Here is a 141,627-nt window from a genome sequence, read left to right as displayed (position 1 = left end):
TCTCCTTGCCTCTCCTCTCCTCTCATTTCCTTTCTTATCCTTTCCCCTCGCCTCCTCTCCTTTCCTTTACTCTACTCTCTCCTCTCTTATCCTCTTCCCTCACCTCCTCTCCTTTACTCTCCTCTCTCCCCTCTCTTCTTTTCTCTTCTTCCCGGCCGATGCACCAGTCATCAGACGTTGAAAGAAACAAAGGCTCCTTCTCTCAGCTGGGGCTGGGAGGAGCTGTCAGTCCCTTCAGCTCCGTTTGATGATAGCATTTCAAATGACACTTTGATCCTCACTCCACACTGTTTGTTTTTCCTCTATGATGAAATTCAGCTCGAGAAGCGTGTAACAGGGCACATCATTAAAATGTGGCTCAAACACGAAGAGCCACGCTCGTCCCACTCATGGCAATGTTTTGACACATCAGCATAAAGAACACGACAGGGTAGGTGGCGAAGGAATTGTAGAGAAGAACAGAAATCTTGTGTTCTCCCGGCAGAAAACGCTCCGCTGAGGTGACACCAAAGCTGAATCAAAACTCGGGTCTCTCCATAAAGGCTGATGGAGAATAAGTGAATCTAATGAGGCAGATATGTGAGAGCAAAGTGTTTTCTTTGGCCTAAGAAGAGTAAAGCACAGATTTCTGCCTTAAAGCTTGAGAAAATCTGGGGGTTAGCCTAGTTTGGAGCTGCAACTATTTGGGTAAAAACGTCAATTAAAATCCATGAAAGGTTTTCTTTATGGACTAAGACATTGTTGTTCATAAGAAAACATTCAAAGCAAAGACAAAGAACAAGCACTGACAAAAAGCATTGGCATTCACACATTTTTACAGTTTTTTTCCATCTTTTATCTTTCCCCCCTCCATTTCTAAAACAAGCTCAAAAGCAAAGCTAACCAATCCTCCACTCCACAGGTCTTTTCAGAATGAATATAAAAGTAATACACCGACTCTTAATCTCAGTGGAGAAATCAGCCTTTGTTTAAGAATAATGGTGGAAATGCAAAAGATGAATAGCCCAAAGTGGAAGTCTGAAAGAGTTGGCTTTTTTCTTTCTGGGATAATAATTCGGCTATTGAAGATATCCAGAGCCACAGCTGAAATCATATGCAAATATCCACCCCATGGGGTGATGACTGGCTGCCATTTTATCAGCAGAGAGACAGACCACAATTTTGAGGTTTGAGTGTGGTCAAATCAAAAGACGGAGGCGCAGTTAAAAAAAGTGTAGCGTGAAACACGCGAGACACAGGAGCACTTTAAGCAGTGTGCCAGCCCTGTTGGGGATAGGATGCTGAGGCAGCCTCCCGTGGAGACAGGGAGCGCCTGGCAACAGACATAAAGCCCGCAGAGATAAGACAGACAGTTTGAAAAGCCAAACAATGAAGAATTATAGCACATAAAAATGAAAACAAAGGTTTATCTGGCTGTAGAAAAAGTGAAATGATTTCCAGGCTACGTGGGCTAAAGAAAGACAACCACAGCGGTTATTACTTACCTCCTTTACTTTGGTTTCCCCAGATGAGTTAGCCCCGCATCCAAGTACCTGTGATATTTCAGGTGAGAGTGTCAAAACCTTGGCTTAGGGACCACATACAGTATGGCATCTCTTCAAATTGGGTCTAGGAAGATCCCTCAGACTGACTCATCACAGTAGGAAAAGCAGGTGTAAATAATGAAATGAATGATGGTTGGATTCCATTAAGCTGCTTTGATTTCAGGTTCCTGGTATTGTGCATGCTGGCTCCCTGTCACTCTCACTGGAACACTTGAATAGAACGGAGCCATCGTTAATGGTATTAGTAACACCTGTGCTGTTCCTGCTATGACAAAAGTGTCTGCTGTGAGAAAGGCCTGTTGCTGCCCTGTTGCTTTTTCAGTAAATTAGGAGATTGTTTTAGCCGAGTTGCTAGTGCAAAATGGAGAAAACTAGCTTGAGTCATACTGAATGCATAATCGTGGCACCAAAATGATCTGAGAAGCGATGTGTGGAAGCACTTTGGATTCAACACTATAGACACAATCATGGATAAAGGCAAAACTGTTTGCTGTCTTTGTAAAATACATCTGCCTTATAGTAACGTTAGCTTGTAACGTTAGCTTGTCACTTAAGTGAGGCATACAGTAGAGAGTTGAAAGGAAAACCACACCACAGTGCTTGAGCTGAAAAGTGAATTGTTATGAAGAAGTTGTATGTAGTAACTGTTTAGCTTACTTTTTCAACTTTGGCAAATTCTTGTAAACTAAGCTCCATGCTGAGACGCAGCCAGCGGTACCTGCAGGCGCTGAATCACAGCAGCAGCAGAGGGAGGAGGACCGAGGACATGAAGACACTGATTCTGACTGCTGTCTGTCTTCTTTATTCTTTCTAAACTTCACTCAGTATTTTGATGTCAGGAATATTATTTATTTTCCTGACATTTTAGATTAGTTTCCAGAGAGACATTATCATGTATATGGTGTTTTTGCTGTTGTAAACTTTACTGTTGCTGCTCAAGAAACAGTATTTAAATATGATTAAAATATAAATCAATTCAAATCCTGTTCTAAATGTATTCTTTTTTGGTTACACTTTACTTGAAGGTATCTACATAAGAGTGACATGACACTGTCATGAACGTGTCATAAACATTATAAACAAGTCATAAATGTTTATGACATAACGCTTCTTTTAGTAAGTGTCATTCGGTTTTTGTCATGACAAGTTATGGTTAGGGTTAGAGTTAGGGTTAGGGTTCATGTGTCATGACTGTGTCATGACAGTGTCATGTGTTAATGACAGTGTCATGACAGTGTCATGTCACTCTTATGTAGATACCTTCAAGTAAAGTGTTACCTCTTTTTTTAAATGATAACTTATAACAAAAACCGTTAGTAATGAAAGAACCAGGCCATAAGACTGATAAGATAAATATACCCACCCCTACAGCTGGTTAGTGGCTTCACCCTGACTTTGAGCAAACCCCAGTTGAAATCCCTTCACTATAAACCTTGTTTAACCAATGTTATTTTGTGATTATTAAGGATTATTTTACCACTTACATCATCAGTGAGCATATTTGTTTCACTTTTTTCTTTCTAATGTCTGAGGTATGTGAAATACTGCACACTGCACACTGCACTGTGTTTGAAAAAGAACATTGTAATAATAAAAGTCTAAAATTAGGTGAAAATGTGTAGGTTTTAGTCATATAAAATCAAATGTTTTTGGAGGAGTTCCCCCAAACCCTACGACTACACAACCCCCCACCATAGCACCTAAGTCCTCCAGAAACCTACTGTGGCTGCCTAGCACTTCATGAGAATACTAAGAATTGGGTGAAAATACTAAACCACCATTGCAAAAAAAGGGAAATCCACCATGTGAGAATGGAAACACCCAGAGGCCCTTTTCACTGCAGCCATTTTGACATTGATTAAATGAATCAAGATCCTGTTGTAATACGTGTGTCACAGCCATTCCAGTGTGCCAGCATGCACATTACCAGCTAAATGCAACAGGGCCATAATCAATGTTATTTATTACAGCTGTGTTTCCCCTGCAATGACATGTCAAAATGGCCGCTGTGAAAGGGGCCTATTCAGACAAGATAGTAAATAACTGCTGCCATACAATACACCTTACCAACACTGCATTTATTAGCTCACTGCATTTGTAGTATATTTTCTTGCAGAATAGTGGCTTTTATGAGGCTGCAATATATACATAATTACTTAGTTAACATATATTTGTTCTGGAAGTATATGTTTTATAATAAAACACTTTTAAAACACAATTTAATTCCATTATCTGCTTCCCCTTTTTCTAGTTTAATGTAAAAAAAAAAAAAAAGGTGAAGTAGCAGGAGTCATGAGTTTCTGTCTGGAACTAGGCTCCTGCCTGACAGACATGGAAGATTCCCATGCAGACCATGTCATCTTAATTCAGTGGCAAACTGCACCCAAACATCTCATTTGTATACGCTTTGTAAACTTTTCACTGTTTCATATTAGAAATCCAAGCACCAGACTGGATAATTAGAAGAAATACTAAGAAGAGAGGGGGCGACATCACTGGTGTAGTTGCTGTACCTGGATGTTTCGGTGCTTGCAGTATGTGTCTATAGCTGCTACAGCTAATGTTTCTTCCTCAGGCTGACTAACACTAAAATATTCTCTCAGGTTGTTTACTGCAAAGATACACTCTTACTTTCCCCTTTGTGGCTCCAGAGCACCAAGAGAAACTCAGAACTCAAACAGACAGCGCGCTTCTCAGTATTACACCGCTTTTATTAAGTATAAATCTGTACAACAGTTTGCCAGCCCAGCAGAGTGCAAGTAAAGTCCCGAAAACCTCATTAGAAGCCAACCAAGAAGTGACGCATAATGATAAAACACAGCAATTATGTTCAAATCAAATTACAAGTTGATAGAAGAAGATGTGGTAATGGCTGGTAAACCCCATCATGTCTGGTAAACGATGCTCGAAGGAACCCATTGGACATAGCAAAAGTGCCTCTCCCCATCATTAAGTTATTAGATTAGCCCCGGGGCAGCGAGTAAACAACCTCAGACATCTCGCAGCAGGCATACATGGTACCAGTCCTCACTCTTATTGGATTACTCCGGGAAAACTTCTCCAGAAGACAAAATGACTCCATGGAGAGCGTGAGGCAGGGGATGATTATTGGAAAGCCGATGATGGGAAGAGAACAGAGGAAAGGTCTGCTAAGGCCAGACGCCAGCAGCACTTTGAATCGAGCGGACGGCTAACGAGCAGGAGACAGCGATTGCATGCAGAGGGCAGCGAGATCTGATTTTGATTATTGGCTGCTGAATGGAAAGGCAGCTCGGGCCTGCCAGGTTCTGCATCATCCACCTCCTGCCACATCTCGTTTGGGTTATTGCCACGGCGAGTGTCCATTCAGCACTATCGGAGACAAATGAGGGCAAACTCTTCTCAAGGTCAACAACCCCCTCTCCCAGGGGCCACTGGGGGTCTGACATTCAAATTCCTTATACACTTAGAGTAATTAAAACCCGTCCAGAAGAAGCAGAGGAAGTCGATAGAATTTTTTTTGAGACTGCTAATGAGATGCTAATTTGTTGGCCCGCTAGGAATGAGGTGTGAGGAACTCAAGGACACAAAAGAAGATTTATTCACACTTTTGTTGAGTGAACTTTTTCAATTTTGCAGTCTGTGTGTGTGTGTGTGTGTGTGTGTGTGTGTGTGTGTGTGTGTGTGTGTGTGTGTGTGTGTGTGTGTACGTCCTCACGGATATTCTGCAACTTTGTCAAGCAGTGCACATTGCAAGTTGCCTGTTGTCTTTATATCTGATAAAAAATATATATGAGCATCCTTTCAACCTCCTTCCAAACTCCCACTAATTTACAGAGCTGGCCCCTGTGAGATCAGAGTAAAGTGGAGAAAGCTCCCCTGCCTCACAGCGACGAGTGAAGCCACATACAGATTGCCCTCATGCTGCCTGAAAGTAGTCCAAGTCAGACCTGTTTTCGAACACCCCACTGAGCCAGCCTTCTATGGACTCATTGAGTCATTCCAGGAGCACCAGGCTGGATGTCCCACTTTTTTCAGCAGATATCACACAGACTCTTTGATATCTGCACACACACACACACACACACACACACATTCACCCTGCTTAACTTGCCTCCCCACATATTTGACTATATAAGCAATCGGGCCAACCCTGTCCTCTCATGTTTATTAATTGGGTTTGCTCTTTGGACTTGAGTGTGACTCCCCTCTGGGTAAAGACAGAGCAGAGGAGCAGGGATCTGTGATGAAACCGAGCGCTCTTGTTCTCTCCACCAGTCAGGAGAAGCTTATTTTATGATGTGTCATTTTGCACAAGCACCGCACAACAAAACGTTCCCCAGATCTTGCTTGCCCTTGCCACACAGCCACGGGTGGCTTTTCAGCTCTTACACAATAATAACCTCAACAGATCATTTTTAAAATGTTAAATAAAAGCGTGTCTCATTAACAGAGGAGGATAATCTAATTTCTAATCTGCAGGCTCAGGCTGAGCAGCAGCACCACTCTGAAGGAAACATTGCCAGGGAAATAACACCAATTAGAGCTGCCAATCACCCAGAATGCCAGAAGATGGTTTTCAATGAGTTTCTGCTTCACCGGGCAGTTATACAGAGGATACAGACAGGGGAGATGGGTGAGGTAGAGAGGCTGATGTGAGATGTGCAGTAGGCTATAATCCCAGCACAAACATAAATATGTGCTTAAGTCAGCTGAGCCACAGCGTAATGACATTGTTTAGGACTTGTTCCAGCCTCGTGGAGTATAGGGTGAGTTTCCCTCCACACATACACACACCGACTTCCCACCTCACTTCTTTGCATCGTTCGTCTGTTTACATACTCGAGTGCTCAAACAATTAATTAAGTAATTAATCAAACTGCAGTAAATTCAATAATTTTCTTTTAGGTAAGCAAAACTAAAATGTCCCTTTCATATAATTGTAAATTGGATACCTTCTGCATTTTAAACTGATAGTTGGATAAAACAGTAAAACTAATTTTAAAGATTATTTTTTGGGGGGCTTTTCCCTTTATTTCAGAGTGACAGTGAATAGACGGAAAGGTGGGAGAGAGATGGGGGATGACACGCAGCAAAGTGCCGCAGTCCCGCGCTGCTGCAAAGGACTCAGCCTACGTGGGGCGCACGCTCTTACTGGGTGAGCTAGAGGTCGCCCCCCTGAAGGCAATTTATTTAATTCCAATTTGCTACAGCAAATACATTTTCTACAATATTTTTTATCAACATAATGAGGAAATGTTTAAAAGAAAGTATCAGCTAAGTTGCAAAATGTTGATACTGCCAGCCTGTTTCTCACAGAATTCCGTGAAATGATCACAAACTGTTAACAGCGCATTACGCGGTGGTGGGACGGAATGTGTGAAAATTCTGTGTGGCCACCACGGAAAACAATGCCAAAGTAAAGTCAATGAGAAGATGACGTAGCATTAAGAGCCCAGGAGTCACCCAGGAGACCGGGGATCGTGTTGGTTAAGGTTAGGGAAAGATGGTGGTCTTGGTCTCTGTACGCCCACCCACACTTCAACCACCATAAATTGCAGGCAGTAATAAATGTAGTACTTCCTTCTCTGGGCAAAATGTTGCCAGTAAACATAAGCCAGGCAGCAATAACATTTCTTTCAAAAACGTCATAGTGCCCAAACAAATAGGAAGTATGTAAATATGATTTCTAGGAGACTGGTATGCAATTTGAGGTTGCAAGCTTACAGTAAATTCTGACCTTTGTGATGGGTATTGTTCACTATTTTTGAACATTGTCCAAAGTGTAGGCTGGCTGCTTGTTAAACCACAATGTTTCAGTTTCTATTTCTACATGTTTTATTACTTATGTAATTATTAAACTACTGTAGTAAGTTTTGCATTATGTAGTAGGTAATGAGTGATTGATAACCTTTCTCAAGTAGCTTCCTGACACTGGTAGTACTCCCTGTGACTGATGCTGATGTGTAAAATCAGTGTAGTGCCCCTTTACGTGCTCTAATGTTACCTCCCCACTGTCCACTTTGCTCAGCGCTGACTAAAACTCTGCAATACATTCCACGTATCAAGTCATCTCTAGGCTGCTCAATGACATGCAGCATCACTTACTAATACATTGATGAGAGATATTGGACCATCATTTATTTTCTAAATTAAATTCTCAGCATGCACAAGATCATCCTCTCATTTAAAAGATTCGATTTCAAGATGCATCCTGCACAGGTTTACAGATTCTCATTTTGAACTAAATTGACATCAGGCCATTGAGTGTGGCAATCACAGCACACAGGGGAAGATGATGTTATGATCTCGCTTATGTGAATCAAAATGTAATCCAAGAGTCTGTCACATATCAGAGTGGATGCTGCAGTTTATCCATTATATTATTTCGCTGGTTTACTGTAAAGAGATCAGCTCAGGCTCATTAGATTGGCAAATGGTATATGAGACATTCTGCGCCAGGCATCATTAGAAAATTCCTAATGCCTTACCTATTTCCTGGTATTGATCTTGAAGAAGCCTTATGTTAAAGCAGCCTGTCATCTTGCTGCTTAAAAGTCAAAGATAGACAGAGCCATTACTTTTTCTATTGTTTGGAGAAGTTGACTTCAAAAGGGCAAAAACCTCTTGTGTAGTCTGAGGCTTGGGGAAGCAGAGCAGGGCAGGTGGAGCTGGAAGGAGAGGGGGGGTGCATGGATAGAGAGAGCACTCAGAGACAAAGATAGAGGAGTGGAGAGGGGAAGCCCTTTGATCTCTGGCAGAAGTGAGCACAGAAGAAAAGGAAGAGAGAGAGAGCAGCAAAGAAGATGGCAAACAAGACATGCACTCAATTCCCAACAGTGTAGCACGAATGTGAGAGGAAGAGACAGACGGAGGGAGAAAGAAGGAGAAAGAAAAGTCAAGTAGATTGAGCGAGACAGAGATGGAGAGAGAAGATTACAGGGTCAGAGAGAGAGAGAGAAGAAAAGAGTAGAAGAGAAGGAGGATGAAAATGAAGAAGAGAAAAACAGATAAGACCAGGATGTTATAAAGGATTTCAGTCCGGGGGCTGTTTGGGGAATTCTCTCAAGCCCTATGCTAAAGCAATTAGCATTGAACCCCTTCTAGGAAAGTGCAGCCAAACCACAGCAGCAGTCTCTAACATAGTTAGTGTGTAACAACCAAGTCAAGCAGACCCCACAGTCCCCATTAAACCTCAAGTTTTAATTGGCATGTCAGGATGGTGCTGCGTTCCAAAACCCATGAGTGTGGGCTCTCAAAAACTGTTGGCCCAGTGAGTCTGCACATCCCACTTCAAGTGGAAACCCAGAGACGGTAAACAGAGCTACTGCACTGGATTGAAAAGCCCTGTGTAGCATGATAACAAAAGCTAAACATTAAACATGAAAGGATATTTCAAAACAGCTGTTGCTCATATGGCTGCACTGTGGAAGAAAAGTTGTGTACCCCTTTGTTGTCCAGGAGTTTACTTGAAACCAGTTCAAGTTGACAACCATCACTTAAAAATAAAGTTTTTGTTTAAAGTGAGTCAATGTAACGTTATCTTTGCTGTGTAGAAATTACAAAAGAATGGCAAATTGAGCAAAGGTGCGTTCTGTTACACAAAAGGGTTGGAAAGACTTTTTTTAAATCATGGCTACATGCTTTTAAAGCGCCCATATTATGCTCATTTTCAGGTTCATAATTATATTTAGAGGTTGTACCAGAATATGGTTTAATTTTTTAAAAACACCATATTTTTGTTGTACTGCACATTGCTGCAGCTCCTCTTTTCACCCTGTGTTCAGGTCTCTGTTTTAGCTACAGAGTGAGACCTCTCACTGCTGTAACGTCTTTGTTGGCAGTCACACATGCGCAGTAGCTAGGTAAGATCACATCATCTAGCTAGCTGTTTAAACAACTTCAGTAGTACAAGGAAGGATTAGCCGGGAGACTTCTTCTAAACGAGGGCACACTTCCAACTTTACGTGGAATACCTGCAGAACAGGGACATTGAAGTAGTTCTTTTGTAGATTATGGTGAACTAGTGTGTGTTGTAGCAGTGTTTTGCCATTGAGAACGAGCTAGCATGCTAGCGCTAGCATGCTACTGTTAGCCCCTTCGTTTCGGCTAGTGACATAGAAAGCCGTGCAGATTTTGACCAGCTCACCCTGAGACTGAAGGCAGGACACATTCAGAAACCGTATCTCACTCTAAACAGCATGGATGTTTTTTTCCAAGTTTGTATGTGTGTGGAAGCACCAGAGACACAAAATAACACCCCAAATCCCAGAAAAGTGATTTTTTTCATAATATGGGCACTTTAATCATGTAGCCATGATAACAATAATAGCTTTTTTTTTTTTTTACTTTTGTACTTTAACGAGGTTTATTTTTTGGGAATCCATTCTCTTTCTAGTGGACAATAGTCTACCAGTGCATAAGGAGCTCCTGCCAGGGCTAGCCAAACATCTATTTGTGTCCATAGCCCTTGTTACATTGTCACTTTGGGGTTGTAAACAGTCAAATATGTGTATTAAAGGAATAGTTTGACATGGGATATACATTTATCCACTTTCTTGCAGAGAGTTACATGAGACAATTGATACCAGTTCAATGGGTAGTGGTTGCCTAAAGGTTAAAGAAGAGAGCTTGTGACCGGGAGGTCGTTGGTTCAATCCCCAGACCGACAGGATAAAATCTGGGTGGGGAAAGTAAAGAGCAGCGCTTGCCCCTCCCTCATTACCACCACTGAGGTGCCCTTGAGCAAGGCCCTTAACCTCCAACTGCTCCAGTGGAGCTGCTCAGTGGCCAGCAGATCAGACTGTGGTGGTACTGGGCAGCTTCCAGGTATGAATGTGGAACTGTGTTAATGTGACAAGTCATCGTTGCAAATGAAAAGTTGTTCTCAATCGACTTACCTGGATAAATAAAGGTTAAATAAAAAAAATAAAAATAAATGTCTGTGCAGTAAATATGAAGCCACCAAAACACTAAGATGTATTATTTTTGTTTGTGAACATGAAGTCAACTGTCTGTCATGAAAAAGAAACACAATAACTGTGCTTTAATTTCCCTTCTTAAATGCATACTTTTCTTTTTCCAAGTCCAAGTCTGTGGACCACACTAAAGGTTTCTGTTTTACAATGATCAGTATTTAATATTTTATTAGCCTATAACTAACCAAATCTAATCTCGGGTTCAGTCTAATTTTTGGGACAAACAGGACAGGATTCGGGACAACTGCTCATAATTCGAGACTGTCTTAAATATTTCGGGACATCTGGTCATCCCAGTCCAAAGGTTAAAAATATTCCTTACCAGCACCTCTAAAGACTCTAAAGATGGCTTTAGAGGGGTTAACTGGCTGTTGGCTGTAGCTTCATATTTACCTTACAGACTTTAAAGTGGTATCAATCTCCTCATCTCACTCTAACAACAACGGTAATAAGTAGGCTATATAGTTCCTAGCGTCGAACTATTCCTTAAATAGAATTATTTGACCTTATTTAAGGTCTTTGTTGCTGCTTGATTGGAGGTTTTCTCAAACGACTTTGAGAAACTTTGGTTTAACCAAGAATAAGGAAAAGAGGGAAAAAAGAGAGGAAGTAGCTCAGAGCAGTCTCAGTTCTTGAAAGCAACAACTCAGCAAGGAAATGCTGATTTCATGCTGCTGTCACGCAGCTCCTGCTGATCTGCTTCCAGCATTGTTAGACCAGGTGTCATTTAAGTGTTCAGTCATTCACTTTCAGCAGTCACCTGCCTCCTGTACCTTCGTCCTCGTGTTTTCAGCTGACAGCAGTTGAACCTCGGTGTCTCCAAGTTTGACGGTGTGTACGTCGTTTTGCACTGAGCTGTTATTCTGCATACATCTGTTAGCTAAAACCACTCATACACACTCAGTTTCCTCTGACCTCTCTCATCTGTGAGTGCTACCCAGGACCACTGCTGACTGGCGTTTTCCACTCTGTGAATAACTGTCATCACTGACTGCAGTGCGCCAAAATCTCAGGAGGCTGTCACTTTCTGGAACAACATGTCTGGCCCCGACAACCACACTACATCGAAAGTCACTTTAACCACACGTCTCTGCCATTCTAACATTTAGTTGAACAGCAGCTGAGCGTCTCATCCCTGTCTGCGTGCATTATGCTTCTAATTTATTTTTCTGTGACTCACCGTCTGAAGGAGTGAGCTGCTGATGTGAACAGGGATGTGGTGCCAAGAAAGTGGATACTGACTGTAAAAAAACAATCATCTGTTTGAAACAAACTGCGCTCACTGCTTACCTTGGAATATGGCAGCGTTGTGGATGATAAGACGTTTGAGTTGAGCACTGACGACTTGCAGACCAGACTCCATGTTGCTGCGTGCGGCCACCTGATAGCGCTCCTCCATTTTCTTGGAACAGCAGGTCGGGCCTTTGGTTTGGCAAACCTGCAGATCCGCACCTGGCAGGAAATCAGCAGAGACAGGACAGGAGTCTGGATGAGCAGGGAGAAGGAGCTGCAAAGCCACTTTTGTTTAATTGTAAAAAACCAAAGCCGCTTCCTTCACACAAAAAGATTCAGCTGCATTCTCTGCATGCTAAACACAGGAAACTCTAAAAGCAGCAGATTCTGCAGCCTTAATGAGAGTGTGATCATTATGTAGAGGCTGTGTTATTTAGCGGGGCTGAAGTCAAAAATAAATTCCTGCTGAAAAAAGGAGTAATTTTTATGCACATTCAAGTAATACACCATAGCTGTGATGTTCTCCTCAAAGATCAATTCGGTCAACAGAAAGTTACCCACCACTCCAGGCTACACTTTGCACAAAGATGAGAGCAGTTCAGTGTGTTTCAGCATGCTTTTACTATGTATATGATATTAAAAAAAAAAAAGCCACAAGGAAGATTGAAGGCGATGAAACAACATGACTGACAATACAGGCTGTTTACACAGATGATAAATAATTGGTTTCCCAGAGCTCTTTTCAAAGGTGCAGATGTAAGCCAGTGAAGGCAAAACTAAGGTGACAAGGATGTTTAATTGCTCCGATGTAGCCGTACACAACCAAATCAAAGAACAAACACCCTGAAGAAATGATTTCAGTATGAAAGAATCCCAGTGAGGTGTGAGATAAGGACTACGCAGTTAGAATTGAGTCTGATCAAGGATAGCCAAGGCGCCTCAGCTGCTGCAAAAGTGATGGTGTATGTGCAGTTTAGCGTGACGATGAACTCGAGGACATCTTTTACAAACAACCATTCTTTCTTGTTTTATTACGAGAACATGCTTCTACAGTGCTATCAAAATGTCATAGCAAGGCTGTCAGAAGTACAAAATCTCTTCTAAAAGTTTTAAAAAAAGAGATTCAACAGTAGTTCAAACTGATGTGGCTTTTAAAAGGTCCCATATTATGCTCATTTATTAGGTTAATACCTCTCATTTGGGTTTTCTACTAGAACATGTTTACATGCTTTAATGTTCAAAAAAATTATTTTTTTCCTAATACCTGTATTCACCCTCTGTCAAAACACTTTCCATTTTAACGCCCATCTCTTTAAGGCCCCCTTCCGAAAAAGCCCAGCCTGCTCTGATTGGTCAGCGCCCACGGGTTCCGGGTGCATCTGCGCCCTCGGAATCTCTGCACTGTCATTGCAGCCGTGGAATGACTGTAACGGCACTGTAGTGGCACTTTTATATATATATATATATAGTACAGATGTGACATGACAGCTCGTTTAAAGGCAAAGTTTCTTAAAACGGGCTGTGAGCATTTCTCTGTGAATTGAGGGTTTTGATACTTTCACAGTATTTTTACACCATCTCAACCTGCTTTATAATAAAAAAAAGGCATAGAAAGCTCATTTTTTACAATATGGGACCTTTTTTAACATAGTTTTTATGTTATTATTCACAAATGATAGAAATATCAAAAGCCATTTTTTATAGTCCTCCATCCACACCTTATACATGTGTATAATAATTGGATTACATCTCATAGTCTTTGAAGTGGTGGTATGAAAGGAAATGATGACAGTGGAAGGTTATAAAGATGAAAACTTTCAATTTGTTTCCACACCGGTATGTGGAGAGGGTTAGTCTTCTGGCCTGTGCAGCCCAGTAGAAGTACACTTTGTGGTATTTAGACCTCCTTCCTCTATTGGTCTTTGTAAGACTCATAATTTGATTCTGGATGGCTTCCTGTTCCATAAAAACAGTCTTAAGCAAGTGTTAAGTTGTTTAAAAAAATGAATTTGGGACTAAAATGGGTAACATTTGGAATAACTATAAATACTTTGGCAGTATGTTTATTTGAATACAAATTATTCGTCAAAGCAGGTTCAGAGGCAAGACTTTACAATGTGGGACCTTTAATGACGCCTTTACAAAAAAGGGAACTACTCAAATTGATGTTGCAGTTTTCACAATTCTGTGTCAAAACACCTCTATTGAAGAAAAAAAAGGTCCAGTGGAATATGCACTTTTTATACACAAGCTATACATTTTCAGCTTATTCCCAAATCACTCCTCTAAATTGATGCACACATAGACATCACACCGACATAAATAGGACACAACCATCTGATGTTTAAATACAAAGGAGCTCCTTGGTGCTTCCTCTCTCTCTCTCTCTCTCTCTCTCTCTCTCTCTCTCTCTCTCTGTCCCATGTGGCAGTTGAAAGCTTCAGTGGAGGCTGCAGTCGTAACGTGCCAAGCGTCTTGTCTTGGAGTTGTCTGCAGGATCTGCTGCCTGAGAGGCGTCAGTGATAAGGGCCTGATTGATGGCGTGGTAAACAAATGTCAGGGGAGTATGCCAGCTTCAGCTGCCGCTGGTCGGGATGCGGAGGATAAAGAGACGGAAGCGGCGAGATTAATTTGGGGGGAGGGCTCGGATTGTGAATGTGTATGGATATCAGAAAAGTCTCGATAACAAGCGTGTCAAAAGACACGGGAAAGGCTTTTGTGCTGACGGGGGGTTTATCTTAATATGAAAAGTGAATCTCTCCATTGGTTTGAGGATTTGTCTCTTTGAGATCTTCAAACAATAGATCCTCAGAAACAAAGCTGCATGGAGGGAAGTTAAACGTGCAGGAGATGCAACAGAGTGACAGTCTGGATAATGAATAAGTACTAGGGGATTTGAACCAAGAACAGCTTAGGCTAACTCCACGCTCACTCGCTGACGCCCATCAGAGTTTGAGGTGTGGAGTCTAATGAGTGAAACAGGCAATAAACCTGTCACACAGCACCTTTTGTATGCATACTGACAGGCTTAATATCTTAAATCAATACGGACAAAGCACTCCTGGCAGATAAGATCAAGCTAATTTCAGGCTGCAGGGGCAAAATTATTAAGCTGTCAATAGCACCATGAGGTGAGGTGAGCGCGGCTGGTGCAGGAAAAAGACGGGGATTTTGCAATTATCTCCGGCAAAACAGACACTTTCATCTGCACGTTTGTCGTTTTGCAGATGATAAATGCCTTTCATTACAGAAGTTCCACTGCGGTGAGGAATAAGTGAAGGATTCGACAGGAAGTCTCACAAATAATAAAATCACAGCGTCTAAATAAAGCCTTCTTTTTGACTGACAGATCACTTGGGAGTAAGCTTCCTGCTTTTTCTCTTTGCTTTAAGACTCAGCTCTCTTCCTCCTCCCTGCCTCCTTTTTATATTCCTTGTCATCCCCGCACAGTTTTGTTCTGAGCTTGTTTCACTTCACCTACCTTGAGCTTAATAGCTACCGGGCACCGAAGAGCACTTTTCTATCAGTCTGTTAGTGGTTAATTAGTCAATTTTTGTGTCCTGATGGCCACTGCTTTCAAACTAAACCAAGAGAGACAAGGTGCAAGGCCAGGAGCAATTTAGATGTAAATTTCCCCAACATACAATCTCAGTCCAAGGTGACGCCTTTAAATTATGACCCACTTTCAATCAATACTCTAAAACGGTGAGCCAGACAATTCAACATGCAGAACAGCTGTGGCTTTCATAAGTGTCAAGGTCTTGAAATGGCTTTTTTAAAACGCATTGATCGCCCTTCGGTTTGTCACAGCCCGTAACTGACTATCCTTTGCTGATGGATCTCTCATGAAATGAAGTTTCTGTTGAAATGCCAAGGGTGAAAACTCCAGCAGGGGCTGAAACAGTCCTGTGCACACACAGAGAAGAGTCTTTAACAAGCTTGGGGACTCCAAGTCAAGGGAACGCAAGGGAATGGGGGCAGCCACAAATACACTGTGTTCCTCTTAGTTTCCCAGCACCAATTACTAAGCTATCACTATGCAAGTTTAATGATGGAGACCATGGGGGAAAAACAAGTTGTATTAAGATATAGAATATGTTAAAAGCTGTTCATTATGAGCATAAATTATACATCAACTACTAGTGTTGAGTCGAAGCACGTGGGACTCCTCGGCTTCCTCTCCAGGGCAAAATAAGCCATGCAGTGTCACTTTGTAAAGACAATAAATGAAATGAACATTTAAGCCTACAACCAACCTAAGGAATGAAAAATATCATTAGCTACTGGGGATTACAATTGTTTAAAGTATTTTCAGTTCTTTGCCGACACTGCTCTACTTTAAATCGTTTGATGATACAATAATGTGAAAGCTGGTAGCATGACTGTGAAAGAGCCCGATCTCTGTTTTTTTTTCCAGTGAAACACAAAACAATGAGGCAGCAAACACAAGTGCCCTTCATTGAAGAGGGATGTTTCGGAGAAGAAAAACGGATTAAACAAAACACAAATCTGTGCAAAAACCCATCTCGCTTCAGGTCAAACTGATTATTCACACTTATTAGTCGTGTCGGTGTCTTTTAAACAGCAAGAGTGTTCGTTTTTGTTGTTCACTTTTTGACCTGACCAAGCAGCTAATTACTGGAGTCCACATCTCCTGGACCTTGGCATCCTGCTCAGCAATATCAAACGACATCAAACTATAATTATATGAAAAAATATGAAAAATACCCACTCCCCACAAATAACCGTTCAGGGGGCTCAAATAATGAATATATCCTTCTTACCTGTAACTACATTTTTATACATACTAACGATCTCACACACCCCTACAGTGGACAGTACCATCTAAACCTTGTAGCGCTCATCTCTTTTCTTTCTCTCTCTCTCTCTCCGGGAAATAAAGCTGCCTTCAAGTGCGTTCGGAAATGTTGAGATCTACACACAGAAAACAGGAACTCTGTCTACTTGTGCTGCACAAATTGTTGCATTAAAATTCCCTTCAGAATGCAGGAAATTAAGTGTTTGACACTCAAAGTTGTGTGTGTGTGTGTGTGTGTTCTTTTTTAACTATATTTGTGGGGTCCAAAAACCAGGAATACAGTATACTTGTGGGGTCCGGACAGCTTTGTGGGGCCAAAATGCTGGACCCCACAAGTTTAAAGGGCTGTTTGAGGGTTAAGACTTGGTTTTAGGATTACGGTTAGAATTAGGTTATGGTTAGGGTGAGGGTAAGGGTTAAGGTTAGGCATTTAGTTGTGATGGTTAAGGTTAGGGTAAGGGGCTAGGGAATGCATTATGTCAATGACGGGTCCCCACAAAGATAGTGAAACGCACTGTGTGTGTGTGTGTGTGTGTGTGTGTGTGTGTGTGTGTGTGTGTGTGTGTGTGTGTGTGTGCGTGCGCGTGTGTGTGCGTGTGTGTGTGTGTGTGTGTGTGTGTGTGTGTGTGTGTGTGTGTGTGTGTGTGTGTGTGTGTGTGTGCGTGTGTGTGTGTGTGTCCCAAATTCTGAAACAAAACCTACGGAGAAAAACTCTTCCTTTGCAGGACCACTGTTCCAGGTTTTTATGTTGAAATAAGTGGCAGCTGTCAGCGCTGCCTCCAGCAAACTGGTACTAGTCATCCATTTAGTGAGAATCTGATCTGCTCCTCTCATCAATCCGGTCAGCAGGTTGCTGTCAGAGATCCACCACATCCTCCGCTCCAACCACCGCTGACACTGATAGAGCTGCTTTCACACTCATGTCCTGGGGTAAGTGCTCCTGCGCCTCTTGCACATATACGACTACGTGGTGGCGTGCACTGACACCCAGCCTCCATTTCACCTCCAGACACTACAGCCACCCACAGCAACAGTAACAACAAATACATGAGTGCTACTCTCACAGCACAGTTAGGTTGTTTTTTTTTCTTCATATCTTCACTGCTGTTTCTCTTGACCTGCTTCTTTTGAGTCATGTTGGCAAAAAGAAAAACATCAATTTTGGTATTTTGGTGTTATGCCCTTTGGCACCACATGCAGCATTATTAGAATTCTGTTTTTGCCTTCCTGCGGACATCTCTCTGAATCAGCCACCTCCTACACACCATACACCATATCAATACAGGTTACTTCACGGCTCCCCATCGCACACTCACACACACACACACACACACACACACACACACACACGCACACACACGCACATGCACACACGCACATGCACACACGCACGCACACACACACACACACACACACACAGGGCATCAAGTGATACTTCCCTGATCAAATCACAGCAAGCCGTCCTCAACATTTAAGTTCATAAATCTTTCATTAGCTGTATGCCTCAATAAAGAACTTGTGTTACATTAGGCCGCACAGAAATCCTAACACCCCCCCCCCCCTGTTTTGCATTCACTCACGAAATTTTTAGCAAGCACAAAGTTCAGAACAATTACAGCAGATGTAATTGTGGCTGAAAACCTTTAACTTATTCTGTATGAATAAATGACAAGGATGTATTATGGATGACCAAAAATAGGACCACAAATGTGCTAAATATATGAGAAGGGGCTGCATATTTCATGCTTTTATAAAATGTAAAACAAAAGCTCATTAAGACAAAAATGGAAGAGCTGGAATTTATGGAAATTCAACCGCAAGTACAAGCCTGGCGCCATAACTCTGTCTCGTTTCAGGATATTACTTTTTAAATTTTCATGCATTGCTTAAATATTGTCTAGAATGACGAAAGACATTTCAATGTCATCACTGGATATAAAGGATAGTATGAAATATTGGAAACATGCCTGGAAAGTTTAATATGTGTCACATAAAAAAAAAAGAAAAAGAAAAGGAAGAATGCATAGAATATAATTTATTTGAGAACAGAACGTGACTTTGGACATTTTTGAGAATAATGAAACATTTTGCTGAAGCTACATGTATGTGGAGATGTGGATCTACACAGAGACATCGTCCACAACAACTGAATATATCAGTGTGTGTAAGAACGAGTGGAAGCCGTGAATGTGATCATTGTTGATGATGTAATGTTTGGTAACGCAACTATTTCTGCACACACACTGAAAAACAATAAATCAATATTACATTAGTCCAGTAGTCAGTTGATATGTTTAAAAAAACAACGTCTAAACACTATAGAATTATTTTACAATTGAATCTGTTGCAGCCCATGTCTCACTCACTTGCAGTACTTTGATTTGAAATCACATCCCGTCATATTTTTTACTACAGTAGCTCCCGCAGTGGAGTCCTGAGATCGCTCTGGGACTGTGAGGGGTTTAGGAGGTCTGTACAGAATATCAGGAATTGCTGATTATCTGCATTATGTCATACCTAGTGCTAACAGTTAGCACATGTTGGGAATGTAAGAGAGAGGCCTTTTATCTCCCTGAGTGTCCCTGATGCGTTATTATGGAACCCACGCAACTTCTAGGAAAGGCCCGCCCTTCAATAGCATTCACACTCTACTATTGGCCAGGTGCAGTGGTGTAGTCTTATGTATTGTAGCAGGTATACTGCACCACATATATATATATATATATATATATATATATATATATATATATCTCTCAAAGTGTGGGGTCTGGGTGTCCTCCCCCAGGGTTATTTTGAGTGTCAAAGACTTCCTTTCCTGCATTCTGATACACTTTTATGCAGCAATTTATGGTGGGAATACCTTTTATTTATCCTATGAGAAGGAAAACACAGATGATATTCAAAATATATCAAAAATATAATGGCATATAAAGCAGTAAGAGGGCTTTCACATCAGGGACCTGAGCCTGGATCACAAAAGTTGACCCCAAAGCAACGAGGACAAAATAAAATAGGCTACTTATATTTGTCTTAAATGTGCATTGAAGGGAGGATACTGTTAGTGTAGGCAGAGCATTTGGGCCCGGTCGCTACGCACACACTACACACTGTCCTCAGTGAGGAGCGGGTCAGTGAAAGATGAGAAAGGTCTCTCTGCATGTTCTGCAGTGTTAGTTTAGTTTGCTGTCACATTACTCGACCCCGTATTTGTGATTCAAATATCTGAAGTGAAAGTTCTGTCACAAAACTGTGTTGTTGCGTATCATTGTATATTTTTAAGTAGGTATATGGAAACCCTGGAGATTTCTTAGTGGGTATACTGCGTATACCTGCGTATCACGTCGACTACACCACTGGCCAGGCGTCCATGCTTACGCAAGGTAACGTAACTGATTTGTTCAGGTCCTATCCCCTGACCAATCGGCTATCCTAACCTTAACCACTCGAGGTTAATGCCTAACCCCAACCAATCGCGCTGCTTCGTAGGGCGGGACTTTCCTAGAAGTTACGTGGGTTCCATAATAAAGCGTCCCTGATACTACGCTGGTGCCGTTATGTCATTCTACATCGATCATACTGTCTCTAGCTACAGAACTCTGTCACATGTGGCTCAATGAGGCAAATGTTGAAACCTAATGTAAGATTTTTTTGGTACATGTGTTTTGTTGACATTGGCTTTTACGTCCTCTTTGTTGCACGGCTGTATGGGTAATAACATTACCAATAGTTGCAAAATCAACTATTTTTACCTGGAAAATATTGTTTCCTTTTCTTCTGAGATTATCAAAATCCAGTAGGCCTATGTAGAAATGTACTGAAGCAGTAACTCCTCTTTCTCACAAACTCATTTAATGAGAAGATGTAGGCAAAATACAGACATTTTTATAAAACATTTCTATTACACCAAATAAGGGAATATTTCATGTTTTATTTTATATGGACTATGCATGAACAAATATATTACTTTTGTTGCCAAAAATGCATGTTGCCTCCCTGTTAGACTTATTATGAATACATACTGTTATAAAACTCCCAAAACAGAAACACAAATGGAGTTATATGGGAGGGTAGTGCTGAACACCAATCCCTGATATAGAGAAATATGAGAAGTTATTGTATTTAATTAGGCGGGGCAATAAAGCATAATTTTCTTTAACACACTGAACATGTCGTCATTTTACAATCATGTTCATAAGCCATTCATAAAAGTAGGAAACATCATACGATATTAAGATAAGGTAAGATTACATATGTTTTCTTTTTAGCTGTAACCAGGACCTGAAACAGAACATTAGAGGGCCAAAATGTTTTTGAATCTGTGTTCTATATTAATCTGGAAATCTACATGTATGAATTAGGTGCTTTATCATCAGTCACTTGATAAAGCACTGTACTACCAGCTCACTTAATAAAACTAGCAATTAATCTGCAACAGCGTAGCCATGGGCATCATGGGAACGTGTAAACCAAACTACCTCTTAACTGGCCAAGATGAATTGTTCTTTGGCAGACTGGTGGATTGATTTCCAGTGTAAGTAATGGTTTTGAGCTGCCTGGTGTGCAGGGTGTCCAGCTCAGACTGATGCCCCAGCGAAGGGAGGGGGGTAAATATTTCTCTTGGCCTGCTACGATGTTTCTGGCAGATAAAATGCTAGATGACCTAGGTGGAGGGTGTGTGATTAAAGATTTATGCACAGAGAGATAGGGCTCAGTGGTTGGAGCTGCTTGCACCCACAGATAAGAGATTAATACATGGGGAGGATGACAAAATATGCTTCAAAGTGCGTCACACATCTTTCCCTGCTGTTTGCTTTGAATCATTTTGTGATTCATTACACTCTTCCATGTTCACGGAACATTTAGCGTTATTTGGTAAACCCGTTTGAATGCAGTGGGAGTATAGTGTGTGAGGATTGCATGCTGAGAATTGAGAGAAAACGTTAACCTGGAGCACTTCCTCCGTGCTGACATGACACTATAACGCCCCATTAACATTTGCAGCTGGCTGTGATTCAGCCACATGAGAGGGATTGCCATTTACATACTGAATCAGAATGCATGCAACAGGCTCCAGCAGTGCACAAACATGCTGTGTTCTGCAAAATAGGATGGGGAGGGATTTCAGTTGTTCCTCTATCCAGCTAAACACCTGCATTATTTCACCACTTGGTCAGTGTTTTTTCTTCCCTCATGTTTCAAAAGTCAAGTCACTTTTCTCAAGACACGTTCCTTCCTCCTCCGAGGAAGAGCCACTTACATTTGAGCTCCAAGGAACAACAATTACCCCTCTGAGTAATTGCATTTTTTACAGATTTGTTTTCAGTATGGCCACAATTCCTATCACACCACTAATCTTTTCTGTGACAATGTGGCTGAGGAAAAGCTGCCAAGAGACCAGCCTGAACATGACTAATAGTCAACTTCATCATCTATTGAACAAAATACCCCTCAAACTCAGCAGAGGACTCAAACCCACATAACAAATATTTGCACAAAAAAGATGCTAATATCTGCTTCCAGTTTTCAAAACCACTGACCAGATCAAACTTGGGTTACTTGGCTCCATGTTTGGATCAATACTGGAGCCAATCGATTCTCTAAGCCTGTTATTTAACAGTTAACCGGTGGCTTATATAATTCAACCTGCATTTTTAACAAGATGCAAAGTGGCCAATAGATTTTTTTTCAGAGCAGGCTGGTTAATGTTGAGCCAGAGAGATGGAGAGTGTGTGTGGGTTGGCTCTCACTGCTGATACTAGACACGTCAGCAGCCTTGGAGTGGGGAGTAAAGAACTGAAACTGAACAGTGGAATTGAATTTTTAGTTTTAGCCTACAGACAATTTAAGGATGCAGTTACCACACATGCTGTGCGTAAAACCTATGGAGCTACATTAACAAGCTTGAAGTTGATGACAGTTACCTGACACCGGGGTTTCAGGGACCCACTTGGAGCCCGGATGCAGAGAGTGAAAGACTGTGCGCACCTCCTGGCAGGATGGCATCTGTCCGCCGGGCAGGTAGAACAGCTGGAGGAAGGCGCACAGAAAGAGCGCACTGTGGACGGATGGAGCAAGCATGACAGGCGAGCAGCTCTTAACCAAACCGGACTAGACCAGAGCAACAGACAGCGGAGATAAACTTCAACACATTCAAAGTTACAGAAGCATCCAGTGTTTGCGCAGATGAGGTGAAGCTGCAGCTCCCGGCTCGGCTCGGCTCAGCATCCTCCGGCTTGACTCCCCCTCAGCAACGATCCGTGCGCCTGGAAAGCTGCTCGCTGGAGCCACTTGGCGAAGCTCTTCCGATGCTGAGAACTTATGACTCCCTCTTCACTTGCGGCTCTGACTCTCAGCTCGCTGCACAGATCAACGAGCCTCGGATGCATGTGCGCGCCCCCACCCCGACAGAAAAAAAACGCGCGCACAAGCGTGAACCTGCGCGTAAAGAGATCTCCCCTCTCGTGTAATAGCAGTGATGTGCGCTGATACATTGGCTCTGTGTGGCTGCTGGAAGGGAAATAGAATGAGGGGAGTAATGCGGTGCACGAGCTGTTGTGCTGGATAAATGGGAGTGTGTGTAATAGGATGCAATTAGGGCACAGTACCTGAGGAGCGTAATGTTACCAGAACATGCACATGTATTACAATGAAATTGACACATAAGCGTCGGATATGATCTGAAAATGTTTTTATTATTCAACCACAAGGAGAACGTGTACAGAAAACAAGTGGCAGTCTCAGAAATGTGTACAAACCAAGCACAAGTGAACATTAACAGCCTCTTATCTTTGATAATTAGCCTATATAAATCTAACTCAATGACATTTCACTTTACATTGATTATTCCTTCATCTTCTCATCTTGAGTGGACAGTTATTTGGAAGCCAAATAACTCAGCTCCAAAGAGCCAATAAAGTTGAAATGGTGCCACCTAGTGTTCAGTCTGTATGTGATACACCAGAGAGGCCAACGTGCAACTCATCCTCTCTGCAGATTGAACAAAGTTCATTAAGCCGGAGAAAAAAAACACATCTATCCGACCAACTTCTATATGTTTCTACACAAATAAGTGCAATCTAATACATGCAGCTGTTCACAACATCTGGCGGATTGCAGATGGATACTGTGCAATTTCTTTTATTTTGTCTAGTATTGAAATTGTGAAGTCATCCACCTGAAAACAACGAGACAAGCAGCTATGTCAAAGAACCTTAACGTTAAAATGCCTGTAGAGTCTAACAGCTAACATGACTGCAACGAGAGGGGCGTGGGGGGGGAGGGAGGAGGGGGGGGGGGGGGCTGTATAACAGCTGCTCTCTTGTGCCTGTGGTGAATACAATATTTAGTCTTTCAAGTGTTCATCAAAGCTTGGAACAACGGAGAACAAAAAAAACGTATCTCTTCCTTTGGCTGTGCGTCTGAGGAACAGAGAGCTTTGCATGGATTTGCACAGCAGAGACTGGCAGAAGCTGAGAGCAAACCAACAAAACTCGCTGTAAACCCACATGAGTTCCGCCTTCAAGTGTTAACAGGCTGATGTATGAAGGAAGGTAACCCGCAATACCTGAAGTGCACAAACTGCAGTAGATCAGTGTGTACTATCTGCACTGTGGGCACTTTGGAACTGCAAAGTCAACATGTTGAGGGAATGACCTGTGCACAAACACACCGATAAATAGGATATTTCAGCTGTTCTTTAAGAAATCTTTTGCTTAATTTCAAGATTATTTTTGGGGCATTTTAGGCCTTTATTTGTACAGGACAGCTGAAGACATGAAAGGGGAGCGAGAGGGGGAATAACATGCAGCAAAGAAGTAAAGGAGAAGAGTAAACCTCTATATATGGGCACCTGCTCTACCAGGTGAGCAACCCAGGCGCCCTATTTTCAAATTTTTAAGATGAATCTGCACTGTGCTACTTCTGTCTGTCCATGATCAGTTTCCATGGCTTAAAACTGCACACAAAAAAGGAGTCAACATGTACAGCATAAGAGTTAGAAAGTCACTAAAGTTGTCTGAGGGAATGACCCGTGCACAAACACACTGAAAAATGGCATATTTCTGCTGTTCTTTAAGCAATTTATTGCTTTACTTTCTCATTTTTAAGATGAATCTGCACTGTGCTACTTCTGTCTGTCCATTATCAGTTTCTATGGGGTTAAAACACAAAAAAAGAGGCTACAACATATTGGTTCCTCGCTGATAGGAACAACATACAAACCTGAAACATATAGCTGTTCTAAAAGTAAAGACATGAGGCATTTCATCCCAGAGATAACGTAGTTTTCAGGACAAATGTAGTGGAAAATATTTCAGATCCTGAAAAAGAACAAGCCCTCCAGCCAGAAGGAGCAACCAGGGCAGTAGATACTGAACTACATCACTAACTACACTAGATGCACCTTAGCTGGAGGACCATAAGAGGCAGGGGGAGTCAGAGGGGGGACTGATGTACTGGATTACTTCCAACTGCTCCCGAAACACGCTTTCTAGTCTGGACCATCTGAAACAATACAAAATCAACTGACAGTGACAAGATACATTTAAACCGTTCCTATAACTTAAATAAATGCTTTGCGGGCTGCAGCCATATGAATGGGTTTGCCTATTATGCAGTGTGGTGTAACTCATTAAAACTTTTACAAGCAGTGACGTACTAAAAACCTATAACTAAACTTCTACTTGCACATCTTCAAGCATGACAAACCTTGAACAGTTCTTTTGAAAAGCAGAATTATTTTATAATTAAAAGTTGGTGATTGTTTGCCCTGCAGTGATCGGAGACAGGAGGTGGATATTTGACCCATCTCATTTCAAACAAAGACATAAAAAAAAATTATTTGAAATAAAATGACAAATAGTCTACCTTCTAATTTGACTTTTAAAGGGCACACATACTGTATAGGGTATAGTCTAATTTAGTTGTTTCATTTGTTTAATGATCTTAATCTGAAAAAATAACAACTACACTCTAAATGTTAAATATAGTGAAGAACACCTAATATATTCCCTCTAAAATGTAGAGAAGTAGAGTAACATAAACGGGAAATAGTCAGTTTAAGTACCTGAGACCTTAAGTACTTTGAGTAAATACTTAGTTTAGGCTTCCACTATTGAAAGCTTACATCAGTTTAATAAGATCTTGAAACATTGTTGGAAAATATACTGCTTTTCACTTCATATTTCATGTCTGTAGTCGGAAAGAAATCACATGTTCACTGGCTGTTTGGGATAAAAACACTGACTTCCAATGCAAAGCATGCACACACGTGGGGGGGGGGGGGGGTAAACTTTAGGGACTCCATCTTGAAAAACAGGAGCACAAAACGTCACATTATCCAAAACACATTTTTTATGAGCTATTATCTTAAACGGGAGACTGGAGGTTATAGAACTGATCTATAATGAGTTAATTCCGTGCTCAGTCACATGGTAGCCTAGTTTTATTGTGTGTATGAGATGGTGTGTGTGGATGTTGGCGGTGTGTGTGCGCGTCTGTGGGTGCCTGGGGATGCATTTATGTGATGGGGGGTGGGGGGGTCAATTGCTTTTAACTGTAAAGAACTTTGTGCTACATTTTACATGTATGAAAAGTGCTCTATAAATAAAGTTTGATTGATTGATTAAAAGTGGTCGGAGCGCTATATGTGTACAGCTTTAATAAAGTGGCGCCAACAGCACCTCGTGATGCGATGAGGGAGTCATCTCCCGTCAATTAATAAAAAAATGATCTGAACCAACATAAACAGCAGCTGGAAAGCAGTGGGTGGATGGATATGGAACTCTTTGCGGATTATTAAAATAGGGCCTGGATGAGCCCAATGTGCCGGTGCCCCAATCAAATCAACTTTTAGTAAACAAACCCAAGTTACTATGACGCCTGAAGAACAAAATACATTTGTTTCAGCATTCGATTGACTGTTGAATGAATTATTTAAAAACTGCATTATAGGCCTACCTTAAGATCAGTGCACAAAACGTAACACGCTCTATTTTTTCTTTAACTGATCAGCAGTCCGGTAAGGAGAAATAAGATCAACATTTCCCAGATTCAAACTTTTTGAAACACTTCTTAAACACATAACGACCACGTGCGTTAATCCGTGATGGAATAAAGAGGAAGAAGCTGCACACAGCCTACCTTTGCCTTGCGTTGAGGTATATTCTCGCACGAATCCACTATTGCTACACACACCCTGCAGAAAACTCCCAATATAGCCTATACGTACCTTAGCCCGCAGATGTTGTTCCCTCTGCAGCCCTCTTTGCACAAACAAAATGTTCTGTCATGCATGAAATTGGGAGAGCATCTTTTTTTGTTGTTTTTCTCTTTGTGGGGGTGGGGAGAGGGGCGCAGGCGACGCAATCTTTTGCGGATGTCATCCTTTAAATCCTCTCACAAACATTGTATTGTTCGGGTTTTCAAATGTGGACTTTTCTTCTGTTGCGACATCCCACGGAAAACTTTTCACATTTTGCAGAGTGCACTGCGGATAGTTTTTATTAACCTCATCTTGCTCATCCATGGAGCGCTATGCTGGTCAAAGGAACCCAGGAGGCTTGTGACCTGTAACCCCTGTAAACCCTGCCCCCACAATAGTCTTCTGCTCTATCTGCACGAGCACGTCCCTCCACCATCCCGGGCCGTCTCACGTGCACACTAATATCACTCAATAACATTGTTTTTTATGCAACAGTGAAGTTTACTGAGATCCTAACCAACCTCTATTGAAAGATGCAGCATGGTGGCACTTCCTCCACTGTGGGAACGGGCTGCAGCGTTGCCTTCTTTGCCTCCTTCTCCGATTGAACTTTAACCCACTTCCCCCATACTGCATTTGTTGTGCTTCTTTAGGCTGTGATCGGTTCAGTTTAAGGGAAAGAAAATAAATTGCAGCTGCCTCATTCTGACTTTATTCTTTCACACAGTATGTTTGATCTCGTGAAGCCTGCCAGTGATAGAGGAGGAAGGTTAATTATGGTCAGTAGCATTTTGAGCTTATTTGCAGAAAACTAGGGTTGGCTCATGGATGGAAGATCATTTTGCATTATGAATTGAAATGTTACCAAAAAAAAAGAAGCCTGGTCTGGTGGAGGAATAATGACGTCTTTTAGGTTTGAGTAAGTTTGCAGGAATTCTAATTGACCTCCACTCAGACAATAGACTGGCAGCCTATTGAGCAGGCCTCATGTTGGATACCTCCTGGTAGGATAGAATGTGTCCCAAGTGTTTTGAACTGGGCTTACAGCTGGGGGGGAGGGGTTATTTTCAGCAATATTCATTTGCATCACTGGATAAATAAGTTTGACAAGATGTAAGTGGCGAGTGACTTCGTCCACAATGATATTCTGGAGATGAAGCTACGTTTCAATATATACAAATTAAACAAATGTCCTTCCACTCATTGTTAATACCATAGTTTACATAACATTTGAGTCTTGGTTAGAAGTCTTTTACAATCGGAAGAAAAGTAGACTACTACAGACTACACTGACTGACTGTGGAGTTATCTAAATAGATTATTGAATTGTCAACATATTACTGAGAAACTACAGGCTGTAGCAGGGCCGCAGCTAACAATGATTTTCATAATCAATTTATCTTTCGACTAGTAGTGTGTTGACTTCGGGTCACATTGACCCGTTTTAAATTTTTGTTTTATATCAGAAAATATGGGACGTAAAAATAAGCGCTGAAAATGTGTAGGATGTAAAACATTGGAAAAAGCAAAAACAAAGGCGTCAAAAACATCGGGAAAAAAAGTGATTTTTTTCAAGGTTGAAGGGAAGACAACACGAGGGTTAAGTCTATAAAATTTCAGAAACATTGCAAAAAAAAGAAATGACCACCAGAATCCTCCAGAGGCCGGGTGATGTGAGGTCTGTTCAATAGTGTTCATTAGCCATTTAGACCGTTGAGCTATTTTGTTATTACATGTACTGTTCCCAAAGGTCAAGAATGACCTTCCATGCTCGACAATATTCAAATTTACATAAGCATACAAAACAGAAAAATCCTCCGAATAATTTCACTTTATAAATGACTTTTACGATAAATTAAAAAAACATTGTTATCCTGTTGATCCAATAATAGTTTCAGGGCCATAGTTATACCAAAGGAGTTTGCATAGCTTGCACAGTATCGTTATACTACTGTATCAAAAGCAGTAGGATATGCAGGAGACTTCAGTCGGTATCAGAGAGATTGCTTTCACTGTCTGGAGTGAAAGTTGACAGAGATCAGTGGAGGAACTTTGTACCTCACTTTCATATCTGATGAACCTGCAGCAGGTACAGAACACCGCCAACACAGGTGTTTTCACATGGCCGATTATAATTACGTGAGGTCATCCAACTACATGTACCAATTAGAATGATTGCCCTCACAGATGTGCACACCCACACAGTAACGAGAAGAGGTCTAATGCTGCGTTCCAGACACAATTTTTAGCCCGCAAGTTACGACTTCAAGTCACGACTTGGTAGCGTTCCAGGGTTCAGGTCAGGCTACCTAACGTTGACGTTAGCTAGCATTAGCTGATACTAGCGATTTCTAGTCGGCGACATATTTTGGGCTTCATTTAATAAACATAACCTGTAGTAGTACACAATTGTATGTGTATTGTTTTGATTACAATGTGCGGAATTACTTTACGGTGCCTATTTATTTCCATTTCTCACCGTTAATCACCGGCGTCTGTACAGCATCAACAGGGGTCGCCATTGTTGTTTGTGTGTGTGTGTGACGTCAAAAACTGTAAGTGGGAGTACAACCATCTGGTACCAGTTCACGAGTAGTAAGTTAGGGGTTTGACTGCCGTTCCAGGGCACTTTCACGGGTAGAAGGTTGTGAAAACACGGGTTACGGGTTGCCTGGAACGCAGCATTAGTAAGTGAAAACACCTGTGTGGGTGGACCTGGCCTTTAAGCTGCCGCGCACGGAAAGCAGTCGCTGTATCCACTAAACTGTTGAAGCCACACAAAAATGAATTGCCATAACGTTTTATTATCATGAATGCTTTCACACTTTTATCCTTTAGAAAGTTATGTACACATAATTCGCTCCCATGGTAAATAAAGAAAATATCCAGAGTGTGGAAAGAGAAGGGAAAAAAGAAGGCAACAGAGTAAAAAAAAAAAAAATGTAAAGCACAACAAATATTTAAACAGAAAACCCTAAATCACAAAATATATAGTATTGATCTGAAGGAATTTGTGTTGACATCTATATAATATTGCCAGTGATTTATATACTCATTATTAGAGGTAGGGTTATAGAATCATGACATGCTTTGTTTGCACAACTAAACAATTGGGCCAATTGTTGCCAACAGCTCCCCCTAACGGGATGACTTGTGTACAGCATGTCCTTTATTAAAATGGATTTTTCTTTTCAGATAATTTTTATTACAGCTTGTTGCGCAACAGTTTGTCGCAAGTTTGTTTGTGCTCATGGATATATTAGTAATGACTAATAAATGGGTTAAGTCCGATGCCTTAATATAGTTTTAAATAATTGTGTTTCACATTAAATAATCACAAAGGAGTTGAAAAATCAGGAGTCAGGATTTTTAAGAAACTCAAAACACACTTTCAGACAAACTTTCTCTCGTAAACTGGTGGCGTGAGTCTATTTGTGCATAATGTACCACATTCACAGCAGAGCTCCCAAATTATTTTATGGAATTTAAATGCTAATTAACCACAACTGAAAAACTACTCTTGAGTGTAGTCTATTAAAATATATATTTACACTCGCAGGATCACATTAGAGCACAATGCAGTTGGTAATAAAGCGACACTACACTAGATGCGGATCTGAGAAATGAACTAGTAATGCATTTGGGACTTGAAATGTACATTTTTTTCACCCCTTCTATATTGACTTCGGTTTTAAAAAGGTCTGGAATTTTACATAATCATTACAATCCATTAAATGTCTTTAAATAAGGCAACGTTCATTACAAGGTACCACACTGCAATTCATTATGAATTAACGTGTGTGTGGCACCACCCAATGAAAAATTTAAGTTTAAAAAAATCTAGTTTTCCATTGTGAAAACCAGCTCGCAGTCCCTGTTCAAGTTTGAACATATATATCCAGTTTAGGCATGCGTACAAACCACTGTTGTGTCTTTTAAACTGTCAAATAAAATATCTTGTCTAGGAAGGAAAGGAAAGAGAACCTTTGCAAACTCAAATCCCATGAGGTATATACTAGAAGACTGTGCACAGACAACATATTTCTTAAAATCCCCAATATGCCATTTTAGTGACAATGGCAGAAGTAAGGCAATTATTTGAACAGAAGTCTTTTGAAGAAATAAAACTTCTCAATCATGCATGTGAGGAACTCAATAAATTCAGTGCTCTTCATCCAAAACAAACTTGTTTTAAAAGTGCATGTGGTTATTTTGACAATGTTGACATCTGATAGGACATGAGTTCTGATGCATCACAAGCATGTTACAGTGTATTCTATGAAAATGTATTATAATCAGATCAGAAAAGACAAACACAATTTTGAAAGCCTGATGTTTTAGCATCTGCCACCCCATTTTCTATTTGCATTCTTTGGTGTAAAGTAACTAACTGCATGGATGAGATTAAGGTGATCTAGTTTGTTTTAACAAAGTATTAAATAAAATGTCCATTACCTACAGTCTGCCCAATTCTCAAATGCAGTGTAGCAGATGTTTAATGTGTCAAATGAAAACAAAATGAGGAAACTTCATCAGGAAAATGACATTCCTGATTTAAATTAGAATTAAGTCTTTCTGGCATATCCACTAATTTTAAATAACACATCATGCTCTCATATGAACATAATACATTTACAGTGTAACATACTTATAATGCATCATCGTGGGGCATGCAAGTTGCAATACTATTTCTTGTGTTATGCAGTGCTCATGCTGTAAAAGAGAAATGCTCAACATGGCATACATCAAGTAGTTTAAAAGCCCGTGAATTGTTTAAGCATTGTTTTAAAATGAATACTTTCTATCTGTGCTTAGTATGTAAGGGTGAGATGGAGTGCTCCCAGTGAGATCAATTGGTATATCCTGGCTAGCCATGTAAGCATTGAATGGATAGCTAGTACCCTGCAGCATTATCTGATGCCTTGTTTCTATTTCAGTTGTGCAAGCCTCGCTCAGCGCAGCCTAAAATCACAGCACAATTAATTGATTCCTCTATGGTTTTGATTTCCTCTTCCTGTGCCAGCTAATGCATTGGCAAGTACAACACTGCAGGATCATCTCTGACCTCTGTAACCTCACACATGCAACCAAAGGCCTAATAACGACACATTAATCACCAGAAATTACTATGTGCTGACCTGGCCAATATGATCCACGTCACTCTGCCAAAGCCGTATTTTTCTAAAGAACATTTAAGTCCCTGTACAACACAACAGCTTACAATAAGGGAAGAAACCAAACCTATGCAATTAGTTAGATTAAATGTTCAGAGAGAAGGGTTACTGTATGTTTTAAACTGTTTACCAATGAAGATACATTATAAAAAATAATATATTAACTTCTCCTCACCTTCTCAATCTCTAAAATATAGACATTTCTGAGAAAGGCTTTCGAGAACACACGTTGGCTGTGAATGGGGTGACATTTTTGTCATTCTAAGGTCTCTGCCAGCCACAATGTGTGTAGAAGGGTAACAGTTTAAGGTCCAACATTACAAGAACGGACTAAATGCATTTAATTATCACTAGAGAAGAAGCACTATGGTTTAAATAACAGTTCTTGGCCCACTCAGGTTGCTGGATGGAAATCACCTCCACACAAAAAAAAAAAAAACAGAAAGTGAAGGAAGTAATCTTTTTTTCCTATATTTTGTAGTTAATATTACATTTTAATGAAGCATGTCTTTTAGACTCTCGCTTAGCCCTCTGCAGCTCCAGCCACCACCCAATAACATCTACCACCTGATGAAGTGCTTGTCCCTGCCACCTTAAGCTTCCTCCGGTGCCGTGGGCCTCTTCAGGTCCCGGATCTGCTTAATCAGATAGTTCTTCTCGTCGCAGAACTGCTCATCCTCTGATCTGTCGGTCTGGAAGTGGCTCAGGAACTCCACGAGTTTGGCCTGGTTCTTCAGCAGGATGTCCAGCACGGGCTGAGTCTTGTTGGGGTTTGCAACAAATACCTTTTTTCAAAACAGGGGGGAGAGAGAGAGAGAGAGAGAGAGAGAGAGAGAGAGAGAGAGAGAGAGAGAGAGAGAGAGAGAGAGAGAGAGAGAGAGAGAGAGATGATGTAAATTGACTATTTGAAAAGTTTAATGCTTAAATTAGATTTCAAACTTCTTAAAAACACATTTGTCTTCTAAAAAAGGTATGTAGCATTTCACGGTACAACTAGATTATTATACAGTAATTGTTGTGCACTGATGATACATGTTTTAGGTGCACACCTTGAACACATGGAAAGCTTCAAATTGGATGTTTCGGCTGTTGTCTCTTAGCAAGTTCATCATCAGCTTCAAGTTCTCCGCCCGACTAATGTACTTTGTCATGACAGTGAAGTTGTGTCTATCCAGGAGAAGTTCCCCAAGGAGCTGAAAAAAAAGGATGTTATTACAATACTGTAATTATTGCAAGATCTAGTTAAAGTCACACAATCAACTGAAGTAAGTAGGCATGTCAGTTACACTGAGTGCTCAACGGTGATTTTGATTTGACAGAGCAGTGGAGCTTCTACCTTCAAAGACTGACGTTTGGTGACGTAGTTCTCAGAATGCAGCAGCTTCTCGTATTCCGTAAACACCTGATAGACATTTTACAAGTATATTAGGCACAGCACGGGCACTCTTTCCATTAAAGATCAAAGTCCACACTAAAAAAAAAAAGAAACAAGCTTACTCTGTCATAATTTTTTTCCAGGAAATCTGCACACATAATCTTGTGTCTTGTGAGGAGATCCTGAGAGGGGAACAGAAGAGAGACCAAGATATTAGATAGGGACTGTCGGTATGAAGGTGCTGAAAACGGAAAATATATGCCAGTGTACCTTGAATGAGGCGAAAGCGTCTGAGGCAATGTCAAAGGTTGAGAGATCAACATAATGGAAGAAGCAGTAGAAGTCTTCGGAGAAGAGCACTGTCCGTGCCAAAGGCTCGTGACGCAGGCACTCTCTCAGCATCATTCCACAGTTCAGAGCCACTTCTGGACTTTCATATCTGTACAGGTTAATACATGTCAGGCCCAGGTTAAGTCATTTGCCTCGTTAGAATTCAATATAGGCCAGTTATAAAACAAACAGATGTAGATGGAACACAAACAAAAACTGCAAACGGGTAAAGTCAATTAAAGATAGACCCATCCTAAACACTTTTAAGACCGTTAATGAGACATCACATGTCATTTAGCTGACGCTTTTATCCAAAGCAACTTACAATTGCTATATATCAGAGGTTGCACACCTGGAGCAACTAGGGGTTAAATGTCTTGTTCAGGGACACATTTGTTGATGTATCGCCGTGGATATCGGATCTCCCACACCAAAGGCATGTGTCATATCCACTGCGCCATCACCACCCACATTACATTAGTATTTGTAATGATGAACATTACACTTCTAGGCCTTATTTTTTTATGGTAAGGTATTTTTTATGAGCCTGAAGACAGCTGGCTAAATGTAGACAATTCACCATGTAGCTAAAAGGGAATCTATTAGCAGAAGAATCATCTTACACACCAACGTTAAATGTCAAGTTTTGATGTCCATCTCTGACAATCTAACTGGATGGTCCTCTTTAGAGACATGACATTTTAGGAACAAACACAGCAATGGGCAGAGATAGCATTTGATCCACTATCAGCCTCAGCTGCAATCGACCACAATGCAATGCAGCCGTAATACATGTTGCTCTTCCAGTAGGCAGGGCGACTCAATTTTTTTAGAGCTGTAAAACCTGCACTCTATCACCCTCTTCATCAACATGCGTTACCCACAGATGAATGCAACATGTTCACGCTCGTTCCTCTGGGAGTTGTTGAAACACATACTGGGTAATGTGGAAAATCACAAGGTATGTTGAGGTAAAGTGATTTTACCAAAAACGTTTTTAAAAAAAGTACCTTAAACTAAATAATGTGGTTACAGTTAAGGCGTACCTAAGGTTGGACTTGCCTTTAATATACTGTACATATAAAGCACTCACATCAAACATCTATCAAACATCCTGAAAAGATGAACTTACCCTTTCAGAAGCATAAACAGGATCTGTTGTTGTGTAGAGATGTATTCCACCGTGGGCGTACGGGTGCCAATTTGACGTCTCACAATATTGCTGAACAAATGAACCACATCCTTCTTCCCCTGTACAAACAAAAAAGCACGCAAAGAAATGAATGGCTGACTGGGTGATGATGATATGCAAAGACATTTATGCTTTGGGCATGTTCAAATCAGACATACAGTGGGAGCATCGTTTTACCATTTGGTGTTGACACAAAGGGATCAATACTGTTTTACAAATACAAAGTCATTGCAGAAATAAGAACATTTGCACCCCCCCCCCCACACCTCAAAATCAATCCTCTGCAGGTTTGCAATGAGAGCGATGAGGAGGTTGGTGTTGTACAGCTCTTGTGCAAGCTGAGCCACTGCTTCGGTTTGAGGCTCCTTGTCACCTGTTCCACTAAGTACCTCCTTCAGTGAAGCCAGGTTTTTGGACACCTCCTCCGCGACCTTAATTAAGCAGAAAAAAATATGTTAATGACTAAGACTTTCAGTTGGTGTTAAGAATAAGGGATTACTATTTTAAATAAGAGACAGTCCATTGCCGACCTTTTCGCACTTTTTGCTGTCAGCAGCATCCATCTTTTCCATGGATGCCACATTCTCCTTCAAACTCCTCACTATATCAGCTGGACTCTTCTGAGACTTCCCAAAAGGAAAAGGCATGACTGAAGACTGGTAATCCAAGCCCAAATCTCTGATGAAATAAAACACCGTTGTAAATAACTATGATATGCAGTTAAAGCAATTCAACTTCCTGTACCTCTTTGCATCAGGAAATGGCTGAAAAGCTCTCACCCGCTCTTACCTGAAGAAAGCAACGATAGTTATACTGTCTGACTGAAACTATTGAGTTGCAGTGTTAAAGCTCATGACCACACACACACACACACAGCTAGCTAGCTAACATCGCTAATCTTACATTAGTTTTCAAAGATAATGCGGGCAGATTAGCGCTCAAGTAACACTACTGCGATGCGTTTTCCCTTGGTTATTTGTTTAACCAAGTTAACATTAACGTTAGCCCAGCCGAATAAAACGTGGACTTCCTAACCGAAACGAGGACATAACGGGGAACAGCACGGTAACAAAGTTAACGTCACAGCGATGTTCAGCTGCAAAGTTGAGCTAGCTTGTGACCTAGTTAGCTGTAGCAAGAAACAAGAAAACTAGCTTCAGTACGTGGACAGCGAGTACCGTGGAAAAAACACACATAACACACTGCTGAAATATTCAGTTCAGGCTGTCAAGACTCACCGAGTGAACTTTAGTTTTGAAGCCGAAGGAGGCTCGGAGGCTAAAAGTTAGCTAGCCGGCTAGCAAGTTGTCCCCACTTTCTTTTACCACTGTAACGCTAACGTTACTTTGAAGTGTAACGTTATCCGAGATATGTGGCTGTAACGTTAGCTAGCTATCTAACGTGTACTACTTGTAGCTACAAGTTGCTCAAGCGGACGACCTTCATAGCTGTGATATTTCCTATAAATCTCTCTACTCGTGACCGTCTGTCACCTATCCTGCTAGCTAGTTGCCTAGTTGTAAAGAGAGTTACTGGGCTGGCCTGTCAGACAACTTCATTTCCCTGTTCTCTTCTGTTGAAACTCTCGTCCTCTCCTCATCCCGGGGACACTGGGCGGGTATGTTTTGCTTTACAGGATGACTGCCACTAATGTTAGCCAATCACTTTAACCAAGGCAAAGACGTGGAAACGCCCTCTCCGCTGTAGGTGCGCCTGTTTCATGACTCGCAAATTTCGTGTGGGTGGAGTCGGTGGACAGAATACACGGGAACCCCCTTCAGCCGGACTGCCCTGTAAGAATAATCAAGTGCACCAATGTTCTCGAGAAAAGATAAGGCAAAGACATTTTGAGACAGCCCTTTTATCTTATGGAATTTAACTTATATAGGCCATCGTAAAATAAATACACGCATTGCCATTTGTAAAACACAGGATAATATTAATACGTATTAGCATTAGTCATTTTCTTATCAATTCCTCAACATCAATCCACCATAAGCAATGAAAACACATCCATTGCTAATTCACAAAAGTCGCAAGAAAACAAAAAAAATACTTATCATTATTTAACGTACAATTAAATCCAAACACATTTCTGTCCTTAAATGATGAAACATATTTCTATGGTAACATCTATGATCCATGATTATATCATACACACCTCCCAAGCATTATTCATAAAGAGTCAGCTATGTTTAGATTTGGGGATTTATGACAAAAAAAGATGAGGGAATTATTTTTCTTATGCTAAAACTCTAATCCTAACTTTTAATACAACATAAATAAATAATTAGGATACATAATTGGGCTAGATAGATAGATCCAGACTCTAGAATCTGTACTTACATAACATGCTAAATAGTATGTTGAACATTTTTGGTCCTCGTGACTCCCATATGTCCATATCATTACAGCTCCAACATCATGCTCAACAGTAGATGACAGGCATTGTGGATTGAAATCACCTTTCAGCAATCTCAAACATACATCAAACCAATCCAGATGTTGAAAAAAATGTAAAAAAGCACCAGAAGGTTAGTGCTCAATACGTCACGTTATGCATATCTCTGTGTTGTTATTTACACAAAAGGTTTCTGAATGGCAACCCAGCTAATAAATGCTGTCCAGTTTGGTGCTTATTTTGTGTCACATGTGGTGGTTTATGGTGTTTAGCAATTACAGCTCAGGTTTCATTACACAAAGGCGATGGCTGTCCTGTCTGTCCTGTCTATCTAAAAAAAGACTCACTGGTCAACTCACGATGACAAGCCTTTCTAGTGGATAATAATGTCCTTCACTTCAAGCTTTTGGCCTGGTCATATAATGCAATAATTGCTGTCACTGACATGTTATTGCTGAATTGTCGACTCCCTTGATAAAAAGCAACATGGTGCTACATCCTTTGTACATCTGTCCAAGGCTTTTGATATCATCACAACACTGTCAAATAAGCTGTTTTTCATTGTTGTTTTGATGAATCGTCTTACAGCTTGTTCAAATCACAAACTATCTTTCTGCTAGAGTTCAAACTGTTGTTGCCAATGGCTTCAGGGTGTTTCATAAGGATCAATCCTCTGCTAATTACTCTATATAATAACTAGGTTACCATAATACAATTATATTTATTTCTCAACTTAGTACTGCAGTGGTAATTTATATGCTGTCAGTGTCACCTGTTAAATCCATGGCCGGATTGAACCTGTTAAGGGCCAAAATGTTAATGTTGGGCCCCTATTGGCCACAGCACCCACTGTGCATTGTGCATGCACCTTCAAGGTTAAGTACAGATCACACAGAAGACTGTATAGAAGCTTAATCGCACCCTATTAGCAAAACTTTTTTATGAGTATGCACCAAATTAGCAATAATAATTAATAACAATGAAAATAGGCTTACGGGCCTCAAGATTCGGTATTACCCTTAATCTTTTACAGTCTACTATGGCATTACCTAAGCAAGCACTTAACGCATGAAATACTTCTCAGATTGTGTGACAAATAGACCTAAAATTAGCTGCAACCACTATTAGTTTAATTCTGACATAACACTAGAATATGTCAAATCTATTTAAAGGTAGCCTTATATCTGCTTTGGGGTATTGATACTTAAAATTAAAGTACATTTTCATAAGGTAGCCTTTTCTTGTAAAGCACATTCGTCTTTTACCACTCCTACATCTGACCTCCTGCATTTTTCACGTTTGAAACATTGCAACATATCTTCGCAGACAAGACTTTTATTTTGAAAGGCATACCCGGAAGTCCTGCCGTCTTGAGCAGGGTAGCTAGCTTGATGCTAGTGTGAATAGCTCACGATTACTTCTGAAGGACGGAAAGAAACATAGTCACTGCTCGGAACACTTTTTCATCTTTTCCACCGTCTCAGCGCGATAAGACTATATTAGCAGGTAAGATGTGAGCTGTGTATCAGCGGCTGGATTAATAGCTGCTGTGTTTGATGGCCTTTTGTCGCCCCAGGCCTGGCGTACAAGCTGAGCTGCTCTCTCTTCACAGGGATACATCACGTATGGCGCTCTTTACTTCGAAACGGTTTGCGAAGACCCGCGCCTGTCATGATAATTTCCCACATTTAAAGGGAAATATTCGCAGTTTTTTGGGGTTCCAGCACAAACATAATGTCGAAGTGTCATATTTTCCTACCACCGACCTTTATTTGCCTGCATGAAAAGGCCTTAGGAAAAATGTCTGGGCGTTAAGATGTTCATAGTGAAAATTGTTTTCAGTTATAGCTGGTTTGTTGGAGAAAGGGACACACACCCCCTTTAATTCAAAACTTTGTAGGAGAAATTTAAGGCACTTTTTATGTTTCACTTGTTCTTTTCACAAATCGACCACTGCATCGCCATGTAGTACAGGATTGTGATATGAGAGCATTTCAGTGAAGAGCAGAGGTTGAAATAAAAGATATTTGCCGTTATTTACATGGACAGCATTGTGTGTTTTGCACGCTGGCTCCGCTGCTGTAGCCGCCGCAGTGAAATCCTGGCCCTGCTATCATGGCTGTAACCGTACGGCTCTATCAAGGCGTCGCAGCACACTGCTATTGTGATTTTTTTTTTTTGTGCGTTTAAAAAAATAACCCACCCAGTTTCGTTTGTGGACTATTAAGGATTTAGTAAAACATTTTTACTCCTCATATTTATTAAATCTGTGGCGCCTGAAGCGCATAATGGACACCATTAAACAGACTATCTTTGCAAAATGACAGCACACATTTAAAGGTTTCGAGCTTCTCATATACTTTAAAGAACACAGTGATGAATTTTCAACCAATCTTGCATGGTTTTAAAAAAAATGTTGATTAATAATACAATACAAAGGTTTAATAAAAATGCAGCTGAAAATGATACATTGTTAATATTCAAATCATCCCAGCTCCAGGTAATGTGTATGTCTTTACTGCTTATCTACAGGCACTACGGTCTAAAATAGCATATTTTCACTGATTAATATTTCTTAAGACAATGTTATGGCTGCGAGTTGGGTCAGACAAGATATGGTAGAATGTTGGAGCAGACTGTGTATGCAAAATGGAAAACATGTTGCATCATTTGCAGTAAAACTACTCATGGAGGGGTTGTCTGTAATTAGAAGTAGCCCATATGTGTAAGATAAACAGGGTTGCATTAGATCTGGTGTGATTTAGTTCCTATTCCCTGTTCAGTCTGATTTATACCCGTGATGGCTGTCGTTAATTGCCAGCCTGGGTTGTGATGATATTGTCTGCAACTGTCACCTTTTTAATGACCGAACATAAACAACATTGATTGCCCTCCTCAAATATAAGCAGGATCTCACACAATTCTGATATTGGTCAGCAGTTTTAGCAGACTGTGGATTTTAGTATCCATACAGGCCATCAGATAATCTTCATAGCACAGTCAACCCAAATGAACTAGGATCAGAAGTTGAGACTGTCAAGCTGTAGTCCTGCGACCAATGTGTAGGCCCCGTGTGCAGTCCACCATTTAACAGTGTTTGTAGGACACATGGCTCTTCTTTGGGGACTTTCGTTGCTCTATTTTGGAGTTATTTGGAGAGCCGAGTCAAAGTTTTGTTTCCAGCTGTTTCTGGGAAAGAGTTTGTAATGGCGACCTTCCAAAGGGTTCTTTCATTATCTCACAATCCTCACATTTAGTTGGTGAAAGAGAACTTGATATCCAGAGTACAGTTGACTCCCCTTCGCGAGGACGCTTATGCAGATTTACAAATGTTTATCCCTCGTTATGAACACATTATTAACTGAACAATTTAAAACTCTGTTATCATACTACCCTACCGTTAATATGTTGGGCCATCATTGTCATCATTTATTTTTTAGCTACATTGCCAACGATTCTGGGCATCACCAAAGATTCCTGGCTCTTAGTTTGAATCAGATATGAGCTGTGATTATGAGCAAGATGTATGACGGATGCATCAGTGTGTATGGAAGCTGTTATAACGGTATACATGGCAAGGCTGGATGATTGAGTGAAGTGGACAATTGTTTTAATAATATCTATTTAAAAAGAAATACTAACCAGCCTGTGTGATACAAAGTTATCTTGTCGTTCTCACTTTAATATATTTGTGGGGGTTTTTTAATGTTTTTTTTTTTTTTTGTCATTAGACAGTTGGTCAAACAAAAAAGCCTTTGGTCATGTCGGGACAGAGGAAAGGAGCAGCAGCACGGCTGCTTAAATGTGCCTTCTGCAGAACCAACCGGGACAAGGAGTGCGGGCAGCTGCTGGTGTCTGACAGCCAGAAGGTGGCAGCCCACCATAAGTGCATGGTGAGAAGAGCACACTGTTCTAACCTCTTTTAGCCTGGGATCCTTCAACACAAAGTCATGCTTACTTGGAACCGTTGTTACACATGCAGAATAGTGAACAAATCAGCTCCAAAAACTGTGGATTTTGTGTTTTTCCTGTTGTTTCATTTGTTTATAAGCTAACAAAAAGTCTGCATTTCATAAAGAAGAAAAAAAAGTTTAGCAGAAAGAAGTGATTTATCTCCCATATTCTTGAAAACTTCCAATTTGTCTTTTGTCCTCTTGGTGATCCTGACCTCCAGGTCTGAGAAAACACTGCTCTAAGGCTAACTGCTAAAGCCTCTGACATACCATTTAAAAAATGTGGCTTAATAGAAAATGTAATTTTGTGAGTATAAGTATTTTACTGTGAAATCGGCTCTGATGCCTGTAACACATGGAATCCACGCTAACCCTCACAGTAGTGTGGAAAATGGTGCATCAGCAGTAGTCATGAGGGAAATTAAAATGCAGATATTGTACATATCATCATCATCATCATGTCGAAAAACTGCACAGACCAATTTATGCTTCTTATAAATGTCTATGCAGCTTTTCTCCTCTGCCCTGGTCACATCCCACTCAGACAGCGAGAACATTGGAGGATTTTCCATTGAGGATGTGAAAAAGGAGATCAAGAGGGGAAATAAATTGGTAAGTACCCCACTGCCCCTCTCAGTGAACCATTAATAACAGAGGAGTGGAGAAGGAGAGCTACAAGGCCCCGGGGTTAAGCTTTGGTGCTGTACAGATTTTATCTGAAAACTATAAGTGTATTTAAATTTGAACGTATATTACTTGTTGATGTTAACAGTACCACACATCCAAACACTGTGCATAATGAGAATATGCAGTAGCTGCTTTATTGAACTAATAATAAGTAATGATGATGATGCATGCATGTTTTTATATAACTGCTGTTTACTTGAGCATACGGTACCTTAATTGTGGATGCTTGTCTTTCTTGTACACACATGTTATATGTGTGTGGATGTATACAGACTGTAGTAGCATGACAGTAAATCCCTAATGTTTAATATCACGTTTTAATTGGGAAATATCAGCTTTTGCATCTAATAACATATCTAGAATTACATTGTTTTGAATAAACAGGCTGTGGCTCATTCCTCAATCTGACAAACCATTTAATAAGAGCATGAATTCTCCATGAGACGTTCTAACTGTTCCAACACTACCAATATGACCACAATGTTATGAGATGCACTGCAGCTGTCTGTAAGACGCCTGTGAATTTCAGAGTCTGACACTGAAATGCAATTGCATAACATGTATATTGCTGTAAATTAATATCAGTTTCACACGTTATATTTTTATTCTGGCACTGCACTAGCTCATGCCATGATAAAAAACTATTCTGTAAAAGTGTATCCATATATCTACAGGTACAGTGTTTATAGCATTATGTTGTCTTTCATGAATACACCTATATGTATTTACTAGTCTATATTGAAGAGTGCTCTTTTTTCATAACCTTGTTGTGTGCTTCTGTGACATTATTTCATGATATTTACAGATGGCCTGTCAGACAGTTGTGTCCGTCAGGTCCCTGTGATCTTTGGAGAGAAAATTACTAGTTACAGTACTAGTTGTCAGCCTTTTAGAATGAATGCTGTTATTGGCTGGGCCGTGACCCGCCGCATGGCGAGGGCCAGCGTTATGGATGGGAAACTCTGTCACTGAGTCGCTGAATGTTGAAGTTCCACCATTGGTCGGAGTGAGTGTGATGGCGTGAGTTTTGGGGATTCCCCGTGGGCCAATGCCCTTTCAAAATGTATTGGCACCACACAGGCTTTTACCTCCGCTATCGCCCATTAATCAGCTGATTGACTTCCTGAGTACATGGTGGATGTTGTTGCTGCTGCCACCACCCCCGTTTCAACCGTTTTAATGAACGGTCGGGCAGAGTAGGCTACATGCCGATTAGAGGTCGAATCGGGCCGCATTTTTCTGTCCGCCCCGCGTCCAACAGAGCAGTAACCGAGCCCGGCCCGAGCCCGACAGGCATTAAGATATTTATGTCCGAGCCCGACAGTTAAAATCTTTTTTTTTTTTCATACTATTGACACATATGTTTGTAGGAAGCATTCGGAAATGTCAACAAATGAGCGCATCAGCGCACACGGGGGGCAACAAGCGCACGTTAACACAGGCGCGCACCTACATAATAAGCTTTTTTAAATTTAAAATGTTCAATGCCTTATCGCACTGATGAGCCCGACCCGAACATCATTTCTAAATATCTGTCCGAACCCGGCCCGGCCCGTCGGGTCCTGACGGGCTCGGTTCGGGTATTCTTCCTCTAATGCAGATGAATGGCACACCGCCTCGCATGTCTGTCTGTCACTCTCTCTCTCTGAATGTGTGGAACAAGTTGGCCTACACAATTAAGAAAAAAAAGTTCCCAAACATCAGTGACACATTTATCATTTATTAGTGTGTGCTGTATGAACGGGCGTCAGTAGGAAGTGGGCGGCGCTTTCCGGCCTTCAGCAGCCGGTGTAAACCCGGTAAAAGAGCTACTCCCAATTACAAAGAAGTAGTCATCTTTGTGGGCGGCGCTTTCTGGCCTTCAGCAGCCGGTGTAAACCCAGTAAAAGAGCTACTCCCAATTACAAAGAAGTAGTCATCTTTAAAATAGAAGCATGTGAAAGTAGCACAAGTAAGCAATGCCAATGGAACTTAAGTTTCAATTTCCGGTGCACTGTAGAGAGCAGAGAAGAAGTAAACAGTAAAGTTGTGAGGTGGTGGTTAATGTACAGTGTAGGTTTCAGTTTGGCTATGAATAGATGCTGCAGCTTCTGAAGACCAACGTTTGAGGCTGCGGTTCATAATTGTCATGGGGTAAAACCTAGGTGTGTAAGTGTCCAAAGTCCTTTCTGACGCTCCATTTATGCAAGCTGTAGAGAGCTCCATATATATGACATCAAAAAAGGAAAGGGTCCATGTACGAATAGACAAGTCATGAGGTGGTTTCCAAGGGGTTGCAATCATTCTCTTAGCAGCTGTAAGTCCAGCAAATACAGCACGTTTCAGAATTTTAGAGAGCTGAACAGCTGACAAATCAAAACACTGATAGTAACGGGTACAGTATCGTTAATCAAGGCAGATATTTTGGATGCAATATTGTTCCAGAACTGACAACCAGGAGAGCAATCCCAGATCACGTGAAGATATGTACCTTGAGCTTTTAGTGGGCAGAAAGTGCATAAAGGACTGTTAATTACTTTGGTGAACCTAGCCTTGTTCTTAAAGATACAGGTCTGTTTCCTTTCCCCTCAGATGTGTTCTTTATGTCACCGGCCGGGTGCTACTATCGGCTGTGATGTGAATACGTGCCGGAGGACGTATCACTATTACTGCGCTCTGAAGGACAAAGCCCAGATCAAAGAGAATCCCTCACAAGGGATTTACCTGTAAGTCACTTTGGACTCTGGACTCTTCTGTGCACAAATCTACAAAAAACAAAATATACATTTTCTTTTGCATTAAATTCAATTGAAATATATTTCTTTTGCTCCTGAACATAGTGTTTACTGTCGCAAACACCGGGATGCCTCTCAGGTTGGCATTCAAGGTAAAGTATGCTTTAACATCTGTTATGTCAGTAGGCTGTGTGGATGATTGGATTTACAGCTGCTTACTCTTTTCAGTTGCAACACACATACAAACACGTAGACTCCATGAATTTGAGTTGTTTGTAATGATGATTGTCTATTTAAATCTCATTGAATATCTAATTCTAATACTACCACAAAACATGCTCTTAGAGCCGCTCGCTCCATCTGTTCTGTGCTTGACATTTGTTCTGATGAAGTTCTTAATGTGATTTTTGAAAAAATACAAATAAAAAAAATACACTCAGATTGTTTTGCTTGAATATCTTTTATGAACGGAAAAGTTTGTACTAATCATGATTGTTGGTACGTCGTTAGATGAAGAGGGAGCTGTGGCCAATGATTCCGACTCATCGCCTCCACAAAGTAGGGGCAGAGGAAGGTTCGAGAAGGGAAGAGCCAAGGTCGGATCTCGCGGCCAATCAGAAGACACCCGCTCCACTTCCTCACAGGCTGCAGACGAGGAGAGTTCCTCCCACGTAAGGCAACACATCTGTTCACCAATGCAGTCTGTGAAATTCACTTGAATGGCCTGTCCGCTTAGCCTGGATGCCAGCCAAACTTAGCCCCGCTCACAACATTTGAGGTCGGGAAGTTCGGTCTGGACTAGATCCGTTGTGGAGCAACTATGCTCAAGCCAGGGCAGGCTTTATACAATGATGGACAGATGATCAACAGTAACATAATCAACCACGTCACCGAAGAGCGCATAGGTTGAATTTGTTTACAACAAAGATGGCTGCCATTGTGTCTGTTCTAGAAGATATCGACAGCGCATTCATTTTAAAAGAGGAACATAGAACCGCGATCACGTATGTATACACATTGCCACACCCAGCCACATGACACGGAAACTGCCACCTCTGCCTTTGCTCTGTCGAAGCCTGCCTTTGACTTGCTCTGATTGGTTGTAGGTCTATCCAATTAAGTACAGAGGCATTTTCTTTCCTGATTCGGTTGAAACACGCCCCATAATCACAGTCCAATGGAGCAGTATCGGACTCATATTCTGACTAGAATATAAGTATGACCACGTCAGGCTACTATCCGCTGTATGTGGCTACTGTCCGCTGTATGAGGCTTCTGTTTTTGAGTGTTGTTCCGTGTGTTCTAGCGGGACAGGTCACCTCTTCGGGCCAGCCCGGCAGATGGCGGCCAGCGCTGTGGCTTCTGTCATGCTGGTGATGAAGAGAATGAAACGAGGGGCATGCTTCATACCGATAACTCCAAAAAAGTGGCGGCACACTACAGGTGCATGGTAAGTTTGATGTGCGCGGGGATGTCCGTTTGGGCAACATGCAGAACACTTAATGCCGTGAATGTGCAGTTGCAGCACTACCGCTTTTATCTTTTTGTAATCTATTGTCCCTTCCAGCTTTTTTCATCAGGGACGGTGCAGCTGACCACTACGTCACGGGCTGAATTTGGAAACTTTGACGTAAAAACAGTCATCCAGGAAATCAAGAGAGGGAAAAGAATGGTGGGAAGATGTTTCTAACCACTAAACAGTCTAACCCGTTTTTGAAAGAATTAAAAAAACGACTTTTTTGTTAATGACATTTTTTGTTGTTTTTCCAGAAATGCACACTCTGCACTCAGTTGGGTGCTACCATTGGGTGTGAAATCAAGGCATGTGTGAAGACCTACCACTATCACTGCGGCCTGCAGGACAAAGCCAAGTACATTGAGAACATGGCGCGTGGCATCTACAAGTGAGTTCAACTACAGATAAACACATTTTCAGTTAAAAATAAAGTGCTTATGCTTCAAACCAGATTTGAACATATATCATTTGACTGTATTATTGTATTACTTTTTTTTTTTTACATGGAGATTATTCCTTGAATGCCATTATTGTAAAGGTTGTTCACTAATGCCTTCTTGATTCTGATGAGCTTTTAATTTACACTAATGTGAAAAGATGATATGTTTAACTTACACTTTAGAAAACCATAGTCATGGATGGTCATCCTAGACTGGATCACAGAGCTAATTAATGCCATTCAGAGACAGATTTTGCAGAATGGTTTGTATTTACGCATCACATGCTTTTATCTAATCCAAACTTGATTATTGCAATGCTCTGTATTCTGGCAATAGGAAGGGAAACATTCATAGACTGCAGCTTATTCAAAATGCTGCTGCCAGGAATGAACACATCACACCAATCCTTGCTGCCCTTCACTGGTTACCAGTGAGTTGTAAAATTGATTTTAAGATTTAACTACTTGTTTTTAAAGCCCTGAACGGCCTGGCTCCTGCCTATATCTGTGCTAGCTCCCTACGAGCCGGACCGATGCCTGAGATCCTCTGGCAGGGCTAAGGGTTCCAAAATCTCGTCTTGTCACTAACGGTGACCAGGCCTTTGCTGTTCGGGCCCTTCGGTTATGGAGTTCTGGCTTCTTTTAAATCTCCTCTTAAGACTCGCTTTTATCGTGTGGCCTTTTCATAACTTTTTTTTTTTTTGTATGTGTGTGTGTGTGTGTGTGTGTGTGTGTGTGTATATACACACACACACACACACACACACACACACACACACACACACACACACACACACACACACACACAACTGTTGTTATTTATTGCTAACATTGTTGTATTATTTATTGTTGAATCTTAAGTATTTTAGTGCATTTATATTTTAATTATGGATCTTGTTTTAATTCATTATTTTACTGTACAGCACTTTGTAACTTGGTTTTGAAAAGTGCTATACAAATAAAGTTATTATTATAATAATTATATTTTGTTATCTCATATTCTGGTATGTATAAGTTATAAAAGTTTGATTTACTTCACCACATCTGGCCTAACCCTAACCCTAATCCCAACTCCACCCCTTTCCTCTCAATGCTCCAGTCACTACGCATGAGTGTGAGATTTTAGGGTGTCCTAAGGAGTTTTCTTGGAAAACATTTGCAAAGCCAATTATTTTTTTAATATTGTAGATTGTGCATGGTTTCCATCCACGTTAGCTGACTTGCAGTCTTCCTCTTCCCCGTTTTTATTGTACGACCACCGTCGTCTGTTCATCTGTGAAATAGCACCTCAAACTTGAAGGCTCTGTTCAGACCTGGCATTAACATGCTTCTTGGGTGATCCAATCACAAGTGGACAGCTCTAAGTGAGTCAGTTCACACCTGGCATTAGAACGTGTCTTCACGCGAGTCTTGAGTGACCACTTGGGATTGGCTCTCATTTCCCCTTCTCTATATGCAATAAACATGCAGCAGACACATGGCTAATGCAGCAGATGTTCCGACGCAAGATTACAGGAATGTCTGTAGTAATATACTACAGATTTGTGAATTTGGGTACATTTTATGAACCTAAAAAAAAAAAGGGTTTTTGTCTACCTGCTGTCCCCGGTAGGGCTGGGTACCAAATTCACTACTTTTTAGACACAGACCGAATTGCCTCTAAAGTATTGAGTATCGAAAAATGCCTTGTCATTTAATACCAAATTTCAATACCTAAGGAGTAAATCTCATCAGCGTCAGTGAGCCAATAAGAATGCTGCATGCTTCTACCAAAATCTAATAATGCTGGTGATTTGTTGTCTGAAGTTATAGAGGCAGGCGAGAACGAACGTTACGCACAGAGGGGGCTCACGTATAGGAACCGGTGTCAAAGTCACGGTATCGGCACCGAAAATCTTTGAACGATACCCAGTCCTAGTCCCCGGGGACCTTTGCCAGGCAACGCCAGCGCACAGAGCTTCAGACCTGAGGATGAGAGCAGGCGGCGGGAAGGTCACATCTGTGCAGAGCAACCGGAACAAAAACATCACCAGTATGATGATAACATCCAAAACACAAGATAAAAAGTGATTTCTAAGTGAGAAACATTTTTGACGCCACTTGTACTCCATTTTTAGTCATCGTGGACAAAGCCAGCAAATGAGTACGTACTTCCGCTTACGCATAGGACCTCAGTTGAGTAGGCGGCCCAGGACACATTTGTGTACACACTTCTAAAAGAATGTGGCCATCCTGAATATGCCAGGTCTGAACATCAGTCGTATTTCAATCCCCTCTCGTCCTTTAGCCAGATGTTAATGTGAAGGCTCCTGAGCTCCTCATCTTTGAGTGAGTTCTGTCCCTCTCACTTTTGGGATATTCTCTTGCCTTTGATGGATGTTTCCTCTTTTCTACATAGAGTGTAACAGAATGTGTTGAATCCTTTAGCTGTTGCAAGTGTTGAAATTTGCAGAAGCACCCAAAGTTGCAGCACTTTATGGTCTTGGTTGATTGTGTGAGAAACTACAAAAGTCACTTCCTATGTAATTTTCTCTGGTTTGAAGACATTAGTGTCTATAAGGGTCATTTGACGACCCTGTGGTTGTCCCTTTGCTGATTTGTGTGTGTGTCTGTCTGTGTCTGTCTGTGTCTTTTAAAAGGCTATACTGTAAGAATCACAGTGGCAACGAGGAGAGGGATGAAGAAGATGAGGAACGTGAGAATCGCAGTAGACAGAGGGCAGCAAACAACCTTGAAGGAACAGCTGTAACGCAAGTGAATGGCAACTAGGTACGTTATTAGTGGTGGTTGCACACAACTATTGTTAAAACATACAAAATGTCCACATTCCATGTCAAACGCGAGGTTTCAGTGTTTTCCTATAGCAGTAGTTGAAGTTTTAGAATCTGCTGTCATTTCATTGATGCCATTCTTACAGGTTGGCCTGAGGGACGTGACGTGGGATGAAAACAGAAGAACTCTAAGACGAGGGAGAGATATTTTTTATAATAAATCTTAGCCTACTCACAAAGTGGTGGTCTACAAGCCCCCTTCACAAGTCCTTCACGTTTTTTTTTTTCTCTCCAGTAAATGGACATGATGTCCCAATGTGCACCAGATGTCTTCTTGACGTGAAACCCTGTTTTGAGTTGACTGGATAAGCTTTTCACAGACTGGTGGTACTCTGCAGAGCACTGGACTGCTGCAGGATCATAAAAAGCCATGGCTAATCTTACCCAAGACTCCGTGATGGGCTCCCATTTCAAATACATGTATTATTTCCGTGCATAAGAGCCTATGGACTGATCTTCTGATTGTCTCACTGCCCATGTCCCCACAGGTTACATGACACACACTTGCTGAAATGGATGCATTCTTGCTTTTCCTTGCTTCTAAAGGACTCACTTTTAAGAGGAGTCTGTTTGTTACTAGTCTCTCTATCAAGTTGTGCAGTTTGATTACCCTGTTTCTGTACTCATGTCTTAAGAATACTCTTTTCATGTTAGCCTTTCTTTCTTGATATGTAATATTTTGCTACTGTATTATCATCATGGGTAATTTTTTAATATCTGGACAGTCACAATTACAATTTTTTGCCAGCATGCACTTGGATTTTGCCACTGTTCAAGGTGGCATTTTTTTATTTAGCTACTAAAGGGCAAAGTAGAGCTCTTTAGAGGTGTTGGCTTGACTTTGTTTGATTTACTGTTACTTGTATCTCTACAAATGTATCCATGAATGATTGGAAATAGAAAATATTTTATTTTACACATTTACTGAGTGAACTGAGTCTTTCATTTAAACGTGTGTCCATCAGGTAGTATGGGCATGGCTGGTTACAGCGTGTTAAAGGTGAAGATGATCTTTGAAGAGTGAGGAATGTCACACTAGTTGCAGTGTCATAAAGTCAGACCTCTAGAAACAGGCCATACGTGTTCCCATCTGGAGTATTCTTTCTGCAGATAAAGTACTTTGTGTAGATGAATTTAGGGCATTTCATTTTTTTGATGTACACATTTTTTAGCACTTAAGCAAGTCATCATTAGGTCAACACTATAATATCTTATGTTTCGGTTTCAGAGTGAGAGGTGAGAATGATAATTGATTAAATGATCACACTACCGGTATCTTTAATCTGGAACATTGTAGACCAGGGGTCTTCAACGTTTTTCAAACCAAGGACCCCTTAGCTGAGAGGGAGACAGAGCAGGGACCCCTTACTACATATATTGTATAAAAGGAAGTTGCCTATTAAACTGGGCCTACAATAACGTGTAGGGCGGCCTATAGCCTTTATACATACCTTTGTTTGCATAGAATACTAAGCTATTAAAATAATTATTGGCATGATTTTTTAAATCATGTTTTAATGTTAAACATACAATAGGCACAGTGAGTCCTTAGGATGAACTGTATCTGTGGATGACTACCTTACCTATAGGCCAGTAAGCCTATCAGCAGTGGGGATTTATATTTGCTAATAAAATGTTGGATTCATGTTAAGACTTTTTCATTTTTGAAAAAACTTTGAAAATTAATAATTTGGAGGCCCCCCTACATTGACTCTGAGGACCCACTAGGGGTCCCAGACCCCCTGTTGAAGATTTCTGATGTAGAGATAGCTAGTATTGTATACTTAGGGTATACTTAGTCAACTGTCAATAAAGTTTGTTTAAAACAAGGCTAAAACCTACAGCCTCAAACAAACCGCCTCAGAGCCATGTGCTCAGAGCACGGCATGGAATGAAGCTGTAATGCTAATAATCAGGTCTCAGGATAAAGATGCATTTTCATCTGATGTCTGAGACCTGACTGATGGTGATATGTCCTAATATGAACACCGCACTACTGCACTCCAAGATCATGATCATGAAGTGAAGACTGCACTTTTGTCAGGCCTGTGGGTACTACTAAACAGTGTATTCATAGAAGTCTGTACCAAGACGGCTGATATGACAATAGTTTTATTGGTTAGAAGCAGTGATGTTGCCGAGGCTTCGGAGCGTCTGTTGAGTAATCCAGGAAGTTTTCCATAAAGCGCGTACTTTATATTGAGGTTTGTGTCGTTTTAGACAAAGGCGTAATTGATGACGCCGCCGAAGGCCGAACACAGTGGAGAAAATATTGTTCCTGAAAAAGATTCTCCACTCTACATCATTTTCCTAGTCATATAAGCGGCTCACTGTCTTGGACTTGATTACATTGGTATTGACTGCAGCCCTGCTTGCCCCTTCTGTTTATGAAACAATTAGGCCTAATTATTTACCGAGGGATTCATTACACACATTTACAAGACAGACAGTTATGTAACATTTTACTGGCACAAAATACAGTATCACAGATGGTTGAGATCATCTGTAACATATCTGCCTGTTTTACACTCTTTGACCAACAGGTGAGGTGGTTTTGTGTGCACGTGAAACCTCGGGAAAATTATCCAATTTGCTGAAAAGCTTCAATGCTTAAAAGGTGTACTGTGAGTTCCTGCATGGTTTCAGCGCGATTTCATTTTTGTCTCAGATTGTAGGCATCTGTCCTTGATCCGCTAGCTGCCTGCCCCCTGAACACACCGTGACAACACAGAGGTCGTAGACGTCACACAAACACTAGGGGCACAGGCTGGGCACCAAAATACAACAAACCACGTTCCAGCCAATCACTGACAAGATGGTTGGGTGTTGTCTCCCGAGACCGGGCTTTTTCCACAGTGTATTGAGGGGGCAGGCAGCTAGCGGATCAAGGAGAGATGCCTACAATTTGAGACAAAAATGAAGTTGTGCTGAAACCATGCAGGAACTCATAGTGCACCTTTAACTAGAACTGCAAGCAGTTATGATGGGGTCCAGGCCTCCTCCCAAAGCTGAACGGTGGGGGGGCAGCAGGATGTTTTTATATTGTAAAAACATCCTGCTTCCTGATCCATGACTTTGATTTTATACAGAAAAATAAATATACGTACATCTAGTAATATATGATTAATTACACACATTTACAAGAAAAATAAATATACGTAGGCTACATGTAATATGATTAATTACACACATTTACCAGACAGTTATGTTATACAATCATAGGCCTACTTATCAGAAAATAGACACTATTGATAGGATATAATGGATTACCTTGAAATAGATTTTTTTTTTTTTATTATTGTTGACAGTTATTACTGTCCTGCGGTCTTTACACTATGGAGGATATATTTATTCATAATTCAAATTGAAAGTTCAAAGAGAAAACGAAGCAAGATCGAATTAAAAATAGTATTATTTGACTACGCTACTAGGAAAAATCATGCCATAATTAAATGTGAAATGTAAAAGCTTAAATGGAAATACTTAAATTAAAATCTCAAATAGAAAAAAAGAAATCATTTTATTTTAGCCTTTCCCCTTTATAATTTTCAATTTGACATTTTATCTTTTGAATTTTACGTTTTACATTTGACATTGACATTTTAAGATTCACCTTTTACATTTCGATTTAACATTAAGCTTTTCATTTAGAAGTGACAGGTGTCAGTTTAAATGAGGAGGCGTGGCCCAACGGCTGGTGGGGGGGGGTCTGAAACCACTTCCAGCTGACAGCGGGGGCTGTGAGTATTACTGGCCGCCGGCAAGCGATCCCGGCCACCGCCAGCTGGCTGTCACCTAAGACTGGAGCTTACAAGTCCGACAACATAGCGGAGCAAATGTGCAATTGGCCATCCATTTTTGTAAAACTGCCCATATTCAAACTGTACACAGTTAATTTCTCGCATAAAACAGTCTCAGAAATGAATTTAGTGGTGAAATAGCAGACGAAAAAAGCAATCAATTCTACAATCTAGATCGGGAGTTTGCCGTAGTAGCAGCAGGCAACAACAGGAAACCTTTTACAATTTCCGCCTGCTATTTTACCACTCATTTCCCCACAACTTTATCTAACTATAAGCGCGGTTCAATCATGCGAGGCTCAGCTGCGGCTCATCTAGAGATTCAGCATCATTGTCACTACAGCGCGTAGCGATGTGCCCCGGTCCCGGGCAAGGTAAGGAGACAGGCGCTGTAGCGGCTTCTCCAGCAGGCTGAACCGGCTTCCTCCCTCCCTTCCTCCCTTCCCTTGCCCGGGGCTGGGGCACATCGCTACACACTGTAGTGGCTTCTCCAGCAGGCTGAACCGGCTTCCTTCCTCCCTTCCCCGCCCGGGGCTGGGGCACATCGCTACACACTGTAGTGGCTTCTCCAGCAGGCTGAACCGGCTTCCTTCCTCCCTTCCCCGCCCGGGCCACATCGCTACCTGGATGTGTGATGGCTAGACGAAAAAAAGGGGACACGCCGAATCTCTATGAGCCGCAGCCAAGCCGCGAGATTCTAGAATTGATTGTTTTTTTCGTCTGCTATTTCACCACTAAATTCATTGTTTTCATTCATGTTTTATGCGAGAAATTAACTGTGTACAGTTTGAATATGGGCAGTTTTACAAAAATGGATGGCCAATTGCACATTTGCTCCAATATGTTGTCGGACATGGAAGCTCCAGTCTTAGGTGACAGCCAGCTGGCGGTGGCCGGGATCGCTTGCTTACCGGTGGCCAGTAATACTCACAGCCCCCGCTGTCAGCTAGAAGTGGTTTCAGACCGCCCCCCCCCCTACCAGCCGTTGGGCCACGCCTCCTCATTTAAACTGACACCTGTCACTTCTAAATGAAAAGCTTAATGTTAAATCGAAATGTAAAAGGTGAATCTTAAAATGTCAATGTCAAATGTAAAACGTAAAATTCAAAAGATAAAATGTCAAATTGAAAAAATAAAATTAAATGATTTCTTTTTTTCTATTTGAGATTTTAATTTAAGTATTTCCATTTAAGCTTTTACATTTCACATTTAATTATGGCATGATTTTTCCTAGTAGCGTAGTCAAATAATACTATTTTTAATTTGATCTTGCTTCGTTTTCTCTTTGGACTTTCAATTTGAATTATGAATAAAAATATCCTCCATACTTACACAGCCCTGCTGTGTGAACCGCGCCTCGGGCATGGACCCCTAATATTAATCTCTACAAAAACAGGGTTCCACAGCCGGGCTTGGACCCATGGATGTATTAAGAGAACTGGGCGCCTAATGAAGCTTCACCTCACCATCACTAGTTAGAAGTTAGCAGCATGCTTTACCTTCTTTACATCCAAGCGCTTCACAGCTCGAGTACGACGGGGGCGGGGCTAACCCGTTCCTGCGCATTGGATTGGCCCGCCGCGCTCCTGCGTCATCATACACACAGAGCTACAGTGGATCCGCAGCCCGGAAAAAAAAGACAGAAGCCTCTTGTAGCAACGAGCTAGCTACTTCCATGTGTGTGCTGTCACAAGGGTGAAGAGTCCGCGAAACCATTTTCTGACTTCTCTATTTGAAGACCACAGTAGACTAGAACGGCGTGGACCGACACGGATATGGCGACATCCAGCCCCTGTGTTGTGGTAAGTTCCCCCCCAACAACTAGAATGAAATAAGAGATAGAAGATGACCACTGCATGCCCACTGGAAGAACACGCTGTACAGGGGCGCCGCTGCGTGGGATAAAGATTTGTACACATACTGAGGGTCGTACGGCCTGTGTGCTCTCCGGTGCTCCCCTTGGTAAAATGTTTCAGTGTAAGCTACATAACGGCAGTGTATTTTCATATAGCGTGGCCTGCGGCTATGGAGACGGTCACAGACACGCGCTCTGCACAGTGGGCGTGCGTGACGCAGGAGACGCTTTTGAACGGACACATTCAAACTTAACGTGCGGGGGTTTTGTGTCTGACAGGAGATTACAGGTACAGATGAGTAGCCTACATTACACGATTGGGCTTACGTGCAGTTTAGTGCCACGATTGTACACAACTGCGCCCAGGCAGCAAGAAACGCACGATCTCCAAGAAAAGGGGCGTGTTTGAGTTATGAGTATGCGTCATAAACAGTGAAAGGTATCAGCTATGATGGTATGTGTGTAATTGGCAAAAAGTATAGCTAGATTGGCTTCAGACATATGTTAAAATTAGCGTTACTTTAGTTTGAACATCAATTTCAAAGCTTTTGTCTACAGTTAATGTAAATTATTCTAAGAAGCTAATTGGATTACATTTCACTGGAATTGTACCTCGTACGATTTCATGTGACATACAATTGATTGATTGATTGATTGATTGATTGATTGATTGATTGATTGATGAATATACAGTTAAAGTTTAAATTTGCCTCAAAGAGCAAGATTTTAAATAGCGGACGTAAGTGTGTTCTAAATCAAACACAATTTGGTGTCTATACGTTTTATTAGGAGCAAAAATCTATAGTGCTTATCTGCAAAAGAGCTGTTTGGTTGTGTACAGTGGTTGTTTTGTGTCTGGAAAGATGTTTCTTTGTATGCATGTAATCTCAGTTTGAGTCACAGCACAAGGCCCGGCCTTGTGAGATCTGTGTGCATTTTGCAATACGTATTATAGATAAGTTGAGCCACGATGACCCTCTGACCTGGAATAAGTAAATAAGTAGCCAACAGTGCGCTCTATTTTTCAGGACATTTCCAGCATTTGGAGGCCAGTGTTTTAATATGCCAGCAGACAGGGAGGGACCCTTGCTGACATTATCATGAAGCATTTTGCTAAACGACATCATATGACAGTGGGAGATCCTGTCTCCTGTGTCACATTGTTTTTCATGTTTTACCTGACCGAGCTTCCATATGTAACGAGTTGGGTATGGGTTTGACTTTACTACTTAAATAAAAGACAGCAAGCCCATGTCTAACAGTGGAAAACACTCACACTTCAGATCATGTTACCACGAGGACATCTGCTCAGTATCACTCATTATTATTTTGGAGTTGAAGGGGTGTATCCCAAACAGATGGGCATGTTTTTCCATTTTGGGGAGCATAAGGGGAAATGCTTTGTTCTAGTTCAACCGCATATAATGTGAGGATAGGCACTTTGTAATCCAGCAATGACAATTTGTAGACTTGGGAGGATCCAAACTCTCAAAAAACGGTTTGAATACTGTGAGTGTGCTTATGGCCACATCATTCCCACAGCACCTCGAGCTCTGCACCAGCTCCCCAGCTGTCACATGATACCAGTTATGTTGTCTGGGTTCATATGGAATGCAGTTTGACAATCTATGGTTAGTATTTACCACCACTGATAGCTGTCTGTTGCTTGGTAAACTGTACATAATCGAGCATTGTTCTCAGAGTTTGTGTTTTGTGGCAGAAAAACTGTTGAGGCAGTAATATATGGAGGGAGTCCATGGGAAAGTAGACCACAGTTCACCGATGAGGTGAACTGTGGACCTTCACGGCGTACTACCCTGTATCTGCCCCGTGTTCTGTGTTAGGTAATCCCACTTTGTGTCGTGTTTGATTTCAGATCAGTGATGAGGAGCAGGGGTATGACCTGGACCTTTTCTGTATACCAAAGCACTACGCCGATGACCTGGAGAGGGTCTACATCCCACATGGACTCATCTTGGACAGGTGGGTAGCCACATTTTTAGCACATTCTAGTAGGATAATGCAAATGTGATGAATTGTCGGGGTCAACTAAAATGTGGGTTGTCTGAATCATTGGTTGACTAGTTTTAACAGAAGCCCTGTTGTATGTGGGATTCCAAGGTGTTCAGTAACTGGCGGGTCCATGTGTTTTGTGTAACCAATTAAAGTCAGACACCATTTACATTTTTTTTATATGATGTTAGATAAGTGATCTTTTTTTATTTTTTATTTAATGCAGATTTTTTTTTTTTTTTTGGGTGATTTCTGTTAAAGCTATAGTGCGTTTCTGTCGCCCCCATGAGGAATTCAAAGTAATGACAATAAAACTGTCGGCGCGTCCACATGATAAAAGCCTTCTGTGATCGCGCAGTTACTTGTAGCCAAGGAGGACACAAAGGATTAAAAAAACATGATGGACTAGTTTCTGCGCACGAAAGTCTCCGGACGCCACAATCTTCTGAACATAGTCATACTGAGAAATCCAGAGAGAGTAGTGTGGAGCTTATAGTCTTAATTAGCTTTGTAGCAACTCATTTGGCAACGGCTTGAATGTAACGGACGTTCGTTAATATCAAAAAATTACGCACTAAAGCTTTAAGCGGATCTCTGTGGTTATTCTACTTGGGGATGCTTTAGAAATGACAGCTGTGCCTGCTGACACAAAGAGAAAGGAAATGGGAACTACTGCTGACTGTAGCAGAAAACTGAGCTGACTCTCCTCTCTCTCTCTCTCTCTCTCTCTCTCTCTCTCTCTCTCTCTCCCACGTGACCACAGGACAGAGAGGCTTGCCAGAGAGATCATGAAGGAAATGGGGGGGCACCACATCGTGGCCCTCTGTGTGCTCAAAGGGGGTTACAAGTTCTTTGCAGACCTGCTGGACTACATCAAGGCCCTGAACAGGAACAGTGACCGCTCCATCCCAATGACGGTGGACTTCATTCGCCTCAAGAGCTACTGTGTAATATATATATATTTTTGTATCACTTAATATAAAAGCAGGCAATCACATTTTATCACATTTAGTTTAAAAGAGTTACAAGTTTGAATACTTAAAGGTACCCTGTGGAGTTTTTGACAACTAGTTGCACTGTGGAGCAATGTTTTTACAGGCATTAACCCTAATTTATTATCTTGTGCATGCACTTGAAGACGCACATCCATGAGCATGCAGGGCAGTTTTCACACTTTTCCACTGATCAAAAGTTGGTGGTGCTAAGAAGCGTAGCAATGTGCTAGCAAAGACAGAAAAAGACAAAGACATCAAGCTAGCAACCATGGATGTAAATGTAGCAAGATTTAAAATAGTCAAAGAATTGGTTTTGTAAAATGTTTAATAAGGAAGGAAATACATTCAGAATGTATGCTAGGTTTAAATAACCCAGTTTCCATCCAAATATATTGCAAATATGAACTGACTTTGCTGACTCCTCGGGTCATTGCACCGTTTTAGAGGAAGAGAGCACAATCAGATGTCGTAATAAAAGAGTGCCAGTCAAATCTCAAACAGTGGAAAACCACGAAGAAAACATGTTTAAATTTCCACTCAGTGAACAGAAACGCACCTAAAGATACATTCACATGTAGCAGTTTATGTAATGCAAACACTGCAGTAACATGCCTGGAGCAGATGACCATATAAAGAAATCCAGCAAGGATTGGCGTCAGCTTAAACCGAGAGTAGAAAAAAACGGTTGGAAATGGAGGGTTCAGAATCTGAACGATCTGAAATATGATACGACACGACACAACTTTATTGTCAGTTCACACTGAAATTCATTCTGCGTTCCTGAGCAGCTCCACCCCCCAAAAAAAGAAAAGAAACACACATACACAGAGTTAGACAACTACACATATAGTACGAAGATGAAAACGCATCAACAACCATGACCAAGGAATGTGTCATGATGTCCGGTCTTGTGCCTTGATACACTTTTTCCACCTTAAACATACTGTATAATGTGAAGTCTGTAACACGTCCACTTCATTCCCTTCCTCTCAGAACGACCAGTCGACAGGTGAAATCAAAGTCATCGGTGGAGATGACCTGTCTACATTGACGGGCAAGGTATGAAGTATGGAGGGCAGCATGATTATGACTAAAACAATCTTTGTTGACATTGTGATCAATATTATTAATATTTAAAATGAAATGAACTTGAAATTAGAAACAACTTGTACTGCTGTTGTCCATCATATCATTTCTTACTGTGTATTGCCACTGCACCGACATTTGAAGTGAAACTGATACGCGTTAACTTATTCATAATTTTGTAAACAGGTTTGTTGATGATGCTAATTAATAATGCTGATGATTGGGCTACACTTGAGCAAACCCAACGCTCTCACATAATGATCTAGGCTCGCGTCACATTCCTTTCGAGCTCGTTTGCATACTACAGTCAAATGTATCCAGTCCACTGTTTTTCATTAATGTCATTTGTTCTTTTGTTTTTACACAGAATGTCCTGATTGTGGAGGTATGTACTGATGTTTTCTTAAACTTAGTAACTTAGTAAAGTACACCGCTTTCTATTCCAAGACCGCTAATATGAGCTTCTCTCCTGCTGTGTTTCCAGGATATCATCGACACAGGGAAGACAATGCAGACATTATTGCAACTCCTCAAACAGTACAACCCCAAAATGGTCAAGGTAGCAAGGTAATTGGATCCTTTCAAAAACTGATTTTATTTTTCTTCTTGTGGAATCTAGTGATAATGTTTCTCTGTTTCATGACGACAGATTGTGGTGGTCTTCACTGACAGTCTGTCTCAGTCTTTTATGCAGCTTTTAAATATTACGATTGACGATCAACTTGGTTTCTGTCCTCAGTTTGTTGGTGAAGAGAACGCCAAGAAGTGTTGGCTACCGACCAGACTGTGAGTTCAAGACAGTAAATGTTTTTATTTTTAGACTATTTGTGAAATGTATAGTTAGTATAATGCAGGGTTTTTCCCTGCCATTATAAGGTTTAGGTGAAGCACCTGAGCCGTTTTGGGCGGCACATAAGCCGAATGAATGTAACTACAAGACTTTTCTCAGATCTAATGGTTGTAGTTGGACTTCTGTAACAAGTTTTGTCTTAAGGCTTTTTGAGTGTTATGTATTTATTACCTGTTCTAGCTTGTCCAACGTTTTAGACACACATATGGTGATAACAAAATGATGAGAAAAAAGAGACGCAAAACTACTACAAAGGGACACAAACCGACTACAAAAAGATGCCAAATTACCACAAAGAGACAAAACAACCCCAAAGAAAACAACAATGAGCAAAAAGAAACAAAACACGACTACAAAAAGACGCAAAAACCCACAAAGAGACACAAATGTATGGGGAAATTGCTTTTGTTTTATTGAAAAACTCAACATTATCTTAAAGGAGAATTCCCGTCGATTTCAACACGTAGCTCTGTTGTTTGTTGTCACATAGTGCTGTCAGTAGCGAGAGAAATGAAAATAATCGGTGTTGCCTGCACCGAGTTATGGTACTGCTAGCTTTTGCAAAGTTGTGCTAATTCATACCTCTATATAGTTCCGGTGTTGCAGTGTTGAGACGCCAAGACGAGTGCTTAGGGACCGTCTACAAACTACAACACCGAAAAGCGATACAAAAATATTTTCAAAGTATAAGTACTGTAGTACAACTAGCAGGAGACACGTTATAATTGAGGTAAGTTTGGAGACACTACTTTATTTAATCATTAAATGAATAAATATTTGTTGTATCTCTTTTTGGTGTTGTCGTTTGTAGACGGTCCCTAAGCACTCGTCTTACTGCCGTCTCACCACCGGAACTAGTCTGGCTATCAGCAGACCAAGCTCAATCTTTTTCAGTTAAACCCGCCAATAGCGCGCCAGGTGGATAAGCTAGTTTGTGATTGGTCCCCGCAAAATTGTAACGGAAACAGGATAGATAAATGTACAGGTCTCCAGCCTGAGCTGCAGGGAGAAATCAAATCGTCGGCAGATTGGGCTGGGTTTAGCCAGTCTACACCGGAACTAAACAGAGGTATAAATTAGCACAACTTTTATGCATTTCTTTCACATCTACTGCAGCCAGATTCACTGTGTTCACTCTGAAGGAATCACTTCACATGGGTAGGCACTTGTAATGACATCTCGAACATGTTTAAGAGGCTAAAAGCACGTTTAAACCTGCCCCGTTTCAGCTGCCTGGGTGCGAAAGCTAGAAGTAGCATAACTCGGTGTAGGGAACACCAATTATTTTTGTTTTTCTCGCTACTGACAGCACTACGTGACAACAAAACAACATAGCTACGTGTTGAAATCGACCGGAATTCTCCTTTAAAGAAGAACGTCTAAATCCCTCGCCAAATACTCGCACCTAAGTCTTCCACAATGCTAGGGAAAACACTGTCATGTACTGTATGCTTTGCATACCTTAATTTCAGTGTTAGTTTATCACGACAAAGACAAGCAACTTGATTTATTCACCTGTTTCTTTCAGTTGTAGGATTCGAGGTGCCTGACAAATTCGTGGTGGGATACGCACTAGACTACAACGAGTACTTTAGAGATCTAAATGTAAGTATTTGAGATGGATAAAGAAAGCTAATGATTCAAGTAGCTTATGTTTCATGCTTATTAGAGTTTGTACAAATGGTGTGTAGCTGTGTGTTAATGTAAGGTCTGACCAGGACATAACATGTGAATCACTAATATGCTGCAACACTCATTGTTCCTTTTCTGTTTCAGCATATCTGCGTCATTAGTGAAACGGGGAAGGAGAAGTACAAGGCATGAAGAGCACATCAAAACACTTTGATGAATGGTTACACCGTCTCCTTTTGCTGTCTATTTGAATTTTATATTTTATTACTTCATATTCGTGTCATAAAAATACTCAGCCTGCTCAGGGTCCCTGGCACTGTTGGAGTGATAATCTTGACCGTTGCATTGCCTGTTTTATCCACAACACACACAACTTATGAGAAAATTGATTGCCTTAGCTAGTAACACGTCTGGGTTAAACAGCATGGAGCCCGGCTTCACCTGGAATCTGTATTATCTATATCTATCTATATCTATGCCCCCCGACACTGACTAATTATTTGTTTTAAGCAATGGATTAATTGATTCAGAGCAATGCTGCTAGCTTTAAGTACAATATCACAATTGTTGTGCCACATTAAAATTTACAAACATTTGGCAACCTCCAATGAAATTAAATAATTATTCTATTGTAATTCTACTTTTACCTCAATGATGACATTGCATTTTCTTGAAATATACAGTATGTAAATTTTGGGACAAAACACATGTTTGTTGCTGAGGCGTGTGTGATAAGATGTTTTTCACATAGATTGTGTAGAAAAGTAACACAAATGCTGACTTCTGTCCCTAATTGAACACACAGATTTGCTGAAGATAAAATATCCTTATTTATGAGTGTTAATGAAATCTTTTGTCTTTTATGTTACACAAAGAAATTGGATGCATGGATGCTTTGTTCAGACAAATATTTTACTTATGCTGTAAAATGTGTAGTTTACAGATACTTCTACTGAAGGTAAAAGTTATTCAATCCTGATTGAACTAATTTGTCTGTATTTACCTGTCATTGAGTCAGACATGATTTCTTTTGGTTTTTCAATTTCAACCTTATAAAATGCTCTGATTCACTGTAAACCAGTGTCAACTAAAAGTTGCAATACCAGCAATTAAATGTTCACACCCCTCATGTGACTAGTGCATTTCACTACAAAGCTTCGCGTACTATATAACAACAAATAATGGGAACATTAAAATAATTTCTGGTCAGTCGATAGTGAAAATACTGGGAAATGCAGTGGTGATGCAGATAAGATAAAAAGTGTTTAGTGTGTTACTGTAGTATGTGTTACGTTAACAGAACTCCCAGCTTTCTAGGAAGAAAAGGTTACAATTGACTGAAATAAATACCTGCTGAAGGCCATTTTTCTTTTTGAACAAATGGTGATAGCAAAATCCATTTTTCTCACACTTTTTATGTGTCCAATTGTTACCTGTATTTATTGTTTTATTACTATTTTATACTGAGCCTGGATGATTTGCAAATCAAGAAATCTTGAGTATGGGAATGCAATTTTGAATTTAAATTAAAGGATGATCATCTTATTTATATTGTTAATGAAAACGTAAAACCTTTTTTTAATTTCTTCAGTAGGTTTTATCTGCAAAAAAACAAGGCAATAAAGTTGTGTAGCCAGTATGACAATATGAACAGTAGCGTGATTGGCTGCTGAAAATAACTCATGAAAACAGAAAATCTGCCAGAATAATCATACCTCCATCCTCCAGGAGTTATCTGCATAGGGCCTCCTGCGAGCAAATTGGTGTCAGGAGACCATTACTGACAGTAGGTAAAAACTAAAACTTACATTCTTGGTGCAGTAAATTTGTCATGCTACCCAGGTGTGATTAAACATTAGTAATTGCAGCCGACGTGAATGTAAGAATTACCATGAACCGAAGGATGCAGTTCGCCATATCCCGCGTGAGCATGCCGGTAAATGAAGCTGTTTGATTGGACAGGGCTGCTGTTAACGTTAAAAGGGGCGTGACGTTTGCTGCTAGCAGCTAACCTAGCTCCTGATCATCTGGGATCTGGTTTATTCTTGGCGGTGTCCTGCAGAAACGAAAAATTAAATTGTAGAGCGAGTAATATTTGCAATAGACACTGTTTTAGTTTTCTTCTGTGAGCCGTAGAAGCTACCAGGTTAACGGACAGGAACATTTGTTTGTGAAATGTTGACCCAGCCGCTCTGTGGACATAGCATTGTGGCTATCGGCGTAACTGCTAACTTAGCTAGTTAGCCTAGCAGGCTAGATAGCTAGGCTGTTAGCTGCATGGATGTATCAAGAGAACGGTTAGCTGTGGCTGAAACTAGCTAACATAACACTGGCTTGACTTAGCTAGAAGGTAGACTCGCGTTATGAGAATGACTTAACGCCAGCGTCGTTAGATTAACGTTAACGTCAGCTACATTATAATCGATTTGTTTTGCACTTAAAGTTAACGGTTGGTCATGGCTAGCGATAGCTAATTTAACGCGCTAACATATAGTTTAGCATAGTAGCGTTTCAGTCGTCATCTTACTGCTTCCCCTGCACCAACAAACTGGTCGGTAGCCTGCAGTTACAGGGCATTGTGCGGTATGTAGCCATGGCATGCTAACCACCCATCAGGACAGTTGGTTACTGGTCATAGCACATGCCAGTTCTGGCTGACCATATAGTCATGATATGAGGAATTATAGAGATAGCTAGCGTTGTTATGAATAACAGCCAGGTTTAAATTGCTTTGACACCAGAATTCTACAGACGACAGGGCCTTGCGGTTTTGCAGTGGGTCTAACGTTACATTTCGTTAGCTAGGTTGTCTAACGTCAACTCAGTCGCCTGATTGAGGATGTTTTTTCAAAACAAGTAAAGTTAGCAAAGTTTGGAGAGCAACAATGTAACACAACTGAGCTGGTTAGCCATTTTAAGTTCATGAATTAGTGGCGGGCAGCGTTAGCTAACAAAATGAACAATTCGGGAGTCTTGCCACAAGAAAAGATGGAGCTGGATCTGGAAATCCCATCTTCGTTAGCTCAGGGCGATGGACACTTGAGGAGATCCAACAGTGCACCCATGATACATGGCTTAAGGTTTATACAACATGACAGTTACTGCATAATATTTTAGTGAATGTGTTTGCCTTTTTATACAATTTGAAATAACTACATTACAATCACCTCATGGGTAGAAGGCACATGACATGGTTGGTCTGTTAATTTGTCATTCCAGTGATAACTCCCAGGTGTTCCAGAGAGAGGTCCTGCGTAGCCGGAGAAATAGCACCACAGTTGTCAACAGGCCCAACATGGTACAATACAATACTAAACACATGTTTCTTCAAGTAATCTGTGTCTGCATTATTGTGTATTGAATGTTCTCTTCTCCACACGCGTCCTTCTTCACAGGTCCCGTCATCACCTGTCCGCGTCCCCAGCACCAGACTTCATCAGATAAAACAAGTAAGAAGAGGAAGTGTTTTTGGCATGTTTGAAAGTGTTTCATGATGAAAAGGAGCATGTCAGACTACTGTCTCCCTCTCAAGCCATAGGGAGTGATGGTGTCTAAAAAAACATGCGAGAGGAACACTTTTTGGAGTCCACAGGGCCATCGATCTTAAAGAGTTGATCAATTGGTAGTATCGGACTCAAACAGAAGAGCGGTTACTCTGATGTAATCCGCTGGCTAAATGTAATCTCCATAAGTGAAATGAAAAACTGTTCAGTTTTAGCTTTTGAGATGACATTAAGGCTGTACCTTTCACTTGGAATATTAGGCCTAACTGCAATGGCATGAGACTTTTGAAATTTTGAAATCTGTTGGAAGAATATATGAAATTTTGGAAAACTAAGATGACCATTAACCGTCTTGTGTGCTCCTGCAGGAGGAGGGTGTGGATGTGATGAACAGAGAAACTGCTCATGAGCGGTAAGCTGTGCGTTTGTGAATGCCGTTGTGGATAAAGAGATCTGCTTGAACTATTACTTTGTGTAGGTAAAGTGCTGATATGCATCAACTTATTCCTGTTTCTGTTTTTATTCACAGGGAGGTTCAAACTGCCATGCAAATGAGCCAGTCCTGGGAAGAAAGCCTGAGTCTGGTAAACCTCATTACAGATTGTCCGATTCCCATCCGTGTTGATATGTGCTGCCGTTTTGAATCCTTGAAAGTTAGCTCAGTTTTGCCTCCCGCCGCATGTTTTGGCCCTGGGCCGTTGTTGTTGTCCTCTCCATCTCTGTAGAGTGGACAAAACACAAACATGCCAGATTAATAGTGAAAACATTTGGAGTTATCAGGGCCACCAGTCCTTCAAGGTCAGACTGAGTTGGTAGTATAATACTCCGACACGATATTTTATTGATTTCTTTTTTTTTTTTTTTTTTACTACTTTGCCACCTAGTACTGTAGAAAGATGATGACATGGCCACCAATGTGTTTGGCAATTGTGTGTGTTCTTAGAGTGACAATGATTTGGAGAAGTCGGCATCTTCGTCTCCAAAGCGCATCGACTTTGTGCCTGTGTCGCCTGCGCCATCTCCAACCAGAGGGATAGGAAAAAAGGTACATCTGATCTGTGTTATCACATGCACATAACCGGATTATACTATGAGCTGAAGGTAGTAGTTAAAGCACTTTCATGGTCTGCTGTAATCTGATTTCACTAACAACTTGCAGTCAGATTATTGAATGGAGGTCTGCGCGGCAGCCTACAGGAAGCAATTTATTAGAAGCCGAAAAACACAAACTTGTTTTTGTTTTGTGTAAATCTGTTACTGCAGATTAAACAAATAGACTGTGTTTTAGTGCAAGCCCCACCAGTGTTTGCATATAGAAACACTTCTTTACATCTGATTTATTGTTGCTGCATGTTATGCCAAAGTTGATCAAAAGGTTAATTGGCCACTGTCCCTAATTATACAAACTTCTTAAATATACAGGGGTGCTCATAAGTTTATGAACCCATGCTAAAGTTGACTAAAAAGATCATCTTCTGGAAACTGATCTTAATGCCTTCATTTAAAAAAAAAAAAAAAAAGACCCTAATGGACACTAATTTTCTTCACCATACCTAGAGATTAGCATGGTTTTATTTGCATTGAGAGATGATTTTATGGAAAGTACCCCATGCCAATCTCTAGGTATGGTGAAGGGTATGTGATGATGTGGGGCTATTTTAATTCCAAAGGCCAAGGGAACTTTATCAGGATGCATAGTATCCTGGATCCATGAAATAACTGGCCTTTAAAACTAAAAATCTGCCTGGCTCTATGGGAATTTAACATAGGGGTGTACTTACTTATGCCCCCTGTATTTTAAGGAAGAACATTTATTAATTTACGATACATTATTCATTCACAAAGAAAATTGGTGTCCTTTAAAGGGTGGATTTTTCCTCTTTTTTTTAATTAAGGCATTAAGATCAATTTCCAAAAGATGATTTTTTTTTTTTTTTTTTTTTTTTATTCCTCTTTTTAGTCAACTTTAGCATGGGTTCATAAACGTATAAGCACCACTATACTAAAAGGAGGGGCGACCTCTAGCTCACGCAGTAGAGTGTGCGCCCCATGTAGGCTGAGTCCTTGGTAGCGGCCCGGCCCTTGGCTGCATGTCGTTCCCCCTCTCTCTCCCCTTTCCTGTCTTCAAGCTATCCTGTCGATTTTTAAAGGCCATAAAAAGCCCCCAGGAATAATGTAAATATACTAAAAGGAAAAAGAATGAGGATTGCCTTAATCTGTCTTTAATCTAGTCTGTCTTGTGTTTCGCTTTCTTGCAAGCAGCAGTGTTTCTCTCCTTCACTACAAATCCTTGTGAGCAGCAATGGCCTAACACCCAGCCCAGTACCCAGCCCAACACGACGCTTCAGGTGAGCAACTCTTGGGAGTGATAACTTTATAATCTACTGATGTTACTTTACTCCTGTTCTAAATAAAAAAGCCTGTGAGGTTCCTGTGAGACTACAGCTGCTTCCAGTTTGACTGTAATGTCTTCTTGGTGACATAAAATGAGTTTCCTTTTGCCAGTCTTGGTAGAAAAAAAAAAAACAATTTTATTGCTTCTATATGTCTGAGTAAACTATAATCTTTTCTGGATGACCGATTGTGTACAGATGCATTTGTAACTGCTGATGTGGTTAAATTTAAGTGTGTGTGTGCGTGTGTGTGTCTTAGCCGACGGAGTCAAAGCCCAATCAACTGCATCAGAGCCAGCATACTTGGGCCAATGAAACGCAAAGGTAACATACCCAACATGCCTGAAATTCCAAAATGCTTTGATAATACTTTTTCTCATATCTCTTTAAATTCTACCAAAAGAGCCACTTAATGTATGGATAGGAGTGGTCTGTTGTAAATTGAAGGCCTTAATTGTTCAGACTAAAGGTTAAAGGCACTAAAGGACTCTACTAATAGTTCACTTGATTCTGTTTTTAGATTTGATCACATTCTATGTGTAACTCTTAAATGTAACTATTGGGCAGTGCACTGGCTCTCTGATAATTAACTGGTAAGATCTGTCGTTTATACTAACTCGGATTATGATTGCAATAAAACACTCCAGCAACCACAGGCTGTGTATTGAGATTCCTAAATGTCAGGGTCCCTTTACTCCTTAGGCGAGATGGAGACGGAGAGTCAGCCTAAGAGGCTCTTCCAGGGCACCACCACCATGCTGTCCTCTGATGTCTCCAACCTGTCAGAGCTCAGTTCCTGGTAAGACTTTGTGGATCGACACAAAATGTCAGAACAACCGTTCAAAAGCACACTGTTTAGGTAAGGATTCAGCAAACATATTCAGTTCAGGTGAATGAAGAATTTAAGGCAGGGGGTGGTTTATTGTGATCTGTTTAAAAAAGAAAAAAAAAGCAAACGGCGGGGAAAATAAGTATTGAACGCGTCAACATTTTTCCCAGTAAATATATTTCCGATAGGGCTATCGAAATGACATTTTCACCAGATGTCAGTAACAACCGAAGTAATTCACACATACAAAGAAATCAAAACATGTATGTCCATGACAAAAGTTGTGTAATAAAGTGGAATGATAATGGGAATAAACATTGAACACAGGAAGAAAAAGGGGTGTAAAAAGGCATGGGAAGCCAATAAACCAGCTGAAATCTGTCAGTATTTAGGAAGCCATCCTGCCCCGTGCAAATTAATATCAGCTGGATTAGCGGCTAGTTTTTTCATACAGGAGCGGTCTTGAAGCTGTCATTACCAACAAAGGCTTTTCTACTAAGTATTGAATACATTTCACTTTATTACATACAACTTAATTTATGGACTCACAGATGGACATCTGGTGAAAATGTCATGCCGATTGCCCCATCAGAAATATTTTTACTGAGAAAAAATGTTGACGTGTTCAATACTTATTTTCCCCGCTGTACTTGTAGGCAGGGTCCAAAATTAACTTTGTTTGTTTGCCAATGACTGGTAAGGGTTAGAAAAGGAAGAGGGGAAAAAAAAAAGCCGGTGCCGTGGCAAAATAGCCTCGGGAAGGACCTTGTTTCAGTCAAACGTGTACGATCAGAAGTAGTTTTAGTCGTGCAACAGAAAACTCAGAATGGACAGATAGTCTAGCTAGCTGTCTGGATTTACCCTGCAGAGATCTGAGGAGCAGTTAACCATAGTCCTCAGAAATCCACCAGAGTTTAGAACGCCAACACAAAGAAGGTAAACGGATATCCGGCCAAAATGAGTGAAATCCGGCGGAATTTCCGTCGGCAATGGAGCAATCCCAGAAGTGGAACCTCGAGGATATAGACCAGTGATTAGTCAACTGCGTACCGCTTTGATCTAACGTTACACTTGTGTCTCGCTTTCCTGGCGTCGCACTCGTCATCCGCACATGCTGTTGCACAGAGCTGTATTTACCGTGTTTCCATGAAAATCATGACGTTGCAGTCCATAATACATTTGTGAGTGGTGATCTGCCGCCAAAGGTCATCCATTTTGTTTGCTAAAGACCGTACATGCGACGAGGAAAATGCTACGTAGCAATAGCCGACAAGGAGTTAGCCGTAGCCTAACATTAGCCCTCTTCATCCCACTTTGTTCACGGTCTCAACCCGACTTGTGTGCACTTGCGGTCGGCAAAGCCGTGACATTAAACCTCGGCAGCGCTGTAGCATTCGGTCTCGTCACAAAATCGTCCACATTTTTACTCAGCGTTGTCTCAGACAAAAAGGACGGGCTTTTATTTGAACACCACAACTGCGGGATGTCACTTAATTGCCAGTGCATTCACTGATTTCATTTACATTCATCCATGCTGTTGTCAGCTCCGACATTTGCTACACACTGCGGTACCGCTCCCTCACTTGGCTGAGAGAGGTAGAAATGTGACAGCAGAGAGCGTTCTATGAAAGAAAAAAATACATATAGGCTGCTAAATGTATAACTATTTACTTCGTAAAACAAATAGTGCTTGTGCGAGTGTGGTAAGCTCATCACTCAGCACTGTATTTCCCACACTGGGTGTTAGATGGTAAGATACGCCCCTTTCCATGGAAATGTAATCCCCATTTCTGAATGTGCATTTGTTAAGCACCATTCAATTTAAATATGAACTAAAACAAGACAGTTTCTGTGTTTATTACCAAAGCATTTAGCAGTAATACAGTTAAAATGGGGGAAATGTGCAAAAATGTGCATATCAGGTCAATTTAAGTAGAGATGTTCCGATACCGGTATCTCCTCCGATACTGCCTAAAACGCTGGTATCTGTATCGGGACGTACTGGAGTTTATGCACCGATCGTATACCAATCTACATTAAAATAGTTTATTATATGTTTGTATTATTATATACGTTCATGTTTCACAAAGAGTTTAACCTGAGCCAGACCGACAACAAAGATAGAAATCACATCCATACAGGGATAGTAGAATACAGTTGTTAAAACATAATAAAATATGACACACTGGTATCTGATCAGAACTCGGGATCGGCCGATACGCAAGTTCAGGTATCAGAATCGGTATCTGGCCATCTCTAGATTTAAGGTGTGTGTGCCCCTAAATTCCGCCTGTGCCCCTAAGTTTTTATTTATTTTTTAAGTTGGGGGGGGGCTATAGTACTTCTAGTAAAAAAAACAAAGTTAGCCTGGAGCCCTGAATACAGCAGATGTTTGCCACAGTCACAATTCTGACGGCCTCTTTCTTTCAGTCACTCTCCAGATTTGCTGGACGGCAGCCTCAGCAGCGTCGGATCCTCCACAGACTCGCCAGGCAAAATGGAGGGAGTGTCGCCCTCCTCGTCCAGCAACTCGCCCTTTGCTTCCCTCCAGGATTTGTCCCCAAAGTGAGCACGGGATAGCAAGAGACACTATAAGGGACTATGGCCAAAAATTCTCTCTCCAGGAAACCAGTTTCCTTGCGAGACCTTCCATCTCAGCATCACCTAGATTTAAATGGAAGTTTCCATGTTTGTTTCTGAGCGGCCGTTTTCATGCCTACATTTTGGAGGGTGTAAGATATTTTTGAATTAAGGAAACGAAAGCCATGGATTAGTTTTAGTGTGGAAGAGGTAAGCCTAGTGAAACTAGCGATGACTGAAGACACTGGGCACCAGCTGCTAGTAGAGGATCTTGGATGGTGCTTGGCTCCATAGTGATGGTGTTCATAAGTGGCTATGCTTTTGTCCTACCAGTTCCCCTCGCTACAGAGAGACATTAAGCACTGGACATAAGAAAAGAAAAAAAAAAAAGACTATTTTGGATGTGTACATTTTTCCTGTTTTTGTGCTGGAGAACTTCTGTCCACGGGCCTTTGTATGTATACAGTCTACATATTTTGTAAGAAAATATTTAACTTATTGTTTTCCTGCTTTGTTTGTAATTATGTACATATTAACATTGTCGAATGTCGTACATAGTTTTAAGTTTGATCGGCTGTGAGGTGAACGTGGGCACAGGTCAACAGCAAATGCTGTCTTTGTAAAGGAACAAACTACTTCTGGTGTACACCTGTGGATATTTCCTTACGGTTATACTGTAAGAGAAGTTATGTTGTCAGCAGATTTTCTTATTTTTATATGGGCGCTGCACTGTGGTGATTTTTTTTTTTTTTTCCCCCTTTCAGTTTGACTTGTATGCCCCCTTACCCATGGCCTGCTGCAACTTTAAATGCCTAGTATGAGCAATGAATGCACCAAGCAGTTAATCGTGGATGTAATAAGATCACTGTTGTGCTCTCAACACTAAGGGTTGTTCTGTATCCTGTGTTTTTGTCAGGATGTTTTTGTAGATGAGCAGAGTATAGAAATGATTCAGTTTTCTTTCAACTTGGGAAATGTTCTTGTTTTTGGAAAAAAACGTTTATTCTAAGATTTGATTGGTGATAGGTTTCTATCCCCAGTTAAAATGAACCATTTGTGTTGTCATTTACACAAATCAAGTGACTGCTGGAACATGCAGTACAAACAAAATGGCACTGTCGCATTGAGGAAAGAGACTGCTGTGGTTACATTTATTAAAATAGCTTTTTGCACAGGATGTTTGATCCTGTTATGTTTCAGCCGGTGTGTAAGCAGAGCAGAAGTGAAACTTTCTCGTTAAACAAGATTCAAGAATGCAGTATGTAGTCTGAATTATTTTTTTTGCACCTAAATTTGCGTTCAACTGTCATCACCCTAGTGTCCATATTCCTTGTGTAACTTCTACATCTGAACCCCTTCATGTCCCTGTAACTTCTAATATGTATTTACAAAAGGAAGTGATTGTAAATCTGGAAGTGTGCCCTTTAATTTAAAAAAAGTTTTTTTTTTTTTTTAAACAAAATGTCTTTTTCCTTTTATAAAAATAAGAAAATGGAGAAAGCAGTCGGCGTTCCCTACTGTCAGGATTTTTTTCTTTTTCAGTCATCTCATGGAGTGTTCAGGACATGCATTTAGTAAACAATCTTATACTGTTGACTGGAATGGAAAGGCTGTAATACGCAAGATGGCTCACAATTTGCCTATGCTTATCTTTTGTGATTGCAAACATCAGGACCAAATCAATACTTTTGTGTGTAGGTGTTTTGAATATTCCGAGAGTAGTCTTGCCTGCAATACTAATTTAATGTCAACACAGCACCCAGGGCCACAGTAGGATAGTGTCATTCCTAAACATTATTTACTGCTCTGGCACCAAATGGTGCAAGCAGTGGCAAATCAAGTTTTGAGTTGTCAAACCTGATAACATAACATACACTTCCAAAGGAGCTTAGTAACAATCGTTACAAAGCTAACCGTGGCCTTATTGTCAAGTTATGTGCTCTACACCCTCCTAACCCAACTCGTAAAGTACAGAAAATAGCTTAATCTATTTTATACCAGACAGCTGTATTGAGACTTTATTAATCGTTTGATGGAGCATTGATATAGTACTGCGAACAAACCATTATCTTCAAAAGATCATCTTTCCTTTGAGGACATGTAAAATCATCTTACTGCTGGAAAAATAAAAACTCATCCACACATGCAAATAACTGCATTTAGTCCTCGGCGTCTACAATATAAATGCTTTAAAACATCAATATAATAATGGTTACAGGTGAATACCATAACAAAATTTTTAATGGCTTTAAATACATGTTTGCATGTAGATTCCTTCACACTCAAGTTAATCATATTCAGTTACATAATGGCAATAGAAATACAGACATGGGGAATATGAGGTCCGACAACACTTTGAGTGGCCTCCCGTTTCTTCACAGGCCCTGCTCAGGGACAGCTCCTCTCACACTACCATTCCTTTGACCTACACACTGGGAGGTCTCTGCTGTTTGTGTCAGTTCAGTATTCTGTCAGTTTACGTATGTAACAAATATGTGGATTTAAAAACAAGTATACTAAAATGTATTTTTCAGGGGACAGGGTGAACTGAATAAGTACCCCCGCCCCCCTGCTGTCAGCTGTACTCATTGAAGCGTAGCAGTGCCTCTGGTGTGAGGATGTTCTCTCCGTCTTTAGATTTCCCCTCCTCTCACCTTACAGCACTTCATGTACGTAAGATGACCATCGTGAGAAGACCTAAAATATGACAAGAAACAAAACAGAGCAACGTGATATTGTAAACTCTAGCACATCCTATTTTAAGCAATGTCAAACAATAGCATCGTAGTTCACATTAAAACGTATTTAACGTATAATGCAACCTCATTCTGTCAGCCAATGACTTACCAAGAACATAAGCAGCTACAAGTTTCTTGTTAACACTTAAGTGGAGGTAGACAGGCACAGTAGATTCTTGCTCCCCCAGGGTCGGGAGCATCAGGGCGGCCATACACACCAGCCCAAGCAGCACCGTCAGCAGACTGGGGCCTCCAGCAACAGGACGGCTCACTGTCAGGTGCACACAGTGCCATCAGATGCATCACTCAATTTTCTAAACCAGCTGGGCACGGTAGTTTTTAATCAAACATTACTCAGGAGTAAGTGGTGTTATTTATTGGGGACTATTTTCCTGCACAGATTTGGTGCTCTACTGATAATTTACAGCAGTGCAGCAGTATGTGGGATTGACAAAAAAATAAACTACAGTGTGTGTTCATGGTAATTCAGGAGGATGTTACCCAGTGCCACAAAGGTGTGGCTCACTGATGTGCTTTTAATCGTTTTTGGACAACAATGGAGGAATAATATAGAGTAAATAAATAAATAAATATATATATATATATATATATATATATATATATATATATATATATATATATACACACACATATATATTATGGCTTTGAATAAACAGAAAAATGTTCTCTGTTGGATCAATTCATTGTTGGTTTGACAATACAAGATATATTGAAAAAGAAGCTAGAGCTCAAAGAATGTTTTAGCTAAACAACCCAAGATATGGTTTATGATAATGAACTATGCATTCAGAATAGTAAATGCAGTTACAGCAAATACATGAAGACAAATGAAGATGCATTTGATCTTGTACGCAATGAGGCTTTGGCTTGTACTTCAACTTTAATGACTACCTGACAGTGATTACCTGCACCTGATTGTTCTCCTTCTGCAAAAGATGTACCTTTGTATGTAATAATCTCAACAGGAAGCAGGTTAACATGGTATCATCCGAGAAAGACACATGGTATACTACCTACTACCTACTGTATCTTGCTACAAAATCAAAATGTGAAGATGATTACAACATGCATGTTATTATGTTATTGTCATACTATGTTTGTGAGACCTTCTGCCCTTATTGAATTTATCTCATTTAGCTGAAAAAAAAAACAAACATCCAAATACTTAATTTAATCCAAATACTACCATTAAAGTCCTGCATTCAAAGTCAGTTCAAATAAATAAATGTTGTAAAGAGTATAATATCATTATGTATATCCTAGTCAATAAGTAACGAGAAATTGCAGTACTAAAAGCACGACATATTTTAAGTGGTTTAAATCATCATTAGCATCATTAATATACTGTTATTAGATTTTCTTTTAAACTGAAATATCGATGTTGGTATGGCCTCAAAAAACCCAGTATCAGTTGGAATGTATTAGCTTTATTATCTGTAACTATTCGTAAAATATTAAAAGTAACATAAACGACAGCTGTTGAATACATAAATGGAATAACAAATGCAAATCTTTCCTCATGAAATGTAGTGGAATGAAAATTGTGTCAAAAAATGTAAATACGTGGCGTGCCAGTGCCTCTTGTTATTCATTTTTTTGTACTAGATAAGATGGGTAGGTAGATAGGTATGTTCATAGACCATAAAAAGCAATCTAATGTTCCTGAATTTGAGTTTGAGCATTTGGCTCCATCTAGTGGTAAGACCACACAACAGCCCTTCTTCCTACCTGTCTGAAATGCAGTCTGCTCAAAAAACTCGCTGTCTGCAAACTGCTCTTTGACTTTGCGTTCCTCATCTTGGGGCCGGGGGCTGGGCGGCTCCTGTGAGGCTGATGGACGGAGCGTGGCCGTCACCTCTTTGCGACCCAGAGCTTTCCGCTGACTCTGCTCAGACACCTGCAGTCGGAACTTGTCGTACACCCCATAATGGCATGCACGCACATCTCTGTGTCGGATCACTCTGTGTGGACAGAGAACGTTAGACAGGCTCCTTACTTGATCAGATGGGAAGGTCAGCTGTATAAACAGCCATCTGACTCAAATCATACAGTCAAAACTATCCAACAAACAAAGGCAATAATAAGCAATGAACAATTAAACAGAATGGATGGGAATCCACAGGGAACAACAAGCTCATAAATGAGAAATGTGCTTTACCACTGCATGAAAAATTAATAAGTTCCATACAGAAAAACAAACTCACATGTCAACACAACACTGTGGCTTGACGGCTCCGGTGGCATCCACCACAGTGTACTTGTTTGGCGCTGTGCACAGCACTGATAAAAAGAAAAAAAATACACAGATTATCTAGATAAATTGGAATGTATAACAAAAACAGTACAGCATACATGGAAACCCAAATGGATTGTGTTTTACTCTGCCAACTAGGGCTGCACGATATGAGGAAAATATCTAATTGCGACTATTTTGACTGATGATGTGATTCAAGATATTGGAGGGAATGATCATTTTTGTATCATTATTCTTATTTTCATGGAAAAATATCAAAATTAAAATGATGAGGATCTGTACCAAAGAAAGATTTTTTCTGATGGATAGGATATGTAGGCCGGGACGTCTCGGCAGCACCACAATACTTCATTCTGAATGGTTTGACACATATTTTGTCTTAAACTAATATTGCGCCCCCCTGCGATTTGGAAATTGCACTAGTCCATAGGGCTAGGCGATATGGAGAAAATCAAATATCACGATATTTTTGACCAAATACCTCGATATCGATACCGCAACGACATTGTAGTGTTGACTATTGGTGCTTTCGCAAAATATTTACACAATGAGATTTTAGAATCATAATCATCAGTAATGTGATATAATGACTGAGTGGGTAAAGGCAAATAATAGAACAGTTACAACAGTCTGTTAAGTTCAGAAAATGACATCACTTTACTGTAATGCAGCCTTTAAAACCAGGAAAAGACAACACGGCCATGTTACGATATCCAAAATCTAAGACGATATCTAGTCTCATATCACGATATCGATATAATATTGATATATTGCCCAGCTCTACTAGTCCATATTGCCATTTCGATAAGATTGGGATTAATTGTGCAGCCCTTCTGCCAACTCACCTTTAAATTTGAGGGCGAACTCATAGGGGTTGTAGAGGGTGAGCACCTGCTTGTGAGACGTCTGCTCATCTGCGTAGAAGATGAGCTCAGTGGGGAACACGAACACAGGAAGGCTTCCTTCCACCAGCTCAGGCTGTCGATGCTGCTGCTGCATTGGCTCCAGCTGAGCTCTTCCCCTTCCCCGTCCACGGTCTGCCTGGGCCCCCCCACCTCTCTCTCCACAAACTATCAAGCTGTGTAAACTCCCTTTAGGTGGAAATGACACTTCCCGCTCTCATCGCCTCAGGGACATGACGTGGCACTGCGAAGAGACACAGGTGAGGAATAACAAGAGGCACTGGCATTTACATTTTGTGACACAATTTTCATTCCACTACATTTTCATGAGGAAAGATTTGCATTTGTTATTCCATTTATGTATTCAACAGCTGTTGTTTATAGTTACTTTTAATATTTTACAAATAGTTACAGATACAATAAAGCTAATACATTCCAACTGATACTGGGTTTTTGAGGCCATACCAAAATCGATATTTCAGTTTAAAAGAAAATCTAATAACAGTATATTAATGATGCCAATGATGGTTTAAACCACTTCAAATATGTTGTGATTTTAGTACTGCAATTTCTCGTTACTTATTGACTACCATATACAATGATATTATACTCTTTACAACATTTATTTATTTGAACTGACTTTGAATGCAGGACTTCAATGGAAGTATTTGGATTAAATTAAGTATTTGGATGTTTTTTTTTTCAGCTAAATGAGATAAATTCAATAAGGGCAGAAGGTCTCACAAACGTAGTATGACAATAACATAATAACATGCATGTTGTAATCATCTTCACATTTTGATTTTGTAGCAAGATTTTTTTTTTTCAGCTAAATGAGAGCAGAGCAGGGTAATAAGAGAGGACCAGCCAGGGCAATTTAATTTTACGTAATTTATTCAAGGTTACTAAATTCAACAAGGCAAACAGGATTACGTAAACTCCATGTGGCTAGTCACGTGCCCTGGTGTGTTTACATGGTTACAATAGAGCTCGAGGAACCAGACTCGGGGTGTCGCAACACATTTTGTACTCCACGTACACAATAAAAACCACGATTCATTAATTAATTTGCAGCAACAAAGCTTTAGTCAAGTGATGTTTTACTATCTGGGGTATATTGTTCAATTACTTAGTTATATTGCCATCTTTGTATTCGTATTCAGATAACATGTAGCTAAGCTTAAATGTAAGCTAACGTAACGCTGCCTTTACAGTGCAGTGTAATCGTAGGTGACAACGTTATGATGTTTTTATGCAAATGTGTTGGTAATATATTTAGCAACAGGGATATTTAGAAAAAAATCCACCATACGTTTGGTTACTCTCTAACTAAACCATGCAGTTTGACTGTTTTTACTTGCTCGCACATTGTAATAACAACCCATCGTTATGGTGCAATGCTAACGCTGTACAATAGTGAACGTTAGCTAGCGTTAGCCGGCTAGGAGAACCCCAGATGTTAGCTGGTAGCCACTTAACGTAGTCTAACGTTACACGCTATGTCATTACAGAAGATAAAACACAAAGTTGTTTTATTTCAAGACAAAGCTGAGAGCGAGACTTTACCTTGTTGTCAGCACACGGGTTGGTGTAACGTCAGTGCTATCACCGGGGTTTGCGCTTCTGTTCCCACCACCCTGCTCTTGTTCCTCACTAGCCCTTTTTTCTTTGTCAACAATATACTGCAGGCCTCGCAGTGCATGCTGGGATGGCGAAGGGCGAAAGACTGCGTGCAAAACGTCAACAAAGCGGACGAAAAATACTCCAAGCAAGAAGAAATGTTTGTAATAACTTCAAAACATTGTGGAAAGCATGTAATTAAGCGTTTATAAACGCCCTAAACCACGAACCAACCAAATTCGCTCATACATGCGGAATACATACTTATTAGTTATTAACTGCACCAAATGTATAATTAATGTCCTGTTAATCATAAAGTAGCTTAACAATGTTTTGTGTAAGTATTTCACCATGATGATGATCATAAAAAATATTTCACCTTGCACAGACAGAAAAAAGTAAAAGCCGATATCAGACTCAAGTTGTTGAATCATATGCATGTTATGTATCACTCAAAAAATATATATATTATCCATCCAACCTGCTTTCAGTCACAGCAAATGAAAAAACAGTGCATTTGTTACAGTGTATGCAGTATACTGTAAGCAGACAAAGCCGTCCAGGAAATATAAGAAGGAGGATATAATGGCCTTTATCTGCAGGTAACGTTAGGCATTGTCTGGGGTTGGCTTATGACTTTCCACTGACCTTTAAATCTATGAGGGTTTTTTTCCTAATACCTTTTGATAAAAATGTCTGAGCTTATAATAAACATACGTTTGTGGTCATTTGTAATTTAAGGTATTTGATTAAGTGTTAAAACGACAGAACAAGAATACCCCTAATGTAACAGCGATGCTGCCCTCAAGTGCTGTCGGATTTATTATTACAATGAGAGCACATGCATTACAGGCGGCACTTTGATGGTTTTAATTTAGAGGCTTGATTGTGGACGTGACTTTTCCACTGGTATATTTCCACTATAATACGTGTTGGTGGTCTGTTTGAATATATATTGTCTTTGTTTTATCTCTATGCAGGTTTTAACCTAAATGTGCATTTTCGGTGAATGCTGCCATTACAGCACAAAATGCATATACCGTTAGTATGACAGTTGATTCATAGACTTACACAATGTCCAAGTTAAATATTGTGTTGATTTGGTCGGGCCATGTAACTGAACTGAACGTGTTCTTGTTTTGTTCTGTTTAAGAGGCGGAAGGCTGCTTTTTGAGGCGCCTTGAACGCAGCAAGAGAGTGACAGAAGAGAGCATCAGAGAAAGAGAGGTTTGTGTGTGTGTGTGTGTGTGTGTGTGTGTGTGTGTGTGTGTGTGTGTGTGAGAGAGAGAGAGAGAGAGAGAGAGAGAGAGAGAGAGGGAGAGGAGGAGGGGTTGCTGGGGGCGGGATCCGAGGGAATTGGCAAGACATTTCAAGAAATTTCAAGTCTATAAATATGATCTATGATCTATTACAGCTACAACGTGATCAGTTGTCCTGTTTCAAGCCAGACAGATAGGCTACTTTATAGTAAGGATTACATATACACACCAGAGCCAAAGATAATACTTTTGAATACCCACTCGTTTAGCATATATATATATATATATATATATATATATATACACAATTAAAACGGTAGGCGGGTAGTGTATGCAGACACGCCATCTCGACCTCGTTAAATATTTATATATTATAGGGGGCGTGGTCAATGGAATGGGGCTCAGCCAATGGCGCCGCAGTGGAGGGAGCGGGGCGTTCCATTCGGTTAGGAGCAGAAGTTGAACAGCGCGAGCCGAGACAGAGCTCTAGAAAGGCAGATAGAGAGAGAGCAGAGGCAACGGCCCTCTTCTGGAGGGGGGGCTTATTATAACAAATATATACACACACATGTGTGAACTGTTTGGCCGCACGATAGGTCACATGTGGATAACAGTAATTTTAGAAAAGCATACAACCGCGGCTTTACATTTAAAATGCCTATTTTACTTTTCCTGTTAGACACGTCCGCCTCTATGAATCAGCGCACTTATTTGGGTACGACGTATCTGGACGTTGCTAAAGGCGCGGTTGAGGTCTTTATGAAGGTAAAGAATGATTTTACCCCGACTTTTTCAGCAAGTGTGCACCTTTGGTGTGCTTAGGGTTCCTTGGACAAGATCGGTCGAAATTAATTGTTGTTTTGGTTTTCTTTTTTTGACAGCTGCGTGCCCGAGACCCGGCTAGTAGAGGCGACAGGTACATGCTAGTTACATTCGATGATCCACCATACGGAGTGAAGGTAATTAGCAACTGATACAATTTTTATATTTGACCAGTCGAACGTATTTTTCTGTCAGTGAGACTTTATTGTCCTTCTGGTTTGTAGTCAGTGTTGGGCGGCTTCCCGGTGGCGAAAAACGGCCCTTTTTTTTGCTCCAAATAACCGCAGACCCGGAGCTGCACTGCCTCCGACCATCCAGCGGACATTTTGCTTTTGTGTTGAGAAAAGTCTCGGGCGTTGAGATGGAGGCGGAGAGATTTATTATCGCCCGTGACGTCGCTCTTTTTTTGAAAGTACAATGTATAGATTGGTCAAAGAGCCCGCCAATCATCCTCCGCTCCTCCCTTTGCATCATCCACGCATTACCATTGGCCAGTCTGGTCTGAAAGTTGATAAGCCCTCTTCATCATGAGTTTTTTTTAATGTGAGTTCGCTAGAAAAAAAAAAAGATCATTATTCATATGATAATTATTGTGTCACACCGAATCTATATGAGCGTAATGGCTAAGCATACAAACACTCTCTATTTTTCATACGCACACACACATAGGACAAAAACAATCCAAACACACAACATGTGAATCACAATCATGTCAGGGGTTTCATGTCAGCAAACCTATCCTCACCAGTAACCAATTAAATTGTTATGACCTGGCACATATCACTTTCTGAGCTTTTCATGCCCAATAAAGTACAATTCTTAGTACCCACATAAACCCCTGAAGTCCATGCTCTGCTTTAGTGGCTGGTCTGTATTAAGAATCTCTCAGGTTTTCGAACTCTGTCCATGGACACCAGTCTATTGCTCTCAACACATTATGCATTGCACAGTCTTTACTCTATCCCATATCATTCATACCTGAAGACATGGGATAGAGAAATGTTTGCTTTCCTTGTAAAGTTTTTTTTTTTGTTTTGTTTGCATGCCTCATGACTAAAATTACAAAATGCCAGAGCCGGAAAGTAATTTATTAATTCCTCTTTAATTGCAGTAGCTGGTTTGAGGTTTAGAAGTGGATACAGAGGCATGTCATTGAGTACCATGCAAGTTAAAAGCTACTTATAATGGCTGGTTCATTCCATAGCTCTTGTTTTTATAATAGTCTTGAAAACGTCGGTGTACTTTGTTGCACCATTTTTCAACAGCTGCAGCTCTTTTTTTTAAAAGAGCACCAGACCAGAAGCCACAACATAAGTCTATCTCATGATAAAAAAATACAAATAATATAGTATAATATTTTACACTCATCATTTATTTGCCAAGGCAGTAGGAATGCACTTCTAATTATCATACAAGCAAGAAAGTAAAAAATGGGAAATTAATAATTAAACATGTGCTAGGGGTGAGAATATAGAAGTGAGTTGAAAAATCGAGCTTCAGGGTGTAAGATCAATTCTTTTTATTTTATCAGTCGATTAATAGAGGTATACAGAACTTTTTTGTCTTGTACAATCAATTCAATATTTAGCTCACTATAATTTATGTATTTTATACATTTGACTAGTCTGTTATTAACATTCTAGGGCTTCTTGCATTTTTACTAAATTTTGTATTAACTCATATTAGGTAAAATATCAAATTAAATGTTTTTTTTTTTCACATATAGATATTAATATAACCCTAGCTTTTGATAGATAAGAAAATCTATTTTTAAGACTAGCTACTTCCTTTTGTTTCAAATTGAATTTTAAATGAACGACATTTGTCATAGTACTCTTATTGCAGTATATATTTAGTGTACTTTCAACTCAGGCAGAGTTTGTTTTTCAATTAACTAATGCACAGTCTTGCTTTTATGATTATTTATTTAAAGCGGTGCAAGATGCAAAATAACTGTCAGGCTATATGTGGCTCATTGATCTCCAAGAGGACTATTTTGAGCTCAGTGCCCTTAACACTTAATGCATACTTTTTATTCTTCTACTGAAGGCCTTTGCTATGTGTAGCACTGGTGTCATGACAAAACGTTATGAGTGGATGCTGTCATTCATGTGATGTATCCCTACTTCACTCAGTCATTGACCTTGCAGTTTAGCCAAATCCAGATCATTGCTTCACCCATCCCACTGAATTAGTCTTGCGTATAACATTTAAGCCAAATAATCCAAGAAAGTGCTATGCCCTCGCTGTGAAGTCTGTCTTCAACTCCTCTTCCGTCTGCTCTTCCTCTTTTTGTCTTCATTGCCTTCTCCTTTGTTGGTTCTGTCAGCTTTGTGCACCAAGGATTATGATGAAAGGACAAGGTTATACTGAATGGGGCTGCTCTTGATTGCACTGTTACAGAGGCAATACATTGTTGAGGTAGAGTGAGAGAGAGGAGATTAGGTGAGAGGAAAATAGAAATATTCTTTATTCTGAATTATTGAGTGCAAGCTAAACCTTATTATGTCTGGATTAATACTTTTTTTTTTTTTAAATACTACCCATGTGAATGTGTTTCCACCTTGGGTTTTTCCTCAGTTGCTCAGTGATGTTGCTTTTGTATCATATTTATCTTACGTCATGTAACACTGAGCTTTTCTAGGAATTCCACCCGAATCATGGTTTTGGAATGATATCCCTTGATAATCCAGATTAAGAGCATATGTAGACACAGTGCAATTTTTTTTTCTTCTTACTCTTCATCATTTCTTTCCTCTACTAATAAAGGAAGTGATAAGATTGCAGGTTGTTGCAGTAGTAAAGGCTTGACCCCACTGGAGAGCAGTTACACACTCACATCCTCTCCTGTGAAAGTATATCTCCGTCACAGAGGACAGGCAGCATTGGGAAGAGTATTTTTGGATGCTTGTCATGTATGAAATTAGACTTCTTTCTTAAACAGCACCATCCAGCTCAAATGTGGGCCTGATTTTCAACAATATTCTCTTTAATTCCCGGAGCTTGACACAAGCTGATCTCATTTTATGGTTACTGTTATGTCATGTTGCACATAATCAGCGGGTTGCTAAGAACTCCTTTTACCAAAGGTGGCAGTCACATCCTTGAGATGATCAGTTTGTGGTTGTCAGTGAACAAAACGCGTTTGGTTTTTCTTTGTAATTACACAGTATGGGTATCTGTGGGTGTGGATCTATTTTGGTTTGTGGCTGTTCACTTTGCACTGTAACCTCAGGCCTCCTCTGCCACTCAGTGGTATAGCTGTTTGCTGGGCCGTTCCATTCAGCACTGTCCATGTTTGTATTTCAGGCAGGCTGGAAGGAGAACCATGCCACCTTCATGTGCGAGCTGAAGAACCTGCAGGCGTCTGGGCTGACTACGTTAGGTCACGCTCTCCGCACAGCCTTCGACCTGCTTAACCTCAACCGCCTGGTCTCAGGCATCGACAACTACGGACAGGTATTCGGACGCCAATATCTTATTATGTATTTCTTTGGCAGCAGTCTCATCTGTTGCTATAAGAGAAAAGTAGAATTAGTCTGCATAATATCCACAGTAGTAAAAAAAAAAGGCTTAACAGTCATTTTAAATAGAGCTGAAATCAATTAATTGATCAGGTGATCATCAAAAATAGTTTTTTTTCACATTTTTCATTATTTCCTGACATTTTGTGGACCAAGCATTTATTGGACTATTTGTGAAAATAGTCTGCAGATTCATCAATAATGACATTTTTTGTTGTTGCTGCCCAACACATTTAACACCTTATACACGCAGATTGACAAGACAGTGATGTGCCATATTTAGTGGTGGATTGGTTGTGTTAGTAAAAACTATTAATAATTAGATTACAGCGATGTGAAAAATATGTATGTGGCTTTTTTGGTTTTTGCCTTTTTCAAACTGGGGATTGTAGATGAAATAGATTCCACAAAACAAAACTAGTTCTGACATAGCAGCTGGTAATGGAGTGTAAAACCAGGCATTTCTGATACAGCCAACACATACAGAATATGTGGACTTTCCCTGGACAAATGCCGGGTTTGATGATGATTGTAGCAAAGCTTTCAGCTGCCATTTCTTTATTTGTTTACCGTGAGACAAAGAGAAGAATATTGACTTTTGATTGCAGCTTAATCCACTCTATCTTCCTCAGTTAGCATTGTCGTCAGCTCTGCCCACACATCGTTTCTGCAAACCCCCGCTTGAATTACTACGCTCAAGTAGTGACACGAGTTCTGTGCATCGTGTGTGTGTGTGTGTGTACATTTACTTAAGCATTCTGTGTGTGTTTGAGTTAGACAAGACTGACCGCTACAGCACATTGGTGGAGGCCTCTGTCCTTAATGTGTAACACAAGGACACTCTGCAGCTTACAGATGCATTCTGATACAAGGCAAAGATTACAAGCTGCAACACCCAGTTAGTATTAGTATTCAGGAGTTTATCAGAGGTGTGAAGCTAATGCCATATTAAATACTGTGTTTAAGTGGACCTCTGTTTAAATAGTAGACCGGTATTTTGCCATTACTGTAAGGTTGCGTGTTCACATCCGGCGATTTTCCGCAGGGTTGTGCGGCGGTGTGTGAGTGTCACTGAAACGGCCCATTTGTGTGACGTCCGGTTGTGTTCTTTAACCCCCCAATGTAGCACAAAAGATTTTATATTTCACAATTACTGTTTCTGTCAGATTGTAGTTCCCGACTGCACTTGAATGCAGCTTTATTTCAGAGAATAAGAGAAAGAGAAGAGAGGGAGGGACTGTGCTTTGTTGTTTGGCAAACATTCAGCTGTTACACAAACTCCTGGGCAGTTCAGTGCTTGTATTTCTTTCTTTTTTTTAACCCTCATAGTGTTTTAAAACTTTCCTGTGGCAGCGATAGAGGCAGTGATGTTTCCTGTTTACTGTACGGGATTCTCACACCGTCTCAAAACCGTCTGAACAAGTGTGTTCGTAGGTTACACAATCAGCCCCGGCAGCGTGACGTGGTGTTACGTTTCTCAAAAAGTTGACCGTCTCAACTTTTCGTTGCAGGCTGCTGCGTTTTTTTTGCGTCTACCCCCCCGCAGCAGCCTAAACGACCACTTTCACTTTCATTTTTAGGAGATGGGACACAGAGCACAGAACAGTGTAAAGAAAGCAGACTGGTGAGAATGGGGTCACCGTTTGCTTGAACTTGGATTTAACTGCTGAATGTTACTGTTTCCGTCTCAGGGCCGTAACCCCTTCTTCCTCGAGCCATCTGTGATCATCACTATCACTGATGGGAACAAACTTACACACAGCTCTGGGGTGCCAGATGAGGTGAGAGCACAAGCACATGCAGTAGTGCTACTATGTACTGTTTGTAGCAATGTGATCTGTTTAGACTGTGTAATGACATCAATGGTAAGTTCAGTTTTTACATATAAGCTCCTCTCCCATCGTCCTTTTTTCTTTCTTTACCCGGTCTGTTGTGTAGCTGCACCTGCCTCTGAACTCTCCACTGGCGGGCAGTGAGCTGACCAAGGAGCCCTTTCGCTGGGACCAGCGTCTGTTCGCGTTGGTGCTGAGGCTGCCGGGAGCTGCCACACCAGACACCGAGCAGCTTGGTAGCGTCCCCACAGATGAGTCTGCCATCACCCAGATGTGTGAAGTCACGGGAGGTTTGGCATTTCCTTACTTTTGCAACCCAAACGTTTGTCCTGTATTCACCCCACCTTTTATTTTCAGAATTGTTGTGTGTCCGTCTGTACGCATAATTCATTCAATTACATATAAAGATAATTGCGCCTCCTGTTTTTCTCTCTCAGGGCGATCGTACTGTGTGCGGACACAGAGGATGTTGAACCAGTGTCTAGAGTCTCTGGTCCAAAAGGTTCAAAGCGGTGTTGTCATTAATTTTGAGAAGACCGGGTTAGATCCGCCTCTTGTTGGGGAAGGTGAGTGGCACACTGAATAGACACAAGGCAACAACTTTACCTTTGTGCAAATCATTGTGCAATTTGTTGTTCTGGACAAACTTACAAAGCTTTAAGAACAGAAGTTTGTGTGTGTGTGTGTGTGTGTGTGGGTGTGTGGGTGTGTGGGTGTGGGTGGTTGGGTTTGTGTGTCAAACTGTGTGTTGGTGTGTGTTTGGGTTTGTGTGTCAAAAATGTGAAAGATATATGTGGATGAGTGGGAATGAATGGTATATGTGGAGGAGTGGAAGCATGGAGAGTGTATGGTTGGGGAGGTGTGTATGTAAAATTATGAGTATGCATGAGTGTGGTTTAAGATCCTGTGGAATAGAGGAATACTGTTACTAGTAGGAGTTGTACTCTGATTGTATGAAAATACACAGTATGCTGGTATATGTATTACTTCTTGATGGACATAATAAAAGAAAAAAACACAGTCATTACATATTGATAAACACAAAATGTTTCACTACTCACAAGCCCAATCGGGTGCATAAAACAGTATCGGAGCACATGATCTCATTCCATTTCATACAGTTAGTTAGAGCAAAGATACTGTGGGCAGTAATCCAGATGAAAGCAGAACTGTTTTACACTAAAGGAGAACTAAAGGAGAACTGATTCAGCCAAGAAAATGATGAAAGCTTATTTATATCCCCGACTCAGGGCTCGTTTGACAGTTGTTGCTCCAAAATTGATTGTTACATTTAAATGAATTGTTCATTTGGTTGACAAATGTGTTCTCTTATATCATATCCTTGTTTTGTTTGACAGACAACTCAGTGGAGTCGAGTCGTCCTGTGTCATCCTTCAGCCCTCAGCCGTGGCACAGTTGCCACAAACTCATCTACGTGCGACCAAACCCAAAGACAGGAGTTCCAGTTGGGCATTGGCCCATACCAGAGTCCTTCTGGCCGGACCAGAATTCTCCTTCCCTGGTGAGCAGAGAGAGGCCTAAAATATCTCAGCAGCACCATTAGGGCCCTATTTTAACGATCTAAGCGCACGGCATGAAGTGCATGGCACAGGTGCATTTAGAGCGTGTCCAAATCCATTTTTGCTAGTTTGACGGTGGAAAAATGGGTCCATGCACTGGGCGCATGGTTCAAAAGGGTTGTACTTAGTGTCTTCATTAATTCATAGGTGTGTTTTGGGCGTAACATGCAATAAACCAATCAGAGTGCCATCTCCCATTCCCTTTAAAAGCCAGGCACGTTTGGACCATGGCACATTGCTGTTATGATGGAGGATTTGCACCGTAATATTTTTATTTGTAATCAGTAGTTTGTGTGCTGCTGCGCTTCCCATCTGTGTGTAACAAGCATAGTGTGCGCGCGCTGTGCATAAGCCTAGGAGTATTTTACTAATGCTCTGTTAAAATAACAATGAAATGCTGCGTTATTGACTTTAGACCAGGTTTTTGTTGGTCAATGGCGTGATCACTTCCCGCTGCCTCAAGATAGCAATACGCCCAGAATGCACCTGAACACACCTCCCTGTAAAACCAGCAAGCCCAGAATGCACCTGAACACACCTGCCTGTAAGACCAGCAAGCCCAGAATGCACCTGAACACACCTCCCTGTAAGACCAGCACGCCCAGAATGCACCTGAACACACCTCCCTGTAAGACCAGCAAGCCCAGAATGCACCTGAACACACCTCCCTGTAAGACCAGCACGCCCAGAATGCACCTGAACACACCTCCCTGTAAGACCAGCACACCCATGGGCCACAGATGGGTGCAGGTGCATTTGCTGTTTAAACGACGCGGGCGCTGGACGGGAAACTGACAACTGAGTCGGTCTTAAACTAGCAAAGACACTTGCGTCGGGCTTTGCGCTGTGCTGCGCCGGGTGCAAGATAGGACCCTTAGTGTTATTCTGAACTGGATTTATAAGTTTTACACAAACTTTCTCTTTTACTTTCCTTGTCTCTCATATGTTCTGTCTTTCTCTCTTTCATCGGCAGTCCTCCTTTTCTCTAATATTAGTCATTAACTTTGACTCACTGCCAATATAATGAAGTGTCCAACTCTGCAAACTCATCATGTGATCTCCATTATTTGTTGCATTCGCAAAGACACCACATGGATCCATACCACAGATATATATGTCCAAACAACTTCTTCAACTATCTCCATCTCTTGCTCCCAGCCACCTCGCACTGCACATCCCGTGGTGCGTTTCTCTTGTGTGGACTGTGAGCCCATGGTGATCGACAAGCTTCCCTTTGACAAGTATGAACTGGAGCCGTCTCCACTCACCCAGTTCATTTTGGAAAGAAAGTCTCCACACATGTGCTGGCAGGTATAGTAGATCTTTTCACACACCCATTAGCTCTGTTGGCTTTTTTCCACTGTCTGTGGTGATGCCCCTGGGACTTTTCTGAAAAAGCAGAAATAATGACATTGTTAGCTTTATTCAAAATATCATTTCACATTTTGCTTTTCAGTTAAATTTTTAAACTCAATAACCAAAATGATGCATGATACAAGACGATAGAACCAACACTGGAAATGGAAAAAACTCACTCTAACAGTCAGAAATCAAATAGAAAAATGGAATAAATTGTATCCAGAGCATGTAGTTAGAAGAATATTTAAACATTCTAATAAGTGTATACTGTAGATGGACACACACACACACACACACACACACACACACACAGTGGAGCTGCCCCCTCTTTTTTTATGTGCATTTTGTTGCTGTCTTATTTTCTGTCTTTCTGTGTTTTTTATTATTTCTATTTTTTCTTTATTAGAATCATTTTTTTCTTCCCAGCTGTTCCCCCTTGGTGTTTCTATTGAATGATAATATGGGGGGAAAAAAGTGTAGTACGATAAAGAATGTAATGCTTTTTGCACTTGACACTAAGAAAAGTACTATAATAAAGTAATAAAAAAAAAAAAAATAACCAAAATGAGATCTGACTTCATAATATTCCTTGTTTTGTCCTCAGGTGTTTGTTAACAGCAGCGGGAAACAAATTGACCTGGGCCAGCCCTTTGGTTATCTTAAAGCCAGCACCACTCTCACCTGTGTCAACCTGTTTGTCATGCCTTACAACTACCCAGTGCTTCTCCCTCTCCTCGGTAAGACACGTGGCAGTAAACAGTTCCTTTAAAGTGGCCTCCAAACTTCTGGGTCAGTGGGTCTGAGCTGATATTAACTTTAATAAGCTTTCCTTTTCTGGGTCACTTCATCATCTGCAATCTTCCCCAAATCATCTATAGCTATAAACATAATGAAAGTAACAGGCTCATCATGGAGCAACTTTATAAACAGTTTGTCTTTAACAATGCTATGCAAAAAAAGAGATATTTTGAAATAATGAGCTATTTAGAGGGGTAAATAGTAGTGTCTGTTTTGATGCTCGTTTTAGATTCACCCCCTGAATATTAATGTGTGTACGGCCCTGCAGCAGCAGGAGGAAGTGCAGCTGGATGTCACTGCTCCAGAATGCTAAAACTTTATTCTCCGCCTATCTTTGTCTCCTTCCAGATGATTTGTTCAAAGTGCACAAACTCAAACCAAACCTCAAGTGGCGACAGGCTTTTGAGATGTACCTGAAGACAATGCCTCCATACTTCCTTTTGGTAAACTAATGCTGGGTCACTTATGCTGCCTTTAGTAAACATTCAGCACATGGATTTATATTGTTTCTGCATGTAAGTAACATTCACAACTTCCTCTTGCTATCTTCTGACAGCCCTTAAAGAAGGCGTTGAGGATGATGGGTGCACCGAATCTAATTGCAGACACCATCGACTGTGGCCTGAGTTACAGTGTTATCTCTTACCTGAAGAAGCTCAGCCAGCAGGTAAAGACTTTGACAATTTGTCACCCAAACACGAGGACATTTCACTCTTCTTTGTTCTAGTATGTGGTAGAGGAGTTGTAAAATGTTTATACTATTTACATTGATATAAACATAATGCAGCATTGTTAAAGAGTGACTAGCCTCGCTTTGCCAGACCTTCCTCCACAGCGCTGCGGAGGAGGGTCTGGCTAGTCCACACAGCATTCCGGGATAGTAGAAAAACCTGCTCTGGTTTATAGGCATTTCTTTAAACCAATTACCATCGTCTTGGGTGGCGCTAAGCCCCAGACACAATGACGGTGCCTCTGCAAAATAGCCTCGGGAAGGAACTTGTTCTGGTGGAACGTGGACGTTCAAAAGTAGTTTTAGTCGTGCAACAGAAAACTCAGATTGGACAGATAGTCTAGCTAGCTGTCTGGATTTACCCTGCAGAGATCTGAGGAGCAGTTGACCATAGTCCTCAGAAATCCACCGGAGGTTAGAACGCCAACACAAAGAAAGAGTAAGGTAACGGACATCCGGCTGACAATTAGGGACATCCGGCGGAATTTCCGGCGGCAACAGACCAATCCCGGAAAATGAAACGTCGTTGATATAGACTAAAGAAAGAAAGCGTCACTCTTATTTTTTTATTTTTTTTACATGACTGTTTCAGCATGAAATTATTCACGTATAGGACTACAAAAGAATCAGAATATAAACATGTATCCCAAAATGCTTTGGTGTGTCTGTGCTCTAAACAGTATTCCTGTTTTGTTGGTATAAAGGCAAAGATGGAATCCGAACGTCTCATCGTGTCTGTGGGGAAGAGGGCTCCTCAAGAAACTGGCATAAAGGTGAAGAACCACTCCAACACGCTCTCTCTGGCCCACCGGCGGGACTTTAAGCAGTTGCTGCAGGGGATCACCGGGGAGGGGCCCCTTCGCCTGGGGGACATCAACTTCAAAGAGTTCGCTGGCTTCCAGATCGCCCTGCTCAATAAGGTATCTTCCTGAAAAGGCATGACATACTTTGTGTGGGTGGGAAAGTTCCAGGGGGGGAAAAAAAATGCAATGTTTGGTTGGTTTTCTGTGACTGGATATGCTGATGTGTTCACAGGATCTAAAACCTCAAGCTTATCGAAACGCCTACGACATCCCACGACGGAACCTTCTGGATCAACTCACCCGGATGCGCTCCAATTTGCTGCGGACGTCACAAAAACTGATCCGAGGGCAAGATGAAGGTATAAAATCCCACTTTTGAGGGAAATCTCTAAAGAAAATGCACTGTTGTATAATATAAATATATACATGTATGTATGTATGACCCGGCCAGGGGTTCGACCTGCGGCCCTTTGCTGCATGTCGTCCCTTTTTTGTTGTCAATCTTCAGCTTTGCTACCACATAAAGGCCAACAAACCCAAAGAATACCTTTAACCCGTGTGTTGTCTTCCCGTCGACCAGCAACTTTTTGTTTTTCTGGGTCAAAATCTAACGTTTTGGTCCTGATGGTTTTGTCACTTTTTTCGACATTATTTAGTCACATTTTCCCAACGTTTTTTTCCAATTTTTTTAAGTCACTTTTTCCGATGTTTTTGTACTTTTCTGCGCATTCTTCGCATTTTTCTGACATTTTTGTCACTTTTTTCAACGTTATTTTATCAAAAGAAAATTCAAATGCTATAAAATTGAATAAGACACCCAAATTCAATGAAAGTAGCTAATAATTTTTTTCTTGTGAAGAGCGTTGTATGGAACCTTCCACATTATATATTTTTTTTAACAATTTGGTTGAAAGAATTTCTGATATAGAAACTTTTTCAAAAAAGGGTCAAATTTGACCCGAGGACAACAGGAGGGTTAAAACATACACAAAAATTCATTTTCAATGATTTGTCCAAAAGCTGCACTGAGACATGCACAGAGCCATTTAATGAACATGAATGATACAATAACCTAAATCGCCATACATACCCCCCCCCCCATTTTTCAAATACCAATATGAAAAAGCTATAGGAATTCATAGGAGCAGTACTTTGTTAAACTAATAAGATTTCCTATGGTTGACAGACTATCTGCACAGTATCCCAGTGGCTCAGATGGGAAACTATCAGGAGTACCTGAAAATGATGCCATCTCCTTTGAGAGAGATTGACCCTGACCAACCTAAACGCCTGCACACATTTGGGAATCCTTTCAAGCAGGATAAGAAGGTAAAAATAAACACAAAACACTTACCTACTATGCACAATGTGGCTTTTAAGAGATATAGTCATTTCATATTTAGTCCCTTTATTCTTTAATGTTGTGTTTTGCCTGTATTTGTATCTTAGGGGATGATGATCGATGAGGCAGATGAGTTTGTTGCGGGCCCTCAAAGTAAGAAACGAGGAAATTCCAGCGATTCCAACTCGAATACTACTATGAAGAGAAGGCGGAGCATGTCCCCGTTACTGCGGCGGCCACAGACTCCACCAGCGAGCACCAACCACGTGGTGGCGGGAAAGAGTCCGATTGCAGTTCAAGGCCAGCAGAACCTCCTCAAACCCATCCCACAGCACAAAGGTAAGGTTAAGATGTACCTACAACATGAGAGTTATTCTGTATGTGCATCTGTGAGGCACAAATGGCATTAAATGTGTTATTTTGTTGTCCCCACAGGAGTGGACGACAACAACGCGGTGGTCGCTGAGAGTAACGGTGACGGGGTTTTTGAGCCTGAGTCGGGGGAGGTCTGGCCCGCTGAGACGGACCCTGTAGCAGAGAGCCCATCTCCACTGAGCCTGGAGGAGAAGGCCGGGCCGGAAGCAGCAGATCAGGGAGAGGACATGGACATGACGGAGGAGAGACTAGTGGAAGATAGTCTAGATGAGCAGCCGCTGGAGGAGAAACACAACTGTGACCGACTGAGTCCACAGAGCCAGCTAGACGACACGGAGGCTGAGCCGGCCGTGTTGGAGACTATAGTCATAGCCCCTCTGGATGGCAGCCAGGCAGAGCTGAAGAGTCAGGTCATCAAGGAGGTCCGCAAACCTGGGAGAAGTGAGTATGAGCCAGTGCAGCATATCACATTACATTCATTGCTGTTCTAAGGTGATAAAGTAGGTGTCATCCCCCAACGTGTCCTTCCAGGCAGCGCTGCGACTATTGACTTCAAGGCACCTAACCTTAACACTAACCATAACCATAACAGATGCCTAATCCTAGTGGCTTCCAGGCAGCGCTGCCTGGAAGGAGACGTTGGGGGCTTAAAACACTGATAAACCTTCATTACTAGTCTCGCATTGCCAGACCTTCCTCCACAGCGCTGCGGAGGAGGGTCTGGCTAGTCCACACAGCATTCCGGGATGGGAGAAAAACGTGCTCAGGTTTATTGGCATTTCTTCAAACCAATCACAACTGTCTTGGGTGGCGCTAAGCGCTGGACGGAGCCACAGTGCCTCTGCAAAATAGCCTCGGGAAGGAACTTGTTTTGGTGGAACGTGTACGTTCAGAAGTTGATTTAGTCGATAACAGAAAACTCCGATTGGACAGATAGTCTAGCTAGCTGTCTGGATTTACCCTGCAGAGATCTGAGGAGCAGTTAACCATAGTCCTCACAAATCCACCAGAGGTTAGAACACCAACACAAAGAAAGTTGAAGGTAGCGAACATCCGGCCGAAAAGAGGGACCGAAAGTGGACCGTCGTGGATATACTTGATTACTGTCTCTGTCTGTATTTTGTTTTTCTCAGACTATGAGGCAATACTCTGTCTACTGCAGCAGGTGAAAGGACCAGTTGATGTTCAAAGGTACTTCATCCAACATGCTATCAAAGAAGCAATCAGGTAAGAAACAATGACTCATTTTAGACTTGGCAGTAAAGGGTTAAGTGAAGTAGTTAAAACATCACAGTAACCCATGTCTCTGACGCAGAACATGCCTGTTCAACAACAAGCACGTCATTTTTACCCCCCTGCCGCAACAGCGTCAGCACTCGTAAAAATTGCCTTTCTTGAAGCAATTAAGTTCATTTTTATCTATTTTTTTTAAATAATAGGTAAGACTGGATGTGGTAACTATTTAAAAGTCAGGTTAAGGGCTTTAGCCACAGATCGAACAAGTCAAATATGTTTTAAAATTCATCAAGAAACTCAAAATACTCTCATTCACACACACACAGACTACACATAAAGATGTTTTATGACTGCGCTCTCCCAGTGCATGCTTCTGGTTGTAGACCTTTCCGTCCTGTAATGGTTGAGCCGACATCAAAGAAGATAAATATTTATAATTAGTTTAGATAGTGCAGTTAGCTAACGTTAGCCAGAAACTGTTAACTTGCATGAGTTAGGTCTAGCTAGAAGGATGTTTATTTATTTTTATTTAATTGTTTATTTAGATAGGGACAGTGCATATTAATGGACATCAGTACAAGTACACAATGTAAATATGCTAGAGTTAGCACCATAGCTAATTTCCATCTATTGTCCCTAGGCAGATACATAAAAAGAAAAACATAAAAACAGTAACAAGCATGCAACAGCCTCATAGTTTGAGAGGCAAGACAAACACTAACAACAACAGTCAAGACCAAATCCAACAGAACATGTGACTGTCACACATAGTGAAATGTGTGAGGCAGTTAAAAGTGAGTGCAGCTTTGGTTTTCTAAACGCCAGACTTTAAAATGAGTTTTAAAATGGATGTATGTGGGACGGTCCCTTATGGTGGGGGGGCAGGCTATTCCAATATTTATTTCCCTTTACTGACAAAACAGTTTGTCCAAATGTGGTGCGCCTAACAGGTATTACACAGTCCCCTTTGGTGGAGGCCCTTGTCCCTACCACCACTCTCAGTTCTTTGAAAGAAGTCACTCAGTGGGGGAGGGGCACAATGATGTATAGTCTTATATACAAAACAGGCATACTTAAAAAAAATGTAATTCTTAAAACTCAATAGTTTGTGTTTTTCCAGTATGCTACAGTGATGTGTATCACTTGACTGTAGGCACCTAAGGGTTTTTATAATAACAGAGTTACATTTAAAAATGATCCCTTAGCAGTTCTAGTGTTAAGACGTGTCACTGTAGTCCCATTATATTGCAGATTTAGTGTCCTTAAAGCAGGTTTACGTACATGAATTTTGCTCCCTTTATCTCCTGCTTCTTTCTAACTTCCTACGCCCCTCTGGCAGGTTCAAGAAGCGGGTGCTGATCCAGCAGCTGGAGACGTCCCTGGCTGAGTTGGAGGAGAAGCAAGCAACATCCTCACAGCTTCCCAACAATCATGACAGTTAGTGATGAAGCCAGATTGACTTTGTTATTATATAAGGGAATGAAGCTCCTGTTTTGTCGACCGTTGGATTCCCCACCATAAGAGAGACGTCCTTGTTGACTAGCGTCGAAAAGACAAATTGAGGAACTGGAGGGGGGGGAAAGGACAAATGCACTGATAGCAGATTCTCCCACTGTCCCTGTGCTGTTACATCACATCCTGTTAGAGGCGGAGACTAAGGGGTTAAACTGGAGGACGGATCTACTGAGGATGAGCAAAGAGACTTTAAGTATAATCCTCTTTATATTGACAGATGCCTTAAACATCCATACGGCTTTTGTCTGTATCGAGACACACACACACACACACACACACACACACACACTCTGTTAGAGAGATACACGGTAAGCTGTCAAATCCTCAGAGCAAGGGATGGACAGCTACATTCCTGTTATTGTTATTCTTTTAAAAGCGACCTTTCTTCAGCTGGTCTGAAAAGTGTTTGTAAGACTGCAACCATTTTTATTTTTTCTATGAGTAAAATATTGTGCATTCATTTAAATGTATGGCTAACAGGAGAAATCTGTTCCACCCATGTCCACCTCATATTCTAAGTGTTATATCTGCCGAAAGGATGCACTGATGTTTTTTTTTTTTTTTTTTACCAAACTGATACTGTTATCCAATATTTGTCTCGCCATATCAGCTGATACCGATTTGCATTAGGGATGGGCGATATGGATAACATCTTGAAGCGTCTATGTACTTTTATGTGACAGTAGCAATATATATTGTGATATAATGTATTGTCAATTTTCTGAAAACTTGATTGACAAAGATAGAGTAAACAGATTTTTGATAAAACACATGATTTATGGTATATTTTATCATATCGCCCAACCCTGATTAGCATTTTTCAGTCTGCAAATCCTTCCTCCACAAACACTCCATTGATTCCCAGAATTACAACTTTATTCAGAGGAACTGAAATGCATCTGTCGACAGTCCGATTTGAACAGCTGGTAATCTGCCCTCTGCTGCTTTTTACATAAACCCAAGTCAGCGCTCCTCCTTTGTTTTCCTTGTTTTTATGACAGATGTACACTACTTTTTAATGTTCATAAGGAATATAGATTATTTTTGTGAATTTGTTTATTTCAGAGTATAAGAAATATTTTGAATAAAATGTTTAAAGCCAATTTTGTAAACTGTCAAATACATATATAAAATGGAAAGTTTTTATGAAACAAATTTTTTTTTTTACAAAACAAAAAATAAACCAGTTAGAAAGGTATCTCCTGTTGTGTGTCAGTGTGTGTATTTTCTTTTTAACCTAGAAGATACGTCTAGGTGCCAAAATAATTGCATTTTGCATCATGACAAAGTGTCTGATTCAGAAGTGGAATGAAGTTGCTCTCTGGTACAGCTCAGTATTAACCGCAGTAGCCTCCCTCCAACCTTTTGGGCTCGTCACTCCTTTCAACTTGTCCAACTGTCCTCACTGGTTGTGACCAGTCCAACCAAAGGGGGGCTTTTGTCCCCATTTTATCTGAATCAATTGAGAGGAAGAACCAAATTATTCTGTCATTTCTCATTAATAATAAATGACAAAGAAATAGAAAAATAAAGTAAAGAATGTACATTTTGTGCGACAAAATGTACATTGTTAATCATCTCGGGACCCTTAGAGGGGTACTGTTTGGGGGACCTTTCCAACAACAGAAAGAAAAAAGGGGTTTCCACAACATTTACCACCATATTAAAAATATATATAGAAAAATTCCCTTAAATGAAGGCAACGTTTTCAGCTGTGATATACACGCATTTCATCAGATAGATCAATCCATCCAACAGAAACAAACAGTCTACACAGTTTGTTTTTTTAATCTGGAACTAACCTCACCTCAAATGTGAGGAGAGAGACATAAAACACTTTGTGCTGCAGAGATGAACTTCTTGATTTGGTGCAGCTTCCTTGTATCCTGACAAACCAGATCCACATCAGTTGACCATGGCTGCAAATTACATTTGCTGCCTCTAGGGTGTGTCTAGATTTCTAGGCTAGCTTCCTTTACAAATCAGACTAAAAGCTCAGCTTCCACTACCACCTAGAGGCCAACATGAACAACTGATCAGGTGGATCATTTTGTGATGCAGCAGTCCAGCAACAAGGTCACAGGCACGTCTCTGCATTGTCATTACGTTAAGAACCTCCTCTCCCACAGACTTATCTGTGATATAATTAGCATTTGTCACCAATTCATCCACACCAATTTAGCAGGATGCCAGGACAGCATAGTACTGATGCCTTCTTATTTTCCATCTTTTAACAACCCCTACAGCTTGCAGAAGATTTGATCCCTTTTGCCTAACAAAAGCAATATTCCAGCCTCTGAATGAGATATACAGCAAAAAAAAAAAGATTCTGACACCTTGTAAAATCAGTATGCCTTTTATTAAATTAAAAACATCTGTTAACAAAATGTAAAATGAAGGAAAAACAAACTTCACCCCAATGAATGTACCATAACTTTCTATTTCGCCTCAGTGTTCACAGTATCAGTGGAACGGCTGTCTATCGTTTCCAGCTCTCACGTCTCACCTTGAGTTGATTTCCTGTGGCATAAAGCAAACCTCTTTAACGTATACAGGATGTTACAGATTAGCCTTTATGCTTCCAGGAAATCAAAGAAAAGGGTCCTCAGTTCATACAAAACTCATTTCAAGTCATACAATGTTGCCCAGACAGTTGCTGAAGACTGCTGTGTGGTTGAAATGTAACCGTAACAAAAATAGGCATTTGTATGCCCCCATACAAAGGATATACAAAGGACAGCAATATCCCAATTGAGTTGAGAGGGGACAAGAGGGGCAGAGGTCTCTGTATCTTAAGACTCCAAAGCAAAAATATACAAACAAATCGGCTTGAAAAATTGAAGGGTTGGCACAGTCAGTGTGAATATGGTGGTGACCACTTTTATGGACAGTGATGCATGTTTGGACAGCATATTAGTATATGTACAAATACAAATTAAAAGTAGAGGAAGGTGAATTCTCACTTTGCCTCCTCTGTCTAACAAAAAAAACAAATCTTATGTGACGATGACGTTACAGGCAAGAAAGGCCAGTCTCAGTGCAAATGCTCCAGCTTGCGTAGCCGTATGGGGTTGGGAAGAGCTTGCTGGTTGCGTACAGAGGAGGGTTCCTCCTCCGGCGAGCGGAATAGCACCCGACCCCGGTGATTGAAAAGGTAAAAGGATGGGTGGTTCCTCAGTGTATCAAATGTTCTGGGGGGAAAAAAAAAAACGTATATAAAGTTATGTACAAATAGTCCATTGCCTGGCGCTGTAATGTCGCTGTCACATGTACTCCTCTAACAAACGGCAGATCACATGTCTCTGCCCACTGGGATGCAATTTAAAAAGTCTAGTTAGAAGACATTCAATCTTTTGGACTCAAAACCCTGACACACACCAACTCAAAAACAGACTGCCATAATCATCTTGTAATTACCTCCACAGCAAAGTGTGCATGAGGCACTTTTACCACCTATGCTGCTGGTGGAAAATGATATGAAAAAGCAAGGGAGTCGGTGGCATACAACAGTTCAAAGTTCAGGCACTTGCACTAACAAATAATTACACACCGTTTTAGACATTAGCAAAATATTTTAGATTATCCAGTGCTAAAACACTTAGGCGATAAAACTGTCAGACATGTTCTGGTTCCAGCTTCTCAAGTGTGGGAATATGCTGCTTTCCTTTGTTGGGTATAATTGTATACTGAAACAGCTTTGGACCGTTAGTTGGACGAGGCAAGTCATTTGAAAACGTCGCCCTGGACTCCTGGGAATTGTGATCGACATTTATCAGTAATTCCTGATATTTCATAGAATAAAAAGAACTTTTTCTTTCCTAGCAACATTTATACAATTAGACTTGTGACGGGCAGACAGACGAGCCTAAACTACCATCACACCATGTAGTGATGCCGTTATTAATCTCATACTGCACATAAAAATTGCTTTAGGGAGCCAAAATCATTTATTTTAGCTCAACAGTGTTGTTCCTTAGAGCTCCATGATTCGGCATGGGAGAGGGACCCATTTAAAAAAAACTGTTCATGTGTATGATTTTGACAGATAGAAAATGGTGATAACATTTGAGAATTGGTATTTAAAAAGGTGCTGTAGATAAGGTTGTGAAGATCCAGGACTTAGCCAAAGAATTTGAACATCGACAACTTCTCAGTCCCTCCCCCCTTTCTGCTAAAGCACAAAACGGTCTCCTAAGCCCCTCCCCCCACGAGGGAGAATAAATGCGTGTACATGAGCAGTGATTGACATGCAGTTAGACACCCCCCCTGGCCCTGATTGGTGCATCTGAACAGGGAGCGGTGGAATTTTTGCAAATCTCTCTCCAGGCTGTAGGTGGTGCCAGATTTATTTTTAAATGACCTGCTTCATGTAGTTCTACTGGAACATAGGGTCAGTTTCAGCAAATATGACAGAAAGTTAGTTTTTATAAGTCTTACCTACTGCACCTTTAAACCATTTGGCATTTACTTAAAGAAAAAAAAAATGCCATCTTTGTAGATGCCTTGTTCTCCTGTAATATTGGAATGTTTCTTCAATGCACTCATAGTTTATTATTATTTCTTGTCTATGTCTGCTATTTATATTATGGTTAAAGATGTACAAAAACCACTGGATGTATAGTTTCATCTGTCCATAATACATTAGACACAAATAAAAACAGAAACTCAGGGAGGTTCAGCGTGCGTCTCTGGGAATTGCTCCAAAGTTAAGTTCCTATAAATGCCGAGCAGCATGAACAATGCCTCCCATGTGGCAGAGGACACAAACAATCCGATCATCAAGGGAGAAAGGTGCTGCAACTCCACTTACTTGTTTTTGAGCTCTGAGGAGGCGTCCATGTCTTTGAACTCTCCAGCAATGTGAACAATACCATAACAGGTCATCACAAACGATAATAAGGTCTGTAATACAATCTGCAAAAAATAAAGCATAATTAAAAAAGAAAGATCGAAATAAAAAAGATCAAAAATAACAGACATATTTGGGGTTGGTTGTGAAAGGCAGGCGGAGATTTAAAGATGACGGAATGAAAACCACTCACATCAACCGGTAGTGTCTCGTTTTCCTTCTCTGTGAGTCGCATGTACGATCGATCTGATGGGAGAAATATATTTGAATAATGATAATATAAATACGTTTATTTGATATAGCACCTTTTACAGACAAAGTGCTTCACACGAACACCATGACAGTGGCAGAGGACGCTAAGCAGTGGATTAATGAGCAAGAGACCCTTTTTAATATTTAGCACTATGCTAGTCAAACTTAACGTTGTATGTCACTAGCGGTGATATTTGAATATTAACTGCAGATGGCGGTTTCAGTCTTTAACCCCTGTGAATGGTTGTGAACGGGGCTAAGCTGCGCTAGCGTCTACTTAGCTAGCTAGCTAGCTAGCTGATGGACCGAAAGGCCCAAGCTGCTGTTTATCACCCTACCGGGGACAACGGAGCCCTCCTGAACTACACAAAGATAAACAGACCCGTGTTTTCACTCCCTGCACTAAAACTTACGCTGTGCTGCAGAGAAAGCTGCATGAGCTAAGGCAAAAAGTCCGACGCCGACAACACCTTTCCAGAACGACGAGGCCATCTTGATCCAGAGCGATGACGAACTGTGTGCAGTGTCGTAAAACAGTGTCGCAAATAGCCCCAATCATGACAGGGTCAAAAAACATCATAGCCAGAAGAAATCGACGAGAGACCATATTTAAACTATGTTAAATACACTTTGTGGTGGTTTTAATGTTTATTTTTTTGTTTTGTGATGTTTATTTGTGCTAATGTATTTGTCATGAATAAAACCAAAGATTCTCTGTCTGATACCCTGAAGTAGTGAGAGCTTTTACTTTGAAGGGATCGGCTAACATCCGCTCTGGCCCCTGCCCTTTCCTGTTAGCTAACGCAGAGCTTTCATCTTATACCATATTTAGCTACTTAACATTATCTATTTGATATATTTACGCAGTCTATCGTACTTTTTAGACCAAACACAAATATGGCAGAAGCCATTCAAAAGAAATTGAAAGCGGAAGTAGAAAAGTATACACAGATGCAGAAAGGTAGGTGCCAGCTGAGGTAGCATTGCATGGTTTCTCATATCGTGCCATGTTGTGGCGAGCTAACTGACCATATTAGGACAGCTAGCTTTACGTTCATTTAAGTTGGTCGATATTTCCTGTACGGTTAGACTATTATTTATGGTTGTAACAGTACTGCCATCACATAAAGAGTAGACGAATACCCCCACTCATTTAATACTGTCTGTTGTTTAGATGTTAGCAAGAGCATGTCAGCCAGACAGAAGCTGGAGACGCAGCTGACAGAGAACAACATTGTCAAAGAGGTATCTAACAGCTCATTTTCACCCGTCCATGTTGTATATTGAAGTTTGCAATATTAAATAACTGATCTCTCTCTCTGTCTTTCCAGGAGCTTGATCTGCTGGGCAGCACAAACACTGTGTATAAGCTTATCGGCCCAGTATTAGTGAAGCAAGACCTGGATGAGGCCAAAGCCACAGTCACAAAAAGGCTGGAGTACATCAATGGAGAGATGTGAGTCACTAAAGTTATAGTCCATTATATAGTGGTCATGCCAATAGTCCTACATCCTGCATAGGTTTGACCAGAGCAGTAAGTATATAAGTCCATATTCCATAAATCCAGTGTGGTTTCAGTTGATGGGGTTCAGTTATGATCATTACTCAGATACTTTATTCTGAGTGTGGACAAAGTCCACATGCTATGGTAATATTAGTGGAGAAGAGAAAAGACTTTCTCTGTAATACATTGTAACTAGGGTTCATCACAGCTGATCGTCACTGATTGAATCAGAAATTGCATTGAGCTGCAATTTATCAATCCTTGAAGGTGAAATTCTTTATGAATATGTGGTTTGACGGTACTGTATTAGTCTTAACTGACACATAACAACTGGAACATTAAATGGCATTATTTTGTCATACTTTGGCAGGCAGCTATTGTCAACAGGTGAGTAGGAAAGTGTGTTGTGAAAAATGCCAACATGCACTACGCACTTATCCTACGATTGATGCACCCCTGCTCAATACTGCCTCAGGCATTGTGTCCCAGTTCCAGGGCTGGGTCTTCTGAAGTCCACATTTCTAGACTGAATACATCATTACAGCCCAACCAGACATGTCCTGTTTCAAAGGCTCCTTCAAATGTGGCCAAGAAATGCAACTTTCTTTTGCCTAAACTGGAGTATAGTCACCATCCTGTGCATGTTCCCTTTCCCTGTTACAGGGCATTAAAGGTTCAGTTGGTGACTTTTATAAAAAGAAAGAAAAAATTGTCATATGTGCACAAACTGTCACTATGTCCTGACAGTGCTACATGAGACAGATAATCTGTGGAAGAAATCCCATTCCTCAGCCTCCTCCTGGTGCTCCTACTGGCATAATGCAAACAACCAATCAGAGCTGAGGAGACTCTAACACAGTGTCAGTATGACTGCTCGGGAACTCTGATCAAACAATGCAGCACTTAACAATTATTAATCAAGATCCTGTTACTGCATTGCCTATTTCTCGCCTCAAATGTTTTCAGAAACACATTTTAGACTACTGGATAGCTGTAAAATTAGAAAGATTGTGTCTTGATTCATATTTGATCAGCGCTGCCTAGTTTGTAAGGTTTGATCAGTGTCATTGACTGCATTAGAGACTCCTGGGCTCTGATTGGTTGTTTTCCTTCTGGCGCGGTGGAAACTTGCAAATGCTGTTAGGAGCACTAGAGGGAGGCAGAAGAACATTATTTTTTTCACAGATTATCTGTCTCATCTACTACTGTCAGGATATAGTTACAGTTTCAGCAAATATGACCAAAACCTATAAAAGTTACCAACTGCAGCTTTGAAAGGGACATTGAATTTATGTTGATATCTTTACCAATAACCTGATCGACTTTGTGCCAGTCGTCCATCACGTGATAAAGCAAAGTCTTGCAGCACTTAACTCGATGATTACACTTCATTGGCTGTGACTTCAGTAAGTGTCAACATAGTTATCAGCGTAATTATTGTCATGGTTAGATATTACTGCATTTATTGTACAATATAAATGATTTTAAGAAAGACATTCCTTCCCTAAAATAATGTCACACAGAAACCAGTGTTTCCCCTAGGTTGACCACATTCTGTTAAATATGTCTTATATGACTTTTAAAGCTTGCTCACCTTCTACACCCGTTGTTTTCTTACAAGCATTGTAGCATTTAAAAGGCTTTGTTTTAAAATGGAGTCCGGCGCAGTGCCCACGCCACATCCAACACTACAAAACATCACTTCCAGCTAATTTCATGGAGAACACCAAGGGAAAAACAGCATCGGCAGTCTGTTTTATCCGCATGTTCTCACTCAACTTAAAACACTGAATCTGTCCGCCAGGCTTGTAAAATTATAGGGGAAACATAAAATGGTATGTCTTAATTTCTTGAATTTCAATCCATATAAAACAACTCCTTCTGTAAGATAACGCCATGACATTTTTAAAATGATATCACACCCTCATTCTCCACATGCTTGCCGTCTTAATAGTCACCGATGTTGGCTCTTACAGAACATTCTTCAGGGGGGCACAATATTTGTTAATGGCAAAATATGTGTCAAACCATTCTCAATGAAGTATTGTGGTGCAGAGACGTCCCAGCCTACAAATCCTATCCTTCAGACTAAAGAAAAAAAGTCTTTGTTTGGTACAGATCCTCGCAAAAATCACACTATAATCATTTTAATTCCTTTCAATGTTAATAATTTTCAATGAAAATGAGAATAATGATACAAAAACGATCATTCCCTCCAATATCGTAAATCATATCGCAATCGCAACATCAGTCAAAAATAATGGCGATTAGATATTTTCCTGACATCGTGCAGCCCTACAACTAGGCACCTAACTAAGAAATGGCTCCATGTGGATATTGGTGCATGTGTTATGCTCACTCACATGTAGAGGGCAGTAGGGAGTTTGGTGGATGGACAATAATCTACAACATCCTTTGTCACAGTCTTCCCTCTGTCCCTGTGATTGCAGGAGCACCATGAGTCCATCTTTTTGTGTATATTATGTAGAGCTGGAGACCAATTTCAATACTTTTTAGGCACTGACCGACCAAATTGCCTCTAAAGTATCGAGTATCGAAAACTGCCTCATCATTCAATACTCAATTTCAATACCTAAGGAGTAAATCTCATCAGTCAGTGAGCCAATAAGCACGCAGCATGCTTCTACCAAGATCTGATAATGTCTGTGATTGGCTGTCTAACGTCACACGTCGTAGAGACACACAGGAAAAACTACGTTACACAGAGACGCCTCACGTAGTCAGAGCTGAAACATAAATTAAAAATATATTGTGCTCTTGTGTGTAATGTTGTAATTTCTTTTTGTTTTATAAAATTGGGAACCGGTATCAAAGTCACGGTATTGGTATTGAAATTTTTTTTACCGATACCCAGCCCTAATATTATGCCACGACAGGACACAATGAGGAGAATCAGAGAGCAACATCAGAGTGGTGTTGTATTCACTTTATGATCACTCTGTAGGCTGTAGTTTTTGGTGCCATTTAACTTTATTATGTTTTATAAAAGTGTTATTGTAATTCCCATTGCCTAGTCCCCTATGTTAGCGTGGGATAGATATAGTCCAAATAGCATGACCCAAAATCACTCTACCATGGAGTGGAAAAGAATTGTTTTATACAGAAGGGTGAGCAACATTTCTTGTGTTAACGCATTCAATGTATAAATATGGCCAAATGTATCTTTTTTTCCCCCTCATTTTTTTTTTGTCCTGTTGCAGTCAAAGGTACGAAACGGTCCTGAAAGACATGGAGAAGAAATCTGAACAGCATCGAGAAGTCTTGTCCAGTTTACAGCAGGAGTTTCAGAGAGCTCAGGGCCTGGCTGTCGGCAAAGTCTGACCAAGTGATCCAGCTTCATGCTTACACACACACACACACACACACACACACACACACACGATGTAAACCTTCAACATAAAGCTGAGTAAATTCTGCTTGTATCTTGTCATTCATTTGTTATTACAGTGACTCTTCCCGTGTTACTAATAAACCTGTTTTTCATGAAAGGTCATACCTTTTCCTTTTAGTTTTAATTGTGTGAGCAGAGGTTCTCTCCAACTGCTGAATAACAAAGAACAGGCTTGCTGTGTGCTGGTTTCTGTTGAACATTAGCTTTAATTACCGGGGCAGGCTGGTGACCACCAGAGCAGATGTTGTCCAGTCACTGACCCAACCCACAGCTCAGAGCAGCAGCGCAGCATTGTTCACATTAATGAATGTGCTTTCCCCTGCCGTTTACCACCAGCGGAGGATTAAGGCAACATGAATAATCAAATACAAAGCCCTCTATGGTCTTAGGAGCCAAAACTTTCTTAAAAGTGAATGCCCCGCTCAGGGCAAACAGCTGATGGATGGATAGATACGATAGATATGATAGATAGATGGATAGATAGATAGATACTTTATTGATCCCCAAGGGGAAATTCAAGGTCCCAGTAGCTTAAAGACAGCATACACATACATCATAAACAGGATGATAAAATGACATCCACATGAATAATATGGACAATAAAAGAAAAGATGCTAAATAAAAAATCCACATGAATCTACTAAGGGATGTATAAGCATGGTAAGGTGCTCTATGAGAGGATGTTGTGGTGGTAGGCTAGTGCAAATAAGTCCAAAAGCGCAAGGATAAAGTCTAGAGACCAGCATTAAATACTAAAACTATAGCAGTGAAAATATGGGCATTATAAGAGAAGAATGTAGACAGTAGGATAGACACAAATCAACAGTCAATATTAGAGGTATGACTTAACTTTTATGGTCTAAAGTAGCCCATATTAATACATCTTTGCTGATTGGCCAGGAGAAGTTGTGTACCTACGATATTCAATTGTTTTATGCACCTATAAGCTACATTTAGTTAAATAGCTCTATTAAAGAATTGCAGTATGAAATGCTGCTAGTTTACAAGCTCACAACGTTATTTATCCAACCAACACTCTCAGGGTATGGATATCATGTTTTTAATTCATTAAAGATTCTGGCATCTATGGTAGATGACTAAGCTACTTCTGCAAACCAAAATCTTTATTATTTGTACAATGGTTTCTACATTTTTAGATTTTATGTCTTAAATTATCAGACCTTATGGCACAAAAGGGCTGCACAGGAACACAAGTTTACATAGAAATGGTTTATAGCCTGTATTGAATTGGGGCTACAAATAGTCTCCCTGAGTCCTGACACCACACACATGCGCAATAATAACACTGCGTCACCAAAAGCTGTTTTCGTGCACGAGCCTGTCACCTCTGGCGCGTGGGCGGCAGCAAACCGATTAACACCTTGAGGTGTGGCGCTTTTATAATGTCCAGCTGTAAAGCTGGCCGACACGTGGCCGCCGCTATGTGACCTACACATTTGTTTCATAGGTTAACCCTTGTGTTGTCTCGGGTCAAATATATGAGTTTCTTACAACCAAATTGCCCCAAAATAACTTGGATGCATGCATGTATAGTTGTATGGAACCCAGACAATGTTCTTCGCAGGTAAAATGAATGATTAGGTTATTCAATATAGCATTTGAAAAAATTAAATTAAATGGTTTTAAAACAGCATCCTGACTAAACTTTGACATAAACCAGTCTGTGATTCACCCAACATCCTCTGATCTCAACTATTAGTCAAAATAATTCATAATTTCAGCTTTTTTTCAAGCTCAAAAATGTGGTTTTATGTCATTTAAATGAGGTTTGTTGACCATGAAAAAAAGAGGGACAAAAACGGTTAAAAAAAAAACACCAAAAGCATCAAATAAAAGCAAAAACGTCGAAAAAAGCGCCAAAAAAAGTTTTTTTATTTTGACCTGAAAGTACAACACGTTCATGGTCGACGGGAAGACAACTCAAGGGTTAGAACATATATAAAGTTCCGTTATAGAGAACTATAGACAGGTATGTAGGCCTGTCTAGGTGAGTTATTCACGTGTGCACGACTGCAACTTAGACAGCTCTAGTCCAAGAAACTAAAACCGGATCAACTCAAACTAAAACTTAACATAACTTCACAAGGTTTATGAGGGTAGCTTATTAGGCCTCCTATATAAATATCAGTGAACTGAGTGCTCGTTATGTGAACTGAAATCATCAAATGGTTTGTCGATGAGGCCAAAAGGTGATTCATTACTTTGCATATTATTGTGTTCGCGCTGATGTGGCAAAAACCAACAGTTACAGAACAACTGCTGATTGAAATGTTTAGTAGTGTGATGGGGTTCTGAGGCTACAGTTAGCTAAGACTGGGAAAGTCCCCTGCAATTAAAGTTTTAGGCCATTCAAAAAATACATGTCCGCGTGCTTTTTGTCTAAAGTAGACTAGAGCCCTTTAAGTAGATCCATCCGCATTGGACAAAGGCTTATATATCTATTTACACTGACAATACATTCTGCCATATAGGAGCCATTTAATCTTCATTTAGACAGATGCATCTCTGATGGAACCCTAATCTGATTCCAACTTGAATTGATTTAGTCCTGTGAGCTTTTCTTCGGAGGGTTTAAGCTTAAAAGCGCACAAACAAAAAGAGCATCCTGTCCAGAGATGAGCCCAGCGGGACTAACACCAGAATATAAAGGATGCTTTTCAAACAGGCTTTGAAGGAATGTCTGGACCAACCTACGGGTCACAAGATAATAAAACGGGACAATGTATAGTTTTACGTCTTCAGGAAAATAGGCTATAGGAAAATATGAAATGAAATATTTGCAGACGTAGCCTATAGGCTAGTGTGTGTGAGATTATAATTGGTTTTAACCCTTGTATTACATACACTTGTTTTCCTCCTGGGTCAACATGAACCCGGTCTGTTTGAACTGTTTATAAAGCAAAAAGTAGGCTATTATCACCCAATTCATGATCAATGGTCATGTAATGCATGTCATTTACATAACATTTTACGTCATTTTGGAGTTAAAAAAAAAGCTGAAGTTATGAATTATTTAAACTAATAGTTAAAATCAGAGGAACATTTGTTGATGGATTATCACATACTTCAACAGATGTCAAAGTTTAGTCAGGATACTGTTTTGAAACCATTGTATTATTCTTAATGGCAGCACATAATCACATCTGTGGTCTAGGAAGAAACGATATTCTATAAATTGAAATAAAATACCCAAAATTCAATTAAAGAAACCCATATTTCTGATATAGAAACTTTGAAAGACAACATGGTTAAGGGGTCTCAAGCACAAAGGGGTACATGTTCCTTTAAGTGCGTAACAAACAGCCTCTTTGCTCCATGGATGCACTATGTGGAATGAAAGCGGTTTGGGTATAGGTAGCCTACGTAATATATTTATAAAGTTAGGCCTTATCAACAAACTGTAATGCCCAATTCTAAATATCCCACAGCAAACCATGCACCATAAGTCAACAGTAATGGTTAGAACAGCTCGCATTCGGATGGTTGGATAGGCTACTTAAGCCAAAATGGTGAACAATTATTTACATTTAAGTATGCATTGATATGTTGATAAGAGGGAGCCTGTTGCTTTAAGTGCAGTCTTTTAAATGTAGAAAAGCGCACGACAGTGGCCATTACCACACTGTCCACACTGCAGGAGCCTATTTAGACCGTGTCATCCAATGTACAAAACCACTTTAGAGCCTCACATTCTAAAACTCAGTAAGCAACACAGCCCAATTTCCCGCTGAAACTCTAAATTTGGGCCTATTCATAAACTTCTTTTACATGGTGGGATTTGACTGCAGGATTGTAAACTGACTGTAGGCTCTAGGCCTATATAGCTATAATTGTTAATTGCTGTTAATGCTTGCAACATTTTCACTCCCACTAGCGCCATGTGTATTGGTGTGGTTAATTTAGGTAAAGTTTATCACGGATGGTTCAGCCTCCCCCATCACCACAGACAGCTGGCCTGGGGTCAATTTTAGTGGCTCTTCCAGCAGTGGAATTCTGCACCTGGACAATTTAAGTAGGCTAGTCTAAGTGGTAAAAAAACAACTACACTTGTTAATGGTCGGCCGGAGGAGACTGAACTCAAAGTAGGCTACAACTGTTTGTGTTGTACTATTTATGCCTACAGTTAAATACTAGCCTATACAAATAGAGTGAAGCAGTCTGGCTGCTGGACAGTGTGCGAATGACCACTTTCCTTTACTATTCTACATTTGAAAAACTGCACTTAAGATCATAGAAGCAACAGATTCCCCCCCTATCAACACTTCAATAGACAGTATGTGTCATAACTGTTGTCCAGCCTGGATAAAGTATGTGTTAACCGTCCTTTGGATGTGCCCCTTCTCTTTAAACGTGCAGCTGTAACGACTGCTCAAGTACGAGCTATTCACACATCAAATAGGCCACTCGAATGAGTTGGAAAGTTCAGGAAAACTGTGCTTTATTGTGAATTCAGCAAGCACAATCATAAAAATAAATCCTAGCATCATTTCTCTAACATGTACTCATGAGCAAAAATAGAATAGCACCCTCGTTCAAATTGTTAATGTCAATAAAGCGTATTTTACGCACGCGTCGCAGCAACACTAAACACACTTAAGTATTCATGTTACAGCAAAAAAAAAAAAAAAAAAGGAATCTGCGAACACTGCCGCATAGAAATATCACATAGCCTATTACTATAGCCTAAAAAAAAAAAGTGTGTGCAAAACAGCAAATCCTAAAGCTAAAACGCCACCGGAAGTGGATACGTTGTCATGGAAAATATCTTCACTGTACAATAGAATCCAGGCTGTACAACAAATACATAGGCCTATTTACACAGCCTGTCGGCATCTAAAGTAGCTACATATCTAAAATTAAAAAAAAAGTCTGTGTCAAAGAGTCTGTTACTGAGGCCAGGGCCTCCACACAGGGTCAGTTGTCATGGCAAATATCTTCACTGTACAAAATAATCCAGGCTGTACAACAAATACATAGGCATATTTACACAGCATGTCGGCATAGACAGTAGCTACATATCTAAAAAATAAAGAATATGTGTGGAAGAGTCTGTCACTGAGGCCAGGGCCTCCACACAGGGTCAGTGATGTGCGTGCAGGCTGCCGTGGATGAGAGCAGCTCCCTGGTGTCACAGTGGAGGCCAGTCCTCTTGCTGATGTATGGATGAGAGATCCCGTGCTGGCGGTGATGGCGGCGCAGATGCTGAGGAGACAGAGCGGCCTGTGGCCCTTGAATGTTCCCGGGAGATGAAGGGTGAGTCTGGGGCTCTGGGAGCGCAAGAGAAGCCTGGACTGTATCTCCTTCGGTCTCCTCTAACTCCTGGCTCTTGCTGGATATGAAGTGGCTGACCCTCAGCAGACAGGACCTCATGCCGTCCTGGTAGTTGTGCTGGCGGTGGCGGGCGGAGGTCGGTCTCTGCTCCCGGGATAGGAGTCTCTTCATGGGCCGGTGACCCTTCTCCACCTCCTTGTCCGTCTTCAGGAAATTGACCACACTCTCCAGAATCTCTGCCTTCTCCACCTTTGGGTTTTTCAGTTTCTAAATGGAGAAATGAGAGTACACTCACTAAAATAGGAATATATGTATATATATAGGCTACATTTGGTCAGATATCAAACTAAGACAAAAGCATGGCGCACAGGCGTACCTCGTCGTGGGTGTTATCCAGCATCAGAAGTCGTAATGTCTCCAGACTGTGGTTGATCCGCTCGCGTCTGCGTTTCTCCATCAGAGGTTTAGACACCTTGGGATTGGAAAGTGAAATATTACAACCCTGAACAACACTGTAGACCCTATTTTCTTCGGGAAACCCTTGTAAAAAAAAATCATCAGAATCAGCAGCTTACCCTTCTCACACTCCTCTGTCTGGGAGACTCTGGTGAAGATAAAGTTTTCATGCTAAAAGTTGACTCGCCGTTCCTGTTTTCACTGTGAATAAATCCTAAACGAAAGATGGAACGATTGACTGTGTATGTCCTTGCATTTGCAATTTGTTTGTTGCAGATAACCCCGCCCCTCGCGGGACACGCCTCTCGTCCATTGAGCAGCACGCGGCCTTGAACTGAAGAACATTTGAATTTATTTAAATCCAAATCATAATCTTCTTTTCTTTTCACGATTAAGCTAAACTGAAAGTAGCCTTTGGTTTAAAGTAAAGGGCGTGTGCCATATGCGCTCTTTCAGGGGTTACAATTTGGTTCATTCATGAATTCATCTTTCTGACTTAAAGTTCGTGGTTTAATCGAGTCATTCACATGCAGAAGTTTCAGTCTGACGCAATATAGACCTCATCATTCAATGTTACTGAAACTACCAGTACCTATTGTATAAAGTACTTGGAAGCAATACTTGAGTAAAAGTACAAGTATGTTACCAGAAAACGACTTTGGTAGATGTTAAAATCCCCTTTTAGAATATCACTTGAGTAAAAATCTTAAAGTAGTTGACATGTACTTAAGTATTAAAAGTAATTTTCTGATATTATATGTACTTAATTTTTAGAAGTAAAGAAAAACCTTGATTATGAACTTTATTGTGGCTTCCTAATAGTAGTTTCCACACCCTCTTAAATCAAATTCAAAGTCTGACATCAACAAAGAGAAAAACAGAAACAGAATTTTATTTTTTTGTGAGGAAGAATCTTTGACTCAGACGTACAAAAGCATTTTTTTGCAAGTAACGAGTAACGAAGACGCTTAGGGGAAATGTGGAGTAAAAATATACATTTTATTTAGGAAAAGTAGTGGAGTAAAAGTGAAAGTTTCCAGAAATATAAATAAAGAATTAAAGTACAGATACATGAAAATTCTACTTAAGTACACTAACGAAGTAATTGTACTTCGTTACCTTACAACACTGGAAACTAGGCCTACTTTGTAGTCAAAGGTCTGTTGATTATACTGACTTAGTTTTATTGCATGATACATTCCAATAATTTTACTTCACATAGGCTACATTTTATATTCTAGTGCAGAAAATAATGCTAAACATATGGTTCCTTCACTGTTACTTCTATATGCCTACGTCAATTAAATACTAGGCTACAATGAATGTAACATTTCACTACATAGCCCGCATTTTTCGACTAAATTACAGAAGGAAATTACAAATAATAGGCTAGATGTAAGTGTGAAGCCATTCCTGACCCCGGCCCCGCACCGGGCCTGGTGTTATTGAGCCAAACTGCCTGATTCGCACCATAAACGCGTGCGCTGCGAGAAGGACTAGTGTTTATCTTACAGTGGGAAGACTCTTGACTTAACCCTCATGTTGTCTTTGAGGTCACATTTGACCCGTTTTCAAAAGTCTCTAGCCTATATAAAAAATATGGGATTCTTTCAACCAAATTGCCCAAAAATAACATGGATGGTTCCATACACGAAACAGTCTGTGATTACCCATCAACAAACATTCCTCGGATCTTAACTATTAGTCAAAATAATTTATAATTTCTGGTGTTTTTTATTTTTATTTTTTTAAATTAGGTAGGCTATAATTTCATTTAAATGAGGTTTATAGACCATAGATTCCAAAAATTTTTAAAACTATAGCGGTGATAAGTTGGAATGAAGTTGGCTAATTCGATGTAATACATAATCGGGTGATCATTTGTTATTTGATGCTTTATAAACAGACCACAACAAGTGCATGGAGGGTTACCTGCAGATCTGTGGAGGAACAGCTAGGCCTTTATGTTTAATGTTCACAGTTTATTTTTATTTTTATTTTATTGGTTTATTTGATAGGGACCATGCATATTTATGAACATTGTTGTATAAAAACAACATGTAGGCTAAATATGCCAGAATTAGTAAAAATAAGTAGGCTACTTTTCATCTGCAGTCTCTAGGCAGGTAACATGTTAGGCTATATAGGACTAACATAGAGACAGCCAGCAGTCACACAGCACTCATTCACCCTACATTAAAAGGTACACATAATGGTGACATATCCTACATTGACAAAAACAAACGTCAAACATGATGACAAAGACATTATTCATCCACCTCTATACTTTTTCTAAATGTAGCTTAGATATGATTTCAGGCTGAAGTTTGAGGTTCGGGGTAGCTTTCTCCGCACTGCATTTACGGTCCCCCTGATCCCCATAATAGGCCTAACGTGTGGAGATAACACTGGGATGATCGGATCATGGGATCCCCTAGATTAAGTGGCTTTTCAGAGGCAATGATACTTCCGTTTCAAATCAAAGAGAGGGCGATTAGTGGAGGCTCAGAGATCACGGTTGGTAACCATGGAGACGGGGAGCTCAAGGAAAGCCACTATGGTGATTTAAACATAGCAGCCTACACTAGCCTACCATTTCAAATAGGCTATAGGCTATAGTCACCTTTTTTTCTAGGAGTATGAGGATGTAGTTAGCTAGCCTATAGAGTAGGACACATAACCCTATAGTTTTTATATTAGGCCTACTATGTCCACATTATTCTCTTATAGCCTATTGTCCATATTTAATGCTGGTCTCTAGACTTTATCCTTGCGCTATTGGACTTATTTGCACTAGGCTACCACCATGACACCCTCTCATAGAGCACCTTACCATGCTTATACATCCCTTTGTAGCTACATTCATGTGGATTTTTTATTTAGTATCTTTTCTTTTATTGTCCATATTATTGGTGGATTTGTCATCCTGTTTATGTGTATGTTGTGTGTGATTAAGTGTGTGCTATTTAAGCTACTGGGACCTTGAATTTTCCCTTGGGGATCTATCTATCTATCTATCTATCTATCTATCTATCTATCTATCTATCTATCGATCTAGCCTATCTATCGATCTATTTATCTATCTATCTATCTATCTATCTATCTATCTATCTATCTATCTATCTATCGATCTATTTATCTATCTATCTATCTATCTATCGATCTATCGATCTATCTATTTATCTATCTATCTATCTATCTATCTATCTATCTATCTATCTATCTATCTATCTATCTATCGATCTATTTATCTATCTATCTATCTATCTATCTATCTATCGATCTATCGATCTATCTATTTATTTATCTATCTATCTATCTATCTATCTATCTATCTATCGATCTATTTATCTATCTATCTATCTATCTATCTATCGATCTATTTATCTATCTATCTATCTATCTATCTATCTATCTATCGATCTATCGATCTATCTATCTAGCTATCTATCTATCTATCTATCGATCTATCGATCGATCTATCTATTTATCTATCTATCTATCTATCTATCTATCTATCTATCTATCTATCTATCTATCTATCGATCTATCGATCGATCTATCTATTTATCTATCTATCTATCTATCTATCTATCTATCTATCTATCTATCGATCTATTTATCTATCTATCTATCTATCTATCTATCTATCGATCTATCGATCTATCTATTTATCTATCTATCTATCGATCTATCTATCTATCTATCTATCTATCTATCTATCTATCTATCTATCGATCTATTTATCTATCTATCTATCTATCTATCTATCTATCGATCTATCGATCTATCTATTTATCTATCTATCTATCTATCTATCTATCTATCTATCTATCTATCTATCTATCGATCTATCGATCTATTTATCTATCTATCTATCTATCTATCTATCGATCTATCGATCTATCTATTTATCTATCTATCTATCGATCTATCTATCTATCTATCGATCTATTTATCTATCTATCTATCTATCTATCTATCGATCTATCTATTTATCTATCTATCTATCTATCTATCTATCTATCTATCTATCTATCTATCGATCTATCGATCTATCTATCTATCTATCTATCTATCTATCTATCTATCAATCTATTGATCTATCGATCTATCTAGCTATCTATCGATCTATCGATCTATCGATCTATCTATCTATCTATCTATCTATCTATTCTATATGTTATAGGCCAATTCATTTTGGTAAATAGGCCTATATAGGCTAACTGATGCACTGTTGAACCACGTGGGCCCGCCCCACAGATAAGTCCTATAACATGCTCGCCTGAGCCTGTGATGGAAACTAATTAGTGAAAATGTGCCCTTTGGTGGCAGATAAATGGACCGCTGACTTCTAATATCGTGACTGGTCGGGTGTGTCGGCCACTCTGACAAAAGAGTTGGAATCAAACGGAGCTGACAGGGTTGGGACGTGAAGTCAACACATGCTTGGTTTTTTTAAAGGGATCTGGTGTGAAGTCCAAACATCAGGTCACAAGCCGAGCTGAAGCAGCGCACACTTAACACTCTGGTGTAATAATCATCCTCACACTTTCATCACTCACAGGCAGACCCTTCTGCCAGGCTGCCTCAGTCTGTGGTTGGTTCATCAGTTATATTCATAAGCTCTAGGCTATTTAATGTGCTTCTCTACAAAGCCATACATCGGGATGTCTTTCATTTTCAGTTAAAATGTGTAGGCCTAATGTGTGATAATGGGCTGTATTACATTTACTTCATGACTTTATTTGGACCAACACGCTCTCATTTGGTCTTTTTCATCACTTATTAAGTGTGGATGTCTCACACATCATAAAAAGTCCCCAAGAGCTGCTCGCTTTCTCACTTCATTTCTGTTCCCACGAGAAAAAAAAAGCTTTCCCATGGTCTCACTTCTAGGAGGCGTTAAAAGTCATCAGAAAGCCCGGAATACATTTAGCCTAATGCAATTAATAAACGGTAAAAAAGATGGCCATCCAGACTCATTAGATAACGTCTCAATATTTAGGAGGCTACTCCATGTACAGTACGTAGCCTAGATACATCATGAACTGTTCTTATAATAAGGCAACCGAAATATTTAGCTTAACCCTTTTACGGGTGATGGAGATGGATACAACTTTTTAAATTGATTTTTTATTGATGCTTAAATACACAAATACACAAAACATCATACACTGTCATTGTATGACAATACAGTTTTTCATACAAAAACAAGACACATACAACAAAAAACAAATCACATAAAAAACAAAACAAAGAGGAAAACTGTTCACGATCTCCAGAATGTGTAGAGGAGACACAGAAGCCCATCATTTTTTTGGTTATTTTTAATTATATGAAGTGATTTAAGGAGCAAATCTGTTCTATAGGAAGGCTGTCCCTTTGGCCATTTCTGTTAGATGGATACAACTCATCAGCAGGCTGCCTGTCCGATGATGTCATCTTTTGTAAAGATAAGCTATAGGTTATTGGTAATAGTGTTGCCTTTAATATTATTTGTTATATGAGTTATTGTAGAGACACTTCGCTATCTGATCACTGTTTAAAATGTAGTTTCGATTTTATCCATGGCCCATAATGAAGTTAGCTTGGAGACCATTTTCGGCTAAGTGTCGTCACTCACACTTGTCAGCCAATCAGAGGCAGCATGAGCTCTACTTATAGTCGCCCACGGGCGACAGGAGGCTGTTTGAACTGCTGCAGCCTCCTGTCAGGACCTTTGGACCAAACACTGCAACATGACCAGGACACTACAAAACCCCAGCCTGGAAGATGGCAAGAGAAAAAGGGTAAGAACTTTACATTTATTTATTTAGTAGCCTACTACTTTCAAATACTACTTTACTTTCATAAAGCAGAACTAAGCTGTTAATGAGAAACAAAATTAGGCTGCCAGGTTTATCAATGAAAGGAAAGGAAAGGAATTATTACAACTTTTAACTGCAGGCATGATAACCAACAAGATTTTTCGCAACCTGACAACCCAAGTTGTACTTATCAATGGCTTATAACTGTAATTAAATTGTTTATATATATATATATATATTGGTATAATAAGCATAATCCAGAAGCCTTTGCCTTTCATATAAGCCATTTCTGATTCCAATTGATCAACTACAAGTCAAGTTATTTGTTGTTCCTACAACTTAAATAAGCGACAAGACTTTTGTCAGCAACTGTATATATATATATATATATATATATATATAAACAATTTAATTAAAACAATACCTGTGACCACAACTTCATACTCACACAATGCGGTTCACCTCTTTCTAGGTTCTGAAACCAGTTGTGGAAAAGAAGAGAAGAGACCGAATAAATCAAAGTCTGGCTGAACTGAGAAGTTTGCTGTTGAATCATACGTCTGATCCAGTGAGTCATGTCAACAAAATCCCATCCAGCCTCTATACGTATTTAAGGGAGTTATAACCTTGCAATAATGAAATATATTTCTCCCTTGTTTCACTGTTATCACCCACAGCGGCTGCAGAATCCTAAAATAGAGAAAGCGGAGATTCTTGACTTGGCTGTGGAATATGTTCAGAAGTTGACAGGTGGGAAGACGCCGAGAAATGGTTAGTCAGACACAATTAACTTGTTTAAATGTATGACATTTTTCTGCAGCAAATCAAGGGTTTCATCTTAATCTTAAACACTCAAGTTTTATCCCTCGCTTTGGTGTCTTTTCTTTACTGCAGACTCTACTGATGGTCACGTGAAGACTCATGCTCCTGTGGTCAGCCTTCATCGTCCAGAGTCCAATGCTCCTAGTCTCTTCACCATTGAGAGTGCAGGCTTTCAGCAGTGTGTGGCCCAGCTGAGCAGCTACATGCACAAAATAACACCAGCCCAGAGAACAAACCTGCTCGAGGGGCTTAAACATCACACAGAGAGCCAGCAGCCAAACAATATTAAACCAGACTTCAACCACAGAATGACTGAGACTGAGACGGCTAAAGGACCAGATGGAATATGTGTGGATGCCATTTGCACATCTGAGAGGAGGTTTCCATCTTGCTCCCCATTTCAGCCTCACTCTTGCTCCACACCGTGTCACGACTATCTGTCCCCTCCTCCCTCTCCCTGGCTTTCTCCTTCTTTTTCCACATATGTCACCTCTCCTCCTTTCCCGTCATTTACCTCTCACTTCTCCTTCCCCCCGAGTCTGTCACCTCTGTCTTCCAACACCTCCTTCTTTAGTTTCTCGCCCACAGCTCCTCACACTGGCCCTCCTGGCCTCCACTGCCCCCCTCTCATCACACTGGGACCCCCTCCACACCCTGCACAGAGGGAGGGGTCACCAACAAACTCTTCTTCATCCATGTGGAGACCTTGGTTTTGATGAAGTGGATCAGAGACTGAAAGCTGAGAACAGCAGAGCAACCTAGTGGGAACTAGCTGTAATCGTCTGTGGAGAGGATGAAAAACTCTCCATGCTGAGAATGTATAGTGTACATATCCAAATTTCCTATATTTTGTATGTCTTTTCTAAATAAAACTTGTACTTGAACCGATAAGTCTCAGTTTGTAAATGTATCTACTGTATATCTAATGATACACTCACTGTGAACAAATTGCAGGTTTTATGTTCCCTCACAGGCCTTGATTTCACTGATCAAAAACTTTATAATATTTACACTTATATCAAAATCAAAAACTTCGGTAACACTTTATAATAAGGGTACATGAAATATCATGAATTCATGCATGACTTCATGCATGAAAAAGCATTGATTCATTCATGTAGTACTTAATAAACTATCAGTAATGTACAATGCATGACTTAATGCATAAATAAGATATGATTAATGGTGGCATAATCAGCAATCATCTTTGTGACCCCTCAAATAAGAAACTTTTGTCAAGCAATTTCAGCTGTACACACACTTAAAAGTTGGTAAAAAGTAAAATTCATAAATATTGGGTGAACATTGTTCTCAGGCATTCATGTTTTATTGCCTTATATTGTTGTGAATAAAGCAACTATAAAAATCTGCAGTACACTGTATTTTGTGTAAATGCATGTATCATTTTGCCAAACTACTCATTTAAGTCTTAATATATGGACCATTATGCCACCATTAATCATATCTTATTTATCAATGTTAAAGATGGAGCAGGTCAGCACTAATAGGGCCACAAACATGATGAAGTAATGAAGAAGTCATGTTTAGCTCGTCATGATTACAACACAACAATTCAGTCACTTTAACTGCAGATTTACCATTGACGAAGACACAAACATCATTAACCCTTGTGTTGTCCTTCTGAATCCAAATTGAAAATTAACACTTTAACATTTTTGTCACTTAATTTAATTTTCTTTTCTTCTCTTTTTTGACTTTTTTTTCAATGTTTTTGCAGCATTTTTTGACGTTCTCTGTGCTTTTTTCCCACTACCACCACTATACACTGACAGCAACTTATTACCACTATTTTTACACTCATTTTTGGTCAATAAACCTCATCTAGCCTATATGAAATTATATCTAATTTTTGTGTTAAAAAAACGACAGTATGAATTATTTTAACTAATATTTAAGATCAGAGGATGTTGGATAATCCCAGACTGTCAAAGTTTAGTCAGAATAATGCTACAAAATGAAATAAAACACTCAAAAGTCAACGATAGTAGTGAACTGATCCTTAATTTGACTTGTTGTTCATTCTTGCCTGACAGAATGAGCTACCATCCTTTTAACCACATTTATTGAGGAGGTATACCCTTCTGATTGACGTTTTCTGCCTGATAGAATAAGCTACCTTCCTTTTACCACTCTTATTGAGGAGGTAGACCATCCTGTTCGACATTCCCTGCCTGACAGAATGAGCTACCCTCCTTTTTACTGCATTTATCAAGGAGGTAGGCCATTCTGATAAATATATATATGTATATATACTATATATACAACTCATTATTTATTTTGTGCTTACAAATTACAGTTTCATGTGTTCATTGTGTATTTTTTCAACATAACACAGCTGCACAGCACATGCTATATCAATGATTAGGCATTGAATAATAACTTTTATTTATATAGCGCCTTTCAAGAACCACAAGGACGCTTTACAGAATTAGAGGTTGTAGGCTGTGGTAAACAGCTGGTGTTTATATCTAGGCCTATATACAGTATGCTATAGTGATGGTGTTTTTTTTAAATCCTTGTATTTTTAACTGTGCTCATAATCAGTCTATCTGTGTAACATGTGTAAAATGTTCACTGTGAGTTCCAGCTGTGAAATCATTAGCAAAGTCAGTAAAAGACTTGGCCTAAACTCAACCTAATTGAGATGAAGTGACAAGCACCTACAGGTAGCAGGTACAGGATGTGAAAATAGTGGCAGGTTTAGAAGATGTTTAACTTTTGGCCCACAGAGGGCAGCACTGACACAGAGTAGTCACGGAGCAAAGTAGGTGATCTCCATCCCTCTCTGACCTCTCACAATGAGGATAACAAAAGGGGGCTGTCATTTGGGCGAAATAAAGGATGTCATTGAGCTATTCTATCAGCGATAAGCCCAAGATACACAATCATCATTCTTCTCTCTTCTTGTGTCTCTCAATGCTCTCCCCACTCTTTATCTGATAATCAAATCTAGATTGCAAGCTTTGAATATTTCCAGCAGGGAGGCATCGACGAATTTGGCTTGAGAAAACAGAATTTACATGATGGAACATGTCTTTGGATAATGGTTACTTTCCCCCTCTTTGCTCCTCTTTGCGCTGGAGAAGCTTCTCTGTGTGCGAGTGCCATTAGTTATGAGGTGGCCATTGTTCTCTGTCAGAAAAATGAGAGGGCAGGCACATCACTGGGAGCTTGATTCTCCACGCTGTCTCACTGTGTGTTTTGATCATCCTGCACAGACATATGAAAGCAGAGAAGGTCACTCACGCCGGAGAGGACGATTGCTGCGGCACGGCACATAATTAATAGGGAAAGAGATCACCTCTTGGAGTGACCTGACAATGGTTGAAAACTCCTCGGCATTTTCTGAGGACACACTGATTAGAGCTGATCCTGTTACCCTCTCTAATCACTGTTTTTGTTTGCCTTGAATGCACCCATGCATTCCTGATTTGGAGAAAACTCGAGATGTGCTTTGGAAATGTCACGGGTTTGTCATGGCCTGCTGGATCTTTAAATGCCTTTGTGTAGGTGCATTTCAAAAATGGTGTCTAACACTTTGAACACACATGTACACCTTGAAAGTATACACACAAACACAGGGCAGGTGCTTATCATGAAAGATCCAGAAAAAAACAGAAATTCTACTGTGGATCTGGATGTGACAAATTTATCATGTCTAATTTTTGATTGACTTAAATACTTCTGAATTGCCCTGATTCAGTAGTTCTTTTTACTGTGACAATATACACCAATAAATCAAAATTTCCAGTGAGATATTTCCAGATTCTCTTCCTCATTCCATAGGTCCTAACCAGCTTGTATTTAAGTCCAATAGCAGCGGATTGTCTTACACAGAGGGCAGAACTAACTTCTCTTGCCAACATTTACGTAAGTGCACCAATCCAAGACCATTTAAGACTGATTCAGACACTTTAACCTACTTCCAGATTAAGAAGAGCTGCCTTGGGGTAGATTACAATTCAAGGAAAAGGTCACAGAAGGAAATTATTTTGGATTTATGTGCAGTACGGTTTGTAAAAATCTTGAATAACATTATGCACATTGTCCTTAATACCTTAATAACTCAAATGCGAATAACCAGATAATAAACTGTTCAACAGATTTTCTAAGCCTTGAAAAAATAAAACATAAAACATTTAACTGTCTAGTATGCTGTCTATTTGTATAGGAGTGACTGTGAATTCTTTTGGAGTTGAGTCAGTTTGTTTGACTTAGCTTGATTTTGGGCGAAGGTCCATGGACACAGTGCTTTTTATCAGTCAGATTTGAGGACTGCTGTAGACTCAATCAGCATCCCCAGAGAAAGACTCCTCACTCAGATCGCATGTCAATACTCAAGAATGTAGATCTGTCACTACCCACAACTAAATATCATTTTTCCTCCCTTTCATTTCTCTCTCTTTCCCTCTCTTTGCAAGGCTCTTTGAAGTAATAGTGAAAGGATCCCAGACTGTAGCAAATTACCTGAGGACTGAAACATTTTTGACATAAGTCCTGAGAGACGGGGCGAGCCACTTTTCCTGGCGGCCCCTTTGCCGTTTTTAATCTGGGGCTGAGGGAGACAGCGGCGCTGACAGAATGATGGGACAGCTGGACGTGCTTCCAGGCCAGTAGCAACTGGGCAAAAGAAAAGCCAGGAGAAGGGCCACTGCCGACATCTCACCACAGAGCCAACAACTCAGGACAGCAGACAAGCAGGATGGAGCATGACAAGTGTCCACGGGAGACATCCAACTCTTTGGCCCAGACTGAAAGATCTCAAAAACTACTGGATGAATTGCCGTTCAATTTTGTACATACATTTGTGGTCCCAAGAGGATGAATCCTGTTTACTTTTTTACTAATTTACTAGTTTGTGTGATGTTGTTTCCCTCAGGATGAAATGTAATACCTTTGGTAACCCCCTGGCTTTTCATCTAGCGCCACCATCAGGTCAACTTTTCTGTTTGTCCAATACTTCAGTTTATGAAGAAATACCTGCAAAACTAATTACATTCCCATCAGCCTTAGCAGCTAATTGGCAAATGCTAAGCTAAGAGAATGAACATGATAAACATAATACCGGCTAAACATCAGCATGTTCCTATTGTCATTGTGCGCATGTTAACATGCCAATGTTAGCAACAATGTGCCTAAGTCAGTCCCTCCAGAAAAACGTGATTATGCGATCGTATAATTCAATGCATAATCAGCCAAAGTCTGCATATTTATGTGGGGGCCACATTTTTTCAAATACACCGCACTTTCACCGCATAAATTGCCGATTTCCGCGCAAAATATGCGGGGCTTGCATGATTTCATAATCCCCGCATTTTCGTTGCAAAAAAGTCACACATATATCTTAGCAGAAAGTTGAAAATGTTGCGTTTACTTCACACAAGAGCAGCTGTTTTCCCCTGTTGCCATGGGAATGTTATGAAGTGACGTAATTACGCGACGTGAACATCATCGAAAAGCTGCAAACCCTGCGATGAAGCCATGATGAAATCGCAATTTTTGCAAGTTCCCGCAATTTCATTGCATGAAATTGCATAAATAACCCACATATTCCATTACATTTTTTAAGAAAACGTGCCGCATAATCAAGGATGTTTGCCCGCAACAATCACAAAAAATTTTTTCTGGAAGGACTGCTAAGTACAGTCTCACAGAGCTGCTAGTATGGCTGTATTCTCTGAGATGGCCTTCAAGATGGCGGACCAGATCCACTTCTGGTTCAAGTGAGGATCGAGGAGTGAGGACATATCAAATAAGAGACTTGAGATGTACCCTTTGTCTTGTTTCCAAAACTTTTGGGTTAATTGTGGCTTATTTGGATATACATTTTAAAGTAATTGAGAAAGAAACCTAAAGCAACATTTTATTTATTTAAATCATTTTATTTGTTAGGGACCATGTACAATTTTTAACATAAATGTTGCTATTTGATACATTGTACCAGAGTTAGGCTAATTTACATCTGCAGTCCCCAGGCAGGGTAGCCTAGAAATCTAGACGCACCCTAGCGGCAGCAAATGTAATTTGCAGCCAGGGTCAGTCTAGCAACTCTCCGTTGGCTTGCGAGCTGGAAAAACCAAATGCTGGTCAGGCCAATCACGTCGTGTTTAGAGTCGGTGGGCGGGCTTAACATAAGGATGCAGAGTTGCGATGGTTCCGCGTGAATTCCCTGCTACTTGAAAACAAAGAAGATGGCTGCTGCTGCTGGCGAACAGCGGTCTTTGGAATCGGCTTTGGCCGCGACTCTGGAAGACTTGGAGTTCAGCTTTTCTTTGAGAAAAGAACAAAGAACGGCACTGAAGTCATTCTTAAAAAAGGAAGATGTATTCTGAGTTTTGCCAACCGGACCAGAGCACTGCTAGTTGATCTATCAACTAGCGTTGCTCTGCTTGGTTGTAGAGCTATCCTATTGCGTGCAGAGACAATTTGAAGGACAACTGTTTATCCCGCCCCTCGGATTAAGCCCTGCCAATGGTGAGTTCCCCAACATCTGGATGTGGGTCTGGCTTGTCAGGCTATAGGCAGGGCACAATTTAAATCCAACAGTAAAAACATGACGACATCTAACAGAAACAACAAGATAGATCACAAATCCTACATCAATATAATGCACATTGAGACACACACACACACACACACACACACACACACACACACACACACACACACACACACACACACCCACCCACCCACACACACACACACACACACACACACACACACACACACACACACACACACACACACACACATACATATACACAGCTGTTCAGCACCATGTTGAAAAAAAAAGAAAAGAAATAAAAGTAAAAAAAGTAGAATGTTAATGGTTGCAGAGTTAATTGTTTTTTAAATAATGTTTTAATTGAAACTGTCCAAAGGTCATGTAACGGAAGGGTACAGTGCAGTTATGTATGGAGGCTGTTCTGTTACAGAGCTAACAGAGCGGAGATAGACAAAATCATGTAAACAGATGGGCGCCAAGCCATGTAGAATTTTGTACACTGTGCACAGATTTGAAAATGCAAAATGCGCTTTCAATGAGAATCAACAATTACAACAATCGGTAAAACAGCGTTTTCAGGAATTCACTGCTCACAGCTAATAGCCGTAAGACTTGAAGCAGGGGGAAACCAAAAGTAAAAAAAATTCTGCCCACCAGCATCTGAAGCTCACTAATTAAATTAGCGTATTTCCCAAAATGTCAAACTATTGGTTTAAAATGTAAAACCAAGTTGCAGGGACTTCATATAAGACATTTGACTTAAAACAAAGAAAGGAAAAAACAGGAAATTAGAGGTCATTAAATTCAGCTCTTTGGTGGACAAAGACATCGGAACATCCCAAAATCTCTCCAGGAGCTTTATTGTCTCGGCAAACATGCTTAAAGCAGATAGGAAGTAACTTGAGCCAAACAGGAGGGAATCAAATCAGACATCGCTAGCTTGTTTTTCAGGGCAGGACAATTATATTTGACATACGGCCCTTTTTCACTCATGCATTAGTGCTCTCCACTTTCATGGGCTGCTATCACATTGGTCCAGTGGTTAGTCTTTCTTCCTCTTGATTTTACAAAGTCATTTTGCTGGAGATGATGAACAATGGCCGCCTTTTCAGAGATCCTATAACCTTTTCTTCCTGAGGGACTCCGCTGCAATCAAGTATGCAAGAGTGTATTGTCATTCGCTTGGCTTGTGCTGTCAAAATTGTAATTTTTCCTGCACTGCTTAGAGATATCTTTAGATTCAAAGTGCAATTCATTGTCAACATGATCTCACCTGATATCAGGTCTCTATTGGCTTCATCACATTGCCATATGTTTTGCCAATTTTTTTTTAACTTGGGGTTTTACAGAAAAGTATCAAGAATCAAGCCTTTCCTGTCTGTCTGCCAGTGCTTTCCTGTGTTTTGTGTTTGGGCTCTGGAGCTGTCCACTTTGTGTCTGGGAACATGCATCCTCCTCAGCCTTTGTGACCCTGTCTTCCCTCCCCCTTGGGTGGGCTGTGACCCTGCTAGCCTGCAGCTACCGCAGGTTACCAACTCTCACCCTGGAACGCTTGTAATCCCGGGGATGTACTTCAGTACACGTTATGCTCTTTGCCCCTTTCTAAAATTTAGTAAGAACCTCACAGGTCACAGGTCATCGTACAAAACAGAAGATGCAGATAAAAATAGCAACTGATACATAGGTCATCTAAAAATACTAGCTCCTGTCCATTCTCATTTAGAGAATACTTTGTTTTGCCGGCAACCTTTTGGGAACTTTTGACATTTTGTCCTGATGTCACCAAAAACAGGACTGAGAGGCCGTTTTGTTCGCAGAAAAAGAGGCTAGATGATGCAGATGTCTTTTTCCACGTATGTAACCTCATACTGCTGAGAAAGTGCTAGAGTGCAGGAGAGAGTGTGTGTGTGGACATCAGATTCTCTGGGCCCTTAAGGGGCCCCCTGCACTGACTAATAGAGCAGTCTGTCCTTATCTCTACCATGTAAGAATTCCACTGGGGACTGCAGTGTCTGAAGCCAAGATTTTGAACAATGTAGAGCACACTTAAGAAAGGTCTAAAATTAGTCCCATTAGCAGTTTTGTTTGATTCTGTATTATGGCTTCATTTACAGCAGTTGTACCACTATCAAGTGGAGATAAAGGGTGTGATAAAAGATGACAGGTACCTTGGTGCACATGTTCCAAATTGTTCCAAATTTACCACCACAGGACAAATCTATAATCAGAAACTGATGTTCTTTTAGAATAGAGTCTAAACTAAGACGGAACAAACAAATCAAGCCAGCATTCAAGACATTTATAGACTTCTCACTCATACATTACGAGCATGGAAAAAAATGCTTTTTTATTAAGGCATCACAAGTTGACACCTGGCAGCGACTGGTACAGATGAGCAGAGTGTGCTCTGTCTTGGGAAGTTGGAGTTTCCCGCTGCGGCTCCATGCAGGAACAAGCACTGAACAAGAGCTACAGTAAAAGAGGAAATTACATACCTTCACTGCCAAATACCTGCACCCTCTCTGTGCTGGTAGTCATCATTAGCAGCACTGTGAAGGGTTTAGTGGCGTCACACTGATCAGTGACTGACCGGATAGCACTGACTTTCACTAACCACGCTAGCAGCATGGCTCTAGGGATGGCAATGTCAGTCAGTTGGTCTACCACTTTGATCCAGACTCAGTCAGCTGTATCTCTATCTCTCCATTGCCGTAATTTGATGGATTGCAATGACATTTTATAAAGACATTCACGGTCCCCAGAGGATACATCCTAATGACTTTGACTAGCAAATATTAGCATGCTAATGAACTTAACTAAGCTGGTGAACATGGTAAACATTATAAATGCTTAACATCAGCATGTTAGCATTGTCTTTGTAAGCGTTTTAGCAGGCTGACATTAGCATTTAGCTCAAAGCACCACTGCCTTTGTACAGTCTCACATAGCTGCTAGCTGTAGACTTTTAGTCTTGATTTCTTTAATTACTCTGTCACATACATAAGCACAGATTTGGATTTCAGGTGTATTTTTTTTTTTTTGCCAGATTAGGATTTGCAGTTTTTTTTTTTTTAGCTCATACTGGCTCCTGGTACAATTCTTAACACGAGAAAGGCCTTTGCACTCACTCACGTTAATGTTTCCCTAACTGTGTGTGATATCTAGTGACGTCTGGAAACATCGTCACAGCACACGCTGACAGGCTATGCAGGCAACAGGTAACATCTCAGTTGTTCCACGTCACAGTCAGAGATACGCTGACACTGATAACTACAACTGAAGTAATAGTGTGTCTCTCATAATGTTTAAAACAAAACATATATATATATATATATATATATATATATATATATATATATATATTTCAGTGGGGACGTGTTTGTGTTCTTTCTTTTAAGCAGAAATGCACACTAGAAAATCGATGCAACAGTCTCTGGATGTCTCCTTTTAAATCCCGTTGCCTCCATCCTCACATGCAGCCTCTTACAGCTTTAGGGACATTTAGAGATGAGCACGCTATCTCCCCCTGAGAAGTGTTGCGTGAGACGGTGTGTGTGTAGTTTATCAGAGCTTTTTTTCTCTCTCTTTTCATCCAGCTCCATATTTGTAAGTCCTTCATAAAAACACAAATGCCTCCTCTTGAATAAGACAAGACTTATCTGTCATTCAGACTCCCCCTCTATTTTCACTGTGGTCTAAATGCGTGGACCACCAACCTCCCTACTCCCCGAGTACTAAAGGCAGGGAGATATGATGAAACAGATGAGATTCTGCTCAAAGCTACGGGACCTGGTGGTACTTTGTCTGGCCCATCTAGATCTCTCTGATAGGGTGTCACGATAAGTAACATGAAAGTACCCTGTCATCAGCTTTTTTCTTCTATTTTTTTTTGCCCTACAACATCACAGCACAGAGAAGCCTTCATGCTGCAGAGAATAGACTTTGGCACGTTACTGCTTTTCAGAAGCAAAATAGAAACATGTTGGCTAAATGAGCAAGAGAGAGCTTTCACAAAAGGCTGTGCAGATGTCTGCTCCCATAATTATCTACCTCATTGGCTCTTCTGTTGTCGTATCCATCGTAACCATGTACATGGGCATATTCTCCATTACATGGTCTCTGGACAGTCCAAAGCTTGAGGCTATCAGTACTATTTTATTATGGATCTGATGCTCTGTCAGATTCCAGCTGATTCCAGGAGGCCCTGAGTTCCAGCCTGGCACAGGAACTCAGGGCCTCCCATGCTGTGATTTGTGAGTTGCAAACAGTGTGGTCCTGAGCTACAGTGCCAGCAGATTTACACTCTCCGTCTTCACCCTTAAAACAGCATTTCTTCAAAGTTGGCTAATCTTGCTTTTTCTGTTGAAAACAATGATGGCTGCATCACCTGCAACTTTACTGTTTTGGTTGACAGTCACTGCTTATATTTATTGTCTGCAGCAGGCAGCTGTTTTTGAATGGAAAAATACCCTCTGTAAACTACCTGCACAGCACCAAACAGCAGACAAAGTTAGCAACTAGCTAGTAAACATAGTGGAAAAATTAGCACCAAACAGGAGACAAAGTTAGCAACTAGCCAGTGAACATAGTGGAGCAATTAGCAGCTAAAGAGTCAGATATTTTCCTTCCGAGTTGGTGGAGACCAAAAACAGAGCTAAAAGGAGTGTGAATATTGGACTTACATTAGTCGGGGGGGTCAAAACCCCAACTCCAATGTTGCCCTGTGTAATATTTATGTGATTAAAAAAATTTGAAAAAATGAAATATTGAGTTTATATTAACCTGTAATGGACTATTGGCCAATGAAACCAAAAACATCTGCAAGTATGTGAGAATCTTTTATTATTATTGTTTATTGTAATTTTGGTCTTGTATAGCCTAGTCTATATCCTTCACATTCCACTTCTGGGATTGCTCCGGTGCTGCAGGAAATTCCGCCGGATGCATGTATTTTCCTTTTCCTACCGCTTTCTTTGTGTTGGAATTTTATAGTCGGTGGATTTATGAGGACTATAGTTAACTGCTCCTCAGATCTCTGCAGGGTAAATTGAGACAGCTAGCTAGACTATCTGTCCATTCTGAGTTTTCTCTCACAAAACTATTTAGCAGCAGCTCTATGCGGAGTTCAGCACCGCCCATGATGATTTTGATTGGTTTAAAGAAATGCCATTAAACCAGAGCACGTTTTCCTCCCATCCCCTGAATGCTGTGTGGAGTAGCCAGACCCTCCTTCAGAGCGCTTTGGAGGAAGGTCTGGCAAAGCGAGACTATGCATAGCCAGACCTTACTCCACAGCGCTGCAGAGTAAGGTCTTGCTCCTCCACACATACATTGTAGGATAAGAGAAAAAAATGCTCAGGGTTGTTTGAATTTCTTTAAACCAATCACAATCGTCTTGGGCAGCACTAAACTGGCCTCAGCAACACTGGCTCTGCAAAATGGTCTCAGGAAGGAACTTTTTTTGGTGGAACATATGCACCCCAATAAAAGAAAATGCCATATAATATAAAATGAAGTAAAATGTTCACACAATACAGTAAAGTGAGCTATGGTTAAACGTAATTTGCTCTTACCAGTGTATTGCCCTGTATAACGTTATTTTGTCCACAGCAATCCTGTCACAATCGGTCCCAAAACATCCCAGTAAGAAAGTAAATGCCATAACGTTAAACATTCTTTGTACATCTTTACCATTATTCCCTGAAAGAACCAAGCAAGCCTGCCTTGTTGCACGGTCCAATGTTTCTTCAAAACTTGCCATTTTCAGCATAGCTTGCTAGTTTGTTTTTGTTTCCCGAAACAAACAGTTTTGCAAGGCGAGGGACATCCGGTGGTAAATGATAGGCTAGGGTGTAACTGACCCTTTAACATTGTTCTTTTCAGGTGTACCAACCATGACTGATAAAGGAACACTATGGGCTTCTCAGTGCAGCCACCACTCACTGTCCTGTTACCCCTTTGGCTGCACCTTCACTAAAAAACAACCTTTATTCCACACAGTTCTTATAAATGTCACTGTGAAGAGAAACTATTTTTTTCAAATATCGATAAAGTAAGATCTCTAGTATCTGGCACTGCTTGTGCTTTACTTTAATATTTACATGTACATGCAAGATAACATTTCCAGCTCACAGTATGACAGCTTGCTTGTTGACACAGCAGAAGCTGAATGAATGTGTAACGTCTGCCGCTCTGCAGACATTTAAACAGGCTCCTATCAATGCTGTTATGATTATACACTGCATCCTTCTGGGTCAGACCAAAGGAATGAGGTGGTCCCTGTGAAAATAAACATTAACTGCGAGATGTATTACACCCGATTGTAAAACATCCACCAATGACAACATAAACCCTCACCTATCTTCCTTCAGGGCTCGGGATTGTAACTGCTATTGTGATTGGTCACCACAGGTGAGGCATGTTGAGGAAACAGCATGCCTTTTTCCTCCCAGAAAACTGTCTTTGTTTGCCTCTGACAGGGGGAATGTGTGGCTAAGCATCTATGTGGCACTTTGAGCGCTTGAAATGAGTCCCCTGTATTTTCCTAATGTGCACAGAGAGGCACTTTGATCCTCCCCAGCATGAGGTTGTCAACCATCTGAGACAAGCTTGTCCTGGCTCATTTCTCTTAAAGGTAACTTCAATCCATTTTTCAGCCATGCAGGTAAACTGATTGTATTTCCTGTCTGTTTGGCTGCATAAGCCAAGACTGAAGTAAAGCGGAACGAGTAATGTTTGATGCAACTTTTACTTCTGAATCCTACACTTCTCTCTTCGTTACACTATCAAATCATGCCCTGTCTTTCTTTGTCCCAACAAATGTTTCTGGTTTCATAACACAGAGACTTGACCTACCTAGTTGGCAGCAGGCTTCTGATCACCTCACTGATAAGTTTGAATCCAATAAAAACACACCTGGGTTAGTGAAGGCGCAGAGCCAACCAGACAGAAGCACAGTAAACATTATTGTGGGAATATAAATGGCCCTCCGCTCAAACACTGGAACATTTGAACGACTCCCCAAACTATTCTGCCGGGTCTTGAGGCTTTGAAGTCTAATTTCTGCCCACTGAAGCAGACAATACTGACATCTTCATGGTTGAGGCATGGGAAATGAACTTGGGAAGCACAGGTGAAACTCTAGAAAGCTTGAATATGATATTTCCTGTGTTCAGCTACTCTATTCTTGGCCAGATCTGTATGATGATTAGTTACTGGGACGTGGAGAGGTATGCATGCCTTCTGAGCAGGAGGAAAAGGAAGAGAAGGCCAAAGCTTCATTAAACCCTCCCTGTGTCCAACAACTGCAAAATCTATGTATTCTTGGTATACCAGGTACTGGAATGTGAAGGTTTCTCAAATAATCTAAAGGACCAAGGTACGTTTTAACCGTTTGTTTCACTGTATTCAAAATTAATTTGTATTCAAAATTAGAAACTGTGTCAGAAAGTTTCCTTTGAAGGGTGAATCTTCTTCCAGTCTTCCTTAACTCACAACATGTCACCTGCTGCAGCTTCTTGCTCTGGACTTTTTGTCGTTGTCTTTGACAGTGGGGTAAATGCAGGCTTTTGCAAAAATGAAGGCATTTTTGAGGCAGACTGATCAACCTCTGAATGAATGATAAACTGGGAGAAATCAGCAGTCGGAAGCAGCTGGTTGGGATGGATTTTGTAAATATTGTAAATTATGGTCCCATTTATTTTAAAATTGACAATAAAGCGGGGTATGCTTTAGGGTGGCGCTTCCTTGTGATTGACAAGTCTCTACCGCGTCTAAGGTGTCTAAGCTTAGCAATGCATATCCATGGCACTGTGTGCATTTAAATAGCCTTGTGTTTGGGTGTAGAACTTTAACCCTCTCACAGTTTGTTTTCAGTTTATGAAAGTTAATTGCAACATTGTGCTTGTCTAAAAATGCCTTGTTTAGCGTTCGGTTGCACCTTGAAAACCAAGCTGGCTAGCTAGCGCTAGGGTTAGCTGGTGACTTTGCCGATTTTCAACCGGCTCTGTGTCACTGCATCGTGAGCAAGCAAAAAGTCCGCCAAATGACACCCTTCAGCCAGTTGAAAATCTGAAAAACTGACTCCAAAAAAGCAAGGTGGCGAAAGCCAAAGTGCCAAACTCGATGTTCAAACCGTCCACAAACCAATGTGTAATGTCACGGTGGCTATGTCCACTTCTTTTATACAGCCTATGGGCTAGTTTCATTTGTCACATGAAAATGATTTACTAAAAATGACAATTAATAATGGCACCACCTCAGGATCAGTTCGTTGAACCTAAATACTATTAGTAGTGTGTGGATGTTTGTGTCTGAAAATGGACTCTATTACTATAAAACTTGTTTGTTCTATCTAGTCTTGTGTGCTGTTATTTCAAGGTGGAGTCTGTGGCCTGGCTGTGTTAAACCGCCCGCCTCGTTGCCTCTGTAGTGGAGCGATGTGTCTTTCCTGGCCAGGGGATTTCCTTCTTCCAGAAGCACTCAAGGTTATTACTGTGGAGGAGGATCTGAGCTCTGCTGCAACGCCTGTTTGAAGTTCCCCACAATACTTTGTGCTGCTGCACTCCCAGAGATCACAGCCAAAGCAGCCACACCAGTGACCTAACACACTGAAAAGTCAATCATATCTTCTCGTTTCTGTTGATAAAAAGTCAATTTTCAATGTAATCTGAGGTTACAATCATCATGACAGCTGTGTAAACTGTCTGAATTCACTTTCATCCGCAATTTACATCACACACACATACTTTATGTATTAGTAATGTAGTTATGGAATGAAGAGTTTGGAGCGTAATAGATTACAGCTCTATTGCTTCACATTGATTCCTCTGAAGTGGTTGTCTGTTTGGCTCAGACTTCTTTTCTTTTCTACAAAACAACTGGGACTCAAGCAGCACTCGCTGGGGCTTGTCCATGTTTATCCCTGTGATTTATACAATGTAACTATGTAAGAGCTACAGATTAATGTACTGTATGGCAAAGCCCTATTTAAATTCTATCTGTGCAGCAATCTTGTCAAAGGAGATATACTGTTCACAATCACTAGACACACTTCTGGAACGGAAAGGGAAATTATTTTTGTCTCTGTAATTTAAGGATTACTTGGCAAAATATCACACTAACCCATTAGCAATAAACACACTCTTATTAAATACACTCTGACTCCGCTGCTACAGCCTCACTTGGTCTGATATGACATAAAAATAGCTCTTACAGCTTCTGGATTATTAAATCGGCATGGTTTAAAAATATGATAACACAAAGGGTAATTATGACCTTGTTAGCAGTTGAGGTTGTCCCGTCAAATGTTTTACCGATGTATCTTTTATAAGATCTACAGGAAGCTGAAGTCCTGAGGTCACGCTCAGGATAGCCCCTGTTCCACTAGCTTCTGAAACTCAATGCAATCTCTCATTCAGCATTTCTGATTTCAAAATTAAGGAAAAAAGTAGAAAAGTTTCTCATATTCTTCATAAGACAAATCGGCATACGCTACAGGACTCGTCATTAAAATTTGAAACCTTTGTGATTTTATCAAAGTTAAGCTTACAAAGTTACAAAGTCACAAAGTTAAGATTACTTTGTGAGCATACAAAAAAACTACAGCTCCCATGAAAATGTACCATTATCGTATTATGTTTTTTTGTCCATATCCATCAACTAGTCTATTTTCTTTGTTATTTTCCTCGACTTTTTTGCTGCAATTGCTGCTGTCTAAAACACTTAGAGCTTCCGCTGCTCTCTGTCCAGCCGTTATTACAAACATGTTCCTCGACTTGCCCATGGACTCGCCTCTTTTGTTGAGCTGTGACGCTAAGGTCTAGGGCTTATTGGAAATGATATTTGTTAAAGCAGCTAAAAAACAGAACATTTGAATAAACAATTATATCAAAAATGATGGTAGATGGTGAATACAAATGACTTTGTATGTTCTTATTTAAAGGACAATTCCGGCACAAAATGAACCTAGGGGTTAATAACGTGTACCGAGTCGACCGTTCTCTGGGATATGTTTTCATGCTAATCAAATGTGACCAGTTTTAGCGCAAACCGCTAATTAGCTTATAATGCTAGTCGTCGGGGCACAGGTAAAGTAAAAAGAAGTCGCTATGCTTGAGCTGTTACTGATTACTGATTGCACGGCGTTCGTCGTTCGACTGGTCGTGACTGTTTTCCCAAAATAGCGCCTGCCTGTATACGTGAACGGTACTGTCTTTATAAACTATCTTTTTAATAAACTGTCTGTACACTTACAAAGTTCTCAATGCTTCGGTTTACATGTAGGGACCCTAATAATGCTACCGTTGAAGTGTGGTGCTATTTTGAGCCTTGTTAGTGGTATAGAAATAGCGTTTTTTACCAGTGCCCCAAAGCTAACTCGCTGTAACTTACCCAGCACTCTTGATGTGTCCATGTTGTGGTTCTTGTTGCTGCCCAATCCGTACTGGAAACATATACATGCGTAGAACTAATCGGGTTTCTGGTACAGATCGGGTACTGACAGTCCCATTCATCTCGCTCTCAGTGAAGTTGCTGAATGATGGCATCTTTAAACAACTGGAAATGAACAGAAATTCATTGCCCAATTATTCCCCACTTGTGGACACAGTGGGCGCTGTTCTGCAAAAAGTTACACAGTTTCGCTTTAAACGCTTAATAATCATATACTTATCTTTTGTCGTTTAAATGAAATTGCTGCAGTAATCTGATAATCAAAATCACATCACAACCAAATGGCATTTGACATGAAACTATTTGGGAATAAAAAGATATTTTTGTCTCACACTTCACTGCTCTCAAGCAGAAAAACAATGAATGACTGTTTGTCTTTGATAATGATCTATTGATCTTCTACACACACTAAGACACTGTCAAACTATGAAAATGAGCGACTGATTTGAAAGCTGAATCAGTTTTGGCATCAGTCTTTGATGTTCCACGTGCATCAGATCTGTGGGAGCCTCCCTGCAGGATTAAGCAGTCAATCAAGCTGTGGAAAGGTTTTCTTAAGTGTTTCTGTTATTACCTTAAATCAAGCAGTTGCTGTTTTGACCCAGAGGATAACAAACAACATCCTTTTGAGCCTGTAAGAATGTTCTGTGGTCGCAGCCAGGAATAATTAGTGGTATTCTCCAGGCCTGGACGTTGGCCAAATCCTGGCATTTCATCTGCCACTGTGAGCAAAACGTACATTGGGTTCAAATAAGCTGAAATGGGCAATAGACGTGCAAGGTTTCACGGTAAATTCTTCTCTCATATCGTTTTTCTCTCCCCTGTCTTTAAGTCGCTCGCTCTAAGCCCTCTTTTCTCTCTTTCTTCCCTTGTTTTGTTATTTTACCTGGAGGTGCAGGTGTGAAAGGGTGAGGCCGTGGAAAAACATTCGATTCCGTAAGCTTGTCATGAAGGAATCCATTGACTGACCTCTGCATCTTGGCACACAATGACAAATGGGTTTGCAATTTTCCGCCTGACTGAGGGGCAACAAAGCACATTTCCACTTTCACCGGTAGGCAGTGAGAGTACAGTCTTCCTTTATCATGCTCTTTAACCAGGCAGTGAGCATTACACATAGCTGGACTCTTTACTTTGGCTGTTTGCAGCTCTCATGGTCAAAATAGACAATTACACTGGGTATGATCTATCAAGACAAACATATTTAAGTGAACGCCTGACTTCACACAGTGAGGTAATCTGTTGATGAAGAGAGGGAGGTTTGTTTTTCCTTCTTGCATCAAATATTAAGGACTACTCCTAAATTTAGAGAATCTTTGATATGTAATGTAAAACATAATGCAGCTTTTCTTTGTTTTTTTTTGTTTTTTTGCATTATTGATTGACATGAATCTGTGTCATTTAGATTGTTGGGAGTGTTTTTATGGCAGCCATAGGAGACACTGACGTACAGTATTATTATCTGATCCACTGAAGACAGCTGTGAAACTTAGAAATGACATGATATTTGCTGTTTTGTGTGATATTGTAGTTTTTACATAAGCTCTGAGGTTTTGTTTCATATATTGCTTATTTTACTGTTCTTGTTCTTAGGTGCATTGTTTATGATTGGTCTTTTATGAATTAGCTACACTGATGTCCTCTTGGAATATGTGATAGTTTTACTATGGTAGTGGCAGCATGTCTTTTATATGTTGTCGGCTGTGACTGACTTATGTTATTTCTTCACTGGACGGGGGCTACCAAACGGGGGTTCCTTATCACAACACATGCCCACTCCCATTGCTAAAAGTCTCCTTTAGCGTCATATGACGCGCTTTATCTAAACGCGTTTGGTCGGGACTATTGGCGTCACTTTTGACGCAGTTAGGTAAACGAAAAGGTCATGGGTGGGCTTACGTTTCCGTGACACGCGGGAAGAACGGGACAGTTGGGTTTAGGAAAAGAAGAACGGGATGGTTGGGTTTAGGTAAAGAAGAACGGGACAGTTGGGTTTAGGAAAAGAAGAACGGGACGGTTAGGTTTAGGAAAAGAAGAAAGCGACAATTTAGGTTTTTAGGTTTAGGAAAAGTGACACACGGGACACGATCCCCGGTCGCCCGGGTGAAAGTCCTGTGTTGTTTGACCCATCCACCCCCCCAACCAACCTCCCTACGCGGATTTTCGGGCTTTCATACTACTCTCTACCGTAGTCGCTCTTAATACTACATCATTTTCAAGCGCCATGTAGCTGCTGCTCTGCCCGGTGTGTTCTACACACACGCTGAAGGGCGCTTTTTTTGTCGTATCTGACGCTGAGAGCCGCTGTCCAAACGTCCGTATTTTATGAGTTGGGAGTGAAAACGGGTTTCTTATCAATACTATTATCAAATCAAATCTAAATTGTGACATGGTCATGCCATCTTTTGTATGTACAGGTGTATGCTGTATAGGAGTGTATGTTGTGTGGACCCCAGGAAGAATATCTTCTTACGTCTCTCGCTGTCATGAGCACGAGCATCTTGTCCATGAGTAGATCCTTTTGTGCGGTGATGTGGTTGGCGGGTGTTGTTTGGTCGAAAGAAACTAGTTCCTACATGAAACTGCTCACAACTACCACAACTACGGCTGATATCTCCAACACTAGGCATCTCACACCAAAACAGTTTAGATTATAAATAGTACTGCAGGTAAGATGAACAATATGTATCTTGGATTTTGGGGTGAATTGTCCCTTTAAATTAAATGGTCAATGGGCATGCTTTTCATCATGCATTTTCCAAATTCCATTTGTTTTTGATCACCATTTCACGTCTATTAGTCTTTTATAAAGCCAGTTTATGAAACTAAAATGACATTATATCCAAAGAAAAATAAATGTCAAAATGATAATTGCATGTCCTCGCCACTCATAGATTGTTCATAATGTTCTAAGCTTTTTACTCAGCTTTTTATTTCAACTATGCACAAAAAAAGTCTATAAAAGTAAATATTAGATCCATTAAGTTTATTATTATATTTAGTCCTGAAAAACATCCAACACATATGTTAAAATCATGCAGAGCTGCACACAGTTTATGTTGTATGTCTCTGTGGGATACATCCATCTTGTTTATGAGTATGCAGCATCGTTAACAACGGCTGGTAATTCCACGCTGCTAACCAGTGTTTTCACTGCTGATTGAATTGCTTCCAAAGCCTACAAGAATGTTTAAAGTAGAAGCTATGGAAATGAACCAATTGACCTTTTTTCTGACCCTAAAGATCTCCACGCCCTGTGGGAGCAGAAACTGTCAGGCGGCACCAGAGTCGGGAAATCAAAGGGATCTATGCTGTTATTAGAGACCTACTGCCACTCCTCATGGCTTCCACACACACATTATTGGCACACAGTTATCATTTAAAAAATAATGATTGAATTTTATGTGAGAATGACAAAGTATTTATAGAACATGTTGGCAGATTGTCCTGCCTTGGCTTGATTGCTACCAAAAATGAACCAGTAATCTATAAACTATGTGTGTGTGTGTGTGTGTGTGTGTGTGTGTGTGTGTGTGCGTGTGTCTGTGTGTGTGCGTGTGTGTGTGCTTGTGCGTGTGTGTGTGCCCTGGCGGGGCAGTCCAGCCGAGCAGTCCAGCAGGGCGATTATGTCCTGTAGGGATAACCTGTCATGGTGCTGAGAGTCTAATTGATGCCTCATGCTTTTCAGGGGGCAATTATAGCGCCCAAATGTCAAGACTTAATTTGTGACTGTGTAATGCGGACACATGGGCCAGAGGAAGGGGTGACACGGCTGCTCCAGAGGGACTCACACACTGGTTTGGTCAGCAGATGTGAAGGGCTAGGGGGTTACAGCAAGAAGAGATGGCGAAAACCTAAACTGAATGTCCCTTTTTTTTTGGAAGATAAATTATTTTTTCATTTAAAAAATGTAAACAATGCTTCTTTCATCTTGGTGTATATTTACCTGGATTCCCCTCAGTAGTGGTGTGTTTTACTTGAGTAAAAGTAGCAATACAACAATGTAAAAATACTTTGTTACAAGTCCTGCATTCAGTGAAAAATGTACTGACTTATCAAAAATATAAGCACTCATTACGCAGAATGGGTCCTTTCAGATTGTTATATTATTACATAGAATATTGTTATAGATGCATTAAAGCTGCACCTGTCCATATTCTTATATGAACAATGGCTCAAATGACTATGTGTAACGTGAAAGGGGTTACACGTAATTACAAACACACGAAGGATTGTCACTGGACTCTGCAGTTCCCCTGAGCTCTAAGGCTGCATTCACACAAAATCAGGCGTTGCAGCGAAAATGCCAGTCCTCCTATTGATTTGAATGTGGGTAGTGCGATAAACAGCAACCGCAAGGGATGCTGGGAAAGAAAACGCAGCGGCCTGCAGCCAAAAGTTGAAACAGACTCTTAGAAAAACATAACCTGATGTCATGCTGCGGTATCCTGGTCCTACCAGACTCTGGTCCATTTCATTTGTCCAGAGAGTCTGGCCACTCTCCATTGACAAGTGTTAACTTCCTTGAAGGCGGGTACTCTGTTGAAGTTTAAAACTATTGGATCTGTCCAGAGCCACTCTGGATCTGCCATAACCAATCACTAATATTTGGTCGTGACGGTCGGCTTAGCATCGCCAGCGTTCGCCTTAGCCAACTCCTTCACCACTAACGGAGCGAGCTGGAAAATCAAACTTTTTCCGAACCCCGTGGGGAGGAGGGCCACAACATCATGACCACCAACAAAACTCAGCAAAGATTGTTCTTGCTCGGGCTTTAACTTCTGGATATTCGGCAGCGTTGCCACAACGGACCGAATGGCTTCGCTCGCATCTTTCTCCGCCACCATTACTGAACTACAACTCAAACTAGCGCACAACCTCAACGTCATCGTTCTCAGCCACTCCCTCTGTTCGCTGATTGGACCGCCAAAGATTTGACCGGAGAAAACCCAAGAATATACCGCAAATCCAGAAGGAGTACTGAAGGAAAATGAAAATTTAGCGGAAGTACGTAGGAAGGTGGAGCCAGGCTAATGCTGCGGTGGGCAATCACGTAACTGGCGAGTAGATATACAAACGAGCACCATGGGGGAAACCAATGAAGACAAAATGGGCCTTTTAAATGATACTGCCGCACCACAGCACAACCCTGCGCTAATCACAGCAACGACTGATTTAATGTGAATGCAGCCTGAGGAACCTTTTAGTTTCCTTCAGCTCATTCATTTGGTTTTACTTTACTTCACTTTTTTGGTTCACTCTTACTGCTCTAATCAAATGATCATGCTTTTTTTTTTAAATTTATCTTAATCTTCAAAGTAACTAGGAACAATGCGTGTGATGTATATTTTCTCTCTGAAATGTAGACTAAAGTAGCACCAAAAGGAAAACACTACTTGAGTAGTGTACTTAGCTATTACTTATGTGTATAAATATTATTTTCAACCACTGCCTCTCATGAGTGAACTTCGGGAATTTCTGATATGTTCTTGACGTTCAGAGAATAATATTGTTGTGGCCTTACACACTTCCTGTGGTTTGTATTTCAACAGATCATATATTTATATATATATATATATATATATATATATATATATATATATATATATATATATATAGAATATAAATGTTTTGTAGTTTTATCAACCAAGAACTTTACTGCAAGATGATTAAATGTTGAATTTTACACAAAACACAACCCGTTATCTAGATAGGTGTATATCACAGTCTGTTATATAACTTCAGTCATATCCCATTTACCTCTTGTTGACCTGTCTCTGTATCTGCCTGCTGTATTGGATGCATCAGATGCCTCCTCCAGGTAGGCTACTGTGTGTTCAGATCCCTTTAGCTAAACAAAATGTCACTCAGTTGCTGGCAGGTCCTGCAAACGCACCACAGAGCGTCACCATGCGTGTCTTGTTAGAACCGAGAGAAACTACAGAAATGACAGTGCCCCGGCTCTTTCTTCTTATTTTTGTTCCCCACAACACCTAAACACTGTTGTTTGCTACTAATGTCTCCATGGAAATGCAAACAGAGGAGCATATTTTCCACTGGAGCTGACAGCTTGCGATGTGGAGTGTCAGTAAATCAGGTATGCTGCTCTAATTGCCCCTTGCGGAAGGCAGACCACAAAATCCTCTTAGCTATGACACTAAAAATGATTGAACTCAACCGGAGTACAATGCAGCAAGTAAGAAAGATGATTTTGTTTTCAGGCCACAAAACACGAAGGATGGATGGATGATATTTGGGATCACTGGCTGCAGATTCTTCCAGAATCCCTCTCTCTCTCTCTCTCTCTCTCTCTCTCTGGACTCGGATGAAAGCCCAAAAGTATCAAGTGGATAACGCTATACTTACACTTCTGCTGTAATCCCTATAAACATACATGCAGCTCATAATTTGTGCGCACAGCAATTTACTAAGGAATAAACAAACAACAAAGAGCCTGAAATCAATAGTTGCAGGATTCAAATGACACAAAGCTGCAGACACCATCCCTGCGCAAACACACTCTTAGAAGTGGCCACGGCTTTAGAGCACCAGGTGAGCTTCTCGGCACCTCCCCTGTCTTCCCCAACGTGGCCTTCTAAATATAGAAATTATGCTCTCTGATAATTGGGGGCAGACAACA

The 141,627-nt window shown here is 40.5% G+C and overlaps 11 protein-coding genes, 1 long non-coding RNA gene and 1 other non-coding gene across 18 annotated transcripts in view; 7 read left to right on the top strand and 6 right to left on the bottom strand.

Moving 5' to 3' along the window:
• The window catches only part of LOC116036583, a 16,267-nt gene extending 15,031 nt beyond the window's left edge, over window positions 1–1,236 (bottom strand). The window contains exon 1 of the long non-coding RNA XR_004101649.1: window positions 1,226–1,236. This is a non-coding gene — a long non-coding RNA (uncharacterized LOC116036583). The remainder of the gene's footprint in view (window positions 1–1,225) is intronic.
• Window positions 1–23,042, bottom strand: part of gpc3 (glypican 3) — a 134,553-nt gene extending 111,511 nt beyond the window's left edge. Inside the window, exons 1-2 of the mRNA XM_031280151.2 lie at window positions 22,475–23,042; window positions 11,792–11,953 (exon numbers count right to left, since the gene is read on the bottom strand). Of these exons, the coding sequence (XP_031136011.2) occupies window positions 11,792–11,953; window positions 22,475–22,631 (319 nt within the window). The 5' untranslated portion in view covers window positions 22,632–23,042. The remainder of the gene's footprint in view (window positions 1–11,791; window positions 11,954–22,474) is intronic.
• Window positions 23,043–29,538: 6,496 nt separating this feature from the next.
• On the bottom strand, window positions 29,539–36,533 carry cab39l1 (calcium binding protein 39, like 1). Its single transcript, XM_036005522.1, has 9 exons — window positions 36,064–36,533; window positions 35,356–35,503; window positions 35,092–35,256; window positions 34,766–34,884; window positions 33,574–33,742; window positions 33,426–33,485; window positions 33,265–33,330; window positions 32,978–33,121; window positions 29,539–32,713 (listed from the first exon to the last, which is right to left on the bottom strand). Exons 2-9 carry the CDS (start codon window positions 35,470–35,472, stop codon window positions 32,522–32,524), a joined length of 1,032 nt encoding a protein of 343 aa, XP_035861415.1. The 5' UTR covers window positions 35,473–35,503; window positions 36,064–36,533; the 3' UTR covers window positions 29,539–32,521.
• A 2,034-nt stretch (window positions 36,534–38,567) lies between these two features.
• Window positions 38,568–50,290, top strand: phf6 (PHD finger protein 6). 3 transcript variants are annotated; one of them, XM_036005494.1, is made up of 11 exons: window positions 38,568–38,732; window positions 40,955–41,119; window positions 41,690–41,791; window positions 44,438–44,571; window positions 44,686–44,732; window positions 45,091–45,251; window positions 45,887–46,030; window positions 46,148–46,252; window positions 46,351–46,484; window positions 49,175–49,304; window positions 49,453–50,290. In XM_036005494.1, the coding sequence occupies exons 2-10, from the start codon at window positions 40,988–40,990 to the stop codon at window positions 49,302–49,304; spliced, it is 1,089 nt and encodes a 362-aa protein (XP_035861387.1). In that variant the 5' UTR covers window positions 38,568–38,732; window positions 40,955–40,987; the 3' UTR covers window positions 49,453–50,290. The 3 variants fall into 3 exon arrangements, with proteins under 3 accessions (XP_035861387.1, XP_031136082.1, XP_031136083.1); XM_031280222.2 differs by having other exon boundaries at window positions 38,574–38,732; window positions 40,962–41,119; XM_031280223.2 differs by having other exon boundaries at window positions 38,574–38,732; window positions 40,958–41,119.
• Window positions 50,291–54,915: 4,625 nt separating this feature from the next.
• hprt1 (hypoxanthine phosphoribosyltransferase 1) lies at window positions 54,916–62,726 on the top strand. The gene is made up of 9 exons (XM_031280225.2): window positions 54,916–54,968; window positions 56,898–57,004; window positions 57,798–57,981; window positions 59,023–59,088; window positions 59,483–59,500; window positions 59,600–59,682; window positions 59,855–59,901; window positions 61,494–61,570; window positions 61,742–62,726. The coding sequence occupies exons 1-9, from the start codon at window positions 54,942–54,944 to the stop codon at window positions 61,787–61,789; spliced, it is 657 nt and encodes a 218-aa protein (XP_031136085.1). The 5' UTR covers window positions 54,916–54,941; the 3' UTR covers window positions 61,790–62,726.
• A 1,168-nt stretch (window positions 62,727–63,894) lies between these two features.
• Window positions 63,895–72,026, top strand: fam122b (family with sequence similarity 122B). Of its 2 annotated transcripts, none has more exons than XR_004101657.2 (10): window positions 63,895–64,677; window positions 64,817–64,895; window positions 64,993–65,046; window positions 65,469–65,512; window positions 65,630–65,684; window positions 66,044–66,145; window positions 67,363–67,448; window positions 67,753–67,817; window positions 68,196–68,352; window positions 70,753–72,026. XR_004101657.2 is itself a non-coding variant. In XM_031280224.2 (10 exons), exons 1-10 carry the CDS (start codon window positions 64,553–64,555, stop codon window positions 70,889–70,891), a joined length of 846 nt encoding a protein of 281 aa, XP_031136084.1. In that variant the 5' UTR covers window positions 63,895–64,552; the 3' UTR covers window positions 70,892–71,833. The 2 variants fall into 2 exon arrangements, 1 of the variants encoding a protein (XP_031136084.1); XM_031280224.2 differs by having other exon boundaries at window positions 68,196–68,292; window positions 70,753–71,833.
• LOC116036641 lies at window positions 65,776–65,934 on the top strand. The gene has a single exon (XR_004101665.1). It is a non-coding gene; the product is annotated as a small nucleolar RNA U109 (small nucleolar RNA).
• A 151-nt stretch (window positions 72,027–72,177) lies between the features above and the next one.
• mospd1 (motile sperm domain containing 1) lies at window positions 72,178–78,610 on the bottom strand. Of its 3 annotated transcripts, XM_031280226.2 has the most exons (6): window positions 78,384–78,610; window positions 76,761–77,061; window positions 75,866–75,941; window positions 75,390–75,622; window positions 73,750–73,911; window positions 72,905–73,599 (listed from the first exon to the last, which is right to left on the bottom strand). In XM_031280226.2, exons 2-6 carry the CDS (start codon window positions 76,912–76,914, stop codon window positions 73,568–73,570), a joined length of 657 nt encoding a protein of 218 aa, XP_031136086.1. In that variant the 5' UTR covers window positions 76,915–77,061; window positions 78,384–78,610; the 3' UTR covers window positions 72,905–73,567. The 3 variants fall into 3 exon arrangements, with proteins under 3 accessions (XP_031136089.1, XP_031136086.1, XP_031136088.1); XM_031280229.2 differs by lacking the exon at window positions 73,750–73,911 and having other exon boundaries at window positions 72,178–73,599; XM_031280228.2 differs by lacking the exons at window positions 72,905–73,599; window positions 73,750–73,911 and adding an exon at window positions 74,332–74,587.
• A 1,740-nt stretch (window positions 78,611–80,350) lies between these two features.
• Window positions 80,351–96,746, top strand: ints6l (integrator complex subunit 6 like). The gene is made up of 18 exons (XM_031280184.2): window positions 80,351–80,461; window positions 80,578–80,655; window positions 83,828–83,977; window positions 85,734–85,823; window positions 85,981–86,164; window positions 86,312–86,440; window positions 87,233–87,396; window positions 88,613–88,765; window positions 89,418–89,550; window positions 89,960–90,054; window positions 90,168–90,278; window positions 91,046–91,261; window positions 91,377–91,503; window positions 92,331–92,473; window positions 92,594–92,825; window positions 92,922–93,302; window positions 93,995–94,088; window positions 95,437–96,746. The coding sequence occupies exons 1-18, from the start codon at window positions 80,351–80,353 to the stop codon at window positions 95,537–95,539; spliced, it is 2,694 nt and encodes an 897-aa protein (XP_031136044.1). The 3' UTR covers window positions 95,540–96,746.
• A 1,206-nt stretch (window positions 96,747–97,952) lies between these two features.
• On the bottom strand, window positions 97,953–101,269 carry mmgt1 (membrane magnesium transporter 1). Its single transcript, XM_031280107.2, has 4 exons — window positions 101,127–101,269; window positions 100,655–100,707; window positions 100,423–100,526; window positions 97,953–98,803 (listed from the first exon to the last, which is right to left on the bottom strand). The coding sequence occupies exons 1-4, from the start codon at window positions 101,203–101,205 to the stop codon at window positions 98,647–98,649; spliced, it is 393 nt and encodes a 130-aa protein (XP_031135967.1). The 5' UTR covers window positions 101,206–101,269; the 3' UTR covers window positions 97,953–98,646.
• Window positions 101,270–101,413: 144 nt separating this feature from the next.
• pfdn6 (prefoldin subunit 6) lies at window positions 101,414–105,731 on the top strand. The gene is made up of 4 exons (XM_031280108.2): window positions 101,414–101,674; window positions 101,888–101,958; window positions 102,045–102,169; window positions 105,439–105,731. The coding sequence occupies exons 1-4, from the start codon at window positions 101,611–101,613 to the stop codon at window positions 105,557–105,559; spliced, it is 381 nt and encodes a 126-aa protein (XP_031135968.1). The 5' UTR covers window positions 101,414–101,610; the 3' UTR covers window positions 105,560–105,731.
• A 4,328-nt stretch (window positions 105,732–110,059) lies between these two features.
• On the bottom strand, window positions 110,060–111,689 carry her5 (hairy-related 5). Its single transcript, XM_031280109.2, has 3 exons — window positions 111,497–111,689; window positions 111,298–111,393; window positions 110,060–111,188 (listed from the first exon to the last, which is right to left on the bottom strand). Exons 1-3 carry the CDS (start codon window positions 111,545–111,547, stop codon window positions 110,703–110,705), a joined length of 633 nt encoding a protein of 210 aa, XP_031135969.1. The 5' UTR covers window positions 111,548–111,689; the 3' UTR covers window positions 110,060–110,702.
• Window positions 111,690–117,088: 5,399 nt separating this feature from the next.
• her11 (hairy-related 11) lies at window positions 117,089–118,825 on the top strand. Its single transcript, XM_031280110.2, has 4 exons — window positions 117,089–117,169; window positions 117,660–117,755; window positions 117,865–117,958; window positions 118,082–118,825. Exons 1-4 carry the CDS (start codon window positions 117,119–117,121, stop codon window positions 118,723–118,725), a joined length of 885 nt encoding a protein of 294 aa, XP_031135970.1. The 5' UTR covers window positions 117,089–117,118; the 3' UTR covers window positions 118,726–118,825.
• Window positions 118,826–141,627: the final 22,802 nt, after the last annotated feature.

The sequence above is a fragment of the Sander lucioperca genome, chromosome 1 (genome assembly GCF_008315115.2).
Source record: "Sander lucioperca isolate FBNREF2018 chromosome 1, SLUC_FBN_1.2, whole genome shotgun sequence".
In the NCBI taxonomy this organism is placed as follows: domain Eukaryota; kingdom Metazoa; phylum Chordata; class Actinopteri; order Perciformes; family Percidae; genus Sander; species Sander lucioperca.
This window is presented reverse-complemented; position numbering and strand designations above follow the sequence as displayed.

Excerpts from the sequence above, each read along its gene's own strand:
- cab39l1 (XM_036005522.1), bottom strand. The coding sequence starts at position 35,472 with ATGCCTTTTCCTTTTGGGAAGTCTCAGAAGAGTCCAGCTGATATAGTG. Across the intron at positions 34,885-35,091 it reads TGCAGAGGATTGATTTTGAG|GGGAAGAAGGATGTGGTTCA; the intron begins GTGTGGGGGGGG and ends TTGTTTGTACAG. Across the intron at positions 32,714-32,977 it reads AAGCTTTCCATGTGTTCAAG|GTATTTGTTGCAAACCCCAA; the intron begins GTGTGCACCTAA and ends TTTTGAAAAAAG.
- phf6 (XM_036005494.1), top strand. The coding sequence starts at position 40,988 with ATGTCGGGACAGAGGAAAGGAGCAGCAGCACGGCTGCTTAAATGTGCC. Across the intron at positions 41,120-41,689 it reads CAGCCCACCATAAGTGCATG|CTTTTCTCCTCTGCCCTGGT; the intron begins GTGAGAAGAGCA and ends ATGTCTATGCAG. Across the intron at positions 46,485-49,174 it reads ATGGCGCGTGGCATCTACAA|GCTATACTGTAAGAATCACA; the intron begins GTGAGTTCAACT and ends GTCTTTTAAAAG.
- hprt1 (XM_031280225.2), top strand. The coding sequence starts at position 54,942 with ATGGCGACATCCAGCCCCTGTGTTGTG. Across the intron at positions 54,969-56,897 it reads CATCCAGCCCCTGTGTTGTG|ATCAGTGATGAGGAGCAGGG; the intron begins GTAAGTTCCCCC and ends GTTTGATTTCAG. Across the intron at positions 59,683-59,854 it reads AAAATGGTCAAGGTAGCAAG|TTTGTTGGTGAAGAGAACGC; the intron begins GTAATTGGATCC and ends TTCTGTCCTCAG.
- fam122b (XM_031280224.2), top strand. The coding sequence starts at position 64,553 with ATGAACAATTCGGGAGTCTTGCCACAAGAAAAGATGGAGCTGGATCTG. Across the intron at positions 67,449-67,752 it reads AGCCCAACACGACGCTTCAG|CCGACGGAGTCAAAGCCCAA; the intron begins GTGAGCAACTCT and ends TGTGTGTCTTAG. Across the intron at positions 67,818-68,195 it reads TGGGCCAATGAAACGCAAAG|GCGAGATGGAGACGGAGAGT; the intron begins GTAACATACCCA and ends TTTACTCCTTAG.
- mospd1 (XM_031280226.2), bottom strand. The coding sequence starts at position 76,914 with ATGCAGCAGCAGCATCGACAGCCTGAGCTGGTGGAAGGAAGCCTTCCT. Across the intron at positions 75,942-76,760 it reads GTTCGCCCTCAAATTTAAAG|TGCTGTGCACAGCGCCAAAC; the intron begins GTGAGTTGGCAG and ends TCTTTTTATCAG. Across the intron at positions 75,623-75,865 it reads CCACAGTGTTGTGTTGACAT|AGTGATCCGACACAGAGATG; the intron begins GTGAGTTTGTTT and ends CTGTCCACACAG.
- ints6l (XM_031280184.2), top strand. The coding sequence starts at position 80,351 with ATGCCTATTTTACTTTTCCTGTTAGACACGTCCGCCTCTATGAATCAG. Across the intron at positions 83,978-85,733 it reads GCATCGACAACTACGGACAG|GGCCGTAACCCCTTCTTCCT; the intron begins GTATTCGGACGC and ends TTTCCGTCTCAG. Across the intron at positions 86,165-86,311 it reads GATGTGTGAAGTCACGGGAG|GGCGATCGTACTGTGTGCGG; the intron begins GTTTGGCATTTC and ends TTTCTCTCTCAG.
- mmgt1 (XM_031280107.2), bottom strand. The coding sequence starts at position 101,205 with ATGGCCTCGTCGTTCTGGAAAGGTGTTGTCGGCGTCGGACTTTTTGCC. Across the intron at positions 100,708-101,126 it reads AGCTTTCTCTGCAGCACAGC|ATCGATCGTACATGCGACTC; the intron begins GTAAGTTTTAGT and ends TTCTCCCATCAG. Across the intron at positions 100,527-100,654 it reads ACGAGACACTACCGGTTGAT|ATTGTATTACAGACCTTATT; the intron begins GTGAGTGGTTTT and ends TATTTTTTGCAG.
- pfdn6 (XM_031280108.2), top strand. The coding sequence starts at position 101,611 with ATGGCAGAAGCCATTCAAAAGAAATTGAAAGCGGAAGTAGAAAAGTAT. Across the intron at positions 101,675-101,887 it reads GTATACACAGATGCAGAAAG|ATGTTAGCAAGAGCATGTCA; the intron begins GTAGGTGCCAGC and ends TCTGTTGTTTAG. Across the intron at positions 102,170-105,438 it reads GAGTACATCAATGGAGAGAT|TCAAAGGTACGAAACGGTCC; the intron begins GTGAGTCACTAA and ends GTCCTGTTGCAG.
- her5 (XM_031280109.2), bottom strand. The coding sequence starts at position 111,547 with ATGAAAACTTTATCTTCACCAGAGTCTCCCAGACAGAGGAGTGTGAGA. Across the intron at positions 111,394-111,496 it reads GACAGAGGAGTGTGAGAAGG|GTGTCTAAACCTCTGATGGA; the intron begins GTAAGCTGCTGA and ends TCCAATCCCAAG. Across the intron at positions 111,189-111,297 it reads TGGATAACACCCACGACGAG|AAACTGAAAAACCCAAAGGT; the intron begins GTACGCCTGTGC and ends TTCTCCATTTAG.
- her11 (XM_031280110.2), top strand. The coding sequence starts at position 117,119 with ATGACCAGGACACTACAAAACCCCAGCCTGGAAGATGGCAAGAGAAAA. Across the intron at positions 117,170-117,659 it reads AAGATGGCAAGAGAAAAAGG|GTTCTGAAACCAGTTGTGGA; the intron begins GTAAGAACTTTA and ends ACCTCTTTCTAG. Across the intron at positions 117,756-117,864 it reads TGAATCATACGTCTGATCCA|CGGCTGCAGAATCCTAAAAT; the intron begins GTGAGTCATGTC and ends TATCACCCACAG.